This window comes from Akebia trifoliata, unplaced genomic scaffold (assembly GCF_017979445.1).
Source record: "Akebia trifoliata isolate Shusen 1 unplaced genomic scaffold, ASM1797944v1 Contig01373, whole genome shotgun sequence".
In the NCBI taxonomy this organism is placed as follows: domain Eukaryota; kingdom Viridiplantae; phylum Streptophyta; class Magnoliopsida; order Ranunculales; family Lardizabalaceae; genus Akebia; species Akebia trifoliata.
Window position 1 is genome coordinate 68,977 of NW_028237684.1, and position 134,305 is coordinate 203,281.

A 134,305-nucleotide genomic window follows, 5' to 3' on the forward strand; every position below is an offset into this window, starting at 1 on the left:
CGAGTCTTCCAACGACTAATAAGACTTGAGGACCAGATCAAGTTACCAGATCATTGGTCCTGCCACCGTCATTATGATGTCTCAGAACATTCCCTGATCCGAAAGGACTTTTGATAGGACGAAGGATTGGCTAAGGCTGTGTGTAGTGGAAAGATACAAAAAAGGTTAAGGTCTAAGTTTATCTGAAGTGGGCTAGACATGGGGTTCGTCTATTTTTGTTTCGAAAAGCTGATCTATGTCTCCTCCCAACGTCTCTCGAACTTGTTTAGGCTGGAGATTTGGGTCGAGCTTAGATCAAGTGTCCAAGTTTTTGAATTTTTGATTTTTTTTTTGGTTTTTTAGCCATTCACAGTTTATCCTCATGTGGGCCAGGAGTATTTTGATGTTTTGACTTTTTGATTTTCTTTTTTTTTTTGTTTCTTTTTTTTTTATTTTTTTGTTTTTTGTTTTTTTTTTGTAACGTTGACTTGCCCCAATCTTGGGTTAAGAAATGAATGTGATGGCTCAAAGGGGTTGACTAGGGTTAGATAGTTGTTTTTAGGCTAACAAAGATGACCTTTCGTCATCTCAGGGTCAGATCTCAAGTGTAGTACTTCTTAACGGTGTCAGCATTGATCGGCTGGGGGAAGACTTGTCCGTCCATTTCTGTAAGGATCAAGGCTCCTCCCGTCATCACCTTCTGCACAATGAATGGTCCCTCGTAGTTTGGTCTGAATTTTCCCCTAGCATCTTCTTGTATCGGTAAAATCTTTTTCAAGACAAGGTCTCCTGGTGAAAATTTCGAGGTTTGACTTTCTTGTTGTAGGCCGTGCAATTCGTCTCTGATAGATTTTGCTATAACAAATAGCTGCGAGACGTTTTTCCTCTATCAGATTTAGTTGATCAAATCGAGCTTGAACCCATTCTGTTTCATCCAACTCTGCTTTTTTTAAGATTCGGAGGGAGGGAATCTCAACCTCGACGAGTAAGATTGCTTCCATTCCATACACCAATGAGTACGGAGTTGCCCCAGTTGAGGTTCGAAATGAAGTCTGATAAGCGTGAAGGGCGAAAGGCAACATGTCGTGCCAATCCTTGTAAGTGACTGTCATTTTCTCGATGATTCTTTTGATATTTTTGTTGGCAGCCTCAACTGCTCCGTTCATTTTGGGTCTATACGGTACAGAGTTGTGATGAGTGATTTGAAAGTCCTCGTACATCTTGATCATATCCTTGTTCTTGAAGTTCTTGGCGTTGTCAGTCACTAACCCGCTGGGAATCCCATATCTGCAGATAATATTGTTCTTGACAAACTTCAGAACACTGCTCTTTGTGACATTAGCATAAGAAGCTGCTTTTACCCATTTCGTAAAGTAATCGATAGCGAGTAGGATGAAGTGGTGCCCATTTGAAGCTTTTGGCGAAATCTGTCCAATAACGTCCATGCCCCAGAGTGAGAAGGGCCAAGGAGTAGTCATATTCTACAATTCCAAAGGTGGCGCATTGATCTTATTGGCATAGATCTGGCAGAGGTGGCATTTACGGACGTGTTGATAAAAATCACTTTCCATGGTAGTCCAGTAATATCCCATTCTCATGATATTCTTAGCAAGCATGTGACCATTCATGTGAGGTCCGCAGACTCCACTATGTACGATTTCGATAAGTCGTTTTGCTTCTAGTTCTACCACACATCGGAGTAAGACTTCATGATGTGATTTCTTGTACAGAATGCCATTGCTCAGGAAGAATTGGCCTGCTAGCTTCTGGATAGTCCTTCGATCATTAGATGTTGCGTCTGATGGGAGAGTCAATCTTCGAGATAGGCTTTGATGTCTGAATACCAAGGCTTTTCTTCAGATTCTTCAACTTCGACGGGTAGGCAGTAAGCTGGCTCGTCTTAAAGTCCAATCTCAATAGGGTCAATAACTAAGTCCTCCGAAATACTAATCATAGAAGCAAGTATAGCTAGTGCATCAGCAAATTGATTCTTAGCTCTCGGGATATATGTGAATGAAATCCTGTTGAAGCTTGAGCTTAACTCTTCGAGGTACTCGTGGTAAGGAATCAATCTCTGCTCTCAGGTCTTCCATTCTCCAGTTGTCTGATAGACTATTAGGCTCGAGTCTCCGAAAACATCGATCTCATCTACCTCGAGATCCAATGCCGCTTTCAACCCTGCTATCCTCGCTTCGTATTCAGCCTCGTTGTTAGAACATTGGAACTTCAATCTGATTGTAATTGGCACGTGGGATCCATCTGGTTTGATCAAGACTGCCCTTATTCCGTTTCCTTTTTGATTTGCTACTCCGTCGAAATACATTTTCCAACCTGGTTCTTCGTCGTCGTCTTCAATCTCTATGAGTAATATTGCTTCGTCGGGAAAGTTTGTCTTCAATGGCTCATAATCAGGCAGTGGATGCTCGGCTAAATGGTCGGCAATGGCTTGCCCTTTGATGGCCTTTTGAGTGACATAGGTGATGTCAAACTCAGATAGTAGCAATTGTCATTTTGCAGTACGACCTGTCAGTGCTGATTTTTCGAAGAGATACTTGAGCGGGTCCATTCGAGTAATGAGAATGGTCGAGTAACTGAGGAGGTAATGGAATAGTCGTTGAGATGCCCAGACCAATGCGCAGTAAGTCTTCTCGAGTGCCGAATACTTTGCCTCATAATTAGTAAATTTCTTGCTGAGGTAGTAAATGGCTTGCTCTTTTCTGCCTGACTCATCGTGTTGCCCCAGTACACAGCCCATTGACGTCTCTTGCACCGAGATATACATCAGTAAGGGTCGTCCTGGCGCTGGAGGAACCAAAACTGGTGGATTGAGCAAATATTTCTTTATCTTGTCGAAGGCTTCTTAACATTCCTCGTTCCATGTTTTTGGCATATCTTTCCTGAGTAGTTTAAATACTGGTTCGCAAATAGGCGTAAGTTGTCCGATGAATCTGCTGATATACTGTATTCTACCCAGAAATGCTCGGACATCCTTTTCTGATACCGGTGCTTTCAGAGAATGTACTTGGTCTTTGTTGGATCTATCTCAATGCCTCTTCTACTGATAATAAAGCTTAATAACTTGCCTGATGTTGCCCCGAATACACACTTTGCTGGGTTAAGCCTTAAGCTGTATTTCCTTAGTCTGTCGAACAGTTTCTTGAGATTTACCAGATGATCTTCTTCTATGCCCGATTTAGCGATCATATCATCTACGTAGACTTCCATTTCTTTATGGATCATGTCGTGGAATAAAGCTGTCATTGCGCGTTGATAGGTTGTCCCTACGTTTTTAAGCCCAAACGGCATGACTTTGTAATGAAAAGTACCCTAGGGTGTAATGAATGCTGTCTTCTCTTGGTCTTCTTCTTCCATTTTTATCTGATTGTATCCAGAGAAACCATCCATAAATGAGAACATACCATGCCCTGCTGTGCTATCGACTAGAGTGTCAATGTGAGGTAATGGAAAATCATCCTTAGGACTGGCTTTGTTCAAATCCCGATAGTCGACACACATTCTTACTTTCCCGTCCTTCTTTGGTACCGGAACGACATTGGCTAGCCATTCAGGGTACGTGGAGACTGTAAGAAATCCTGCTTGAAACTATTTCATCACTTCATCTTTGACTTTGAGTATCCATTCTGGCTTGAGTCCTCTCAACTTTTGTTTGATCGGTTTGCTCCCAGGAGCGATCGGTAGCTTATGAACAACAAGATCCGTATCTAACCCAGGCATATCTCGGTAGGATCAGGCGAAGATGTCTTGATAGTTACGCAGTAGTTCAATCATTTCTTCTTTCTGCTGAGGGGTTAACAAGGCTCCAATTTTTACAACAAGTGGGTCATCTTCAGTGCCGAGGTTAACTGAGTCTGTATCCTCAATGTTTGGCTAAATACCTTTTTCATGTCGTTCTAACAAGTCTTTGATTTCTTTAGGGGGTATTCCACTTCGTCCTCAGACTCTTCTTCAATTCCCATGAGACCGAAGTCGAGTTCTACTCATCTTTTTCATATTCCGTTATGTCCAAAGGTCCATTTGATTGAGACAAATCCCTTAAAATTTGAGCAAACTCTTTTTTGGGTTTTTGAAATATATCTATTTTTTTGAGATTTTGACAGCTTTTTGATTTTTTTACTTTTTGAAGGTTTTCTAATTTTTTTGATTTTTGAAGAATTTTTTATTTTTTTTATTTTTGAGTGCTTTCTTCCAGACATCTGAAATAAAAAGAATAGTCATGCATTAGTAAAGATAAGGAGCCCTCAAAACAGTCTTTACCTGAGGACGAGGGCTCGTTATGATCATCGGGCAAACTGATGTTGCCTAACGGTGTTTTTTTTTTTTAGGCTATGGTAGCCTCAAGGGTTAGAGGGAATTCTTCCCAGTTGTGCAGTGTCTCCCCTTCTCTGAGGGGGCGGATGAGATGTGAAAGTGATGTATTGGGTGATTTAGTTGGTGGTTCGGAGATAACCATGATCTCCGAATGATTGTAGTTGTTGTCAGGTTGGGGCATAGTCCCTCCCAAGCTTGGTGGGATGATGACTGATGCCCAGTCGATACCCTTTGGGAAGGGTGATTTGTTCCCATGGCCAGTAGTGATTTCCACTTTGGTGGATTCTAAAGCAGTCTCTGATAGACTTTAATTGGAATCCCCATTGAATAAAACATCAATGCCTTCTACGAAGGATGACTGGGACTCAACAACTGAGTCTTCATGAATGTGCAGGGGTTTGAAGTTTACCCTTTTTGACCTTTTAGCCGTTGGTGGCTCTGATAAGCTGTCGGGTCTAGTATGAGATTTCGGGAAGTTAACACTGATGTGAGGGACTCGACCCAAATTCCAGATATTCGGCTCACGATTTTGCTTTCTTACTAGTCGAAGCTCTTTTTTCTTATCATTCATTTCTGCGATATCCCTTTTCGTGGGCCTGAACATAAGATCAAAATAAGGAATGTGTTTTTTGGCTTCGACTGACTTAGTTCTCCCTCTTCCTCCTGGTCCCAACCCTCGCTTGGGTCGGTAGGCTCCTCTTTTCATAATTCAACCAATCATAAGGTTTGCTCTCGATAGCTTTGCCCTTACCTTCTCCTTCCCCTTCTCGATGTGATTAATAGCTGACGTGCCCCGTCCCTTTAGGTGTAAACTTATTTTCTATGAAAATAATAGGATTGGGGGCCATGATTTGGCCAATTGTTTGCTCTAACTACGCTGGTGTCGTGGTCGAAGGTACATGTGATCCCCCTAGGACTTTTAACAATGCCTTTTGGTACTCTTCCGATTTTTGCATTAGTCCTAGGATGCTGACTTGGTCTGGCTGCTTGTTCAATCTGTCTATTATGTTATGCTCTCTCTTGAGGATGAGCTTAATAAAGTCTATGGCTTCTTTGTCTGTCACTTTTACCTTTTCTTCCATCTTCTCATCCTTATACAGCTTGCCTTTTCTCTTTGCTTTTCTTTTTTCTTCGTCGGTCACCTTTTCTGCAGTCTCTTTGCTTTCTTCCCTGATTTCCACCCCATTTTCTGATAATTTCTGACACTTTTCCGCCCTGGTTATACGGCTGATATCAGCCACCATTGCTTTCTTCATTGTTTCGACCCCGGCGGTTGTGGTGATGGTAGTCTCATAGCTCCAGGGAATTGCCTGATCGGAGCTATAGAGGAATGGTTTAGGTGAGTGTATGGTTAGGGGGGCGGATCGGGTTTCATATTGAGAATGAGAGGAGGTGGTGGTGATTTGGATGGAGTGTATGGGATGACGAGTGGTGGATGTGGAGATGAAGTGTATGGTATATAGAGGGGGGTCGAGTTGATCCTTGCGGACATGGTGGTGTGTAGGGTATAACAAGGGGAGGCCGGGTCATATTTTGATGATGGGGTGATCTGTAAGGTATGACTAAAGGTGGTCGAGTGGTAGTATCTTGATGAGGAGGATGGATGGTGAGGTTGGCCATTCCGAGAGGCAGCTGTGAATTTTGTGATGGATTTGTTGCATAGTGGTTGACTGTGTTAATCGTTGACATCTTTGATTTTTGGGTTAAGTGGACCCTGATTTTTGTTCCGACGGGTGCTATTAGATCTGAAGGATTGAAGTCAAATTCTTCGCAGATAACATTTACCTTGTGCCCACTCTCCTTCCCATTATGAGTAGGTAGGGGGTTTTGATTGATGTTCTGTTGTTGGGGCGGGTTGGCAGGCCCATCTAGGATGAGAGCCTTTTTATCGATTAGATTCTGCACCTGATGTTTGAGCTGCCAGCATTGGTCTGTGGAGTGTCTAGGTGCACCCATATGAAATTCTCAAAACAAATTGGGGTTGTACCCTGACCCTTTAGCAGCTTCAGGATTTGCTGATGTTTTGCGAGATACTCACCCTTGAGCAACATTGGTAGTAACTCAGATAATGTCATGGGTATCCTGGTAAACACTTTATTAACCCTGTTCGGTCTTGCTTGTTGATTCTGCCCATACTGTTGTGTTGGTTGTGCTGGCATGGCTTGTGGAGGAACCATCCGGAAGGGATTCTGCGGTGCTAGAGCCCAAACAGCTCGAAGTACTGGCGCCCAAGGGGCTTGAGGTGCCTGTGGCCGCTGAGCTGGTGCTTGAATGATGAGAGGTTGGCTGGGTTGTACATTATTGACTTGGGTGTCCTCTTTCTTTTTGACAAAAGGCACTGATTTCTTTTGTGCCGAGGTCCCCACTGTTGCACTCAAGGCTGTAAAGTCAAATATTAGACCGATTCGGATCCCGTCCTCGACCCGGTCTGCTATTTGAACTAAATTTGAGAATGTGCCTGTAGTGTGTCCAACCAAATGAGTGTAAAAGGCATGTTCCAGTGTTGAGATAAACGTAGTGTTCATCTCCTGCTCAGTCATCGCAGGCCGTACTTGTGAAGCGGACTCCCGCCATCTCTGGGCATACTCTTTCACTGTCTCCTTGTGTTTTCTTCTCATATTAGCCATATCGTTTCGATCCAGACCCACATCTGTATTGAACCGATAATTGTGCCAGAACATTTCAGCCAAGTCCTGCCAACTCTTGATGAGTGTATGGTCCAATCTTGAGAACCACTTGAGAGCCGGTCCTGTTAAGCTTCTTTGGAAAAGTTGTACCAGCAGTCTATCATCCTCGCCATATTGGCACATTGACCCATAATACAATTTGAGGTGTGACAGAGGACACCCAACACCATTATATTTCTCAAATTTCGGGCATTTAAACTTAGCTGGCAGCTGTGCGTTGGGATAGAAGCATAGGTCCCTGAATCTTGTTCCTTCCAGAGTATTTGTGCCTTTCATCGTCGCATTTCTTCCTAGAGAGATTCAATCTGTCGGGCCATTTTGTCGTCGGTAGCACTCTTAGCTTCAGGAGCCCTAAAGTCACACTTGTCATCTGGGATCATCACCGGAGGTGGTTGGTTCTGTGATATATAGAGCGGAGGACCCTGATATATTGGCACAGTAGGAGGTGGGGTGGTTTGTTGGTCTGGTCGTATTTGCTCAGGGGGTTCGGGGTTTGACCTGGATGCTTGATGCTGAGTTGCTTGTGCTTGCAGAAAATTAGTGCTACTCAAGACAGCCGCCAAGATTTGTTCCTGCCTTTTCGTTGTTTCTAACAGCTTTGCTATAATTGCATTAGCTTCGGCCAGTTCATTTGTAGCAGGTTGTGGTTCATCTGAGTTACTCATAGTTGATGAAGATGATCGAAGAAAGTATGGAGGCTTCTCAGGATGTTTGTACTTTTTTCGTTTGGCCACCTGTGGGTACAGAAGACCAAGTGTTACTATCTTACTTTAAAAAAAGGAAAATGCATGATGTTTTATTAGATCCGGTAATTATTATGTGATGGTACTCAAAAAGGGGAATTTAGTTAGGTGAGCTTGAAAACATAGTTCGTCAGCGCGGAGCTGGATTGTTTTTGAGAGAAAATAATTACATCAGCACGAAGCTGACATCGACACGGGGTCGGTAAAACGGTTTGAAAAGAAATTATATCAGCACGGAGCTGGCATCGACACGGAGTCGGTAAAACGGTTTGAAAAGAAATTACATCAGCACGGAGCTGGCACCTACACGGAGTCGGTAAGGAAATTACATCAGCACGGAGCTGGCATCGACACGGAGTCGATAAAACATTTTGAAAGGAGATTACATCAGCATGGAGCTGGCATCGACACGGAGTCGGGAAAACATTTTAAAAAGAAATTACATCGGCATGGAGCCGGCATCGACGCGGAGTCGGTAGAACATTTTGAAAAGAAGTTACATCAGCACGGAGCTGGCATCGACGCGGAGTCGATAAAATATTTTGAAAAGAAATTACATCAGTACGGAGCTGGCATCGACGCGGAGTCGATAAAACATTTTGAAAAGAAATTGCATCAGCACGGAGCCGGCATCGACGCAAAGTCAGTAGAATATTTTGAAAAGAAATTACATCAGCACGGAGCTGGCATCGACATGGAGTCGGTAAAACATTTTGAAAAAGGTAATTTCATCAGCACGGAGCTGTCATCGACACGAAGTCGGGAAAGTATTTTGAAAAAAGGTAATTTCCGAGATAAATTGAGTTAGAATAACCCATGTTTTTGGCAGCCCCCAATTCAGTTCTCTGAAATCATCGTCGGTCAGGCAAATCTCCAAGGAAGAGGCAGCGCACAATGGCACTCTTAAATCACCTTATTCCCTGAATAGACGTAGTTTATCCCCCTCGTATCAACGGGGTAAGATCTTTTTAGACACCGACTTTGATCAAAGACTGCAATTGGTGCTTTTTTGACATCTTTCTTTTTTTTTATTTTTTTTTATTTTACTTATTTATTTTTTGTTGAGAAAGTTGCATGCATTTGAATTGATTGACCAATTGTTATCTTTGTTAGATCATGAGCTTGGTTCAAAATTGGATATAGATCTGGTTTATAGTGGATCTGGGTCTTAGACACAAATGAAACGGATCTGGGTCGTGAACCCAGTTAAAACGGATTTGGGTCGTAGACCCAGTTGGAATGGATCTGGGTCGTTGACCCCACCGAAATAGATCTGGGTCGTGGACCCAGTTGAAGTGGATCTGGGTCATGCCCAGTTGGAAATGGATTTGGGTCGTGGACCCAGTTGAAGTGAATCTGGGTCGTGGACCCAGTTGGAAATGGATCTGGGTCAGAGACCCAATTTAAAATGGATCTGGGTCGTGGACCTAGTTTGACATGGATGTGGGTCATGGACCCAGTTGAAATGGATATGGGCCTGACCCAATTGAAATGGACCTGGGTCGAAGACCCAGTTTAAAAGGGATTTGGGTCGTAGACCCAGTTGGAATGGATCTGGTTTTGGGTCGTGGACCCAAATTGAATGGATCTGGGTCGTTGACCCATTTTGGTTGGATCTGGGTCGTGGACCCAGTTTGACATGGATCTAGGTCGTGGACCCAGTTGATTGGATCTGGGTCGTGAACCCAGTTTGATTGGATCTGGGTCGTGGACCCAGTTTGACATGGATCTGGGTCGTGGACCTAGTTGGAAACGGATCTGGGCTGTGGACCCAGTTTGAAGGGATCTGGGTCGTGGACTTAGTTGGAAATGGATCTGGGTAGTGGACCCAGTTTGATATGGATCTGGGTCGTTGACCCACTTTGAAGTGAATACTCAATGAAGGATGGGTTTGATTATGATGAAGATCGATGGTGAGCTGCGTCAGGCAAAATCCGTTTTGAACGGGATCGATTATGAGTAGTAGGCCCTGAGTTTTATAGTAAGGTGATTTATTTAATCATTTTCAGACTTTAAAACTCAAAATAAAAAAAACTTCAAGAAGGAAAGTTGTTAGGACTGACATAAGGAAGAAAATGAGCAAAAAAAAAAAAAATTTTTTTTTTTTTTTTAGGGTCCGTTTTTCAAGTACGAACCTACCATTTTTTGGCTGGTCCGTGCTTCAAAAACGGACCAGAACACCAAATTTTTATTTTTTTTTTGGGTCCGTTTTTCAAGTACGGACCTAGCATTTTTTGGCTGGTCCGTGCTTCAAATACGGACCAGAACCTTAAATTTTTTTTTTTTTTTTTTTTTTACACTGGTCCGTGCTTCATGCACGGACCTAAGAAAATTTTCCCAGTCCGTTTTCTAAGCACGGACTTAACAATATTTCTTGAGTCCGTGCTTCAAGCACGGACCAGAACCTTTTCTGGCCTTCCAACCTTGCTCTATTTTTGATCCTCATCCCATTTTGACCCAGAATTTTTGAATTTTGAGGCACATAGCCTCTGTTTTTTGGCTTGGGCCACAAAAATGTCACTTCTTTTTTTGATGATGCAATCATAAATAAAAAATGACTTCCCCCTTTACCTAGGGGGACATAAAACAACACGTAAAACGGGAAACTTCCTAATATCTATACAACTTGCCATCGTGGGCTACAAGAAAAGAAATAAAATAAAATTACAACACACACACGTGGGATGGATACGGAATTAAATTTTGGAAACCTTAGTGTCCTTTGTCTATTAGTTACGCTTCGATGCATGCGGTTTGTAGGTAGTTTTCCGGCTACCCATTCTTCAAACCTTGATGGACACCGAAGTGCACACATCTTAAGTTGGTGAATGGGCTGGATGTTCTCCTCCCAGCCACCCAAAATAGCGATCTCGGGGGCTTGAGAGTACCGGCATCCAGGGTTAGAAATTTAAAGAGGAGGGGGGTGGCTTATACATAGGGGTATGAATCGCATGTGCATGTGCGTGCATTTTTGTTTTGCAAATCGTATCCATCCTTACATCCCTTGTCCAACAAAATAAAACACATATATAAAGCATGAAATAAGTAAATATTACAAGCATTCTCCAATGAAAATAAAAATAGAAAAAAGAGACATGAAAAATGTTAGAAGGTAAGCACAAATACGGAAATGAAAACACATTTTTTTTTGTTTTAGAAATAATGACCGAATTGAAAGAGGGTCGAACCCACTAGTCTTGAGTCCCCAGTGGAGTCGTCAAGCTATGGACACGGGATTTTCAATATTTTTAAAACATCCTTCCACTTTGGGGTGTTTTGGAGTCGCCACCATTCAAATTGGTAAAGGGTGTGAATGGTCACCCGATGTCACATTTTTTGAAAAATCATATGTTTTGCATGTTTGATGACTCTCGTTGGATAATGCACGTGGCCCAACCTTTGATTGAAGGTAAGGGGATCCATTTATGGAGTAGGGAAGGTGTTAAGCACCCTACTCCATCCACGTAATGTGGTAATCTCGGATTCGATCATTTTTTAAAATAAAGGAAAATAAAATCGAAATGATTTGATGTGTGCCCTCAAGTGTGAGGGACTTTCAATATTGGTTCAAATCATTGAGGCACCCTTATGAAGAAGGGGCCCTTTGGTGATTTAAACCATGGTGGTGTGTGCAAATGTGTAGAGAAAGGGAGAGTAGAAGAGGGGGTTAGAGGGGATGGTCCTTTTTCAAACCCACCTTGCCCCAATTTTGATCTTCAAGGCTTTTCTTGATGTTCTTCTTTTCTCTTCTTCCTTAATTTACTTGAGAGAAGGTTGAGATTTGAGAGTGGTAAGATGAGTTGAGAATTGATGGTGGTTATGAGGTAGAGTAAGAGTAGAAAGTTGAGTTGAGGTGAATTGTGATTTTTTTTTTAGGTATTTTGCTCAATTTTTCATTAGTTGTTGTGAGGGGAGAATGAAGGGGTTTTTATAGAGGTTGTGGGGTATTTTAAGGGTATAATGGGGTAAGAAATTAGAATAAGGGATAATGGCATGGGTTTGAGAGTATAGGGGTATGAAATTTGAGATGAAAATAAGGGTAATTTTGTAATGGGGGAAATGGGTTATGTTTTAACCCAAATGGTTTGGATCTTACCCAAATCCATTTGGGTAGAGTGTTTGGTAGGATGAGATGAGTGATGGTTTGATGGGAGGAATGGGGGGTGTAAGGGAGTTGTTTGGAAATGAGTGTTGAGATGGTTGAAGAGGTAAGGTGTTGGATTTGGGGGATGGGTAGTGTAAGAGGTTGATTGGTTAGATTTTGGGAGAATTGAAGGGATGGTGACATGTGGCCAATGGAGAGATGAAGAGATTGGTTGATTAGTGATGTTGGTTGGTTGATTAGAGAGAAGAGTATGGGGGTTATGGTGGAGGTATGGTTTGAGGTGATTTTGTGGGAGTGTTTTAAGGAAAAGTGATGATTTGATGTGTGGGAGATATGGGTTATGATGTGGGTGGTTGATAGTGTTAAAGGATGGGGAATAGGTTAGAGTGTGTAGGGTATGGGTTGTGATGTTGGTTGTTGATGATGAGAGGATGGGGAATAGGTATGGGTTGTGATGTTGGTGGTTGATGATGAGAGGATGGGGAATAGGTTAGGTTAGGGTAGGGTTATGGGTTGAGTTGATTTTTGGAGGGAAGTGATGGAATTGGTTGATTAGATGAGGGAGGTGGAATGAGATGATGACATGTGTCATCTCTTGGTGATTGGTTTGATGTGATGATGATGGGTTGGATTGGATTTGGGTAGTGGATTGGGCTTTGGGCTTTAGTAATGGATTGGGTAGGGTTGTGGACTTAGATAGGGAATTGAATAGTAATGAGGATGGACTTTGGTTTAAGGAGAGTGATTGGGCTTGGGTAGAATAGTATTGGGTTGAATTTAAGGATGTAGGAGGGTGGTGAGGTGTGCGGGTCCATGGGCCACGTGAGTGGCCTCGGACATTTATTAATTGAAATGTATTGGATTTTTTGTAGGTTTGGGCTTCGGGGCCCATTTCAATTTTTTCAATTTTTGGAGGTATTTTACGTCGAGGGCCCGCTCAAATTCGGGTGTCTACACAGAGGACATTATTGTTCCAGCGTTCTCTATCAGGATCAGCGCTACGATGGTTAATGTCCCAAGATTAAGCTACAATAGGAACATGGGAAAATATGTCAAGGATGTTCTGGCACCAGTACAAGTACATCACTAAAATCGAAACTTCTCGAAGAGATTTGGAATCCACTAAGTAGAAGAATAGGGAAACATTTACTGATTTCATTAGCCGTTGGAGGGCTAAGGCTGCACAAATGTGGAATAGATCATCAGAAAAGGAACAAGTGGTAATCATCTTGAAAAATCTCTCGTAGGGGTATGCTCAGCATTTAGTTGCCTAGTATCCCCCCACATTTGTATCCCTGTTACAAGTTGGAAGCCAACTTGAGGATGCTTTTGCCTCTAGGATCCTTTCCAACTCTTTTGACAACAAAGCTGAAAAATCCTTCACTAATTCCAAACCCAACATCAACCATGCCTATATAGCCAATACTTCCACTACCCTAGTTTAACCCCCAGCTCGAACCAATAATCAGGCAAATTCGGGTAGAGTCCTCCCCTCGACAGTTCACAAATCTAGGGATGGCCCTCACTGTGGCCTTCCAGAAACTATTGAAAAAATGGCTCCTCACCCTTCTCCAACCTCGACCTCTGCCAAATCCCTTACCAACTTCACATAACCCTAACGTCTTTTGCGAATTCCATCAAAGACATGGTCATCATACTGACCGTTGCATCTTTCTTTGCCATGTCATCCAAAATCTCATCGATGATAAAAAATCATAATTCCTACCCCAACACCGTCAAATGTCACTACCAATCCACTATCTGCATATCAACCTCTGCCAACATTGAATATGGTCTCAAACACCCAACTATCATTCGACCCAGTCTCTCTCATCTACCCAATCTACGCCAAACCACCCACTTATCCCCTTATTGGAATAACTTTCATTGATGAGGTCTATGCCACAAGCCATGAGCCATTTGATCTAACTGAAAATGAATCATACTGTTTATCCCCACCTCGCTATGATAGCCCAATATATACCAGTTACTTCTTGGCACAAATGATTTCAAAAAATCCATTCTCTGCAACAGATAAAGATCCTTACCTATTGGCTGAAGAAGAAGAGTCACTTCCACTCTCTTGTGATGAAGTCAAGCACATGACATGGGGTGGGAGAGTCTTTAAGCCATTGGAACTCAGCGCAAACAATCTAGCAACTTTGACAAGAAAGGAAAAAAATGGACCCCATTCAAGAGACCATTGAAGAGGATGATGTTGTGATCAAACAACTAAAAAAGACAGGCACCAACATTTCAGTTTGGGGTTTGCTCATGGCCTCCACAGCTCATAGGGAAGCTGTTCTCAAAGCACTAAACGCAGCCCAAGTTTCCCTCGACGCATCTTCAGATCAACTAGCCAGTATAGTAGAGGCAACCCATGCTGAAAATAGTCTGTCTCAGATTCAGATCTTCCTAAAGAAGGGTCGAGCCATAGAAAACCGCTGCATATCACCATTGATTGCAACGGAATGAGAGTTCATCTAGTCTTGGTAGATAATCGAAACTAACTGTCTGTTATTTGAAAACCGCAAGTTGCCTCGGGTTCAAGACAAAAGACTTCAAACCAATTAGCCAAGGCATCAGAGCTTACGATAATACAAAAATGGATGTACTAGGGACTTTGCAGCTACGAATATCCATGAGTATATTAGACTTTCCTGTGGAATTCCAAGTCTTGGATATTCAGTCATCATTCAACCTATTACTAGGGTGACCATGGCTGCATCAGATCAAGGCTATACCTTCTACTTTGCATCAGAAGATTAAATTCATCAAGGACGGTTTAGTGATCACATTTCATGGGGATGCCAAAATTATGGGAATTGTGAACAAAATAGAAACCAATGATAAGTCGTTGCCTGAAATTCAACCTGCTCAAAAAGAAATACAACTCAATGGATTTAAATTTGAAAATATTCATACTGTTCAGTGGGACGATTCTGCGAAAGAGCTGGTACCTATCGATAATACTTTCAGTTGTTGCATGACCAGCATGTTCAACAGCATGAGATTTTTCCCAGGCATAGGCTTGGGTCATAGACAACAAGGGATCAAAGCTGCACCAGCCATTTAAGAAGTAGTTGGGACATTCGGATTGGAGTATGAACTTACCAAAGAAGATTGGACTCGATATTGGAAGACAAGAAAAGATAAGGCAAACGCGAGGAGACAAGGGCATGTCACCGATCTGATCAATATGAAGTCTTATCGAAAAATCCTTAATGGGCACTTTGTGAAAGCAGGGGAAGATTTTCCTTATTGTGATTTTTCAGAATCCTTTATCGACCACGTCACGGGTATTCACCAACCAGGATTTGAGATTTTCTTTGGGATGGGTTGGCCTGACAAGGAAGAAGATAGAGCATCTGAAGAATTCGAAGGAGCAAGTGATTAGCAGACAACCGTGGATTCACTCAATATCGCTCAGATGTTTATCGAAGAAGGAAACGTGTCAGTCTTGTCAGTCAAGAGTGGTGCTCAAAACCCACAATCTATAATCAAATCCGCAGTCGGGTCTCTTTCCAATTACCATGTAATGAGTCATTTGTTGTATGTTGGGTCTAGTCATGTTGAGTCTATCAAGTCCGCAATACGTCCTATCACCCCATCTATCTTTAATGAAATAGAAGAAGTTTCTGATTACCCCGAGTGCAATAATGATTTAACTGATAATTTGACTTCGAATGATGAATCTTTTGATGAAGAAACTCCTATCGAATTAATTGAACTACTTGAACAAGAAGATAAACATCAGGCTCAACCTGTAATGGAAGAAACAGAACTAGTCAATCTCAGGACTAAAGAGAATCCTCAAGAGATTCAAATTGAAGTCATCTTATCTTTCGAGGAATGCGAAGGGATAGTAGATCTGCTCAAAAAGTTCAAAGATGTATTCACGTGATCTTATGAACATATGCCAAGAGTAAGTACAGATATCGTTCAACATCGGATTCCATTGCATCCTGATGCTCAGCTGATTAAGCAGAAACTCCGACGTATGAAGCCAGAATAGACTTTGAAGATTAAGAAAGAGGTCACTAAGTAGATCAATGCCGGATTCTTGGAAGTGGTAGAGTACCCAGAATGGATCGCTAACATAGTTCCAGTTCCTAAAAAAGACGGGAAAGTGAGAATGTGCATGGACTTTAGAAATCTAAATAAGGCCAATCCAAAGGATAGCTTTCCGTTGCCTCACATAGATGTATTGGTTGATAATATAGCAGGGCACTCCATGCTTTCGTTTATGAATGGATTTTTGGGGTACAACCAAATAAAGATGGACTCTCGCGACATGCAAAAGACTTTGTTCATCACACAATGAGGAACATTTTACTACAAAATCATGCCTTTTGATTTGAAGAACGCTGTGGCTACCTATCAGAGAGCAGCTACAACCTTATTGCACGACATGATATACAAGGAGGTAGAGGTCTATGTGAATGACATGATAGTAAAATCCAAAGAACGATCGGGACACGTCGCTGTACTAGAGAAGTTTCTTATAAGGATCCAAAAATACTAATTACGCCTTAACCCTCAAAAATGAGTATTTTGAGTGACTTCTGAAAAATTAGTTGGATTCGTAGTCAGTCAAAGGGGGATCGAAGTAGACCCTGGAAAAATCAAAGCTATACAAGAAATGGCACCTCCTAAGACTGAAAAGTAGATTCGGGGGTTCTTATGCAGAATTCAGTATGTCAGCAGATTCATCGCTCAGCTCACCAAGGTGTGTGAACCTATATTCAAGCTTCTCAAGAAGAACGAGCCGATAGTATGGAATGAGCAATGCCAAAAAGTTTTCGACCAAGTTAAGGAGTATCTCTCAAATCCGCCCATTTTGGATCACCTACCTCCTCTACTTGTCAGTCGCGGAAGTAGCTATAGGATGCATGCTGACACAGTACGACAAAGATAGTCACAAAGAGAGGGCCATCTACTACATTAGCAAAAAGATGTTAGAGTATGAATGAAAGTATTCAGCTCTCAAAAAGAGCTCTCTAGTACTAGTATGGGCTATTCAAAGACTTCGACACTACATGCTCTCTCATTCAATCATTCTGTTATCTCAAATGGATCCCTTAAAATATCTCTTCGAGAAGTCGGCATTGACAGGTAGAACTGCACGTTGGTTGTTGTTATTAGAATTCAACATTATACATGTTACACAAAAATTTGTCAAAGAAAGAGCAATAGTAGAATACTTTGCTGATCACCCAGTGGCAGAAGGAACAAGACATATCGATCAATTCCCAGATGAAAATATCTTGAACCTTGAAGAAGAATCGCGAGATAGAGTATGGCGGTTATACTTTGATGGAGCAGCGAATCGGAACGGGTATGGAATAAGGGCAGTCTTATTCTCTCCTAAAGGATACCACATCCCGATCGCTATTAAGCTAATTTTCTCCAATACTAATAATACAGCTGAATACGAAGCGTGCATCACTAGGCTCGAGGCTGTTTTGAATCTGGGTATCATAGAAATTGAAGTATTTGGAGATTCAGCCTTGGTTATACATCAGTCATTGGAAGAATGGAAAACTAAGGATGTGAAACCGAAACCCTACCATGAGTATCTGCTAAATTTAGTAAGGAAGTTCAAAGCCATCTTGTTCCAGCATCTGTCAAGGGAAGATAACAGATTCGCTGACACTATGACTACTCTTTCTTCGATGATCCATTTGCCTTCAGGCATGGAACTAAGGCCTATCATAGTCAAAATCAAAGATAAACCTGCATATTACCATCAGGTCGACATCGCTGCTCGACTCCCTAACTGAAATCCATGGTATACTGACATCCAAAAAGTATTGGAAAAATAAGAGTTCCCAGTTGAAGCATCAAGGAAAGAACGACAAACCCTAGAGAGATTCGCATCCCAGTTCATCCTGTGCGTAGGAAACTTATATAAGAGGTCTTATGATGGAATTCATTTGTCATGTGTTGACGAAAATCAAGCTGAACGGTTAATGGAAGAATTGCATTCCGGAGACTATGGACCGCATATGAGTGGGAAGATGTTAGCCAAATGAATTATGAGACAGGGATATTATTGGCCAAGAATGGAAACAGACTGTCATCACTTGGTCAAGATCTACCATAAATGCCAAGTACATGCTAACCTCATACATGTACCTCCATCTTAGTTAGTTGGTTTGACTTCACCGTGGCCATTTTCTGTTTGGGGTATCGACATAATTGGCAAAATCACACCTAAAATATCGAATGGACATAAATACATTCTCATGGCCATTGATTATTTTACAAAATGGATGGAGGCCACCTCATATGCTGTTCTCACTGCATACAAAGTTGCCAAGTTCGTCCAAACACATATTATCAGTCGATATGGGGTACCTTCCGAACTGATATCTGATAACGGGTCACATTTCAAAACTGGATTTATTTCCCTATGTTCAAAGTTCAAGATCCGACACCACAAATCATCGTCCTACCGTCCCCAGACTAACAGAGCAGTCGAAGCAGTCAATAAGAATCTTAAGACAATCATCAGGAAGATGTGTCAATCGCATAGGGATTGGTCTGAAAAATTACCATTTGCGCTCTAGGCATACCGTACCTCGATACGATTTTCCACTGGAGCCACCTGTTATTCACTAGTGTACGGAAGGGAAGCTGTCTTACTAGTTGAAATGAAAATCCCGTCCCTTAGGATTCTAATGGAAAGTCAGTTATCCAAAGCAAACTAGGTTCGTCACCGATACGAAAAGTTGAACTAAATCGATGAAAAACGACTTAGAGCTTTGTACCATGAGCAAGCTTATCATAGAAGAGTCGCTTGAGCATTTGATAAAAGGGTTAAAGTTCGCGACTTACAAGCTGGAGACCTAGTACTCAAAGAAAATCAAGTACCCATCTTTGACCCTAAAGGTAAATGCAAACCTAATTGGGGAGGTCCCTTCATTATCAAAGAAGTGCTACCTGGGAAAGCTGTCAAATTCCAAGATCACGATGGCATCAAATTACCAGAACCAACAAACCTTGACCAGATCAAGCGGTATTAAATTTGAGGAGGTCATCTTCGGTCGAACCAATTTTCCTGTGACCCAGTTAAATATCTCCTTTCTCAGCCCCTTGCAGCCATTTAAAAAAAAAAATAGAAAAACTATTTTTCTTTCTCAGCCCGATCACTTAACCCAGGGGAGGGAAATGTTCGAACTACGTTTTGGTCTGATCCCAAAATTTTGGGGTATGTAGGCAACTTGAGAAGTTACTTCAGACCCGACCAGTTCAAAAAATTAAAAAACTATGTTCCCCACAAAGAAAAAATTGTCAAAATGGGAAAGGAAAAGAAAATTATTTTAAAGGAATACCACATAAGAGGCATTCGAGTTCTTGAGCCTCAAGTCTCCTTTCTTTTTTAGCCTACTGCTAAGCCTACCTATGGAAGTCCTCCTAAGTATCGTACAGAAAAGTCGAGGAAAATAACAAGTGTAATCAGACAGTAACTCCAGAAGTACAAATAAAAAAATATATATATATAGCTGAAAGCGCCCTCAATCCGCGGGGTGCGCGGATCCGCTTTTGACCCTTGAGGATTGGGAGTCACCACCTAGTTATTACGGTCTAGGAACCGATCAATGACTCTAAACGGATAAAAACTAATCTAAAACCAAGAAAACTGAATTCGGGGATCATGTTACGGGATTGGAAGGTGTTAGGCACCAATCCCGCCCGGCCAAAGTCGGTCTCTACTAAATTCCCAAGTAAATTACATTGCTAAAACCTAGATAAAAATAAATAAAAAAAATACCTTTCCGATGCAAGGACTTTATTCCCTCAGATCTGACAAAAAGAGCTCCTTGTACCGTGCTCCCTTGCTTCGTTCTGTTTCCGGATTTGACTTCGGATCTCCGAGGCAAGGTATCTCCTTGTTTTTGAATCTAAACTCTTCAAGTTCGTTGAGGATTTGGGGGTGTTTTTAGAAGGCTTTTGGGTGTTTTCTAGACTAAAATTGAAGGAGGGATGTTAGCTAAGGAGTTGGGACTCCAAAACTAGGGTTTATGGGGGGCTAGGGGAGCTTCTAGACCTACTTCTCTTAGGGTTTATGATTTGATACGAAAATAGGGTGTGAGCACCTCTATTTATAGATGTTTTTAGGGGTTGATTTGGATAGAGTTAGTGTTTAATTAGAGATGTTTTAGGTAGAATTGTGTTTTAATTAGAATTGTTTTAGGTAGAATTGTGTTTTAATTCAAATTGTTTTAGGTAGAATTATTTTTAAGTTAGAACTCTATTAGATAGAGTTATTAATCAATTATAATTCTATTATGACTTTTGGTCTTATTTGATTGACTTTTAATGTTTTGGCTTTAGTCTTAATTGATTGACTTTTAATATCTTGACTTTAGTCTTGTTTAATTGACTTTAATTTTGACTTCAGTCTCACTTGATTGACTTTAATACCTTGACTTCAGTCTTGCTTGATTTACTTTTAATTTTTGGAGAAGGACCCTCCATTATTTCTTTAATTCTTTGGACCCCCAAATGGAGGGGTCCTTAAAGAAATATCCCACGAACCCTCAACGATTTTGCCTGAGAGCCCGATTAATCGATTTTTTAGGTTCAAATTTTTAAATTAATTTTATTAATGTTTAAATTTAATTATTTAATGTTTTATTTATTAATTTCAAATTTTTTAATTATGAAAATTGTGAAATTACCGTTTTGCCCCAGGAGAGGACTTTTCATGTTTTAAGTCAGTTTTTGATGTTCTAGGATGTTTTAGAATCAGTTTTTCATAAGGAATTCAATGAGAATGTTGGTTTGTGTCATTTATGAAATTTTTTGTGTGAAACGATCATGAACTTTATGAGGGGCATTTTCGTAATTTTGTCAAATTCTGTTAAAATTGGCGAAATGATTTATTTGGTTTCGATTTGTTATTTTATGTGTTCGAATGGGTTTTCCTAAGCGTAACGTAGGCTCTAAGGTTGTTTTGAGGTTAGGGGTATTTTGGTAATTTATTCAATTTTTATTGATTTTTATCGTGAAGCTTCTTTTTTATTTGCAAGATGATGATTTCTATGTTTCTGGGGTCGTATTTTCCTAGCATAGCGTGGTTTCTAAGGTTTTGTCAGTTCGAAATACCTCATCCGGATTTCTGAAACACATCTGGTAACAAAATAAAGCAATGGAATACACATCCATCATTGGGAATCATTGCGATCGGGTTGACGAGTTGATTAATCGGGCGGATGCAAAAATGGGGTGTCTACAGATGCCCCTCTTTGGCAGAGGGTTGAAGCAAACTAGATAGCAAATCTATTTTGGTAGATAGTGCGATATCCGAATGCCAAGGCTAGTGACAGTTCATTTTGCAGCCTGATTTAACAATTCGTCAGGGTGTTCGGATCCTTGAGCGTAAAACTCTTCCCGAACTAAAAGGTTGTCAGGTCCTCGAGCTTGAACTCTCACTGACGATGTCAGATCCTCGAATTTTAGAAAATTCTCCCTGACTGATGCAAAAGTGCACGTGTGTGCAATGGTGTGATGCTGTGTGAAACTAAGTAAAAATGTGCCAGGTCTTAGAGATCTTCTCTCACTGACAATAATGATTCAAAATTGAGATGCACTTATGCAACGAAAACAATCATATCAAGGTTTAACAAAGGTAATTGGAGTTATAACATTGTAGGAACTTCGTTAAATCCTATTTGAAATTCTTTTTAGAGTTTGAAAAAGTTTGAGTCTCATTTATCGGACTGGAGCCTATTGTAGCCAAGCTTCTCAGGCTAAGGAACTTAAACAATCCTATTAATTCAATATGATTTCAAACAAAGCTGGAGTCTCGTTTCTCAGACTCTGGCTAAGGTTTACAGGAATTTAAACAATCCTATTAAAATTGAAATCTCGTTTCTCGGACTCGAACTAAGGTTAATAGGCACTTCAAAAAGCCTATGATTCAAAACGTTGGAGTCTCATTTCTCGGACTCGAACTTAGGTTTATAGGCACTTCAAAAAGCCTATATATTATTCAAAAAGTTGGAGTCTCGTTTCTCGGACTCAAACTTAGGTTTGTAGGCACTTCAAAAAGCCTATTCATTCTATGATTCAAAAATTGGAGTCTCGTTTCTCGGACTCGAACTTAGGTTTGTAGGCACTTCAAAAAGCCTATTCATTCTACGATTCAAAAAGTTGGAGTCTCGTTTCTCGGACTCGAACTTAAGTTTGTAGGCACTTCAAAAAGCCTATTCATTCTATGATTCAAAAAGTTGGAGTCTCGTTTCTCGGACTCGAACTTAGGTTTGTAGGCACTTCAAAAAGCCTATTCATTCTATGATTCAAAAAGTTGGAGTCTCGTTTCTCGGACTCGAACTTAAGTTTGTAGGCACTTCAAAAAGCCTATTCATTCTATGATTCAAAAAGTTGGAGTCTCGTTTCTCGGACTCGAACTTAGGTTTGTAGGCACTTCAAAAAGCCTATTCATTCTATGATTCAACAAGTTGGAGTCTCGTTTCTCGGACTCGAACTTAGGTTTATAGGCACTTCAAAAAGCCTATTCATTCTATGATTCAACAAGTTGGAGTCTCGTTTCTCGGACTCGAACTTAGGTTTATAGGCACTTCAACAAGCCCATTCATTCTATGATTCAAAAAAGTTGGAGTCTCGTTTCTCGGACTCGAACTTACTAAGCCACGTTTCTCGGGCTTAGATTTATAGGAACTTAAACAATCCTATTAATTGATTATATGATTCAAAATCGAGCTCAAAGTTTGAAAGATCAGGCCTTTATTGGCTTATCATGCATCTGGATTCGTAATTATCATTGAGCTTCACCGGACTTTTAAGTTTTTGTAAGATTTTCTTTTTATCATGTGATTAAGAACAAAAACTTTGGAATTAAATGACCTTCAAAAATGCCCCTAGTTTCAAGATTGGCTTTAATTGGGACTTGACTACGAGACTGATGGAATGGATTACGCTTGAAAAATATGGACTCTGATGTATGATAGATAGAAGAACTGACATTCTCTTAAATTTAAGACTCTTAAGATTATCATATGTGCAATAAAGAATTGATCATTTTCTTTCGAATTTCTTTTGAAAAATGCTTGAGTTGGACTTAAAAAATCTTGATAAATATTAGAATAAAAGATCTTCCTCTTCAAAGTGGTTGATGATTCTACATCTTCCATTAGCGAACACTTGAACAAGTAAACATACTTTTGAAGATCCTACAATGTTCAAGATGACTTCTGATTTTTTTCGACTTCAATATTGTCTTTGTCGGATGTGAGTTCTTGGCTAAAAGACAAATATCGCGGCTTGAATGGTTCTGCAGTTTCTGCACAAGCTTCCTTCTGAATTTTTCTTCTTGACGGGACCTTTCCTCCCATTTGATGATGCCCTAATTTTTGCCTAGATCGCCTCTTTAGGTTTTCAATCTAGCGGGCTTTGCTCTTTCTTTTTCTGATGATACCTTGATTTTTTCCTAGGTCGGCTTTTCAGGTTTTCAACCTAGCAGGCTTTCTTTTTTATGGTTATGCCCTAAATTTTGCCTAAGTCGCCATTTCAGGTTTTCGACTTAGCGGACTTCTCTTTTTTTTTCTTAATGATCTTGTGTAACCAAATCGACAATTTCTCAGTTTCCTGCACCTTAATCGAGTCAATTAGCCTTCAGGAGGACTTAATAGGTGGGCTTAGGATATGGTTTAGAAAGAAAAGATATAAGGCTCAACTTCCCAAAATGCCCCTAGTTTGATATTCTCTCTTTTCTGTCAATTATTTTGATTTTTTTTCTAAATGCCCCTAGTTTGGCATTCTTTTCTTTTTATCAATTCTTTTGATTCTTTTTTCTAATGCCCCTAGTTTGACATTCTTTTTTTTTAAACCTTTCAATAGGGGATTTTCCTTTTGGATAATACTTTCCTTAAGAGAATATATTTTTTTCATGATCGGGCCTAAAGTAACTTCTCAGGTTGCCTACGTACCCCAAATATTTCTTTTCTCTTTTGGGATCAAGTCAAAACGTAGTTCATAATAAGATTCCCTCCCAAGGTTGGTCGGCATAGTTTAGAAAGAAGAGGCTATTGATTTTTTTTTTTTTAGGCTGCGAGGGGCTAAAGACGGTTATCTTTTTCTTGGTAAGACCGGAAAATGGTTCGACCAATGAAGGCCTCCTTTTGTGAAATACTACTTGATTTGGCCAAGGTTTTAGGAACTTGATGTCTTGATTGCTCTATCGAGTAAGGTCTTCTTTTGAGAATGAGTCTTCAATCTTCTTCTGAGAATGAATAATTTTCAGTCTTTTTTTTGATAAAGAGAAATCCTTAGTCTTCTTTTACAAAGTTGAGTGTGATTGACTTATTTGTATTTGACGTTGACTTGTTCAACCATTTCCAAACTTCGAAAGAAATCTTATATTCTTTTGTGGATGAGAACTCTCTTCACTCGAGTGAAAAACATGATGAATCCCTTATTATGGATCTTAACACCTTTGTTGATGGTTTCAACTACATCATTCTTGATAATCTTTGATTTTGAAGTTCACCCTTAACTTTATGTCTTGATCTGTATTTTTATACGATCCATCCATATATCCTTATGAGACCATGCAAGAATATTGTTGAATTTCTCAAGTAAGTTTACGATTCTCTCATATTCTCCTGAAGATAATGTATCACCAATTTGCACTTCTTGAGTGTACTCTTTAATTCAAATATTTATCGAGTTTGATTAGTGAGCTCTAAGTCAATCCTCATATTAGATATTATGCTCAAATCATTATTACACGCATGATAATCAGAAGCTTCTATATTTTATTGGAATTGAAAAACCTAGATTGACAAACTCGACTAAAATTTGAAAGTTGAAGAAAGGCTAACGTAACTGAGACAACTAACTGGATCTAAAGACTAACAAAAACTGGATTGAAACTCAAAGAAAACTCAGGGACAATTATCTACAAAGAGAGAAGGTCCTTCTGGGTGGATGGACTACTTAGACTTGACATTGGTACTTGGACTAGACGATTCTTTTGAATGACCCAAAATGACACAGATGAGGGTTTAGAACGTTTAGGGACACCTAAGATTAACCATCGATTCTGAAGGTTTGACTCTTATCCACATGATTAAAGTTTTGATATAGAATAGCCCAATTCCGGTGGAAAATATCGAATCCAAATGCACCATAAGTCTATAGTGACCAAGAAAGTGAGAAAGGTTAGATGCGGGTCTACCCCTGATTGGGATTGAACCTTTGATCAGATAAATTAATTTGATCTTAAGATCGAATCTTTCTAGATGAAGTGGTCTGGATCTTTAAAAGTGAAACCAATTAGTCCAACTGATTTGGTATTGATCAGTTTGATCCAATTGTCCATTGGGTCAACTGGTTTAAGTGGTTCAAATTAATCAGTACATTTCACCGATTGGGTAGGATCGATATTGCGGGTTTTGTTTGATTATTCTGGATCGGTCCGCCCACCTACCTGTTGGTTGGATTGAATAAAGCAACCCAGGAACACCCATAGTCAATTCGGGTCGTGACCTATAGGAAGGCTTCTAGACTCTAGGTTTACTACGTGCAATGCATTTTTATCTAGCCACCCTTGCCCAAGCACACCTATATACCTCTCGATACGTGGTGACTTGGTTTGATATACCGTATAGGTGATAATCTAAAACCTCAACTCACTTCTCTGAAGCCAAAAACAGCCAGTTTGATCTCCAGTTGAGAGGTAGCGCACAATGCTGAGCAAGGGCCCACTTAAATACCTCTCGTCTAGAATAGACGTAGTCTATCCCCCTCGTACAGTAGGGTACAGCGGGGCAAGATCTTACTTAGGCACCGGTTTTGACCAAGAAGTGCAATTGATATACTTAGATTACCTTTTATACCTACGGGTACGAGTCAAGAGTTGTAGCTTTCCTAAATGGTTTGGCATCCCACGAGGGGACCGACCACGTACTAGTACTACGTTGGCAATTGGGACATGTGACTGTGTGGCTTACAATAGGACAAAGGCTCAGGTCACCCCAGCATGGGTGCATCAATACGTCTCTCAGAATCACCTGATCAGACGGTATTGATGCCCCAGTTCGATATACCCTAAGGTACGTGACTGGAGTTGTGGGTTTCATGAATGACGTCGCATTTCCGAAGAGACCGGGCCACGCACTAGTGCCACGTTGGCTATAAGGGACATGCAACGTGCAATGCAATAATATAAGCATGCTAGTGGTGTGTGCAAAATAGGGTGGGGTGTGCCCGGGGCCTTTTTCAAATAAATGGGCCCATAGGCCAAATCAAACCATCAAAATATGGATTAAAATGTGTCCACAAACATAACAATATCCATAACATCAATCGAGATCCATTTATGCATATCAAAGATATATATATCAATTAAGATCATGACATATGAGATAGGCAATCAATCAAGATAACACAAAAGGGAGCCAAGATGATCGATCAACCAGGATAACACCAAATAATATCAACCACCAATCAAACAAGGGGACAAGAACAACCAACAACTTTTTTTTTCTTTTGGAATTTTTTAATTTTTTTGCATTTTTGAATTTATGACTCAATAAATTTCTCAAAGAGAACTTGGGTTATCTCGACTAACAGATTAAGATTTCAAAATTACTAAGGGTCATTAGGCCATGTGGTTCCCTCATTGATAATCTAATTTCATGACCTTTACAATTTTGATTGGAAAAGATTTGGATCCAAAAAATCAATTTTAAAAATGAGAAATTTAAGTCCAAGATTTTGAAAATTAGTGATTATGAAATTTCAAATCAAAATTTAAGATGAAATTTAATTTTTTAAAAAAATTGAAAATTTCCTTTAAAAGTTCATGGAATTTTGTTCGTCACCAACACGTGGCATTAGATCACCTTTTTGGATGCCACGTGGCGAGATTGATAACCCTTAGTAAGGAAGAAACCTTACTAAATTAGTAAGACTAGCCAACTTTTTTTTTTCAAATTATAGGCCACAAATTTTTATGTTGCTGTCAGGATACTCACAATTTAACTATCTTCGATTGTTGCCATCACACACACGTAGACCACCATCTTCTTGTTGCCAACACTTCATATTTTTGCATTTTAATATTGCTGGCAGCAACATCACTCATGCCTTCATTCAATTATTCTTCAAAAACACAAACCCAATCCACGTAGCACTAGTAAAAACGCTAGCAAACGTTGGTGTGTCAAAAAAAATCTGTTTTTTTTTTTTTTATAAAAAATGTTGCTGCCAGCAGCACACACTCATAGCACTTGAAGCTTGTTATATTCCTATGTTGCTGCAGCAACACTCACGACCTCTTTCAAAGACATATTCGCATTAAAAACCGACGAATCCCTCAACCAATTAGATGATAAGATGCAAACATAATAAAAAGAAAGCATCTATATTAACCACACAATCAAGGAGTCAAGAAAACAACGACTTCAAACATATGCTTATGGGTCAAAGAAACGTAACCTCAACCTCCAACCAGGTCCAATGGTGATGGAGGTGATCTGCTTTTTTCATTATTGGAGTAGAAATCACAGAGAGGTTCGTTTGTTACGGAGTTTAATCCAACCTCATCTATCTCACATGTCTTGTTGGCCAATCCATAGCCTCTACTGTAGAGAATGTGAATGTATGGCCTGGTGCAACGTCTATGCTCTCTCTTTTGCTGTCGATTTATATGTTGGACAATAATGGACTATCTTCTTCTTTTTTCTCTTTTATTGGCTGATTCGTATCTATCTCTCCCTCTCCCTCTCTGTTTTTTTTTTGCTCCGAAATTAATCAGATTGATCGAAGGAAACATACTCGTCTCAAAGATTCAAATCCATCGCATCTGTTAGCAGGCTTGTTCTCCATTTAATCAATTCCTTAATCGAGTCCATAAATCCGAATCCTTAGATTGGAGTTTGGCAGATATCAATCGATGAAGAAATCCCATAAAGAAGGAAAAGACGAAGAGATAAAGAAAGAGAGAGAGAGAGAGAGAGAGAGATGAAGGAGAAACGTCTTCTCCCCTTTGCTGTCTCTTCTTTCTCTTTTGAGAAGGAGATAGAAAAAGAAAAAAAAACTCTTCTGCTATCGGCACACCACTGATCAATATAAAAATTTTAAGGGTTTAACACGTAAAAGTGACTTTCTATTAGGGGCACACCAACGAGTTAAAATAGTAAGTTGCTGATTTTGTTAACAGCATAACAAAAACTTTATTTTTTATTTTTTATTTTTTTTTAATATAAGTAATGCCAAAGGGTAGATTGACACAAAACAAAAAAAAGCTAAAAAAAAATGTCAAAAGACAGATCGATTCCTAAAAGATAAATAAAACTAAAAAAAATCTATGTATGGTTTATAACTATCATTCCGTCCTTAATGAAATCACCCTTTTGAAATCCCAAATTATTTAGGGTTGTTCTGAATGTTCTTAGATCGAACCATAAAAAATGTGTCACTCAAAATATTCAACATAACGATCAATAATAGAGCCAAAAGAAGGATAAACCATACAAATAAATAAATAAACTAAAATAATAATAATAAAGGTTTCTACTGGCAATGCTTCCCATACTTGGGGCTTTTCAAGTCTGATCCTCAATGTCCCCAGTGGAGTCGCCACTGAAAGCGCCCTCGATCCGCGGGGTGCGCGGATCCGCTTTTAACCCTTGAGGATTGGGAGTCGCCACCTAGTTATTACGGTCTAGGAACAGATCAATGACTCTAAACGGATAAAAACTAATCTAAAACCAAGAAAACTGAATTCGGGGATCATGTTACGGGATTGGAAGGTGTTAGGCACCAATCCCGCCCGGCCAAAGCCGGTCTCTACTAAATTCCCAAGTAAATTACATTGCTAAAACCTAGATAAAAATAAATAAAAAAAATACCTTTCCGATGCAAGGACTTTATTCCCTCAGATCTGACAAAAAGAGCTCCTTGTACCGTGCTCCCTTGCTTCGTTCTGTTTCCGGATTTGACTTCGGATCTCCGAGGCAAGGTATCTCCTTGTTTTTGAATCTAAACTCTTCAAGTTCGTTGAGGATTTGGGGGTGTTTTTAGAAGGCTTTTGGGTGTTTTCTAGACTAAAATTGAAGGAGGGATGTTAGCTAAGGAGTTGGGACTCCAAAACTAGGGTTTATGGGGGGCTAGGGGAGCTTCTAGACCTACTTCTCTTAGGGTTTATGATTTGATACGAAAATAGGGTGTGAGCACCTCTATTTATAGATGTTTTTAGGGGTTGATTTGGATAGAGTTAGTGTTTAATTAGAGATGTTTTAGGTAGAATTGTGTTTTAATTAGAATTGTTTTAGGTAGAATTGTGTTTTAATTCAAATTGTTTTAGGTAGAATTATTTTTAAGTTAGAACTCTATTAGATAGAGTTATTAATCAATTATAATTCTATTATGACTTTTGGTCTTATTTGATTGACTTTTAATGTTTTGGCTTTAGTCTTAATTGATTGACTTTTAATATCTTGACTTTAGTCTTGTTTAATTGACTTTAATTTTGACTTCAGTCTCACTTGATTGACTTTAATACCTTGACTTCAGTCTTGCTTGATTTACTTTTAATTTTTGGAGAAGGACCCTCCATTATTTCTTTAATTCTTTGGACCCCCAAATGGAGGGGTCCTTAAAGAAATATCCCACGAACCCTCAACGATTTTGCCTGAGAGCCCGATTAATCGATTTTTTAGGTTCAAATTTTTAAATTAATTTTATTAATGTTTAAATTTAATTATTTAATGTTTTATTTATTAATTTCGAATTTTTTAATTATGAAAATTGTGAAATTACCGTTTTGCCCCAGGAGAGGACTTTTCATGTTTTAAGTCAGTTTTTGATGTTCTAGGATGTTTTAGAATCAGTTTTTCGTAAGGAATTCAATGAGAATGTTGGTTTGTGTCATTTATGAAATTTTTTGTGTGAAACGATCATGAACTTTATGAGGGGCATTTTCGTAATTTTGTCAAATTCTGTTAAAATTGGCGAAATGATTTATTTGGTTTCGATTTGTTATTTTATGTGTTCGAATGGGTTTTCCTAAGCGTAACGTAGGCTCTAAGGTTGTTTTGAGGTTAGGGGTATTTTGGTAATTTGTTCAATTTTTAGTGATTTTTATCGTGAAGCTTCTTTTTTATTTGCAAGATGATGATTTCTATGTTTCTGGGGTCGTATTTTCCTAGCGTAGCGTGGTTTCTAAGGTTTTGTCAGTTCGAAATACCTCATCCGGATTTCTGAAACACATTTGGTAACAAAATAAAGCAATGGAATACACATCCATCATTGGGAATCATTGCGATCGGGTTGACGAGTTGATTAATCAGGCGGATGCAAAAATGGGGTGTCTACAGTAGCCTGCTAGGTTGAAAATCCGAAGGGGCAGCTTAGGCAAAATTTAAGGCAAGTTCGCAAGGCTGAAAATCTGAAAGGACGGCCTTGGCAACAATTAGAGCAAAGAAAAAGAAAATTATAAGCTCACTAGATCAAAAACCTTAAAAAGCGGTCTAGGCAAAAATTAGAGTATGCTCGCTAGATAAAAACCTGAAAGGGCAATCTAGTCAAAAGGTAGAGCAATTGAAAGAAAATCTCCAAAGATGAGTCGAGTCAGAGCATCAGAAGTTTGAATGTCTAAGCTTCAATATCCAGTTTAAGTCAAGCAAAAACTTAGACTACGATTAATCTGGAAAAGTTTACTTTCCTAAGCAAGCCAAAGGGGAAGAACGTGATCTCCAAAATGAATCTCAAAATTGAATATTTGTTCCAACAGATAAGCCTGACTCATGATCTTCAATAAAGTCGAAATTAAAAATGAATCCTTATTGCACTTGTGGTAATCTAAGACTTCTAATTTTCATATTGAGGGGCACTTCTTCTTTTGTTCGGAAGCATATTTATTTTCCCCCTACATTAGGGGCATGTCATTTCAAAATATGTTCAATTATCCCTAGTGTAATGTCCTATCAAACTAAGGGCATTTTTTGTTCTTAAGCCTGATCAATTCCAGCCCCAAAGGATAAGAAAAATCTGAAATTAAAGGTTATCCTTTCGATAGCATTTTTTGAAAACCCCTGAGGTTCAAATGTTGACTTGACCATTTAAAAAAAAATGATTCTTGTGGAGTGAGTTTTTTACTCCAATATTTTACTCAGACCTACTCAAATTTTGTTCAGACCTACCGAGATTCTTTCTTAGATTTTTCTCAGACACCGTCGAGGGTTTTATCCGATTTTACTCAGACCTATTGAGATTTTACTCAGACCTGCCGAGATTCTTTCTCGGATTTTGCTCAAACACCGCCAAGGGTTTTCTCGGATTTTGCTCAAACATACTCAGATTTCGCTCAGACCCACTAAGATTCGTCTCAAACTTTACTCAGACATCCTCAGATTTTACTTAAACTGACTCAGATTTTGCTCAGTCCTGCCGAGATTCTTTCTCGGATTTTACTCAGACCTATCGAGATTCTTTCTCGGATTTTGCTCAGATAACATCGAGATTCGTCTTGAATTTTACTCAAACCTATTCAGATTTTATTCAGACCTACTAAGTTTATGCTCAGATTTTACTTAGTTTTATCTGATTTTCTGAAAAAACATGTTGCATAAATTTTTATGTTCATCACCGTACAATGTCACACTCGTGCACTCGCATTGCATTTGCATTTGTCAAGGAGAATTTTTCAAAATTCAAGGATCTGACATTTTTTCCAAGGAGAGGTTACCCTCAATGGTCTAGACGTTTTAACAAATTGTCGAATCAGACTGCAAAATGAGTTGTCACTAGCTTTGGCATTCGAATCTCACATTATCTACCACAATAGATTGGGCATCTAGTTTGCTTCCACCCTATGTTAAATAGGGGCATCTGTAGACACCTCATTTTGGCATCTGCCTAATTCGACAATTCGTCACCCGATTTTGGTGGATTCCTAATGATGAATACAAAAGAACTCGAAGGCTTGTAAGTACTGCTTGATTTTTTCCGTTTCTAGTCTTTTTATCCCCCTTACTCGTCACTACTCGACCTAGAAATTTATGCATGCTTAGGATCGCTACACCTTACACTCGATTTAGCAATCACATACGTTTAAGTTCGCTACACAATTCAATAACTTAGAGACTTCGCTACACTAGAAAAATATAACTTTGGAACTTAGAAATAATCACACAGGGACTGAAAGAAACCTCACATTGAAATTGTAAAAATTTGTAAAAAAACCATCAAAATGACAAAAATACCCCTCATAAATTTTGGACTTCTGAAAAATCTCGGAAGTGCCTCCATTGCACTCAGAATGTGATTTCGAGTCTAACGGGACCCAAATCGATGAAAATAGAGAAAATTGTAAAAATCTATAAAAAAAATCATCAAAATGATGAAAATGCCCCTCATAAATTTTGGACTCCCGAAAAATCTCGAAAGTACCTCTATTGTACTCAATATGTGATTTCGAGTCTAACGGGACCCAAATCAATTAAAACAGAGATATTTGAGGAAAATCTATAAAAATCGTAAAAATGACCAAAACACCCCTTAACATCCAACTCCAACATAGAGACCTTGATCCCTAGGAAAAAAAATTAAACCAAAATAAAATTCAAATAGCAAATTTAACTAAAATTTAACAAAAAAAAAAAAAAAAACCAATTTAAATTCCAAATCAAATTCAAATTAAAAATCTAATTGAAAATCTAATCCAAATTAACAAATCAACAAGTTAAAAATCAAAATCCAATGAAAATTAAAAAAATAATAATAATAAAAATGACTCGACCGATTAAAATTTCATCAAAATCAAAATAAAAAATAATTGAACAATTAAAACTCAAATTAAAATCAAATTGAAATCACTCAACCAATTAAAATGTAAAAATAAAATTAAATCGAATCGATTAACCAATCAAAATTAAATCGAACCGATCAACCCATCAAAACAAGATAAAATCGACCAATAAATAATCAAAATTCAAATTAAATTTTAATGTAATAATTAAAATTCAAAATTTAAAATCAAATACAAATTCAAATGTAATTTAAAACATCAAATTAAAATTCAAATCAAAATGTCAATTCAAATATAAAAAAAAAAATTAATCAACCAATCAAAAGTAAAATCAAATCATCGACCAATGGCAATTCAATGACAATAGACTACCATTAAGGCGAGTAGCACCGGATCACACATCAGTCTCTAAAAAAAATGTGTTTTAAAATAAAATAAAAAAATTAAAACGTGGCCATCCCCCCCACGTTTCTTGTGGTTGTCTTCTTCTCCAACTCTTTCCATCACTCTCCTCTCCAACGCACCCCCTCTCCTATTACCCCACATTGCTCTCTCTCTCTCTCTCTCTCTCTCTCTCTCTCTCTCTCTCTCTCTCTCTATCTATCTCTCTCCCATGTTCACGTTGGATAGCAACTACCCCCACGTTGGATAGCAACCAGGCTGCATCTCTTTCCCTCCAAATCTATCCATAAATAGCTTGCTGTCCCAAGCTATTAGGGAAGAAAAAAACCAGTAGCCATTAAAAAAAAAAATAGTAGTCATTAAAGGAGAGAACTAGCAGCCATTTAAGAAGAGAGCAACAGCCATTAAACGGAAAAAAAAATAGCCAACCCTCTTCACGTTTCTCTCTACCAGCCCTCTCTTTGTCTTCTTCACCCACACTCCATAGCAGCCCTTACTGCAATGTCATTTGTCACGACTCCTTTCTCCAACAGTCCCTGCTATACTCCCTCTTCTTCTCCATTAAAAAAATCTGCAACCCCACCTCCATCTCCAACAGCCCAAACCTCTAGTAAACACCTACATTCTCATCTCCCTCATCTCTCCATATCTCCCACGTTCTCTCTTGGACAGATTCCCTACACTCTCGGACATCTCTCTTCTATGTTCCTTCTTTCTTAGACTTTCTCTTTTCTCTGGTTTCGTCAGCAAAAATAAAATAACAAAAGTAAAAAAAAAAAGGAGAAAAAACTTCGACTCACAGACCTCTCTCTAGACGCCTTCCTCTCTCTAACAATCGACTCTCTCATCTTCTTCTTTTTTTTTTTCATGCCAAGGCCCCAACTCCTTAGCTGCCTACATCTCCTTCACAACACAGCCCCCCTCTCTGCTTCTCATTTTCCTAACTCCCTACAACATAGCTCCTTAGCTGCCGCATACATCTTCGTCCACATCTCTCAGCCTTCATCTTTCCCACATGCTTGTTATGCTCGTCTCCAATGCCCCTCTCCCTGTCTTCCTCTCTTTATTTTTACACAGCAGCCACGTCTTAAAGGCTTCTTCTCTCCCGTCTCTTCCTCCCCTTGGAAACGTCCCGAACAGTAGTCCATTTTTTTCTATTTTTTAAATCCGCCCATAACACATTCTGGTGTCATTATTTTCGCTTTATTTGATCAACCTACAGCATAGCTGTCTTGCTCATCTCTCGTATATGCCCTACACTCCATCGCAGATCTTTTACCTCTGACATTATTCGGACTTCTTTCAACCTCATGTTGATTCAAAACTAGTCTCACACACCCTCTCAAACTTTGAAGAAAACCCGACAACCATTATCATCTAAAGAGCTCGGAGGATTACAACAACTACTCACACATTATTTCGAGTTCTTTTTTAAGGAATCCACGCATCTAAAATTATTCAGTAGAGGTATTTTTTTATTTTATTTATTTATTTATTTTTTATTTTATTTTTCTTTTTTTTTTATTGTTTCTTGATTTCGCATGCATTAGACTTGATTCATGGATTTTTGAGGTATATGTGGCATTAATGGATTTTTGGTGGATCGGCTTATTGGGTGTTTATATTATCAAGTAGATTCATCGATTTTTTTTTAGCCAATTCGCAAATATCGGAATTGATCAACTCATCAATTTTTTAATACATGAAAAATCAAAAAAATCGATTTTTTCAATTCGCTAATATTAAATTGGGTTAACTCATTAATATCGGAATTGATCAACTCATAAATTTTTGAATACATGACAAAAAATTAAACAACGAGTTGGCCCACTGATTTTAGGATACATGGCAACTCAAAATTTGTGAGTTAACCCATTGATTTTAGGACACGTGGCAACTCAAAAATTGTGAGTTAACCCACTAATTTTAGGACACATGGCAACTCAAAAATCGTATTCCTTTGATCAATAAATGTGTGAGTTAACTCATTAATTTCGATGCACATGATAATTAAAAAAAATTTCTTCAATCAAAATTATCGAGTTGAATCACTGAGTTTGTGTACATTGAAAATCTAAAGCTGAATTTTCCCACGAAATGGACGCATGAATTAATTCATTGATTTTTTGTATGCATTAGATATTTCAAATTGAGATTTCCTATAAAATCAGGCATGTGAGTTAACTCACTGATTTTAATGCACGTAACGGTTCAAAAATCGAATCTCTTTGATAAAATATCGTCAATGAGCCAATTCACTAATCTTATATACGTTGTATTGAAAATCGATTTCATATTGTTCAAAATATTACCGAATTGATCCATTAATTTTTGGTGTCATGCATACCTCATTAAATCATGGAATTTCTTAATGCGAAATTTGAGAAATCATATAATTTTTGTAGTTATAAGATTTATTTTGTAAAACCCCAAATTTTTAATTCGTATCTCGAGAAAAAATAAATAGTGGAATTTTAAGAAAATCTTGAAAGTGGGACTTAGGGGTAAAATTTTATGATATTTCTGATCATTGTTAATGAAATCTGACCTCACCATTAGATTCAAAATGTTCGAAAAACATAGTTTAGCCTGTAAGCACGCTCAAATGCGAGTCAGAATGTAAAAGTTGCAAAATCCTCGATTACCGAGTCGGACCAGGCTAAAATAGTAAATTTCTTCTAGAGTAAGAATTATTAAGATTCGATTACACCATTGGATTCATAACGAAAAATTATTGAACATGAACTATTTATTTATCATTTTTGGAGATCAGGAAGTCGAATTATCGTCAAAAATGAAAACGACATCAAGTTTAGGGGTCACCTCAGGCCAAAAATATAAATTTTTGATGGAGACATAATTTGTAGAAATTGACTGTACCATTAGATTTGAAATAAAAATTAGACGAAATAGAATATTCATTTGTCAGTTTTGGAGTCCAGATGGCCAAATTATCGTCGATCAAAACAATAGGTAAAATACCGAATTCGTCCCAAATTTTACATAAATAATATTTTTAATTTTTTTTTCTCTCATCTTCCCCAACTCGTCCAAATAGCCGCGACATAATAAATGAAAAAATTCATTTTTTCTTCCGATCTTCCACCTCAGATCCCTCGTAAACGGTCCACTTTTGACGATCGCCACAGAAGAGAAAAAGATCCGCAGCTGCGTTCTCTACAAAGCCCATCCAACCTCTTTCCATTTCACTTTCTTTTCATCCAATATCGTCAAAAATCAGTCGTATTTGGATACGGCAATTTCGAAATTTTGACCTCGAATTTCGTCCGTTTTTGGGTTAAATCGTCTTCCGATGCAGAAGGGAGAAACGTTCACAGCCTTATTCTCTACATAACCCACCCAAATTCCTTCCGTTTTCTCATCTTTTTCACCTCGTATAGTCAAAAATCAACCGTATTTTTATACGGAGATTTCGTAACTTCGACCTCGATTTTCATCCGTTTCTGGGTCAAACCGTCTTCCGCCGTAGAAGGGAGAAGAGACGAGCACATCGAGATCTTGGAAACCACTAGGTCAGATTCAAAAATCAGCCACTTCGAAGTTTGATCCATCTCGATTTCTGTGCCGATCGCCTCGATTTCTGCGCCCGTGCTTCGATCCTTTTGCCTGAAGATTGTAAGGAACTCTCAATTTCTATTAGTAATCGTAGATTGTGAAAATTACATTTAGGATTTTATCGAAAAAATTTGGTTGTATTTCTAAAATATAGAATTCTTTTGTTATTTCAAAAAATTCACGCTAGAAATTGCATGTTTGATATGTTTAATTGTATTTTTAATAAATTATACGTGGGTAGGGTATTTTAACGGGTTATTTCTATAAATTGGGTATTGTGCACTGCTTGGACCCCGTTTTGATATGAAATTTATATTTTTTCAATATTATTGATAAAAATAAATTCTATAGTTGAAAAATATGATTTAATATTCAATGAACTCATATTGAGTTGATGAATATCAGAAAATGGATATTTTAGGAAGAGATTGAAAACTGTAACAATCGAAAAAAGGGAAAAAACGTATGAAACGGTAAAATGTCAGAGTCACACCCGAGGGGTGATGTCTGCATTTTACGTTGTTGTGTTGTGTGCAGATTGATAAATAGATATCCAGGGATAATATTATTGGTTACATATTTATTTAAATTTCTGTTAGGGCAAGGCATTGTTTACGTTTCCGTTTTCGTTATTTATTTTAGGCCGGGTGGCCACACTTGCATGGTATGAAACTGAATATCTGTTCTCAACCTTGTATTGTTAATTTCTCTTTTATTTTCAAATGAAAATAATATATATATGTAACTATTTTGTAAGCTGTTAAAGAGTTTGTGAATGCCTGAAGGGATAGTGTATCATATCATCCGGAGTAGTGTACTATCCTAGGATGTACGGTAGGGACCACCAAGCTCATACGTGATATGGGACGCGTATGAGAGTGGAATCACAACTGGAATCCAGGATATTCCTCTCTATCTTTACCAGTAAACTTGTAATGTAAAGGTGGTCATATACGAATGGTTTGTATATTTGGGAATCACATGCACGCCTGATAGGTATAGACGAAGATGATTAGTCAGTGATCACTAACAATTTATAGTAGTCGAACGTTCTGACACATCGAAAAGAGACCCATTGCTTACGGTCACGTCAAATGGCCAGCCTGAGCCGGATAAATGGTCAACCAAACGTGGTAAGTGCAGCGACCGGCCACAAAATCAGGAACTAAAAGCCAGAGAAGAATTGTAACATTATGTACCGACTGGGAGCGATCCAGTCGTGAATCCCAACTCTCTAATTCCAATACTCCACCATTGTGTATTACATATATGTTGTCTTATTTTGATATATAAACTGAAATGCATGTTTAATATTTTCATTTGATCAATTAAATTTATACATAAAGAAAATGCTATAGTAAGTACTGTTGATTGATGTAATGTCAGTTTTAAAATGTTTAGTTTCTCATCCTTGGCTATATGTACCAGTTAATCGTAGTTTATTCTGTAAAATTTTATATTGTTAAAATGATTTAGTATGTTTATTCATTCATGTTAGGATGGGTTATTGGCAGAAATTATTTGTTTCCTTACTGGGTAATCATTGTTACTCACCCTTTCCTTTTCTATTTTTTTAGTTTCAGATTCAGAACTTGGCGAGGCAGGTATAGAGCACGAATGATGATCATCTGGTTAGTCAAATAGACAACCAGAGTCCGTCACCTAGTAAGTACTAGGGCTATACCCCCTAGTGGTGTCAGTTCCTCCAGGTAGTCTTATGGATTCTGTCTTGAGTGTTAAGAATTCTGTTAGAGTGAGAAAATTAGTATAATCCTATATTCTGATTATTTTTCCGTACTCTGATATTTCGTATGTTATTAGACGTATATAGGCTTTCGCTAGTATTATATTTTGTATATATATGTAGGATTATATGTCGTTTATTAGGTGCAGGTTGAACGCCTTGGAATGCTAACATAAATAGAGGAGACCATGACAAAATTTCGAGGTGCCACCTAGTACTTCGAGATCTAACATGGGGATTTGTATTAGCGTTCGGCGGGGCGCCATATATTTAATAAATTCGATGCGATTTGATGATGATTAGACCCTAGATTGACTTTTAGTCTTTGAGTGTTGACCGTAGGATATTTTTGGATCACAATAGAGACTGATCATCTTGATCAGGCAGGTTCAATGCCTAACACCTTTCAAAACCTGTAATCTGACCCCTTACCCATCTCTCTGATTCGTGGACTGACCCATATCCATTTGGAGTTAATTTTGGTTCCTAGACCTAAACTAGGTGGCGACTCCCTATTTTTTTTCAAAATCCCCGAGATAAAGAAATCGGACCCCTAATCCGCTATTTAGCGGAGGGCCGCGGGGTAGAGGTGATTGCATCGACTAATAAAAAATCAATTTCAACATTCATTGCAAATGATCCACAAGTATTTCCATAAGGTTCTTGTAACTATGTTGTACTTTTTCAAAGAAATGATCATATCACCATCTTTCGATCAACTAATAGAAGAAATTCAAGCTCATCAACATCTTAGACAAATATTTAAGGTACCTAACTTTCTACCCATGATAATTTATATTTAGGTTTATATTTTTTACTAGTAGTAATGTTTTTTATAATTAATTAACAAGGTGCTCTTGATGAAACTCTCATCCATGCTTGCATTCCATCGGATAGAAAAATTCCTTACAGGGAAAGAGGATGGTCTGAATGCATCAAAATGTAATGGCTATTTGTAACTTTGATATAATATTTATCTACGTGCAAGCTGGATGGGAAGGAGTGGCACATGAGTCAAGGGTCTTAATGGAGACTATTCGTGATCCTACAAACATATTTCCAATATCTCCATCTGATATTATTAGTATTTCATATAGTTTTATTAGTAACAAATATAGTATCTAAATATTTTTCTAATTTAACGATGTATTTATTTTAATGTAGATAAATATTATTTGGTTGATGTTGTTTACACGCACACACGAGATTTTATGGCACTATATTGCAATATGCATTATTGGTTATCTGATTTTCATTGTAGACATCCTAGATGTAAGGAGGAAGTATTCAACAATGCACATGTCAAACTGAAAAATGTAATTGAGAAGGCTTTATAAGTTTTTAAGGCGCGGTTCCCAATTTTAAAAAGGATGGCACCAAACTCTTTTCCTACTCAGAGAAATATAGTGATTGCATGCATGACAATTATCAATTTTCTTTGTAAAATTTCGATAACTGTATGCTTTTTCATCAATACGTTGATGAAGATATTCTTCTCGAAGTAATTAATGGTGGAAATACTCATCTCGACATGGAAAAGTTATTTAGACAATTTGAACAAACATTTATGATTACCTTACGAGATTAGATTGCAAATCATCTTAATAGTGCAAATATATGAAATGATGTTATTTTGTTGAATATGATAATATTTTATTTCAATTTTAATAGATTATATGGCAATGTTGATCTCAAAATTTTAATGGATGTGTTGATTTTAAATTTTGGTGACTTGTATGACATTCTTATTTTTAATTTGAAATTTTTGAGGTTTTAAAAATACAAATTATTTAGAAATTTAAATTTTTAGTATTATTTTTTTATTTAAAAATGAATTGCATTTTAATTTTATAAGAGATAATATATTTATTGTGTTTGATAAGAAATAGGTATTTGAAACAAGCAAACAATGTATACTATGATTGTAAGGGTAAAATAGAAAATTTATCAATTTTCAACAATATGTTAAAAACATGATTCTACAAATTCAGCGCTTAATTTTAATAAATTCAGCACTATTTTGACATCTAAACAAACAACTTTTTCAATACTTAAATTCAGCGCTTATAAGTTTCAATACTTATTTTTTCCAATTTAACAAACAACACCTTAGCCAAATTTTCATAATTTTCTCAGTTTTTACATCTTATGACTTTATCATGATTTTTCGAATCTTTCTACTCAACCAAAACTATCAAATGGAATTGGTTGATGCTTTATGAATCTCGAATGCCTTTAAAATCGAAAGTACTTTGATAGATACTTAAGACGATAAAGTTTGATTGATGATTGATGGATTGATAAAGAGAGCGTATGTTCTCGATTGATTGATGAGACAATGCCTCTAGTTTTATGCAATTGCCATGTCACGTAAGACGTGATAAATAGATATATGGATGTATATCTTACATTTTCTCGATCTCGCGATATATGATAGATAGATGGATGGAGTGACAAATAGATGTCATTAGAGAGCACTACCTATAGACACCCCATTTTTGCATTCGCCTGATTAATCAACTCGTCAACCCGATCGCAACGGTTCCCAATGATGGATGTTTATCCCAATGCTTTATTTTGTTACCAGATATGTTTCAGAAATCTGAATGAGGTATCTCAAACTGCCAAAATTGTAGAAATCACGCTACGCTAGGAAAATATAACCCCAAAAGTTTAGAAATCATTATTTTTCAGACAAAAGAAACTTCACAATAAAAATCACTAAAAAATGACCAAATTACCAAAATACCCCTAACCTTAAAATATCCCTAGAGCCTACGTTACGCTTAGGAAAATCCATTCAAACACATAAAATAATAAATTGAAACCAAATAAATCATTTCGTCAATTTTCAAAGAATTAGACAAAATTACAAAAATGCCCCTCATAAAGTTCACGATCATTTCTCACAAAAAAACTTCATAAATGACACAAAAAAATATTTCCATTGAATTTCTTATGAAAAATCGATTCTAAAACATCTTGGAACATCAAAAATCGACTTGAAACACAAAAAATCCTCTCCGTGGGCAAAACGGTTATTTTATAATTTTTATAATTAAAAATTTTAAAATTAATAAATAAAATATTAAATAATTAATGCGAAACATTAATAAAATTAATTTAAAATTTTGAACCAAAAAAATTGATCAATCAGGCTCTTAGGCAAAATTGTTGATGGTTGCCAAGATATTTATTCAAGGACCCCTTTATTTGGGGGTCCAAAGAATTAAAGATATAATAGAGGGGGGTTCTCCAAAAAATTAAAATCAATCAAGTAAGACTAAAGTCAAGATATTAAATTCAATGAAGTAAGACTAAAGTCAAAATTAAAGTCAATCAAGTAAGATCAAAGTCAAGATATTAAAGTCAATCAAATAAGACTAAAGTCTAAATCTTAAAGTCAATCAAATAAGACCAAAAGTCAAAACCCTAATAGAGTTCTAATTAAATAATAATTCTATTTAATATAATTCTAATTAAAATATAACTCTACCTAAGACAATTCTAGTTAAAATATAACTCTACCCAAAACAATTCTAATTAAGATACAATTCTACGTAAAACAATTCTATTTAAAATATAACTCTAACTAAAAGAATTATAATTAAATACTAATTCTATCTAAACAAACCCTTAAAAAAATCTATAAGTAGGGGTCCTTACACCCTATATTTGTATCAAAGAATAAATCCTAAGAGAAGTAGGTCAAAAAGTTTCCCTAGCCTCCCATAAATCCTAATTTTGAAGTCATAACTCCTTACCTAACACCCATACCTCAATTTTAACTCGAAAAACACCTAGAAGCATTTCAAAAACATCTAGAAATCCATAAACAAATCTGAAGAATCCAGATCTAAGAAAGAGATACCTTATCTCGGAGATCAAAAATCAGATCCGGAGACAAAATGAAGCGAGGAGTACTGTACAAAGAGTTACTCTATCAAATATGAGGGAACAAGACCATTGTCTTAAGAAAGGTATACAAATTTTTTATTTTTTTATTATTACTTATGTCTTTTAGCAATGTAGTTTATTTGAAAATTAATAGAGACTGGCGTTTGCCGGGCGGGATTGGTGCCTAACACCTTCCAACCCCGTAATTTGATTCCCGAACTCAGTTATTTTTTATAGTAGATTAGTTGATTTATCCGTTTAGAGTCCAAGTTCAGTTCCTAGACCGTAATAACTAGGTGGCGACTCCCAAACCTCAAAGGTTAAAAGGGGATCCATGCACCCTATGGATCGAGGGCGCTTTCAGTGGCGATTCCACTGGAGACTATTGAGGATTGGACTTGGAAAACCCTAAGTATGGGAGCATTGCTAAGATGACCTAGTTTTTTTTTATTTAGTTCGATTTATTTATTTATTTATTTTTGTGATTTGATTGTGGATGATTTTGGGTATTGTATTTTTTTCCAATAAGGATCACTTTTTGATGACCCCTAAATAATGAAATATTCAAATTGACATATGAAAAAGATGGAATGATGAAGGTTGGGATAGTAATGTTAAACATTTTTATAGAATATTCTAGTGAGAATTAAGTTTAGGCACCTATTAATAAAATGTAGATCCCATCGAGTAGATTAATTTAGAATCTAAATTCACTTGATTTTATTATCGGGAGCCTTGGATAACATCGATGCAAGTTAAATATGTAAATCTGAAATTGTTGCTGAATGAAGGTTGGGACAGCAATGTTAAAACCTTTTTACATTCTACTTAGAATTAGGTTTGGGAATCTTTAATATAACGTAGATCTCATCGATTAGATTAATTTAGAACCTGAATTCACTCAATTTCGTTATCAGGAGCCTTAGATATCATCGATGCAAGTTCAATCTGTAAATCTGGAATTATTGCTGAATGAAGATTGAGACAGTAATGTTAAAACGTTTTTACAGAATATTTTAATAATAATTAAGTCTAAAAACTTCTTAATAAAACGTAGATCTCATCGAGTAGATTAATTTAGAACCTGAATTCACTCAATTTCGTTATCGGGAGCCTTGGATATCATCGATCCAAGTTCAATATGTAAATCTGGAATTGTTGCTGAATGAAGGTTGGAACAACAATGTTAAAATATTTTTACAGAACATTTAAGTCAGAATTAGTGATGAATGTTTCCAAACACTCAATAATATACACATTTTTCGGATATTTATCTTGATTTTTGTACCTATTTATCCATATTAAGATAATAATCATGATAAGCCTCAAATCACCACGTTGCATGTTAATTAGGCTTAATTATATATAAATAAATTCATTTACTAGATAAATCTAATTACGTGTGTTTCTTGTGCAGAAAACCAACAAATTGGAATCAAAATCTCAAGACAAAAGCATTTGAACCCACTTTGGAATGCCCTAATCCTTAACTCATATTCTCCTCTTTTGTCTTTTTGTGCAAAGAAAAGTAGAGGCTACTTTTAGACTCTTCTACACACATTTTCTCTATAAATAGAGCCTTCATTTCTAGAGAAAGGGTCTCATCTTGGTTCTCTTATCCAAGACTCCTTTAATCTAAAGCTCTTAGCCTATTCTATTATTTTTTGTATTTTCATCTTCTAGTTATTTTCTTTTGGTTAAATAGTCCTGTAAGAAGTAGAAGAAGAAGAAGTTGTAATTTTCTCCATGAAATGAAGAAAAGTTCTTTCATCTCTTATCTTCCCTCTCTTGCAATGACATTAGGCTAAGTTCTCCTCCATTGGAAAGTGGAAAAGTCTAGAGCAAGTTCTTGTGTTATTTCTAATTTTATGCCTTTCTTTTATTTAAAATGCTTATGAATTCTCTTTAAGTTTCTTGCACCTTTTATTCTTAATATAGATACTTTATGCATAGATTAGATCAAGATAAAATATGCTTAAATTAGATAATTTGTAGTAAGAAGTTTTCAAAGAATTCTACTTTGTTTTTGTTTCCTTATTTCATTTTATTTGCAAAACTTTTCGATCTAAGGAGCTAACACCAAGCCCTTATTATTGAGTTATAAAAAGGCTAGAGACTAGGAATTACTCATTAACATGGTTTAGGTAGATCCACCTCCAATGGTGTTTTAATTCATAAGTTTACTTGCTTTTAATTTCATTTACTTTAGTTTATTTTCTAGCAATTTTACATCTTCTTATAAGTTCAAAAATACAAAGAAAAATAGTTTTAATTCCTTTTAGTTAATTTTGATTTTATCTTCTTAGTTTAGCTCTATTCCTCCTTTCTCTTGGGTTCGATCCCCTACTTGCCCCACAAGTAAGGTAAAACTAAGATTATTATTAACTCCGGTGAGAAGAACAACGATAGTCTCATCAATTAGGTCTGGACACCTCTTAATAAAACGTAGATCCTATCGAGTAGATTAATTTGGAATCTGAATTCACTCGATTTCATTATCGAGAGCCTTAAATATCATCGATGCAAGTTCAAATTGTATTTTCCTAATTCATAGAAAATCCAAATTTATCTAGTGTTAATACAGTTAATGTTCCTAAGAACGAGTTCATTTGGCAGTAGGAACTTTCTCTTTGATTTTCTTTTGGGATGTGTTTCTAGTTTTTTTTTAATTAAAAAAAAAGAGGGTTCATCGCTCCTCATCTCAACAATTATCATTCTATCATCAATGTAACATCTATTTGAATCTCGATTTATTTTGGATCACCCAAATGTGATCATCGATTGGACCTTAAAAATTATAAAAATTATGCCTATTGCAATGTTTGGGTTTGATCAATTATTCTATGCCATGCTCATTAATTGATTTGCCATTGATCTTGATCAGATATATAGTTGATGTGCTTAATGGTGATCTTAATGATGTTATTGGATTGGTATTTATTTTAGCTAATATTCATATGGTATCAATGTGTGATGGTATGATCAGGCCCATGGGCCCATTTGTTTGAAAAGACCCCGGGCACACCCCACCCTACTTTGCACACACCACATGCACGTTTACTGTTTTGCATGCTTGCACGTCCCATATAGCCAACTTGGCGCTAGTGCGTGGCCCGGTCTCTTCGGAGATGCGACGTCATTCATGAAAACCACAACTCCAGTCACGTACCTTAGGGTATATCAAACTAGGATATTAGCACCGTCTGATCAGGTGACTCTGAAAAGTATATTGATGCACTCAGGCTAGAGCGACCTGAGCCTTTAACCTATTGTGAGCCACACAGTCACATGTCCCGATTGCCAACGTAATACTAGTACGTGGTCGGTCCCCTCGTGGGATGCCAAACCATTTATGAAAATTACAACTCTTGACTCGTACCCGTAGGTATGTAAAAGATAATCCAAGTACATCAATTGCACTTCTTAGTCAAAACCGGTGCCTAAGCGAGATCCTGTCCCGCTGTACCCTACTGTACGAGGGGGATAGACTAAATCTATTCTAAATGAGGGGTATTTAAGTGGGCCCTTGCTCAACATCGTGCGCCACTTCTCAACTGGGGATCAAATTGACTATTTTTTATTTCAGAGAAGTTAGTTGAAGTTTTAGATTATCACCTATACGGTATATCAAACCAAGTCACCACGTACCGTCTGGTATATAGGTGTACTTGGACAAGGGTGGCTAGATAAAAATGCATTGCATATAGTAAGCTTAGAGTCTAGAAACCTCCCCTGTAGGTCATGACTCGAACTTATCATGGGTGTTCCCGGGTTATTTATTGAATGGGACCTTGTGATTGATGAATGTATGTGATGATGTGAATGATGAGATCAAAATGTACGTATGAGATCAAAATATTTTGTTGTCCTTAATGATTAAGGTTTTGTTTTACCTGATTAAAATAGGTGCACCGACTCAATAAAGAATCCATTTTTTGCAATAATTCATAATGACCCAATCCATCTCGATCCAACAATCATGATGGGTCGGACCATTCAAATCAAAATGGTATTCAAACTTTTTGTTGAATTCGTGCTTCCATCCATTTTTAAAAAATATGTTCTCCAAAAAGAAAAATGTTTTCCAAATGAAAAATATTTTCTAGAGAAAAAATGATTTTTCAGGAGAGAATATTTTCCAAAAGAAAAGAAAATGAAGGAAAAATGACTCACAAAAGATCTATTTTTTTTTCAAAGAAAAATAACTTACAAAAGATCTATTTTTTTAAGGAAAAATGATTTATAAAAAAATCTATTTTTTTGCATGGACCTTAAAAAATTACTAAAATATGTTTTCCTAAAAAATGATTACAATAAAATTATTTTCCTTCTTAATATTCATTACATGAATGAATTGTTTAATGGATTGGTGCACAGAATTCGATAAAAGCTTAGGGTTCATTTAAAATGTTATCAAGGGGGTAACACTGAAATTGATCAAATTCACATTTGATGGGGTCTCAAGGTTATCATTGCACCTAAGATCAATCATTCATCGTTTTGTTAGGGTTACTAGTCCGGTCAGTTGAAACGAACGTCAACGCCAAATAAATCCTTTAGCATATCTCAACATTTCCCAGTTGTTCTTTGAAGGTCACAATGTTTCATTATTGCCAGTTATAGGCAATGTCTCGAATCCTTAGTCTATAATTAAGTCCGTTGTGGTTACTTGTCTTGAGTTTTCATGAGTCATTTGAGTTAGCTCAAGTCCATTTTTTTTAATCAATCCATCAAAGTTATGTCTTCTTTAGATTGAGTCTACTCTTTTCTATGAGTCAAGTTCGTTTGCCAAGTCTAGAACGACGTCTGTCGCCCCATTTGAATAAAGGAAATTTTTGAATACCTCGAGCACAGTAACGAATTAACTACTAATTTGACTTCAAGGATAGATTTCATTCTTGAGCAAGAAGATAAGAGTCGAGCTTAACTTTTAATCGAGAAAGCACAAGTCATTGACCTCGGAACGAAAAATAATTCCTAAAGAGATTCAAATATAAATCATCCTATCCCTAAAGGAACACAAGGGGATAATGAATTTACTCAGAAACTTCAAAAGACTTGTTCGCGTAGCCTGCCGAGGATATGTTAGGTGCAAGCTTGGGTGTTGTTCAACATGGAATAGATACTCGCCCGATGAGATGAAAATATCGATAGAGATGTTACAAATTGTATCAGTGTTATCCTTACTACAACTTGAGTTGCAATCATATATTATCAGCCGATATAGGGGTACCTTTTGAACTGATCTCTGATAATGGGTCGTACTTCAAAGTTAAGTCATTACTCTATGTTCAAAGTTCAAGATTTGGCATAACAAATCATCCCCTTACCGTCCTCAGATTAATGGAACGGCTAAAAAAGCTAGTAAGAATCTTAAGATAATCATCGTGAAAATATGTCAATCGCATCAAGATTGGTCAGAAAAGCTACCATTCACACTATGGAGGTGTCGAACTTCAAATACAGTCTTCCACTGAAACTATCCCCTACTCTCTAGTATATGATATGGAAGTAATCTTACTAGTTGGAATGAAAATCCTGTATCTCAAGGTTTTGATGGAAATCATTTGTTAGAAACAGATTGGGTTCGTCAGTAGTATGAAGAATTAAACTTGATCGACGAAAAACGAGTTAAAGCCCTGTATCACTTGCAAGTTTATCTAAGAAGAGTCACCCGTGCATTTGACAAGAAGGTCAAAGCTCATCATTTACAAGTCAATGATTTAACTATCAGACTTCAAAGAAAAGTGAACACTCCTCCTCGATTATAGGAGAAAATCTGAACCCAATTGGAGAGATTCATTCATTAAGAAAATACTGTCTGAAAAAGCAGTCAGACTTCAAAATCATGATGGAAGTGAACTACCAGAACCAACCAACCTTGACCAGATCAAGCGGTACTACACATTTAAGGAGGCCATCTTTGGTCGAATCAATTATTCTATTACCTAGTTCAATATATCCTTTCTCAACCCCTTTACAGCCTTTTCAAAAAGAAAAAAAAATTATGCCTTTTTCTTTCTCAATCAGATCACCTAACCTACGGGAGGGAAAAATTTGAACTATATCTTGGTCTGATCTCAAAATTCGGGGGTACGTAGGCAACCTAAGAAGTTACTTAAGGCCCGATCACATCAAAATAAAAAAATAGATTCCCCAGCAAAGAAAAAAATCTAAAAAGAAATTTTTTTAAAATAATAATAATAATAATAATAATAAATAAAAAATATCATTCAAAATGGGAAAGAAAATTCAAGGAAAAAGAAATAATTTAAAAAGAAATGTCACACAAGGGGCATTTGGGTTTTTGAGCCTCAAAATTCCTTTCTTTTTATGTCTAGTCCTAAGTATACCTATAAAAGTCCTCCTAAGTACCGTGTGAAAATGTCAAGGAAAGTAGGAAAGCATGATCAAACAGTAACTCTGGAAGTTCAAAAGGGAATAAAGAAAAAAAAATGAAGCTTGCTAAGTTGAAAACCTGAAAAGGGCGACTTAAGCAAAAATTAAGGCAAGCTCACAAAGTTGAAAATCCAAAAGGACGACTTTGGCAACAATCAAAGCAAAGAAAAAACTCGCGAGATCGAAAACCTGAAAAGGAGATTTAGGCAAAAGTTAGAGCATGCTCGCTAGTTTGAAAACCTGAAAGGGCAATCTAGGCAAAAGTTAGAGCAATAAAGAAAAAAATAGAAAAAAATTTCTGGAGAATTAAAATTTAAGAGCGGTCTGAGCTGAAGCATCAGAAGTCCGAGTAATCAAGTTCAATACTTAGCTTAAACCAGGCATGGACTCAGAAGTCACAAGTATCTTATCTACGATCGATCTAAAATTTTTACTTCCCCAAGTGAACCAATGGAAAGAAGGGTGAATTCTATGATGAGTCTCGAAAGAAAATATTTTGTTCTCTTGAACCTGACTCAAAATCTTTAATAAAATTAGTCAAAATTAAAAGTTGGATCTTTATTGTGCTTGTGGTAATCAAATATTTCAAACCTTCATACAAATGGCATTTTCTTTTTCCTCTAAATATGTAGTTTCCCCCCTTATACTAGGGGCATTTTTTTTTAATTTTTGCACGATGTGTTCAATTATCTTCAATGCCATATTTATTGTCAAATTAGGGGCATTTTATTTTTGACCAATGTTAATCCCAAAAGATAATGGGAACCCCAAACTTAAGGTTACCCTCTTGATAACAGTTTTTCAAAAAATCTTTGAGGATCAAAAGAAATAAAAACTCAGATTTTAAATTCATAAAAAATTTTGATAAAATCCTTGAGGGTCAAACAAAAGCGTTCTGGATCTCATATTTTGGTTTTTGCCCAAAGAATAACTTATTTACCCAGAGTAGGAGATAGGGCATTCTTTCATTCTTAGATTCATTAATCTTTTTTTAGATCTATTAATTCTTGGATTCGATTATTCTCTTCCAAATTCATTATCTTCCAGATTTATTCATTCCATTAGTCTTCTCCAAATTCATTCATACTTTCCCAAAATTCATTCATTTCTCTGCCAGTTTTGCTCAGTTGCTGCCAAGGATTATCTTGGATTTTGCTCAATTTCCGCCAAGGGTTATCTTGGATTTTGCTCAGATGCCGCCAAGGGTTATCTTGGAATTTGCTCAGTTGCTACCAAGGGTTCGCCAAGGGTTATCTTGGATTTTGCTCAATTGTCGCCAAAGGTTAACTTGGATTTTGCTCAGTTACCACCAAGGATTATCTTGGATTTTGCTCAGATGTCGCTAAGGGTTATCTTGGATTTTGCTCAGTTGCAGCCAAGGGTTATCTTGGATTTTGCTCATTTTGCTCAGATGCCGCCAAGGGTTATCTTGGATTTTGCTCAGATGCCGCCAAAGGTTATTTTGGATTTTGCTCAGTTACCGCCAAGGGTTATCTTGGATTTTGCTCAGTTGTTGCCAATGGTTAACTTGGATTTTGCTCAGTTGCCGCCAAGGGTTAACTTGGATTTTGCTCATTTATGCTCAGTTTATGCTTAGATTTTACTCAAATTATACTCAGTTTATACTCAATTTATATTCATTTTATGCTCAGATTTTACTTAGTTCCAACTTGAACTCTTTGAAATTTATCTTAGATTTTTTAAGTCACACACTTGCACGGTTGTTACATCAGTCAAGGAGAATTTTCTAAAATTCAAGGATCTGACATTGGCAGTGAGAGCTCACGTTCAAGGACCTGATATTTTTTTTAGTTCGGGGAGAGTTTTACCCACAAGGATCCGAACACACCGACGAATTGCTAAATCAGGCTGCAAAATGAACTGTCACTAGCTTTGGCATTCGGATATCGCACTATCTACCAAAATAGATTTGCTATCTAGTTTGCTTCAACCCTCTGTCAAAGAGGGGCATCTATAGACACCCCATTTTTGCATTCGCCTGATTAATGAACTCGTCATCCCGATCGCAATGGTTCCCAATGATTGATGTTTATCCCAATGCTTTATTTTGTTACCAGATATATTTCAGAAATTTGAATGAGGTATCTCAAACTGGCAAAACTGTAGAAACCACACTATGCTAGGAAAATATAACCCCAAAAGCTTAGAAATCATCATTTTCCAAACAACAAGAAGCTTCACGATAAAAATCACTAAAAAATGACCAAATTATCAAAATGCCCCTAACCTTAAAATATCCCTAGAGTCAACGTTATACTTAGGAAAACCCATTCAAATACATAAAACAACAAATCGAAACCAAATAAATCATTTTGCCAATTTTCCCAGAATTAGACAAAATTATGGAAATGCCCCTCATAAAGTTCACGATCATTTTACACAAAAAACTTCATAAATGACACAAACCAATATTTCCATTGAATTCCTTACGAAAAATCGATTCTAAAACATCTTGGACCATCAAAAACCGACTTGAAACACAAAAAAATTCTCTCCAAGGGCAAAATGATAATTTTACAATTTTATAATTAAAAATTTTGAAATTAATAAATAAAATATTAAATAATTAATGTGAAATATTAATAAAATTAATTTAAAATTTTGAACCAAAAAATTCAATCAATTAGGCTCTCAGGCAAAATTGTTGATCGTTGCCAAGATATTTATTCAAGGACTCCTCAGTTTAGGGGTCCAAAGAATTAAAGATATAATAGAGGGGGGTTCTTCAAAAAATTAAAGTCAATTAAGTAAGACTAAAGTTAAGATATTAAATTCAATCAAGTAATACTAAAGTCAAAATTAAAGTCAATCAAGTAAGACCAAAGTCAATATATTAAAGTCAATCAAGTAAGATTAACGTCAAAATCTTAAAGTCAATCAAATAAGACCAAAAGTCAAAATCCTAATAGAGTTCTACTTAAATAATAACTCTATTTAATAGAATTCTAACTAAAATATAACTCTACCTAAAACAATTCTAATTAAAATATAACTCTACCCAAAACAATTCTACCTAAAGCAATTCTACTTAAAATATAACTCTAACTCAAATAATTATAATTAAACATTAATTCTATCTATACAAACCCTTAAAAAAATCTATAAATAGGGGTCCTCACACTCTATTTTCGTATCAAAGAATAAATCCTAAGAGAAGTAGGTTAAAAAGCTTCCCTAGCCTCCCATAAACCCTAATTTTGAAGTCATAACTCCTTACCTAACACCCATACCTCAATTTTAGCTCGAAAAATACCTAGAAGCCCTTTAAAAACACCTAGAAATTCATAAAAAAATCTGAAGAATCTAGATCTAAGAAAGAGATACCTTGCCTCAGAGATCAAAAATCAAATCTAGAGACAGAAAAAGGAGGAGTACTGTATAAAGAGTTACTCTATCAGATCTGAGGGAACAAGACCGTTGTATTCAGAAAGGTATGCAAATTTCTTATTTTTTTATTATTATTACTTAAGTCTTTTAGCAATGTAATTTATTTGGAAATTAGTAGAAACCGACGTTTGCCGGGTGGGATTAGTACCTAACACCTTCCAATCTCGTAATTTGATCCCCGAACTCAGTTATTTTTTTTAGTTGATTAGTTGATTTATCCGTTTAGAGTCCAAGTTCGGTTCCTAGACCGTAATAACTAGGTGACGACTCCCAAACCTCAAAGGTTAAAAGCGCATCTGCACACCCCGTGGATTGAGGGCGCTTTCACTACCGAACCTTGCTTGTATTTTCAATAGAAATAATAATATACTGTGTAAAAGGATATAATCGCTCAATTATCTTAGACCATACACTTGTCCAGACTGATTAATTAGTACCACGCACAGATCAACATACAGGCGTTACCCGACAGTAGGGCATGCCAAAGCAAAGAGTGCCTGGTCTGCCTAGAAGGGCAGTGCAACACTGAATAAGACTTGGCCTATTAAGCAGGGCACACCTGGTCAAAAATTACCCATAATCCAGATATGTGCATGTCAAGCCTATAGATCTCAGAGGATATCTTCCTGAAAGTGCCCTCGATCAACGGGGTGTATGGATCAACTTTTAATTTTTGAGGTTTAGGAGTCGCTACCTACTTATTATGGACTAAGAACTTAATATTGACTCGAACAAATAAAAATAACTAATCTACGAATAAAAAGAAACTAAGTTCGGGGATTATGTTACGGGGTTGGAAGGTGTTAGGCACCAACCCCACCTAGTAAACGTCGGTCTCTATTATTTCTCAAAAAATGATTACATTGCTAAAAGACCTAAAATGAATAAATCAAATAAATAGAATAAAATATACCTATACGATGATCATAGCGATTTGTTCCCTCAGAATTGGTAGAATGACTCTTCGTAAAATACTGCTAGTTTTATTTCTGTCACTCGATCTTCTTCGAATCTCCAAGATGAAGTACCTCTTTCTTAGATCTAAATATTTTCTAAATTTTTTGATGGATTTCTGAAAACTTTTTGGAGAGATTTTAGAAGTTTTTCTACAAAACCTAGGGTTTGGATGATAAATAGGGAGTTAAGACTTCAAAACTAGGGTTTGGATAAGGTTAGGAAAACTTTTTGACCTACTTTTTCTAAGATTTATTTTGACCTGCGAAATTAGGTTGTGGAGGCTCTATATTTATAGAGTTTTTTGAATAGAATTAGAGTTTGACTGGATCTCCTTTTAAATAAGGTGAATTCAGGTTTTGACTTAAGTCTTATTTGATTGACTAGGTTTCTTTAGATTAGGATTTTAATTAGGGTTTTGACTTAAGTCTTATGAGATTGACTTGGTCTTTTAAATTAGGTTTTTTAAATCTTGCGTATAATGAAAGAATATATTTTTAAGTTTTGTGGAGAACCCCCTAATTTATCTTTAATTATTTGGACCCCCAGATGGAAGGGTATTTTAATAAATATCAAGGGGGCTCCACTTAAATAAGTGAACCATCAACAATTTTGCCTCAGAACTTGATTGATTAATTTTCTTATTTCAAAATTTTAAATTAATTTTATTAAGATTTTATTTTATATTAATTAATATTTTATTTATTAATTTTGAAATTTAAAATTATTAAAATTGGAAAATTATCGTTTCACCCTCAAAGAGGACTTTTGCATTTCAAGTTGGTTTTCGATGTTCTGGGATGTTTTGAAATCGATTTTTCAGAAGGAATTCAATGAGATTATTGGTTTGTGTTATTTACTAATTTTTTGGCATGAAATGATCGCGAATCCTATAAGGGGCATTTTCGTAATTTTATCAAATTTAGTGAAAGTTGGCGAAATAGTTTATTTGATTTCAATCTGTTGTTTTATGTGTTCAAAAGGACTTACCTAAGCGTAATGTGAGCTATAAAGATGTTTTGATGTTAGGGGTATTTTGATTATTTGATTATTTTTTAGTGATTTTTATCGTAAAGCTTCTTTTTCTCTGAAAGTGATGATTTTTACGTTTGTGGGTCATATTTTCCTAGCATAGCGTGATTTCTAGAGTTTTGTTTGTTTTAGATACCTCATCTGAATTTCTGAAACATATCTAGTAAAAAAATAAAGTATTAGAATAATCATCCATCATTAGGAACCGTCATAATCTGGTCGACGAGTTGATTAATCAAGCGAATGCAAAAATAAGGTGTTTATAGATGCCCCTCTTTGGTAGAGGGTTGAAGCAAACTAATAACAAATCTATTTTAGTAGATAGTACGATATCTGAATGCCAAAGCTAGTGACAGTTCATTTTACAGCGTAATTTAGCAATTCGTCGGGGTGTTCAGATCCTTGAGGGTAAAACTCTCCTCGAACTAAAAGTTGTCAGGCCCTGGAACACGAGCTCTCACTGACGATGTCAGGTCCTTGAATTTTAGAAAATTCTCCTTGACATAATGAAACAAATGTGTAAGTGTGTGCACTTGAAATTTGAGATAAATCTCAGATGGTCTGAACAAAATCTGAGCATAAACTAAGCATAATCTAAGTATAATCTAAGCATAAACTGAGCATAACTGAGCAAAATCTAAGCATAAACTGAGCATAATTTGAGTAAAAGTTGAATGTCTTACTCTACATACTCTAAGTGAAAGAGTATTTTTTTTTGGAAGTCCTACTCTACCTACTTGGGGTGAAAGAGTAATGTACTATTTTTTTGTAGTCCTACTCTACCTACTCGGCGTAAAAGAGTAATGAACTATTTTTCTAGAAGTCTTACTCTACCTATTCGGAGTGAAAGAGTAATGAACTATTTTTCTGAGAGTCCTACTCTACCTATTCAAAGTGAAAAAGTAATGAACTATTTTTTTGTAGTCCTACTCTACCTAATCGAGGTGAAAGAGTAATGAACTATTTTTCTGGAAGTCTTACTCTACCTATTCGGGGTGAAAGAGTAATGAACTATTTTTCTGGGAGTCCTACTCTACCTATTCAGGGTAAAAGAGTAATGAACTATTTTTCTAGGAGTTCTACTCTACCTACTCGGGGTGAAAGAATAATGAACCATCTAAGTAAAATTTGTGCAAATCCGAGAAAACCCTCGGCGGTAACTAGCTTAGCATAATCTGATAAAGCCCTCGATAGCAACTGGCTGAGCATAATCGAAGAAAACCCTCGGTGGCAACTAGCTAAGCAAAATTTGAGAAAATCCTCGTTTGTAACTAGCTGAGCATAATCTGAGAAAACCCTCGATGGCAACTGGTTGAGCATAATCCGAGAAAGCCCTTGGTGGCAACTAGCTGAGCATAATCCGAGAAAACCCTCGATGGCAACTAGTTGAGTAAAATTCGAGAAAACCGTAGACGATAACTGACTAAGCATAATCCGAGAAAACCCTCTGTGGAAACTGGCTGAACATAATCCGAGAAAGCCCTCGGCGGCATCTGAGTAAAATTGAGCAAAATCCGAGAAAACCCTCGGCGGCATCTGAGCAAAACTGAGCAAATTTTGAGAAAACCCTCGACGACATCTGAGCAAAATCAGAGATAACTCTCGACGGCAACTAACCAAAATCAGAGATAACCCTCTATGGCATCTGAGAAAAATCTGAGATAACCCTCGACGGCAACTGAGCAAAATTCGAGATAACCCTCGACGACATCTGAGCAAAATCTGAGATAACCCTCGGTGGCATCCGAAGAAAATCTGAGATAACCCTCGGCGACAACTGAGTAAAATTCGAGATAACCCTCGACGGTATCTGAGCAAAATCCGAGATAACTATTGAGGGCAACTGAGCAAAATCTGAGATAACCCTTGGTGGCATCTGAGCAAAATCCGAGAAACCCTCGGCGGTATCTGAAAAAAAATAAATCTAGGAAAGAATAGATGAATTTGAGAAAGAATGAACAAATCTAGGAAGAAATTAATAAATTTGAGAAAGAAAGAATGAATCTGGGAAGAAATTAATGAATCTAAAGAAGGAATTAATGAATCTGGAAAAGAAAAAATGCCCTATCTCCTACTCTATGTGAAAGGGTAATGAGTTAATCTTTGGACAAAGTCAAATATGAGATCAGAAATACTTTTATTTGAACCTCAAGGTTTTTCAAAAAATTTATGAATTTTTTAACTTTTTTATACCTCAGGCGATTTCAAAAAAATTACTATCAAGAGGATAACCTTAAATCCGGGGTTCCCATTATCCTTTAGGATTAACATTGATTGGGCTTGAGAACAAAAATGCCCCTAGTTTGACAAAACACATTGCACTGGAGATAATTGAACACAGTTTTTTTTTTAAATACTCCTAGTGTAAGGGAAAAAAAATACACACTATAAAAAAAAAATACCCCTTGTTATGAAGGTTTGAAATATTTGATTACCACAAGCGCAATAAAGATTCAACTTTTAATTTTGACTATTTATATTGAAGATTTTGAGTCAGGCTCTAGAGAACAAAATATTTCCTTTTGAAATTCATTGTAGAATCCACCATTTTCCTTCTTGATTCATTTAGGGAAGTAGAAAATTTTTAGATCAATCATAGACGATGCTCGTGACTTCTGAGTCTTTGTTTGGTTTAAGTTGGGTACTAAAACTTGGTGGTCCAGACCGTCCTTTTAGCTTTTCAACTTCATAGAGGTTTTCTTCTGTTTTTCTTTGTTACTCTAACGTTTGTCTAGATTGCCCTTTCAGGTTTTCAAACTAGCGAACATGCTCTAGCTTTTGCCTAGATCTCCTCTTCAAGTTTTCTATCTAGCGAGTTTTTTTTTTGTCAAAGTCATCTTTTCGAATTTTCAACCTTGTTTACTCACCTTAAATTTTGCCTAAGTCGCACTTTATGATTTTCAACCTAGCAGTCTTTTTTATATTTGCTCTAATTGTTTTCAAGGCCGTCCTTTAGGATTTTCAACCTTGCAAGCTTCCCTTAATTTTTGTCGAAGTCACCATTTCAGATTTTTAACCTAGTAGGCTTTTTTATTTTTCTTCCCCTTTTGAACTTCTAGAGTTACTGTCTGATCATGCTTTGCTACCTTTTTTGACTTTCTTGCACGGTACTTAGGAGGACTTTTATGGGTAAACTTAAGATTGAGTATAGAAATAAAGGAATTTTGAGGTTCAAAAACCCGAATGCCCCTTGTGTGGTATTTTCTCTTAAATTTTATATTTTTTCTTGAATTTTCTTTCTCATTTTGACAATATATTTTTTTGACTTTTTTATTTAGTAGGAATATCTATTTTGTTTTTTGTTTTTTTATTTTGATGTAGTCGAGCCTGAAGCAACTTCTCAGGTTGCCTACGTATCCCAGAATTTTGGGATCAGACCAAAACGTAGTTCGAATTTTTCCCTCCCCTAGGTTAGGTGATCAAGCTGAAAAATAAAAATATTTTTTTTTTAAAGGTTGCAAAGGACTGAGAAAGGAGATATTGAACTGGGTAACAGGAAAATTGATTCGGCCAAAGATGACCTCCTTAAATCTAGTACCGTTTGATCTAGTCAAGGTTGGTTGGTTCTGGTAGTTCAATTCTATCATGATCTTGAAGTCTGACGGCTTTTCCATGAATATTTCTTAATGAGTGGATCCCTCCAATTGGGTTCAGACTTCCTCCTATAGTCAAGAAGGGGTACTCAATTTTTTTTGAAGTCTGATGGTTAAATCCTTGACTTATAAATGGTGAACTTTGACTTTCTTTTCAAACGTACGAACGATTCTTCTTTGATAAGTTTGCACGTGGTACAAAACTTCTAAGTTATTTTTCTTTAATCAAGATTAGCTCTTCGTACCCAATAATGAGCCTAGTCTATTTCTATCAATTGACTTTCCATTAAGACCTTGAGATATGAAATTTCGCTTTCAATTGGTAAGACTGTTTCTGTACCCCTGTAGTGTGAATGGTAACTTTTCTAACTAATCCCGGTGTGATTGACACATTTTCTTGATGATTGTTTTGAGATTTTTTATTGGCTGCTTCAACATTTCCATTAGTCTGAGAACGTAGGGGGATGATTTGTAATGCCGGATCCTGAACTTTGAACATAGAGTAATGACCTAAGCTTTGATGTACGACCCATTATCAGATATCAATACCACTTCAACTTTTTCATTAGTCTGAGAATGGTAATCTATTTTAGGAGCTCTACCATTTTGAAAAGTGTAACATTAATACATTTTGTAACATCTTCCTTGATTTCATTTTATTAAGCCAGTATCTATTTTGTATCAAACAACACCCAAGCTTGCACCTAACATATCCTCATCCGACCACATGAACAAGTCTTTTGAAATTTTTGAGTAAATTCATTATCCCCTTGTGTTCCTCTAGGGATAGGATGGTTTCTATTTGAATTTCTTGAAAAAATTTTGTTCCGAGGTTAATGACCTTTGCTTTCTCGATTAAAGATTGAGCCCGACCATTATCTATCCTTGAAGTTAAATTATTAGTTAATCCGTTAATGCGCTCGAGGTATTCAAAAATTTCCTTTATCCGATCAATTTCAGATGGGACGACAGACACCTCTATAGACTTGATAAACTAACCGACTCAACAGGAAAATAGTAGACTCAATTTAAAGTAAACATGACATTGATGGATTGGTAAAAAAAATTGGACTCAAGATAAGTACCTACAACGGGCTTGATTACTGACTGAGGACTTAGGACATTGCTTACAACCGGCAGGACTGAGGTACGATGAACTTCAGAGAATAATTATGTAATTTTGAGAAATTTTTGGGTTATTTCTGACAATTCACTTGGTACTGACATTTGTTCTAACTGACCGGACTTACAACCCTAGCTAGATGATTGAACTTATGTGCAAGGATAACCTTGTAACCCTAGTCGAAGGTGAATTTAATCAATTTCAGTGTCACCCCCTTGATTACATTTTAAATGAACCCTGAGATTTTATTGAATTTTGTGCACCAATCCATTAAACAATTCATTGTAATGATTATTTTAAAAAGAAAAATTATTTTATTGAATTATTGAAAATCATTGACAAATAATATTTTCATTGAATAACAACTTTCAACAAATTTGATTTAAACTATTTTTTTTTTTTGCAAATCATTTTTTCCTTTTTCTAGAAAAATACATTTTAGTAATTTTCCAAGGTCCATGCAAAAAATAGATTTTTTGTAAAAATTATTTTTTCTTTAGAAAAACATATTTCAGAAAATTTTCAAGGTCTATTAAAAATAGATATTTTATAAATCATTTTTCCTTCATTTTCTTTTCTTTTGAAAAATATTTTTTCTGAAAAATATTCTTCTTCCAGAAAACATTCTTCTTTTAAAGTGGGTTGAAACCTGAATTAGCAAAGAGTTTGAATTCCATTTTAATTTAAATGGTCCGGCCCATCATGATCATTGGATCGAGATGGATTGGGTCATTATGGACCATTGCCAAGTTTTTAAAATGGATTCTTTATTGGGTTGATGCACATAATAATACAGTAATTTCGAATCAGGTTAAACAAAAAAAAATTGATCCTTGAGGACAAAACCATACACTCCTGATCTCATCATTTGTAAGATCCAATTTCAATAAGCAACCCGGGAACACCCACGATAAGTTCGAGTCGTGACCTATAGGGAGGTTTTTAGACTCTAAGTTTACTACGTGTAATGCAATTTATCTGGTCACCCTTACCCAAATGCACCTATATACCTCTTGAGCGTACTCAATCAAACGGTATGTGGTAACTTGGTTTGATATACCATATAGGTGATAATTTAAGACTTCAACTCAAATCTCTGAAGTCAAAAGCAACCAGTTTAATCCCCAGTTGAGAGGTGGTGCACAATACTGACAATGGCCCACTTAAATACTTCTCCTCTAGAATAGACGTTATCTATCCCTCTCGTATAGTAGGGTATAGTGAGGTAGGATCTTACTTAGGCACTGATTTTGACCAAGAAGTGCAATTGGTGAACTTTGATATACCGTATGGGTACGAGTCTAGGGTTGGCGATCGGGAAATGTGACTTTGCGGCTTACAATAGGACAAAGGCTAAGGTCACTCTAGCCTGGGTGCATCGATATACCTTTCAGTATCACCTGATCGAACGGTACTAATGCCCCAATTTTATATATTATAAAGGTATGTAACTGGAGTTGTGGTTTTCATGTATAACGTCGCATCTCACGAGGAGATCGGGCCATACACTAGTATCACATTGGCTAAAAGGGACATACAAGTGTGCAAAGCAATAAACGTACTAGTAGTGTATGCAAAATAGGATGGGTGTGCCCGGGACATTTTGTAGATAAATGGGCCCATGGGCTAAACCACATCACAAGAGTATGAATTCCAATTATTATCAAAAAATACACACAATATTTATAACATCAAGATCGAATCAAAGAATGTACATCAAGGATATGTATATTAAGATCATAGCATGTTAAATGGGTATAACACAAGAATAATCAATATGATCCAATATTGAAATAAGCAAGGAGGTAAATTTTATTTTTAATCCAAACAAAAGAAATTTTTTTTATTATGGTCCAATCAAGGGTCCTTTTTGGGCGATCCAAAATAAATTGAGATTTTAATGAATATTGAATCGAGGACAGGATGATATTTGTAGGGATAGAGATTTATGAATTTTTTTTATTTTTAAACAAATTGATATATTTTTTATTTATTTATTTATTTTTAAGAAAGGGAAATTTTCATTTTTTTTCAAGAACTCAAATTTCTTGATATTTTCTTGGTTTTGATCATTGTTGATAAGAGTAAGATTGAAAATTAAAATCCAAATCGGAATTCTTGAAATCATTATTGACGAGAATCAATAAAAAGATAGAGAGAGAGAGAGAGAGAGAGAGAGATGTTTCTATCTTTTTGTTGTTTTTCGTCATCTTCTTTTCATTAGAGAAGAAAATAGAAATAAAAAAATAAAAAAAAACGTTATCACTATTGGCACCCCACGCAAAAAAAAAATATTTTTTTATTTTTTTTTCTTGAATCCTCTCCTCATCATAAACAAAAATAAAAAAGATAATTTTTTGATTTTTTAGCTCATCACTCACAAATAATTTATTTGAGAAGAAGATGAAAAATAAAAAAAATATTTTCTACTAACGGCACACCACGCATAAAATTTTAATTTTTAATTTTTTGAGATTTTTTTCTTGGAATTCTATCCTCATCCCAAACAATATTAAAAAAGGAAACTTTTTTATTTCTTAGCACATCACTCACAAATAATTATTTTCTACTAACGGCACACCACACATAAAAATATTTTTTTTTCTTAGAATTCTATCCTCATCCCAAACAACATTAAAGAAAAGTAATTTTTTATTTCTTAGCACATCACTCACAAATAATTTATTTTTACAACTTATCACCCATGCATATTAACGTGCTAAAAAAATTCATCCAAGAATTAAAAAAAAAATCTATAACTATCATCCCAACCACTATCATTCCATCCTCAATTCATATGTCACTTTGAATCTTTCATTATTTAGAATTAGCCTACAATGACTCTAGATTGAATCATAGAAAGTGATACTCCAAAATAACATACCCAGAATTAATCCAAATAATGCCAAGAGAAGATAATACAACCAAAAAATATAAAATAAACTATATAAAAAAATGGGTTAAGAATCATTATTTCATATCATTACCCTCTTGAAATCCTGCATTATTTAGGGTCATCCTGAGTTACCCTAGATTGAACCATAAAAAATGTTCTAAAATAAAATATTCACCATTCAAACAAGTAATCAATAATCGAACTAAAAAAATGATAAAAAATAAAAATAAACAAAGAAACAAACAACTAAAAATAAAATAAAAAACTAGGTCGTTCTAGCAATGCTTTCCATATTTGGGGCTTTTCAAGTCTAACCCTCAATAATCCCTTGTAGAGTCATCACTGAAAACATCCTAGATCCGAGGGGTGTGCGGATCTACTTTTGATTTTCGAGGTTTGGGAGTTGTCACTTAGTTATTACTGTCTAGAAATCGAGTATTGACACTAACAGATAAAAATAAATAATCTACGAATAAAAAGAAACTAAGTGTGGGGATCATGTTACGGGGTTGGAAGGTGTTAAGCACCAACCCCGCTAGGTAAACATCTGTCTCTACTATTTTTCAAAAAAGGATTATATTGCTAAAATACCTAAAATAAATAAATAAAATAAAAATATACCTATACGATGATCACAATGATTTGTTCCCTCGAAATTGGTAAAATGACTCCTCGTAAATACTCTTCGCTTAGTTTCCATCACTCGATCTACTTTGAATCTCTAAGATGAAGTACCTCCTTCTTAGGTCTGAGTATTTCTTAAATTTTTTGATGGATTTCTAGGTATTTTTTGGAGAGTTTTTGAAAGTTTTTCTATAAAACCTAGGGTTTGGATGATAAGTAGGGAGTTAAGGCTTCAAAACCAAGGTTTGAAGAAGTTTAGGGAGACTTTTTGACCTACTTTTTCTAAAGTTTATTTTAAACTGTGAAATTAGGTTGTGAAGACCTTATATTTATAGAGTTTTTTGGGTAGAATTAGGGTTTGACAGGGTCTCCTTTTAGATAAGGTGAACTAGGGTTTTGACTTAAGTCTTATTTGATAGACTAGGTTTCTTTAGATTAAGGTTTTGACTTAAGTCTTATGAGATTGACTTGGTCTTTTAAATTAGATTTTTTAAATCTTGCGTATAATAAAAGAATATATTTTTAAGTTTTGTGGAGAACCCTTTAATTATATCTTTAATTATTTGGACCCCCAATGGAAAGCTATTTTAATAAATATCAAGGGGTTTCCACTTAAATAAATGGCCAACCATCAACAATTTTGCTCAAGACTTGATTGATTAATTTTCTTAGTTCAAAATTTTAAATTAATTTTATTAAGGTTTTACATTACTTTAATTAATTTTTTATTTATTAATTTTGAAATTTAAAATTATTAAAATTAAAAAATTACCGTTTTGCCCCCGAAGAGGACTTTTGCGTTTCAAGTTGGTTTTCGATGTTCTGGGGTGTTTTGGAATCGATTTTTCATAAGGAATTCAATGGGATTTTTGGTTTGTGTCATTTACAAATTTTTTAGTATGAAATGATCGCAAACCCTTTGAGGGGCATTTTCGTAATTTTATCAAATTTGGTGAAAGTTGGTGAAATGGTTTATTTGGTTTTAATCTGTTGTTTTATGTGTTCGAAAGGGTTTACCTAAGCGTAATATGGGCTCTAAGGATGTTTTGATGTTAGAGGTATTTTGATAATTTAGTTATTTTTTAGTGATTTTTATTATAAAGTTTCTTTTTGTTTGAAAATGATGATTTCTATGTTTCTGGATTACATTTTCCTAGTATAGTGTGATTTCTAGAGTTTTGTTTGCTTGAGATACCTCATCTGAATTTTTAAAACATATCTAACAACAAAATAAAGCATTGGAATAATCATCCATCATTGAGAACCGTCACAATCGGGTTGACAAGTTGATTAATCAGGCGAATGTAAAAAAAGGGCGTCTACACTTCTTAGTGTAGTATATCCAATCCAGAAGATTTCCATTTCGTTTATGGGTCCAAGGAATCAAGGGATTCCCCAGGATCACCCATGTAAGAAGGGGAAACCCTGATTCACAAGAAGGATCTATAAATAACACTATTTTCACTAATAAGAGGATTTTTTGACGGATTGGAGGTCTAACCAGTTGACTAGATTTTTCTTCTACTTTTCAAACTTGAGCGTTGGAGTGATTTTGGCAGGTACCACACCGACACGAGGAAGGCGGTGATATGACTAACTTCGAACTCATGAAGCAAAGTCCATCAGCACCGTTTACTGGATTCTGGCTATACAAAATTGACGACGTATGTGGGAAACCAATAACTCATTCATTTCAGTTAAAACAATTGTGAGATCTACAAGAACCACTAAAGTCAATGCATCCTCACCTATGGCACCAACTGCTGATACTCAACTCTTTACAATGCTAGAAACCATGAGAAAGCAGCAAGAAGATATGTAGAAGAAGAAGATGGATGACTTAGCCGAATAGAATCAGAACCTGAGTCAGCTTCTTGAGAACCAGCAACCAGCAAGACAAAATCTCCCATCAAGGGATCCTCAGCCTCATACTAGGGATGAACGCGCTTCCAATGTTGAAGGAATTTCTCAATCGTTGATCCCAATAGGAGAGGGAGAGACATAAGTTGCTATTTCAACTATTTAGGCAGAGCTTGCAATGGGTTTAACTTGAGAGGAGATAAAAAAGATGATCCAAAAAGAAAAAGAAATGATGAAGAGTACAGATATTGGCATAGTGGCAGCGAAAGCTGTCAAGAAAATTCAGAGGTCTCCCTTTACAATGGAAATTTTGACAGAAGAGATTTCGAAGAAGTTTATGCCGTCACATTTCACCCCTTACTCAGGAACAAAAGATCCGGTAGAGCATCTATTCCACTTCCTACAGATGCTTGCTTTGAAGGAAGGAAAGTGCAGGCTATTCCCTTATAATATGTAAGGGAACGTATAAACTTGGTTTCACAAGTTGCCATATTGGTCAGTATCTTCTTTCGAGGAGCTTTATACTACCTATGTAATGCAATACATTAGCAACAAAAAGAGTGGAGGAGACGTAGACGCTCTGCTAAGCATAAGGATGCAGTCTGAGGAAAGACTCAAAGAGTGTACAAGAAGATTCAGGGAAGAAACGATGTCCCTGGAGAATTGCGATGAGAGAACGACGACAGTGGCATTCAGAAAGTCTTTGCCATCTGGCTCAGGGTTATATAGGTCTCTTGTGAAGAAGAGACCAGAGACATTGAGTGAGCTATTCGAAAGAGAAAAAAATTATATTAGGCTAGAAGATAATCCCCAAAATTCGATCAAGAAGAGCAAAATAATACATGTTGTGGTGAAACCTAACAAACAACATCAACCAGATCAACAGAGCAAGAAGAGACCGCTAGAGTAGGACAGGGAATGGAGGAGAGAGGGGACATAATTCTATACGCTCCTTAGTGAGATTTTACTGTTCATCGCCTATGAGCCTTACTTTGAGTGGCCAACGCAACTTCTTCGAGATCAGATAAGTTGAGATAAGCAATACTATGAGTATCATAAGGTATGGGCACACACACTACTAATAAGTCCCAGGCCTTGAGAAGGTTTTTACATAGGTTGGCAGAATAGGGTAGACTAAGAGACCTACCCAGAAGATAGAGGGAGAATCATCCCTGATACAAGAATCAGAGGCTTGATCAGCCACATGTTGAAGGGCAGGATGGAGGGGCAGCAATTATACATGTTATCCTTAAGTAGGAGAGTAGAAAGTCAAGCCTGAGCAGGACTAACGAAAGAAACAAAAGGAGGCGAGTAGAACACCTTGCTTACATTTACACAACAAGAAACAGGCCTACTGAGCAGACAGAACCCTACGAAGAGTAGACCGTGACTTTCATGGACAAGGATCTGAAAGGGGTTGTCAGACCCCATTATGATGCATTAGTGGTAATCCTTTAGGTGGGCACCTTCACTCTCAAGAAGGTGTTGATTGACAACGGCAATTTTGTCGACATTTTGTACGCTTTAACCTTTTTAAATATGGGTCTTAGCAGAAATGTGCTTGCCCCAGTGGGAGCCCTTTTGATTGGGTTTGATGGGAAAATAAACCAACCATGGGGAGAGATAGTCTTGCCCGTACAAGCCGGGCCAATGACCTTGATGACCAGGTTCATGATCGTTTAAGCAAGTTCCCCATATAATGCCATCCTGGGCAGGTGGTGAACACATGAGATGAGAGTCGTCCCCTCAACATACTACCAGGTCCTGAGGTTCCCAACGACGCAAAGGATGTGGGATATACAAGGGAATCAGTGCTAGTAAACACCTCAGTGACCCTGGTGAAAGATGAAGCTTGCTGCTAAGGACCCTGGTCATTTTACTCGGTAGTGCCGGGTAAATTACCAAAATGCCCTTTTAGGTCATTTTGAGTTCCCGGGAGGTCTAATGATTAAACGGTTCAAGGATTTTCAAGATATTGCCAATATAAGATTTTCAAACCTCATCAAGGGAAGGGACATGTCCCAAGGGTGGTAGAATTACCAAAATACCCTTTTGGCCATTTTGACTTCCGACAAGCCATTTTCAATTCCCGAAAGTTCTGATGAAAAAACAGATTGAGCAAATAGATTTCTTTACCAATATGAGTCGACCTAACAATTATCTAGGTGTTGTGGAATGGTATAAGTGGTTTCATTACCTTTTGGGTTTTTATATACATACATTATGAGTGTTTTATCGATGTGCTTGAGGTTGAGTAACTTTATTGGAGTCTTCAATTGTAAAGGTCTGACACACAACTTAAGTCTCGGGATTGAAAAAAATGTTGAACTAACAGTCAATTGATGTTGACCTAAATTGGTCAAGTATATCAAGCTTGTTAAAACCACAAAAAAAAAAAAGATTTTTGATGCTACATAACTAATAATCTAAAAAACCAATTCTGAATGCATGGACAAGCCAAACATAAGTCAAAACATATTGTTAGATAATTGATTCCTCGGCTGAATTGAAATTTAAACTTCATCAGATAAATTGAAAATGCCAAACAAAACTTAAACAACAAATCCATTTTTTTAAACTCACTTTCTAGAAAAAGTGATCATCTAAGATATTCCCAAACTAAACTCAATACATAGTTTGGTAAACAAATCAAAAAGATTGGTCAAACCTAGTAAACGACTAAGTTCGTGGTCGACTAAGCTAGGCAGCTATCAAATGGGTTGGATCAATCGGGTCAAAATTGGGGTCAAATTGAACAAGTAAAAAAACAATTACCTCTTATGTTAAGGTTCAAAAACCCTAATAAAAACAAAGTTTATTGGGGAGACGAATTGGCAATGCCATCGATTGGGCCTTCTGGCCAATACAACTGACAATGATCCGGTGAGTTCGACTTGTCAGTCTGTTAGTGTTAAGGTGGACGACCGATGAAGAATTGGACTGATTTCTCTGATGCTCCATAAAATCGTTTGAAAAACACTTGAAACCTTACTGCTTTTTTTGTTTGATCTGGAGGTGTAATACCAATTATTGGACTTTTCATCCAAATACATATGTTGATAAAATGATCTAGATGCTACATGGACAATTGCATTATGCTTTGGTGGTTTCTTTTAATCTAGATACATTTCTTTTCCATCCAGTGTTTTGTCTTTAGGTTTGAATTGTCTTCAACAAAATTTTCCATGCAATTGGGATTCTCCATGTTGTAAGTAATAATTTTTTTTCTTTTACTTTGATTTTTAAATGGAACAATTTAATTAGAAACTATGATGCCTAACAAGAAGATTGTTGTATGTCTAACAAGAAAAAAAAGATCTTCAAAATATCCTTGAGAGAAATACTAATACTTTTAATTTTTCTTGTACACATATTCTTTTTTTAGCTATACTCCTCAGAAAGTCCAACCTAGATGCCAATATTGATGTAGTTGTGAACATCTACTGGGGCAATTTTAGTTTTAATGGTTTAAGAATTTGTATTTTATTTATTTTCTCAAATCTTGAGAGTTAATTTAGTGAGTCATAGATGCTTTTATTTCTTAGGAAGTTACTTTCGTAAAATGCCCTAACTCGAAAAGAATGAGGAGTTATTAAGGTAGGTGAGAAGGTGAAGGCTAGGTGATATGGTGAAGAGTTTACATTGATAGAGGGTGGTTGGTAGGTGTGAAACAAAGTCTATAAAGGCTCGAAGGAGTGGGGGTGTCGAGCATGGAAAGATATTGAATTGAGTTTTTGAGTGGACTTTGAGTCCTTGTAAGCATCATTTTAGGTATAGTTTTACATTCTAGTAAAATTTGTCTTTTGTTTTAATTATCCGATCTCCAATTAGATCATTTGGGATCAAATCTTGCTCTCACACTCCTTGAGGATTTAATATTTTCTTTCTTCTCGCAATGGCGGTAATACAAGGCAATCAGATACATGCCAATTGTGATGTTAGATACAATGAAATCTGTGAACTACATAGACAAATTGAAGAGCTTATTGTACATTTGGAACGATAAGAAGCTCCTGGAGATCATGTGAGTGAATTGGTATCTTTGGATGAAGGAATCGATGTTAATCCCTTTGCTAATCACAATGTGCAAGGTGATCAAATCATTGATTCTTTAAGTGTTGAAGTGCTAGAGTTCCATGGGCAATTGAACCTTGAGTAATTTCTTGATTGCTTATTTCCGTGACAAGTTTTTTTTTATTTAAAAGTGATTTCGGCCGATCACCATGTCAAGATACTGACTACTTGACTTCACAGTTATGCATTGACATGGTTGGATAAGGTTCAAGAACTCCGCATTTGAAAAGGTAATCCTAAAATTTCACCTTGGGAAAAATGAAATCATGACTTAAAGAAAAGTTCCTTCCCATTAATTATGCTCAAATTGTATTTTTTCAATCCAACAATCTTAATCAAGATTCAAGGAGTGCAACTAAGTGTACAAAAGAATTTGATCGACTCACATTTCGAAATGACATTCGAGAAACTGAAGAACAATTGTTGGCTTGGTATGTCAATGATTTGTGATTATCGATTGGTGATGAAATTGAGATACAATGCATGGAAACTCAATGATGCATACCAATTGGGCTTAAAAATTGAAGCTCGAATTGTTTGAAGAAGTCATCAAAAAATAAATGATGGATATTAATAGTGTATATCAACATTGTGAATCTTCTAGAGGTAGGCGCATTGTTTTTAGGGGTGGTGGTTATATCAATACCACTAGGTACCTACCAAAACGCCTACACCCACAAGTGATTCTATACATGCTTCTAATATAAGTGGTCCAAGGAAGCCTTTTACTTGTTTCTCATGTGGGTAAGTAGGGCATAGTGCAAGTCCTAAGTGTCAAGTAGGTGTTTGCGTCAATTATGTGGAGGATGAAGAAAAGGATGATGTGATAAATGAATCCTTAAAACCTGTCTTTTAGGCTGACCTCATGGAAAAATAAGAAATTGAGCATGAAGTGGTGAAAGTTTGGTAGTTTACGTGACTACTTCAAAATTTCAGTATGACTTAAGTTAGCTTTGCTCAAGTATCTGCAAAACTCAAAGAAAAGTGCAACATAATTTATGTACTATTGTGATTGACAGTGGAAGCTATGAGAACATCCCTTCAGAAGCAATGGTGGAGAAACTCAAATTGAAGACCTAACCACATTCAAAACCTTCTTGCATTTCTTGGCTCAGAAAAGGTATTGATGTGAAGGTAAGTCAAGAATGATTAATTTTCTATTTCCATGGGAAAAAAACTACGAAGCTAATGTGTGGTGTAATGTGGTTCCTATGGATGTATGCCATTTACTTCCAAGGAGACCATGGCAATTTGACAAAATTGTCACTCATGATGGTAGGAAAAATAGGTACGCCTTTCAATTTAACAACTTCAAAATTGTGTTATTGCTTAGTAAAGAAGAGAATTCTCCTAAATCTATCAATGATGAGGGGAATAATTTTCTGACAATAACACAAGTTGTTGAAAAAAGTAAGGAAAATGAAGCTATGTTTGTGCTATTAGCTAAAGTTGATGTAACGCCTATGGGGTATCTAACATATTGAAACCTCCTAGGAGGAATTGAAGGAAATCATGCCAAAAGAATTACCTGATGGTTTTCCCCTTTTAAGGGAGATGTAACACCAAATTGACTTGATTCCAAGTTTTAGTCTTCCAAACAAGGTGCACTGGCGCACAAATCCAAAAGAACGTGAACAACTTCTTCTCCAAGTCAATGATTTATTAAAGAAGGGACACATCAGAGAAATAAGCATCATTGCGCCGATCTAACATTGTTGACTCCCATAAAGGATTGACCATGACATATGTATCATTCTATCATCGGATTACCATTTTCCCTTCCCAAGACTTGATGAAATTATTGTTATATTATCTGGAGCTTGTGTGTCATCCATGATTGATCTTAGAAGTGAATACCATCATATTCCGAATCAAATTAGCTGAGGAGTGGGAGAAAGCTTTTGAGAGTCGTGAAGGTTTGTCTAAATTACTTGTCATGCCTTTTGGGTTTCAAGTTCTATTTCTATTCATTGAAAATTCATAGTAGTCTATTTTTGGTGATATCCTCACTTATAGTCATACTCTTGGGGAGCATGAAAAACATCCTAGGGAGTCTTGGAAGGCGTGTTTTTGATATTTATGTCCAGGTCAGTTCTTTTTTTTTATTGTTGACATATGTACCTGATGGACCTGGTCTGCATCAAATTGGTGTCAATTTAGTTCCAATCCAATAAGGATCCGATCAATCTGGGACTGATCTGATAAGTATTGGACTGGACCCGGACCCTTATCGGATCTCAATATTAAAATCCAGATCCAGATCTGGTCAAACCTGCTTTAATATACAAAGGGAATTCAAGGTTCAAGTATCTGAGAACTTCCTTGAAATTCATCTATTTTGGGCTGGAAAAGGGACTTGTTGTATACCTGGTCAAGGTGTATATGGACCTTCAATTTCAGCCATTAGTGCTACTCCAGTAATAATATGTTAGAAAAATGTGAAGAAATTCAAATTTTTTAACTTCTATATTTCCGCATCATTCAATGTTATTAACCATTAAGTTCTTCAGAATTTCTACCCACTGTTAGTATTACTCCACCAAATACTATGAAAAAGAAGAAAAAGACAAGGTCTGATAGTGGGGATTGTTGTTGTTGTTGGAGTCGTAAGCTTTATTTCTTTGTTTGTGGTCTTTTCTTTAATTCGAAAAAGAAAACGTCGAGGCACTGATGAAGATGAAGGTAACACAATTGTTGCTAAATAATGGTCAAAATAGATATCGAAATCAAAATTCAATACCTTGCTTATGAGTGTGTTTTCATGTCAGCTTTATCATTTCTACAGTTACAATGAAAAACTTTTTAATATTTTCATCACTTTTAAAAATTTCCATGAAAATTGAATTTATTTCTACACTAGTCAAAATATTTCCATTTCCAGGGACTGTTGAAATATTTGGACATATAATACTTTGATCCCACCCATTTGAACACAAAATCCAACAATCGAGATTTGTCCTCGTTATAAGTATCTCCGAGTGTGTAATCGAAATACGTACAAATCCTAAGCATTGGAGTTTTTGTTTATACAGTAAGGTATCATGTATTTTTAAACAAGTCATTCTTCATGACTCACTGATATAAGAGAGAGGCATATTTATACCCTACCTTTATTGTTGAATTTGCAGAGCTTCTTGGAATAGCTTTTAGACCAAACACTTAGACTAATGATGAGTTGAGGTCTGCCAGAGAAGACTTCATCCCTGCAAATAAGCTAGGATAGGGAGGATTTGGGCCCGTTTATAAGGTAAGTTACTTTTATTCAATCAAGGACTACTAAATAAGAAGCATTAAAGCACATATTACAGTTTTTTTTATACAATAATACCCCGACATGAGTCAGTTATGCTTGGGTTGATACACTTTTTGAGCTTTTCCTTTGTCTAGACACTCAACAACAAATAGATGGGGGGAAATGAGTAAAAACCATAAAAGGCATTAAAAAGTTTTTAATAGAGACTATTCATTTATTTTTCCATGCAACTGTGAAACTCTCTATAGGGAAAACTTCCTGATGGGAGAATTGTAGTTGTGAAGCAACTCTCAGCATCATCCTACCAGGGAAAGCATCAGTTTGTAGCAGAAATTGCTACCATATCAGCTGTGCAACACCGCAATCTTATGAAATTGTATGGACGTTGTATCGAGGGAGATAAGTGACTCCTGGCTTATGAGTACTTGGAAAATAATAGTCTCGATCAAGCACTCTTTGGTAAGATTCTATAATGGAACTATATACTTTCCTAATATTCAGAGTTAGCTCTTTTCACTTAAATGTGTTTCTTAATGGACACTTTATGACATTTGGTATGCATGAACTGGAAAGAGTGGTTTGCATCTTGATTGGGCAACCCACTATGACATATGCTTGGGAACAACGATGGGTCTAGCTTATCTTCACGAGGAATCAAGGCTCCGAATCGTACATAAAGATGTCAAGGCCAGTAATATTCTTCTTGATGCCGGTCTCAACCCCAAAATTTTAGATTTTGGTTTGGCCAAACTATACGATGACAAGATGACCCACATAAGCAATCGAGTTGTTGGGACAATGTAAACTTCTCCCTCACTTCACTTGTTCTTTACTTAATTTTTTTTTCTTGTATATTTCAAGTTAACGACCAACTTCTGGTTATTATTGAAGTGGCTATCTAGCACCAGAGTATGCTATGTGTGCGCACCTAACAAAAAAGGCGATGTGTTTGGATTTTGGGTCATTGATTTGAGGTTCTCTGTGGGAGACCAAATTTTGACTTTAACATGGACAAAGAGAGGATTTATCTTCTTGAATGGGTATAGAAAATATTGCTAAGGGTCTATATGATTTGTTGGAAAATGATTTTCCCAAAAAATGTGATTTGGGTTGACAAAATCATATTGCTAGATCCTATTAATAGTATTTTTTTATGTTTTATTTTGAAATGCCGTCCATGAAAAATTGATCACCTCACTATTGTCACATTTTGTTAAATTTTCTAGGCAGTTTAATGATTTAAGTAGCTCTACAAGTCAATATACTCACGAAAACTTAGGAGAAAGAACTAGTAGTCAGCATGGCTCATCATTGACACCAAACCCGACGGTTGGAGACTATTCACCAAACCTGGTTGTTGAAGATTATTCATCAATGCAGACTCAACCACTACTCCATGAGATTATTGGGGATGGACGATGAGTATCAATGTCTTTTTATCTATCAAATCATGTTATACTGAAATTTTCATAAATTCTTGCATTTGTTCACGTTATACATGTTGTATACGCACAAAGAAAAGAATTGTAGAAGGTAATTCTCAAGTCTCACTAATGAAAGTTTCATAAATATATATAAAACCTAAAAAGTAAATAGACATAAATGCGATTACATAGTGTGAATAGACATAAATGCCCTTACATAGAATTAAAATAAGTTCTAAAGAAACTACATTATTTTCAATACTCTCCCTCAAGTTGGAGTAAATATATCTACTAAACCCAGCTTGACAAGATGAGAGTTAGTTACAGAAGGACCAACAGACTTTGTAGACATCTTAACAAGTTGTTTTGAAGAAGATACAAAAACTGTCTGTAAAACACCAAAGCAAACTTTCTCCCTAAGAAAGTGAACATCAGCCTCTATATACTTGTTCTCTCATGAAGGATTGAATCAGAAGCAAGTATGATGGCAAACTTGTTATCACAAAACAAAGTAGAAGGACCAAGGATCAAAAAACCTAGCTCCAACAGCAAAAATCTAATATAAATAAGCTCGCAAGTGCCAATGGCCATAACACGATACTTTGCTTCAACAGAAGAGTGAAAAATCACACCTTGTTTCTTACTTTTCCATGAGGTCAGGTTATCACCATAAAAGGTATAAAACCCAGAGGTAGATATCTTATCTATAAGAGAACCAGTATAATCTGCATCAGTGAAGCATGAAAAATGTGGTTGGGCAGTGGAGGAGTAGAAAAATCTAAGACCATGACAACACTTCAAGTATCGAAGAGTACGATAAACTGCATCAAGATGAAAAGTGCATGGGACATGCATGAACTGACTAATCACACTAACCACAAATGTGAAATTTGGTCTTGTGTTAGTCAAATAAATCAGGTGGTCTACAAGTCTCTGATAAGAAGGATTAGGTAATAAATTACCAGTTTTGGCATGAAGACGATGATTCTGATCCATAGGGAAAACGGCTGGACGACAACCAAGCATATCAGTGTCCTAAAGGAGATCCATGTGTGTATTTGCGCTGCTCCATGGAATTGAAAGGCCATCCAAGAATTGTGTAGTTATCGATCTCCCATTGTTCAATTTTGGGATCAGTGAGTGGTGGCTTAGTGATGGTGCCCAAAAGCCATCCAATTTCCTTCTACCCAAAGAAAGCTTAACAGATCAAGACTAGGATTGAAAATTTTGACCATCTAATAGGGCATTAGTTATACGTTGGGCAGAGGAGTTTGCCCTAAGACTAGAGTTGATGTCATTGGTTTCTTGGTGTGATGTCATGCTTACGAGAACAAACAAGAAAGGAGTAAATTTTGCTTGAAGGGAGATCTATACCAGAAGGCCAAAAACAAACAAACTCGTTATAGTCAAGAGAATGAGAGGGCTGCACACTATAGTAAAACTAATGGAATCTCAAAAAATTCACTATGTGGTGGCTATCACAGGGTTGAACACAACTCATAATCCCACTGTAATTGTTGCCGCAGGGTGCAACACATGTGGTTGTTGTCGTAGGATTGAACACCACTCATAGAGCTTTATTGTAGACTCTACCACAGGGTTTGCATAGCCCAAAAACAACATAGTTGCTGTCGCAAGGTTGAACACCACTCAAAGAGGTTTCCTATAGTCTCTGTCGTAGGGTTTACGCAACTTAAAAACAACACAGCTGTTGTCGTTGGTCCTCCACTCAACCCTAGTTGTTGTCGCATGGCCTAAAAATGTAATCATAGTTGCTATTGAACACCAAATAACAGTTTATATCGCAAATAGAAGAAAAGAGAAGAGAGGAGAAGAAAAAAAAATGAAAGGGGGGCCCAAAGGGAGAGGACGATAGAGCCTCTAGAGGCTCTGATAACAAAAAAAATTGTAGAAGGTAATTCTCAAGTCTCATTATTGAAAGCTTGATAGATATATATAAAACCTAAAAAGTAAATAGAAATAAATGCTCTTACATAGAATTAAAATAAGTACTAAAGAAACTACATTATTTCCAATACATAGGACAAGTCTAGGTATGTGTATTTTACATATATTATTCATAGATGTAAATAAATAATGTAAACTGGTTTACATATTTTTATTTATGAATAGTTATTGATGTAGAAGCACTATGGTTGTGTTATTTGGGATGGTAAATTTGTTTGATCTTTGTACTTTGGCAGTCCAACAGATTGCTTCTCAGATTGGTAGATCTTGTTCACCTCCATGGTTTGTTATTTGTTTCTTTTCTTCTTCTATTTTTTTTTTTCTTAATGAAATCTCTCACCTAATTAAAACAAAACAAAATATGATTGTCATCATTTTCTAATTGTCTATTATTAGCACAATGCTGGTGGTTGCAAGGATAGTAGATGTTAAAGATTTTGTTTTAATATAATTTATTTTCAATATGAACAATAACAAAACTTGGTCTCTAAGTTCCATTACACTATCCAAATGATCAGAAGGAATACACAACCCTTATATGAAGAGTATTCAAATGGACTAAAGTTGCGATTCTGGATCCAATCAAAATGAGATCTATTATCCTGGCTCCTCTTCATCCTCAAGTTATTCTTCCTCGATTTTCTGGAGTTGAGGCCTTCTAGCTTTTACACTTGCAACAAGTTTCCCATGGCCCTGACTTCTAAGGACATCCTCTAATTTGATTTAGGATAATACTGAAGTAACATTAAAATGTACATCGACTGTACATTTTGATGTGGTGGTGCAAACATAACCATAGAGGCTTTTACCATAGATACGAGTGAAAAGAATCTATGGTTATGTGTGCACCACCACATCAGAATGTCAAAATCAATGTACATTTCAATGTTATTCCTACACAACTCTTTCATTTACTTTTCCACCTTCAAGTTTGTCTTCAAATGTCTTTGGTCTTGATTTTACTAGGGACTCGTATAACTTAATTCCCTAGATAACAATATTCATGAACGTCAAAGTGATGGGCTTTATATATTCGCTCTTGATCTTAAAGGCCTCACTTTGAATTGAGTCATGAAGTGATGAATTGTTTCTCCCTTCATCTTGCCACTTAGTTTAGGTCTAAGAGCCATGATGATATTAGATAAGGATTTGGGTTTATCTACAATAGAGATTGTGGGGGATTTCTCCACTATCACCACCACCTCAAGATTCACAACACCACTAGTTTAGATCTGCAAGAAGAAGCTTCGTGGGCACCGATGTGCTACCTGCCAAGATTCTTGGATGTTTAAGCCAAAAAAAAAAATGTCCTCAATCAATTGAAATTCCATTCATTCTTTATGAGCAATTTTACCTTATGTTTCTACCTTTAGGGTTTCCTTTTCTTTTTTTTACCTTGGACTTCTTCCCTCTTTGGTCTTTGTTTCTAATCCAACATCTTTCCATTCTAATAATATCGTACCCAATCCATGGTTCTTTTATGAGATTCTAGGGATTTTAGCTTTGTTGGAAAGCTTTCCACCCACAGACCTGTCACAAGCAATCCACAGCAATTCTACTACTGTCGCAAATCAACAAGTTTGTCGCAAACCCTCACAAGTTTGTTGCAAAGTTTTACAAGCCCTCACAAGTCTGTCGCAAAGTGTCGCAAGCCCTCACAAGCAGTCCTACTACTGTCACAACCTTTCACAAGGTCTCACAGACTTGTCACAAGTAGTCCACATCAGTTCTACTGTTGTCGTAGATCTTCACAAGGTCCAATAAAACTGTTGCAAGCAATCCATAGCAGTTCTTCAAAAGCAATCCACAACATTTCTATTGTAGTCGTAGATCTTCACAAGATCCAATAGACCTGTCACAAGACTTCACAAGGTCTAATAACTAGAGGTAAAATAACTAGATTATTTCCAATAGGTATTGTACTAAAGTTGATGGCAACTTGTTAACTTGGCGTAGTAAGAAATAGGATGTGGTTTTTTAGTTCAGTGCTGAGTTAGAATACAGAGGTATGGCACTTGGAGTATGAGTTATTGTGACTCAAGACCTTACTAGCTGATTTGTGTCTTCTCGTGACAACCCGCTTTTCACTATATTGTGATAATAAATTAACTATTAACATAATAGCAAATCCGGTTCAGCATGACAAAACGAAGCATATCGAGGTAGATCAACATTTCATTAGAGAAAATATTGTTTCTAGGCAGATTTGTACTTCTTTTATTTGTACATCTCAACAACTCGCTAATATACTTAGTAAAGGTGTTAGCAAAACTGCCTTTGAAGGTGTCTTGTCCAAGTTAAGTGTTGTTGATATCTACGCACCAACTTGAGGGTAAGTGTTGAATAAATTTGTTTTTATTAGTTTTTTTTGTCCTGTTTAGTCTTTTCCACTTATTAGACTATGTAATCCCTTTAAAACCTAATTAAGACTAATTAATTAATCATCAATTTAAAATCCTCTCAATTCAACTATTTTTTTATCATTTTTTTCTTTAAAGCTGTATTTTATTTCCTATTCTTTTTTATTTTTCTTGATTTTATTTTACTTTTTTTATTCTTGATTCTTGAAATTTCTTTTTTGATTCTTCAGTCTTGAAACCTACAAACCTCGACCCTTAATCATTCCCCACTTTCTTTGACCCTTATTTCATTAATATTTTTCATATTTCTGTAACATATAAACCTTTACCTTTAACCTTTTTCATGTATCCCATCGTAATTGCGAGAAAAATAATATATTTTACTTTTGGGTTTACCCTATCCTAGCCCAAATCCCCAACCAGAATTCTCTAAATCTTACATTTTATTATCTCCTCCATCATCCCGCATCAACCTCTCAGTGATAAAATTATCAAGAGGATAGAAGGTTGGAAAGATCATCTATTATCGTATGCGGGTCGTGTGGAATTAATCAAATCTTTCTTATCTAGCTTCCAAATTTTCTAGACACCCCATTTTGCAATTCCAAAGGATGTTATGGCAAACATTGAACCCCTTCCATTTCTTTGGAGTGGTCCTTCTTTAATTGGATCAAGTATCCTACTAGTTGGAAATCTTGTAAACCTTATAAAGAAGGGGGACTTAATACTCATAACATATGAGACTGGAATTTGATTGGTCTAATGAAACTCTACTAGAAAGTTGTAAAAAATGACTCCATTTGGAGTAGAGGGATAAGGGCAAGGTATGTAGGGAACAATGATATCTGGTCTTGCATTTGTCCAAACGATGCATCCTAGTCTTGAAGAGGGATTTTAAATGTTAGAAACCTTGATGCTCCTTATATCAGATACATTGTTGGCGATGGTTCTACTATTGGGTTTTGATAGGACCCTTGGCTAGAGAATAGGTTTATTATCATGCAATATGGGAGGAGTATCTATAAGTTGAATAGTCACTCGAACACTGTTGTATGAGATTTTGCATATGCTAATGGGTGAAATATTCGAGGAGACGATGATGATAGAAGTCAGGAAATTTGTAACAAAGAAAGGAAATAACCTAGTTCTATGGCAAAACGAAGAAGATAGTGGTTTGGACTCTAGTGTCGATAAGAAAATTCTCTTTTAATAGTGTTTGAGAGTCTATACGATGAGGGATATTTTGATGCCTTGGAAAAAATTGATATGGAATAAATTTTGTATTCCAAGACATTCTTTCATTGTTTTGACGGCCATAAATAGAAACTTTAAGAAAGAGACAACTGGTTATTATTTCAAGTTGTTATCTTAGCTGTCAAGATGTAGAAATGTCCTCAAGTGCACATTCAATCATGGCATTTGGTTGAAGGTGTTATGGCACTGTGGAATTATAAAGAATGTGGTTGACTCACTGTCTTCGGAAGCAACTTATGCCTTTTCAACAAATTAGCAAATGACCTTTTGTCCTATAGTGTACTACACATGGAAGGACAGAAATAAGAGAATGCATGAAGGGAGAAGGTTATTACATTCCCAAATTAAAGTGGAAATCCAAGGGGTGTTTGACAGTATTGAGAGTCCCGATCTCTCTAGCAAATGATACATGTTCCACTTTCAAGACTTGGATAAGCTGTAGAGGTGGAAGGAAGCTGAGGCTGATTCAAGTTTGCTATTGGCTTCCCCCAGGAAAATATTACATAAATATAAATTCTGATGGATCGTTGTCGGCAAATGGGAAAGTTTTTGGATTCATTGCAAGAGATTCAAAAGGAATATTCCTTTTTACAGGCACGGGAGTGTCTTTGCAAAATGACATTATAGTAATTGAATTCGAGGCCATCCTTGAAGGGTTGAGCTGTGCTAATCAGAGAGGTTTCCATAATGTGATTGTCTCCTCTGATTCTCAATATGCTACCAATTGTTTTAAAAATGAAATGGAGGCACCTAAATTTGGTCAGAAGTATTGTTGAGATGAGGAAGAAGTTTCTCAGTTCAAGATTTGAAATTGTGTGACGAGAAACAAATCAAGTGGCAGATTTCTTGGCGAAATATGCTTTGGGTTTGAATGGGGTGGCGATTTTAGATGGTTATCATACTCTTCCTCATGAGCTTAAAGTTATCATTGACAAAGATGTAATTAATGAATTCCATTGTTTGTAGTTCCCTAATTTTATTAGTATAATGGTGGGGAACTTTATAGCCCAAGCTTATCGATTAAAAAAAAAAGACTCAAAAACATTGCTTTTAAGATTTCAAGGGCAGAGTCTAAAATGTCGGATGAGGATGACTCTATTGATGATGAGGAATAGAAGGGACGGTTGTGACCAAGGACACACTTTCTAAGGAACCTATTGCATGGTGCAAGTGTGGGGTCAAAGGCAATGTTAGATTATCATTTGATGCATAAGTGGATTTCAGGTCATACTACACTTTCTAAGGAACTTATTGCGTGGTGCAAGTGTGGGGTCAAAGGCAATGTTAGATTGTCATTTGATGCATAAGTGGATTTCAGGTCATACTACATGTTTCGTCCAATGTGAAGCAATTGGTCACTTTTACCAGGAAGTAGGCTGAGGGCTAAGTTTGAAGGAGCGCAACAACGTCAGGATGGGTGTGCCTGTGTTCTTAGTTGGGTGGCTGTGGAGGAGTTTTGTATTATTGATTGACTTGTGTACTTCAACCAGGGCTACAGTGTTTGTCGTAGTGCAGTTCACAGTTGTTGCTACGTTCATCCCTCTCGCCTAAGCATTTTAGTAAAAAATGCTCTACGACGCAGGCACTACTATATGTTCTGCTATGTCCATGCCTTAAGGAAAAACAGGACGACTTGGAAAACTATATGTGATTGAAGAAGATGCCCCATGCAATGAAGGCATCTTAGAGGACTAAACAGGCAGGTTAACAATTGGAGATAAGAGAGTGTATCCACACATCTACACTAAGGAAAGCTAGGAAGATGAGGAAGACGGTGTTGAGACGAAGAATTTTATTCAAGGACACACCAACCCTTACAGATGTCTTCTAGGAACAACTTAAACATTACTATATAGATGTCGTACAACATTGCCTTAATAGGTTAGCACCACTTAACTCAGGCCCCTCTAACAGTATCAAAAGTGCAAGCAAAACATACTGTTGAATGGTATGGTACACGATTCACAGAAAGTAAATAAACAAAGAACCGCTTGGGCAAATGAAATAGAGTGATGATGGCATCTGGACGAAGAGCCACAATTGAAGGAGAAACATCTTTTACTTGTGCATAATATTCCGTTAGTTTGCTTTGTAGTCTTATTTAAGGAGAAGATCTCCATGCCTCAAGGTCTGGATTATGACATGGTTACAAAGATCACAAATTGAGTAGTAAGATTGAATATCTGCCATTGTCAAAGATCTTCAAGCTATATAAAGAGTAGAAGCCTAGCACCATCAAAGTATTGTACACTCTAACCACTAATATAACATGACCATCCATCCATGATAAGGGAAGCAGTGAGCTAGACAGCTTTGAATTTGAATTGTTTGACCATGCTGGGCTAGGTTGGGCAACTCCATCCTTTGGGACCTAACAGATCAATTCAATAGGGTTGCTTCCATTCGCTCAATTTCTAGAATGAGTCTCCTTGGTAGAGTATTTCCATTCTCAATTTCAGCTATTATGAAAGTTCTTAATGCCCAGTAATAATTTTGATTTCCATTCATACTTCCATTGGATAGGTTGAGAAAAATCCCCATGAAAAGTTCAATCTCATTCTAGAATTTCCCTCGGAGATCCTTCTATTTGAATTCTTGAGAGTAGCGGGTCGAGCTATAAGAGTGAGTCATCCATAATCAATGTAAGGCCTCTGTTCCACACTGACACATTCGTCTCGTCAAATACACAAGACAAAAAGACATGTGCCTTTCAGAGTGAAGTAGTCATAATAATAACAATAATAAAACAGTTAGAAGATCATCATAACATTCATTTCTACCACGATCTGTTGGACCATCTTTTATTTTTTTTCTTTTTTTGATAGATATAAGAGATTTTGTCAACAAAAACAGAAACAAAGAAAAAACAAAGGAGATCAAGAAGACCTGCCAAACCAAGAAGCAAGCTGTTGCAATGCCAACATCGAAGATCAAACAAAATTACAATCTCAAATAACTACCACCATGGCTCTTATGCATCCATATACACATTCATAAAAAAAATAAAATCATTCTATACACGCTTATTCACATCTACACGTTATATATGAAAATAGGTACCTAGTCTTATCCTTTGCGTGTATAAAACATATATAATGGGGGGCATGTATGTAAAAAAAATGGGAATTCATGAAGGTCTTACATATTGGCAGATCAAAAGACAATCATCCTCATCTTCCATCCCCGATAATCTCATTGAGCATTGGTTGAGTAGAGTCATTCACTGGTGAATAGTCACCAACAGGGTTCAGAGTTGACGATGAGCCATGCTGGCTACTAGTTCTTTCAATTGAGGCTTTGGAAGTATCTTCACTCATAAAGCTACTTAAATCATTAAACTGCCAATCTGTCAAGTATCCAGGCTTCGATGTGACGGTGCTTACTTCGATATCTCCTGATAGCATGGCCACCACACGTGACATTGATGGGCGGAGCATTGGTGATGCTTGCGTGCACAAAAGTGATACTCCTAGCATTTTCTTTGCTTCTTCTTCATTGAATTCAGATAATGTTGGATCCACCAATTCTATTGCACGATTATTTTCATGTAGATACCAAGCCTGGGAAATTTAGCAAAATGACAATACTGGTTAGGGGACCATTTTTTCATGGATGAAATTTCAAAAGAAAGGACTGATTGCATAGATTTTGCTTTTTTCAGAAAAATCAATTTCCAGGAAAATAGTCAGAAGAAAATGGATTTCCTCTTCATATTTTTGCTGCTGTTTGATTGCACTTGGGAACATGTAGAAAAGGGAGTAAGTTTTAGTTTTGAAGGTCAGGGTAATCGAGAAAGAATACGAAAAGGATTTTCCCTTGCTGAATAGAACATCATTTTCTCAGGGAAAACGATATATGCAAATCATATTCATGCACCTCCAAAATCACATTTTCCTGGGAAAATCATTTCTTCGCCAATTTATGCTCGCAATCATACAGAGACTTTTAGTATTATTTTTCATACCCATTCAAGAAGATACATCTTCTCTTTGTCCAAGCTCATGTCAGAATTTGGCCTCCCACTGAGAACCTCAAGAGCAACCACCCCAAATCCAAATACATCAGCCTTTTCTGTTAGGTGCCCGCGCATAGCATACTCCGGTGCTAAATAGCCACTTCAATGATAAAAAGAAGACGGTCATTAATTTGAAATATAAAACAAACAATTTAAGTAAGCAACGGAAAAAAGTTACATTGTCCCAGCAACCCGAGTGCTAATGTGGGTATTCTTGTCATTGTATAGCTTGGCCAAACCAAAATCTGAAATTTTGGGGTTGAGATGGGCGTCGATAAGAATATTACTGGCCTTGACATCTCTATGCACAATTCGGAGCCTCAATTCCTCGTGAAGATAAGCTAGACCCCTTGCTGTTCCCAAGCATATATTATAGCGAGTTGCCCAATTAAGATGCAAACCACTCTTTCCTGTTCATGCATACAAAATGTAGTAAAGTGTCCATTAAGAATTACATTGATGTGAAAATAGGTTACTATGAATCTTAGAAAAGTTTATAGTTCCAACAAAGGATCTTACCAAAGAGTGCTTGATCAAGGCTCTTGTTCTCCAAGTACTCATAAACCAGGAGTCGCTTATCTCCCTCGATACAACATCCATACAATTTCACAAGATTACAGTGTTGCACAGCTGATATGGTAGCAATTTCTGTTACAAACTGACTTTTTCCTTGCTGGGATGATACCGAGAGTTGCTTCACAGCCACAATTCTCCCGTCAGGAAGTTTTCCCTAAAAGAGTTTCACAATTCAACCAAAAAATTAAATGAATAATATTGTAATGTGTCTAGTACAATATAAAAGTTCAAAAAAATGTATCAACCCATGCATTACTGACTCATGCTGTGTAGTGTACGACTGCATCAAATAATTAATATTGTTCTTGGGTTTACGATATGTGCTTTTATGCTTCTTATATAGTATTCCTTGATTGAAAAGTAAACTTACCTTATAAACAGGTCCAAATCCTCCCTCTCCAAGCTTATTTGCAGGGATGAAGTCTTCTGTAGCAGACCTCAACTCTTCATAAGTAAAAGTATTTGGTCTAGAAGCTATACCAAGTAATTCTGTAAATTCAATATGAATAGTATGTTACGACTATGCATCTTTATCCAAAAAATCACTTGAAATCCCTTTCTTATTTTCTTTTAGTGAAAAAACGGAAGGGTGTTTTTGTCATTGTATAATGAAAATTTTGTAAATATCAAAAATCTCAATAACATTAAAAAAGAAAAAAAAAAGGTATTTATTACATAGATTTCACAAGCACCCATAGACTTTATCAACTAATTATTTAGGAATATTAGAGTTACCTTCATCTTCATCATTGCTTTGGCGCTTTCTTCTTCGAATTAAAGAAAATACCACAAAGATAGAAACAAAGCTTACAACTCCAACAGCAACAACAATCCCCACAATCAGACCTGTTCTATTCTTCTTATTCGTAGTATTTGGTAAGCTATTCCTAACGGTGGGTGTGAAATCTGAAGAATTTAGTGGTTAATATCATCAAAGAATCATCAACTCTACAGCTTAAAATTTGTAATTTTTCGTATCTTTTCTAACATATTACCTGGAGTAGCACTGATGGCTGAAATGGTAGGTCCATATGTACCTGTAGCAGGTATACAACAAGTCCCTTTTCCAGCCCAAAATAGATGGATTTCAAGGAAGTTCTCAGATACATGAGCCGTGAATTGTTTTCGAACAACTGTAAAAGAGGTCCCGCCTGCTTCCTTACGTATGTCAAAGTCTTTTTGCTCCAAGTTTCCCTTAAGCATTAACAAGTAGAAAACTTCAAAATCAATTGTGATCCGTGGGACCATGGTTTTAAATGTTGTCTGGGACTGAGATGACTTGGAGCCATCTTTAGTATCATCCATGAGCGAGACGGATGGACAGACATGGCGTCTCACGTTTGAAGAATCTTGCGAGACAAACAAGATGACTCGGACGATATTATGAAAATCTCGTCCAACTCAACTGAGATTGTATACTGTAACAATTTTTTTTTTTAAATTTAAATAATTATTATCTAAATAAACAGCTTCTAATCTACCTTATTATATAAAAAATTTATAATAATTTTCATATATATATAAGGGTAAGGTTTGGCAGCCAGCATTAGGAAGCCAACGATTTATCCTATATGGCTTAAAAGTTTCGGATTGAGCTGATTTTTTTGTAAGGATGATTTCTATGACGAGGAGATCATCCTCACCAAAGATCAACCCAATCTGAACCTTATAGCCCCATCAAAAGTGATTAGAATTGTGAACCATCAATTTTTTACTGATAATTTGTAAACCACTTTTGATGGATTTAGAAGGTTCAGATTGGGCGGATTTTTTGTGAGGATGATCTCCTCACCATAGAGATCAACCTCACAAAAACTCAGTTCAATCCAAAACTTTTAAGCCATATAGGACAAAATTGGCTCCCTAATGTTGGTTGCCGAATGCCACCATATATACATAATTGTAAACCGAGTTAAACGGTTTATCTTGACCGAGACGATTCGGTCTCATCCATGAATGAGACAAGACGTCAAACCGAGTTTCGACACCATGCTTGGGACACAAAATTTGGGTACAAATGTCAAAATCACAAACCTGAAGATAGATATCGAATACACGCCTTCCATTACTCTTCCAGCTATTAGAATCTGGGAAATCTGTCTCCACAAATTGTAGGACTACAGTGTAATTTCCATTCTCAAGTCCCAGGCCATAGTATCTTAGTGATCCCGGGGATATCCTTGCTGTTTGGAACAGCTCCGAGTCTGAAGTATTCAGGAATTGAGATTGATGCGATTGGGTATATGCTACATTGCGGCTACCAACAAACCTTCCAGTGTTGCTAACAGCCCACTGGTCTCCGTCATTCACAAAATACGAAGCTGGACCAAGTGGGGCATTGTCCCTCTGAAACACAATCCTATCTGAAGACGTAATCTGCGGCCCACCACACTTGACAGCAAAGGAAGAATCTGCAAATCAACAACATTCAAGATTTACTTGCTACATCTCTGAATATTGTTATGTTTATGACATCAAGGTGTGTATCTAGACCAACACTGATTGAGTATATAAAGCAATATTTTCAAAATCTCTGCAGAAGGAAAGAAGAAAAATATCACTTACAGCGTGGACTGCCCCGATTGCATGGAAAATTCCGTTGAAGACAATTCAATCCTGAAGACAAAACACTGGATGCAAAAGAATAATGTATCTTGATTAAAAGAAACCAGGGTGTAATGAAATTGTACATGCATCATCTATGAAGATTCAGTGCAAAATGGCTACATGTTTAAAGGAAAAAAGATTTCTTGCTTCTCTCTTTTTTTCCCTCCTAAATTGTCATGTCTTACATGTATTGGAAACGCATGGATCCACTTCTCCATATATATATAGTTTAGTTTGACATGGGCATGTGGGTTGCACTTGGAGATGAGCCAAGGACGATTTTTGTGTGACTGATCTCCATGATGAGGAGATCCACCTCCACCAAAAAAAATCAGCGATTGACTCATGTGGACCCTGGTCGTATCAGTAGCCTTTGGCAGCCAAAACTTAAGGAGCTCCTATATGGTTTAAAAGTCTTGGAATGGGCTGATTTTTTGTGATGATGATCTCTATGTGAGGAGATCATCACAAAAAATCAACCAAATCCTAAACTTCTAACCCTATTAAAAGTGGTTTACAAGTTGAAGAATTGTGGAGCCTCAACTTTTACCATTAATTTGTAAACCACTTTTGCTGGGGTAAAAAGTTTCAGATTGGGCTATATTTTGTGATGATGATCTCCTCACCTTAGAGATCATCCTCACAAAAAATCAGCCCTTTCCAAGACTTTTAACCAATATAGGACAAAACTTTGGCTTCATATATTATAAATGAAGAGCAAACAACAGGTTGATTTTCATATATTATATCATAAATGTGAACAAAGTATTAACTTTTGATTTCAACGTCATTTTTTATCAACTGGGAAATGGAAATATTTGTGGAGATCAATACAATTTTCTTAGGAACGGTGGGAATATTGTGGAAACAACATAAATTCTGAGGAAATTATTACTAAAATTATAGAAAATAATTAAACAGTTTAATATACTCGTAAGTTATCAAAATACCATAAACAACTATATGGAATGTGAAGATAAAGACCAACAATGTTCTACTACACTTTAAGGCAAGTATTTGAGAACATGGAAGGAACCAACTTAGTAAGTTGGTAAATCATAAGTGGTAATTTCAGAAACTTTGCTTCAAAACTTTACTTCGTGCGTTTATCTACCAAAAAAAAAAAAAAAGAATCACAAAATTCCTTTTGTCCTATAAATCATTTCAAAAATATTGCTTATTCACCATCCCAAGTTGAAGAAAGGTGTACATATCATTGTCTATGCTAATGCAATGCAACATCATAAAGGGGCATCTCATTAGCTAAGGAGCCACCATGACAACACCAACACATGGAGAGATGAGACGAGCGTTAATTTTGGAGTCTTCTCCTATTAAATCATGTGGCAACACCTCCTTTTGTCTAAGTGGTGACTCCTCAACTAGAGAGCCACCCATTGGGTATTGCATCGCAACAGCTAAAAGCAGGTGATATAGATAACATTTTAGAAGGCCAAAATATGTGTATTTTATGGCATCTAGATAATGTACCTGTTGTTTGAACTATCAATTGTGAAGTTATTCACCACCAAGTTCCTACATAAAAACCAAATATGAAACACAATTTCAGTGCTATGGTTATCCTAGAAGATATATATTACATAAGCAGATACTAAAAAGTGCAACTTTTGTATAATTATAGAGAAATGAAGCATTAGCTTTCTTTTATAAGTAGTTGACTAACAAAAAGAAAAGAGAAAAGCCAATCCTAAGAAGTTGAGAAGATCTAAAAAGGCTTCAAAGAAACAATAAATTGACACTCTAGAGCACAAAGATGTGAACAAAACTCTACCCACCTCCATAATAAAAAGAACTAATATAAACGTAAAATCCCCAAAGAAGGTCCCTTTATACTCTTTAGATGCCTTCAACCATTTGTACATAACATAAGGCATTTTTCATAAGAAAAATAGCTTGAATATCTTCCTCTTTTCCATCAAATACCCTTCTATTGTCATTTTTTTCCCCATGAACACCAACAAACAACAGACAATAAAAAATTCTAAAGCAACCGACCTTTAGACGAAAAAAAGCAAAAGCAGACAACATCTATAATACCCGATGTAGGCATCGCCAATGTTGAACTCATCCCAAATCGGCGATCAAGAATAAGTCATCAATCTCATTACAAATTATCAAACTCTACTTGGTTGGTGGATGATACATCATAAGTTGGGGACTTTTGAACTAAGTATGACAAACTTACTAGACCACCTAAATCTTATAAATCAAGGTACTAAATATCAATGTGGAATGTGAAAGTGAATGTCCATAACAATTGTTAGTTGCTACACAGAGAAGGAATTATGCACGAAGATGAGCATGATTATGTTACTTGAAAAACACATTATAATTGTTCATAAATCCTTGTTTCTCTAGAACACCTGCCTCATAAAATTCACTCTCTTTTCTAACCTTCTTTTATCATACCCTAATCTAACCTTTTAAAAGTCTTTGCATATGCAAATCAATTAATTCAGACACCTCCAGAACTATATAGGTTACTAACTATGATGTACATGCTTACCTATATATTTTCTTATTTTTAAAAATTTGTAATTAGTAAAATATTAATAATTTCACATAATTAAACAATTGACTAAATGCATGTGCTCACATATCAACTAAATGCATGTGCTAACATACTTATAATAGATTGAGTACATGTATTGTAGCATTTGCATAATTGTTTTCGAAAGTTTTAAAATAAATATAAATTTAGTTTTCTATTAAACAATCCATCAAAAAAAAAAGTTTTATATTAAACAAAGTTTATGTTAATTATTTTTTTTTTTTTTGTTCATTCTAGGTTATTTGGGTTTGTTGGGTTCATTTCTAGTGGCCCCAGGTTGGTTTAACAAAATAAGCGGGAGCAGGGGTAGTTTTCTTTGTTAGTAGGATCGGTCCTAGAGTCCCCTCGTTAAGCTTTTATGCCTCGCTAAGTAGGCAACAAAGGCTTTCTCCATTTGCACGATGAGGAGGCTAATAGGTGTTGGCCAGGTGGAAGGTTTGAGGTCGGAGGAGCAAAAGTAGTTGAAGGCCAGTCAATTGAAGAATTGTCTAAATGGCTTTTGGATAATATTTTGGATGTGGGACTATTGATCAGTATGTCTATTCCTAGGAAAGAGGATGATGTTAAGGTGAATCGCCCTGGGGAGGAACAAGGAGATTGGATTGTGCTTTGCTAAAATATTTGTGTAAAACTCATGTCATAAGAGAGGAGTGTCGATGCAGGAAGGATGGAAAAATGTTGACGTGTCGACAACATCAAATGTGGGGAACCCAATGCTTCAAAATGAGGCTCCGAGGTTAAGCATCATGAGACCTTTGTGGGCCATCGACGATAAGAGGATTTCAAGGTGAATGGAAATGTTGGTTAAAGGAGTTCAAAACTTGGAAAGAGACGTCAGTGATCTTTTTATGAGATCGGTTTGGGAAGGAGGTTGGGGCATTCTATCATGAATAACAATGACAATTAAGATCTTTTCCAGTAATGTTAGGGGCGATAGGTTTAAAAGGTTTATGATCAAGTCAATGATTCTTTACATGCGTCCACGTAAGGTGGTGCTTCAAAGACCAAGCTAGTTAGTTTTGATGAGCAATTAGTTACAGAGCTAGAAGAAAGCAAGGATAAAGGTTGGTAGCATTGTACTATAATTGCACAGTGAGGGAAATGATAATAAGTTCATTGCTGCGGAAGATGTGCTTGTTGGAGTGTTTTCAATGCTTGCTCTATGCAAGCTCATTGGGGAATATTTTTTGTGGGTGTTTCATTAGAAGGAGCTTGATGGTGGCTCTAGCCTTACCTCAAATATGGGAAGTTTGTTAATAGTTGTCTAATTGATTTACTTCCTTGTGGTAAGATTTTTACCGGGTCAAACAATCTAGAGAATCCATTGCTTAATAGGCTAGATTGATTTCTTGTTTCCTACCATTAGGAGAAGCATCTTTGTTCAATTTGTAAGGAATGTGTTCCTAATCCGGCATTGGATCATTGTTGCCTTATGCTTGTAACCGATATTGTAAGAAGTTGTCACATTGCTTTGTTTTGAGAATATGTTTCAATATTTTAGAAATGTTACCCAAAACAATCTTGAATGTGCAAAACAATCTTGAATGTGCACTCAAATCTGATAAAACTACATAACAGATTCATATATCTAATGCTTTTACGCCCCCCCCCCCCCCCCCCCCCCCCAACCCACCCACAAACAAATTCATCGATATCTTGAAAATAGTAGAATATCCCATGTACAACTTTGATCTGCTCTACCATTCGAAAGAAGAAAAAAATGTTTGCAGGCTTTAGTTCAAATAGTCTATTTGTTTTCACATACATGTAGGAATCAACTTCTAGATATATGATGGAGTTTAAAATTTTTTTTAAGGACTGGAAAGTCCAATTTCTCTAAATTCCGAAAAGGAATGGAATGCAATTTCAAAGCTTCAGTGAAAATAATGTCAAAACAAAATTTTGTAAGTTAATGTAATATCACCACAATGACAACCTATGGCCATGGAAATCATGGCCATTATAAAAGATAAAAGTCATAATTCCAATATCCAACCAATGACTTTTGCACTCAATTTCTTCAAACTTACAGTTGTAAATTTGGTTCAGTAACCCAAGAAGGAAGGCTTCCCAAAAATCCATTGTATGACATATCTCTGTAGTCACAACATATAAGCCATCATCAATGTCACTCCACCAAACTAACAAAACAATTTGAGTTAAATCAAATACTAGAAAAAAGTGTGATGTGACATCCATTGTCATTCTTCTAATTTTTCACAATTTATTGTCAACTTTATAATCTAATTTTCCATGTATCATCGAGTGTGATTATTCGTATCGATATAAGATGAAAAAAGAAAAGCATATATTGAATCTATTTTAGGATATTAATCAAATATAAGGATGACATAAGACTGAAATAGACCCATCACCATCATCTAATGCCTTTTTCAAATTATTGGGTAGACAGAATGAAAAAGGATTTACTGCGTCTCAGATTTCACATCATCTCGCAAGATAAACAAGATGACTCAGACAATATTTTGTAAATGTCAGCCGAGTCAGTAAAACTTGATCAAGTCAACTAAGATTGTGTATTACGACCCATATCCAATTCAAATCGGGTCCACGACCCACATGTATTTCAAACTAGGCCCACGACCTACATTCAACTTCGACCCGAACTATGGTCCATCAAGATCAACAATCAGCCTATCAATCCAAATGAATCCAATTGTTTTTCAAAATATTAGATTTGAAAAAAATAATAATTTTTTTTTAAATTAAAAAAAATTTAATTTACTTTTTTAGAATTTAAATATTTTTTTATATACATAAGACATGATTTTAGGACTAAAAATCTTCTGATCTACTTTATTTTATTAAAAAAATTATAATTAATTTCCTTTAAATATATATGAATAAATCGTTATAAACCAAGTTAAAGGGTCCATCTCGTCTGGGATGAGTTGTGTCGTACGATACAACTCGGACTCGTCCATGGATGAGGCGAGATGTCAAACCAAGTTTCTAAACCATGATCTTATTTTGTCGTACATTTTCATGATCCAAATCTACTCAAAAAAACATAGAATAAGAAAAAAAAATGATAATAGAAAGATATGCTAAATTTACAAAGACAAAAAGCACTAATGAATAGATTTAACAAAAGTAGATCGAACATAAGTCAGATGAACATACATATTGCTAAGTGACAAAATTTTCCAGGGAGGCAAATTGCCAGATAATCGATTATTTCCAAGAAACCTGTACATGGGGGAAGTATACAGCACAAATTAATTAAGAAGAAAATGCATGAACTTAGGAAATATATGAAAGAGTTCGGCAAAATAGGTTTTCCTTACAAATAAGACAGTGAGCTCAAATTGAAGAGAGACGCAGGAAGTTCTCCAGTTAGATCATTGAAGCTCAAATCCCTATAAAAGTAGAACAATCATGCGAGTAAGCAAAAAAATAGAAGTAAGAAATAATCGATGACCAAGAAAAATATCTTACAGATGCGCCAAACGTTGGTACTCTCCAATATTGGATGGAATAGTACCAGATATATTGTTATTCCTCAAGATCCTACAAAACAGGCACATCTTATCATTAGAAAATTTTGAGATGCAAAGGCAAATCAAAGAAAAAATAAACATATAAATTAGTAAATACTATATGGAAAAATACCATATTCACTTACAAGGTTACGAGTACCTTCATATCCCTAATAAATGCTAGCGAGGAGCTCCCATTGGATAAGTCGCTTATTCGCCTATAAGATTGTATATAGTCAGTGAAATAAATTTTACACCAAAGTTCTGTACTTCACAATGACCATGAAGAGCCTCAACCGAGGTCCTCATTTGGGCCACGTTGACTACCTTATTCGCCCAGATGATACCTCATCCCTCTAGAGTTGATGGTCTAGATTAGGATTATTTTTTTTTAAATCTTTTTGCCCGATCATCGACTTAGAAAAATGGATGGCTACTAAACCCCAAAATTTAAATCAAAATCAACAGTCAAAATATATCTTTTTTTTTGGACTTCTTAAAAGTTTGCGCTTCAAATCCATGTGGCACCAAATCATGTTTTTGGGTGCCACAATATTTCTGCATTACAAGTCTAGATATGTTGACACGCCATTTTTGGCATACAAAACACATGCTCAGGAGGGGAGGGGATGGGGGGCATAGAGATGAGTTAAGGTTTGGTTTCCGTTGAAGATGGTTTTCTCACCATGGAGATCTCCATCACAAATGATCAGTTTTTTTTTAAACTTCTAACCATACCAAATGTCGAGTTCAAGTTAATGGTAAACAGACAGTCATTATTTTTAGAATTTGGATTCTATTTTATATGGCTACAAATGCTTGAAGGAGCTAATTTTTAGTAAGGATGATCTCCATGGTGAAGAGATCATCTTTGTGTGTGTGTGTGTGTGTGTGTATAAAGTGAAAATAAGTAAAAGACGATAACACTTACAAATCAGTCATCAAGGTTAAATTAGAGAATGTAGAAGGTATTGAGCCATTGAAAGAGTTCCCTTGAAACCTCCTACAAAAACAATTGCAAGTTTGATGATTATTAAGTGAGTGGAAATCGATAACTGATGTATACTAAAAATACCTAAAGGTATAGAATGCCATAAGATGTATATGGTGAGGGAAACATGCTTATTATCCTTAATGTTCTTCAATTATGCAGAAAATGGGAAAGAAATATAGAGTTACACTAGTAATGCATCATAGGATATTATCTTACAGAGAATTAAGTTGCGTCCAATTTCCTATGAAGTTAGGTATCGTTCCTGTGAGTTGGTTGTCTGATGCCCACCTGGGAATTCAAACATATTTTACTCCATAACACTTAGCACAACACATATTTATTCACTAAAACGTTTCAATATGGAGATGCTATTTAAAAAAATATTCTTCAATTGATTAAATAATACCAAATGCCTAAATATTTTAGAAACCCAAAAAAAAGAGGGAGAGAGAGCAAGCACTTACATAGTCTTCAATTTTTGTAGGTTAGAAAATGAGGATGGAATATCACCACTCACTCCAGCACTATCGAAGTACCTGTCAAAGTAAATATTGTCAAGGAAATTAATTTTCGATTTTCCAAATATTATCATTAACAATTAATAGAACTAACAAAAATTAAATTATCTTAAAATGAATAATAAAGAATTAACTCATAACATGGGTGACAATGCATCACTATACAGCACAAAATAATGATGCATAAAACAAAACCTCAGATTCAAATGTATTTGACTATCTGTCATTTATTATTAAATGCATGGTGAATTAATGGTATAATTGTTTGGAACCACACATTGAATTGCAAAACTTCTTGTTCTAAATAAATTGTTATGCCAATACAAGTTTTAACAAAAGAACTTGTATTCAGTGTAAGAACACACCCAAAAAGTTTACATTCACCAATTTAGTTTGGTCCTTCTCCATGGAGACCATTTGTAAATTTTTCATATTTTTTTGGGTTGCAACACACTTACAAGGCATTCCCTTTATATCTAAGCCTACATGAGCCTTTCATCTCCCCCTTTCGATTGTATGTAGGCATTATATAGCCATTAATATAGCTCACTGCCTAGACCCAATAAATTACCAAATTGCTTGCTAAACCATAATTTGATCCATTATAACCCAATGTTTATAATCAACGTGACATGAACAATGGCATCCACCATAGTATCGTAAACTCCATTATATCATTATATTGTTACAACATATACTTTTGAACCGTGGTCTTCACCTCCCTATTCTTCTACAAAAACTATGGTCCTTCAACTGATTTTTTTGTGTAGGTCTACCACGGGCTCACACAAAAGCTCCTAAAATGAACATTATTAGCACTAGTTAAGATTTTCTACCATTTACAAAAAGGTCCTCTTAGATAAATTCTGCTTCTTTATGTAATTAATTGAGGTAAAGAGTTTATTCGAATTTTGTTTCCTAGTAAAAATCATTGGCAAAATTCAAAACTTCAACAAAATTTACAACATTTTTTAAGAAGAAATCATAAAAAGGTAAGTAATTCAATTCAAACTTACAATTGTTCCAAATTTCTCAAATTCCCCAGCTCAGAAGGAAGTGGTCCTGAGAAGTTGTTTGAACCAAAAGCCCTGGTAAAAAAAATTTAAACCATCCAAATGAATATGATGGATTGACTATTAGCTACAACTTTGACATTCCAGAAAATAATGATTGATCATTACGGTAATGCATCTTAAGGTCCTCATACTATGCAAGAGGCAATTCATTAATCAAAAGGTCTAGAATACAAACTGTTGAGTGTATATTTTCCTCCACTCTCAGGTGCGTCATACCCCAATTAAGCCCTGTCACCCTCTTATATTCCCATTCTCTCACAGATTGGTCTTTTGGAGTAGTTGGTTGGTTAACATGGTATCTGAGCGCTAGGTTCCTATAGGTCACGGGTTCAAATCTTTCCACCCTTATGGGTGAGGGGGAGTGTTGAGTGTATATTTTCCTCCACTCTTGGGTGTGTCATACCCCAATTAAGCCCAGTGACCCTCTTACATTCATAGTTCTCCCTTCTTCAAAAGATCAGTATTTTGGAGTAGTTGATTGGTTAACACAAGTATTGGTGATCACTGACAGATATGATTCCAAGCAAACTTGTAGCTAATATAGGACTTACACTAGAGTGGTTCAAATTTGTACCAAAAAAAAAAAAACCAGCAACAAAGAGAGAACCAAAAGTCAGAATTAGGAATAGCTTACAATGAGATTAGATTTGTAAGGTTTCCGAGTTCCTTGGGAAGGTTTCCTGACAATGCATTAATGCCAACGGTTCTAATGACAAACGGTTTGACAAACAAACCTTGGTCGTTGGATATAAAGTAGACGGGCGGACGAGATTAAAAATAAAAGCGTCTGCAATTGAGTTATGAATTATGCGCTTATTTACAGCGCCATTACTCAAATGTTTATTAATTAGTGCCACCTCCCTGGGGCAATTAAAACCAGAGAAAAGAGTGCTCTATCGATAGAACTGAAACCCTCTCTCTCACTCTCATTCTCCCTATTGCTGCAACATCTCACGAACACGACCCTCTCTCTCACTCTTGCTTTTCCCATGATTTATACGTGCCTAGAGTGCTCCATGTCCTAATCGCTTGAGCTTTCTCTATTATTTGCAACTGCAGCACCTCCTAAAAAACAAAGTCCACTCATTCTTACTGTGCCATGCTCTTTGAGAAAGTTGTCACATTTCCGCCTTTGCATTCTAGATTCAAGTTAGAGGCCTTGAATTCTGATTCTTTAAGCACAAAATGCAAGTTTTAGTAGAGAGAGCAAGAGATCTTACAATGTCAAAGAACTCAAATGACTACTATGACCAGTACTTAATCACCCCAAGTTGTTTAGTAGAACTTCAAATATGCATTATAAGGCCTAGAAACAGTTGCAGCCCCCATGAATGTGAAATAGAACATTCTTATTGGAAAAAAAGAACTGCATTTTGTTTAAACTCAGTAAAAATAAATAAAAATGCAGGTGTTATTCTCTCTCAATCAATGGTTGACACACAGGTGCCACAGCCAACACCGTTGTCTCAGTGAAATGTCTCCATTTTTTTTTTCTTTTTTTTCAATTTTGGACTAAAAAAAAAAAATCTCCTTTCAATCCTTTGAGCTTCATCTCTTTTGCAAGCTGTTGGAATTTTGGCTGGAAAGTAACACTCTATGCTTGAATGTAAGAAACTTGGGACAAATGAAGTTATTTCAACATCTTGAGATCGGAAAATCAATCGTGAGAGAAATGGTCGCGTTCGTGAGATGTCGTTGCAGCAATAGGGAGAATGAGAGTGAGAGAGAGGGTTTCAGTTCTGTCGATAGAGATCTCTATTCTTTGGTTTTAATTGCTCCAAGGAGGTAGAAATAATTAATAAACATTTGAGGGATGGCACTGTAAATAATTACATAATTCATAATTTAATCGCAGACTCTATTATTTTTAATCTCGTCCGCCCGTCTACTTTATATCCAACGACCGAGGTTTGTTTGTCAAACCGTTTGTTATATAGTAAAGCGCCGAACGGGACCATATATATATATATGGGAGGCGTTCGGCGCAAAACATTTTGACAAACATTTTGGCAAACATTTTTAAACCATCAGATTTAACGCAGATGAACGGATCAGATTCAATTTGATTGTTTTATAAAATGTTTAAATTAATTACAGCGCCGTCCCTCATTTTTAACGTAATTAGTGGGACGTCCCTCTCCTCTTTCAAAATGTTTAAGCTAGTTAGCTGCTGCTCCAAAACCTTCGACATTAGCCACTGCTCCAAAACCTTCGATGTTAGCCATTGCTCCAAAACCTTCGACAGTGGCTAATGGGTCAGCTTCCTCTTAATTTCCTTTCTCCTGTCCTTACGAAGGGTGCAAGAAAGCCTACATTCATGTATAAAAGCTGAACATCCATTTGAAATGAAAGCATCTCGGTCATAATCCAGAAGAGAATGGCAAACATGTTCTTGAAATTGATAACGACATTGACGAAGGCAGTGATCAAGATGCTTATGCCAGAAAAAGTGGCCATATTAAGAATCCTAAACGAAGCAGACCCAAGATGGCTTTGAAGACGCCCCTAATATGGATATAATGAAAAAGTATTGGTCAAGTAAAGCTGTGTCTGGAAAAGAAGATAGTGAGGAAACTGAAGAGGATCGTGAAAATGTTGGAGATGATCAATGAAGGTATATGGAAAATGAGAGAGGGTTCGACAGAGGAGAAAGGGTTCAGTTCTGTCTAACAGAACCTTATTTCGTTCGATCCGTTCATCTGAGAGAGTGAGGTACTGTCGAGACTTAAGAGTGAGAATGAGAGAGTGAGGTACTGTCGAGACTCGAGAGTGAGAATGAGAGGGTTCGACAGAGGAGAAAGGGTTCGACAGAGTGAGATCGGATTGAGAATGAGAGAATGAGAGAGAGAGTTCTATCGTTGGTGAGAACGAGAGTGAGATCAAACCGAGAGAGTTCGCGAGAGAGAGGTCGAGCGAGGATTTGCGAGAATGAGAGAGGTCGAGCGAGGGTGAGCGAGAGAGAGAGAGAGAGGGTTTGAGAGAGAGTCCATTCGAGAGAGAGAGAATGGAGAGTCTCACTCTTTGTTTTTTTTAGTTTAATGAGAGAGGGAGGTAACATTAAATAATGGAAAGTATAAGGATGGCGCTGTAATTAATTGAAAACGGATAAGTTATACGTTAAAACAGTGAAATAGAATCTGATCCGTTCATTTGCGTTAAATCGGACGGCGCCAAAATGTTTGCCAAAATGTTTGTCAAAATGTTTTGCGCTGAACATTTCCCTCTCTATATATATATATAGAGTAGCGTTCAATGGCCAACAGTTTGGTAAACATTTTGGCAAACACATTTTTCAAAACATGGGTTAGAGGTCTTGGAATGGGCTGATTTTTGGTGATGATGATCTCTATGGTGAGGAGATCATCATCACCAAAAATCAGCCCATTCCAAAATTTCTAACCTCATCAAAAATGGTTTACAAAAAATGGACGGTTCACGATTTTTCAACTTGTAAAATGGGGCTAGAAGTTTTGGAATGAGCTGATTTTTGGTGAGGATGATCTCCTCACCGTAGAGATCATCCTCACCAAAAATCAGCCCATTCCAAGACCTCTAACCCATGTTTTGAAAAAGTGTTTGCCAAAATGTTTGCCAAACTGTTGGCCACGGATAGGGACCCATATATATATATTGTGGTGCATATTGATAATCAAAACAAGTCCTTAATAATGAGTTTTAGATCAAAATAGAAGCAAACATACATGTACTGCATGCCAGTTAAACTTCCAATGAAAGCAGGAAGGGACCCTGTTAAGTAATTTTGACCAAAATCCCTGTAAGAAATAAAGGAAAAAAATTTAATAAATAGTGGTATTTAAAATGTGAATGACACAATGGTGGTATTTTTTTTATTTTATTTTTGGCTAGGCAAGTGAGATTAGTGTTCAGTAATCAATAAGTGAAGGGTGGGTTTTGAACCTAGGCCGTGTTATCAAAACTCATAAACTTCAACCAACTTAGAACACTAGAACCTTCAAGTATTTGTACGTAAAAGGTAAGTAACACTGTGAATGGGGTAAAAGAGTATTCTTACAGATTGACGAGGGTTGTCAAATTCCTAAGCTCTTCTGGAAATGCTCCAACAATGTTCATGGCGAATACTTTCCTTTGAAAGAAAAAAGATGGAAATGCGGACAAATATATGATGAGTCATGGATTCGACTTAGTCGAACAATTCATACCACCTATGACCGCTAAAATCCTTTGAAATGAGTTTAACTAGATGTAAAAAATACAAATTTTTATTTAAATAATAATTTTTATTATAAACAAGATCAATAACTTTTCAATCACAAAACATCATTCTTTATAAAATAAAAACGTTGAAATTTTAGAAATTAATTTATTCATACTAGTGGGTGGGATGACATGTGCATTTGCACATGATTTACAAAATACAGTATTCATACGAGTAGAATTGTCTTTATAATTATTTATAATTTTTTTTATAGATATTCTAGCATATGTATCATTTTTTTAACATTAGAGGGGGTTGGTGTGGTAATAAAATCTCTCATAGAAAAAAAAAAAGAAGATATTGCCACACCAACTTTTGATAATGCCACTCCAAGATGTGAGCTAATCTTTAGTGATTTACATATGATGAATTGGGGTGGCATTAGCAACGTTGGTGTGGCAATAGAATCTCTCTAAAATAAATAAATTCCTTTTACCTAGGATAAAGAAGATGAAATCGATTCAAGTTAACGAGAGATTAAAACAACCGAAACAAACAAGTTATGAGAAAGATTAAGATTCCCAAACTCTGAAGAAATCAAAAAAGAAAATTTTCTAACCTCAAACAACAAATATTATATATCTATATATATAGGGTAGTGTTCTTTTGACAAAATCTTAGAAAACATTCTTGACAAAGCATTTTGTTATATATGGGCTAAAAGTTTTGGAATGGGGTGATTTTTTGTGATGATGATCTTTATGGTAAGAAAATCATGCTCATAAAAAATCAGCCCATTCCAAAACTTTTTAGCCATATAAGACAAAACTGTCTTAGAATGTTGTCTAGGATATATATATATATATATATATATATGAAATTGAAGGAAAGAAGAGTTATACTTACAAATGGGTAACTCGGCAAATGGATTGGTTATTGACATTGAAAGAACAATCACATTTAATGGCGGGATTATAGTCATCACTGTCGAAGTTTGTTGTGTCAGTGGCGCTACCAGTGCACAATTCTCCACTTATGTTCCACCGAGTCGACTCAGAAATCCTCCAACGTTGAAATATGGTATTTAAAGCCCTCGCTACATTTACATACATATTAAAAACCCCCAAAGATGTAAAAATAAAATGATATTTACTTCTTCCTCAATAATAATAATAATCTTTATTATCTTTTTTATTATAATGAAAGAAGGGGGAGTAGAAGTTGTTTGACACCAAAATTTGGATTCTAAAAATGCCATCATCTTAACATTTGAAGTTAATATAATCAGGGTTATTTTAGTCAAAAACCAATAACATCTTCTAGTTATTATAATAAGAGAAGGCGGAGTTCGACACCAAAAATTTGAATCTAACAAATGCCCTATTCTTTACATTTAAACTTAATATAATCAGGGTCATTTTGGTATTAAAAAAAAAAAAATTGCAAATGATGAGATGAATTTTCAAAATTTCAAAAATATCCCTTTTAGAGAGATTCTATTGCCACACCGACCTTAGCTAACGCCACCCTAATTCATATATAAATCAATAAAGAATTAGCACACATCTTGGGGTGGAGTTAGCTAAAGTTGGTGAAACAATAGAAGGTCTCTTTTTTAAATAGGGAAAATTACTTCAAGGACCCTCACGGGAGGGACTTCTGTTTAAATAATCCCTAGTTGAGTGAGGATCAACCCTACCTAACCCAAATCAGATTGGTTGAGTTAGTTAGGTTGGTCGGCTGAGTTGGTTCATTCCTCATTAATACTAGATAATTTAATAATGGTAAACATTTATATAAAGGTAAGTGGTATGTAAATGAACATAAGAAATTATAATCAAATGTAAAGAAGAGGATAATGATGATTAACTAATTAAGTTACATCCTCTATTTTCTATTAATTGTAATTTCTAATTTATCACAATTTTTAATAAGTAAATATTTAAGTTGCAACGTAATAATTGGATGGTAATATAGAATTGCATGAACAAAAGCATTAATAACTAAGTAATTGATTTTTTTATTTTAAATAATCACAAATCGGATAATCCGATCCTTATGACCAAAGTCAACTCAATTTGATTCAGTCAACACCTAGAGCTGAGACCGATCTAAATTAATTGTGTCCGGACCTGACCTAAGGTCAGCCCTACAATAATTAAGAAGACAACTACGAGACTGTGACATCTGGAAAGCTATACGATGGCTAACCTGACAAATTCTAATCCACAAGATCGTAGGACTAAGATGGGACGAAATTCTTAGAGATTCCGTAATAACGAATCCCTAAGAAAAACTATTCAAACGAAACTTGAATCTGCCCTCTGCCCTCGACCCTCCAAATTTTTTTATAAAATTTTATAATAAAAAGTATAAAAAAATTATTATATGTTCTGAGAGCTGCTATAGACACCCCACCTTTTACTTATTAAATCCCAATTTCTTAAATTATTTATCACCCCCTAATTAACGATTAAAACAGATCATTCAGAAATTACAAAAGTATAATTAAAGTAATTACTTCAACATTAAAAAGCATTATAACACGTTCAAACAACCTCAACGGTTATTTATAATTAAAATTAGACTCATATAAAATCTTAAATCTAATAAATAAATAAATAATTAAAAATAAAAATAAAAAATTTCTATTAGCACCCTAACTTTTTCTTATTATCAATCATTGACTCATTTTAATTAGGATGAGATAAGTCAAAATTGGCGTGCCATCGATAAGATGGTATCATTTTTGGATGAAGTCGTGCACTCATGCAACACTAGGAACAACACTGAGTTGACTTGATAGTACACTAATAACCATAAATTGATTTTCTCGAGATACAAATTAGAAAATCAACGGTTTTTTATACACTGCTAGGTCAAGTAATTATTGGATCCAGTGTCCAACGCAACGCAGGCAGTACAGCATACTCCTTCTTAGATCTTGAGGAGATGTATCTAAAATGATGTCGTCATCAAACATTCATCAACATGTTCTGTGAATCTGGAGGACCATTAGTGGTTTAATTAAAAGCCCCTAAATGATCCTCTGCTACGCATTCTTACAAAGATCAAACCCTTTCCAATGGGCCCACGCATCCCCCCCCCCCCCCCAGATCAAGATCATAATCAGACTTGAAAAACAAATGTATATAGAGAGAGAAAGAGGTGTACGGTACCGTGTGAAGGGTCTGTAGTAGGTTGAGCTTGTGATCTCTGAAGAAGGCATAATACAGAGCATAACAAGATCGCAAACACATAGTCTCTCGACATGAATCTAATCTCTCTAAATTAAACCAGAAACAAATAGAGATTTGCTTTTTTTGGGTGGGGATTTGGAGTTGCAGAGAAAAATTAATGGGCGAAGGTGAGAATGTTGGAAGAATATTTGAGATATTCATCTGTTATTATACACAGCCATAAATGTTGTCGTTTGGCATCTCCATGTCGCGTCGGTATCTTCCAGCAAAGAGTAAACGAGATGACTAAGACAAGATAGTAAAACTTGACCTTCGAATTTTGTATAATTCAATTAAAATAATTATTTCTTTTTAAAATTTAAATTCATATTATTTAAATAAAATATAATTTTATGACTAAACATCTTCAAATCTATCTAATTTTATAATAAACAAAATTCTATAATTATTTATATACATATATAAATAATAAATATAAACTGAGTTAAATGGTTTTTTTTTAATGTATAAATTCTATAATTACTAATGTTACATCAATTCTTAGGTAAATCACCAAAGAATTGCATATAGTGTGTGTGGCCTTAGTAAAAGCTGGTGAGACAATAGTAATTCTCTTTTTGAAGATTTGTACCAAAAAGTCCTCTTCTAGAAAAATATGGACTCTTGAATGTGCATCGAATTGGTTCAACAAAAAAATTAACAAGTCAAGTCAAATACGATTATATTGATTTTATGGATAACTTTTAATAAATAAATAAATAATTATTTTTATTTTTCACATAAATATTAATAATCAAATAAATTGATCAAGTTTTTTATTTAACTCGGTATATTTTTAGATGAAACCACTCTAAAATATTGTTAAAAGGGTATTTCAAGTATTTCCCTTGAAAAAATCTTCAAAAATCCTTAATAGATTAATATTTTATTAAGTAGAACTTAAATGGTCCGTATTATTTACTAGGGAACTATTTGGTACATATTCACAATAAAGAAATCCTTCATAGTCATTATCCCAAGAGTTTTCTCTTCATAGTGGAATTGATCTCAATCCATAGCCTAAATATTAAGGAAATCATGTAGAACTTTTTTTTTTTTTTTTTTTCATGTGCGTTTTTTTTTTTCTATATATTATTTTTTATCAATTTTCTTGCACAACTCTCCTAATCAACAAATAGGGAGTATTAGGGACCTTCTTTCTCGAATCATGATTTTGGGAGTCAATTCCCCTAAGAAGTTCATTCCCTGATGGCACAAAAAATCCAACAAAGCATTTTTTGCACAACCATCACTAATTATCCTCTGCCAACATAACGACACATTAATCTACAAATAATTCCCCTTTATGTTGAAAGAAGGAGAAACTTTTTTAGATTTTAAAACTTGCAATGCTTATTTATCAAGAGTTTTAAGGCATTTGAGGAGGTGTTTGTTGTGCCATCTATTCATAATCGAAACATAAGAGTTACAATTCATGAACTCTTTTATTTGTTGGATGAGCAAATGTAGACATCTCATTTTGCATTAACAAGATTTAACAACTCATTAAGACTAAGAGTTATTGAACTATTTTATTTGCGATGGGAACAAATGTATACAACCCCCCCCCCCCCCCATTTTGTATTTGTCAGATTTAGCAAGGGGTTTTTAGTGTTTTGAGCTTCTAACTTTCACAAGTTAGGAGTTCAAGCATTATCTCTCTTGAATTGGAATTTTACCCTCAAAAGTTGTCATGTGATGCCACCAAAATATTAATACAAAGCCCCATGTCAAATCTTGAGGTAGTAGGTGGCGCCTCGAAATTTCGGCATGATTTTTTCTGTTTATGTTAACATTCCAAGGTACTTAACCTGTTTCACCTGATAAACAATATACATAACATCCTGTATATATATACACAAAAATAGAATAATAACGGACTATATATATATATATATATATATCTAATAATGTATGATAGATCATAGTGTTGTAAAATAAACAATATACAAGATTCTACTAAAATGACTCACTCTAACAAGAGTCCTAACGCTCCATCAAAATTTATAATACAACTTGGACTAACTAACATCGCTAAGGGGTATAGCCCCAGTACTCACTAGGTAACGGACTTTGACCGTCTATTTGACCTACCAAATAATCCTTGCTAATATTGCTTTATACCAACCTCGTTAAGTGTAGAACTTAAACTAAAAAATGATAAGAAAGTGGTGAGTAACAATGGATACCCAGTAGAGAGGTAAACAATTCTTGTCAATAACCTCTTCTAACATAAATGAGTAGACATTCTGAATCATTTCAATACATACATAGTTTTACAAGATAAACGATAATTAACTAATACATATAACTAGGGATGAACAATTAAACATTTTAAAACTCTCATTACATCAATCAGTAGTACTCACCATAACATTTTCTTTTTATACAAATCTAATTGACCAAATGAAAATAATAAACATGCATTTCATTATATATATATTAAAATAAAGTCATAGATACATAATACACAATGGTAGAGTAGTGGAATTAGAGAGTTGGAATTCACGACTGGATTGCTCTTAGTAAGTACATTATGTTACAATAATTTACTGACTTTTAGTTCCTAATTTTATGGTTGGTCAATGCAATGTATCACACTTGATTAATTATTTATCAGTTCAGTTTGCCTATTTTGCATAATTATAAGCAATAGGTCTCTTTTCGATGTGTCAGAACGTTCAACTATTATTTATTGTTAGTAATTACTGACTATCACCTTCATTAATGCCTATCAAACGTGTATATGATTCCCAATATACAACCCCGTTCATGTACGACCACCTTTACATTACAAGTTCACTAGTAAAGATAGAGAAAAATAAACCTGGATTTCATTTGTGACTTCACTCTCATACGAGTTTCATATCACATATGAACTTGATTGTCCATATCGTACATCCTAGGATAGTATATCACTCCAAATGATATGATGGACTATCCCTTCAGGTATTCGCAAGCTCTTTAACAATTCACAAAATAGCTATATATATATATATATATCATTTCTTTTCTTTGAAAATAAATAAGAAATTAATATTACAAAATTGATAATGGATATTTAATTTCCTACCATGTAATTGTGGCCCCACTAGCTTAAAATAAATAATAATACAAAAAAGTAAGTCAATACCTCGTGCTAACAGAAAGTAAATAAACATGGGTGTCATCTCGTGACAATATAAAGTAAGTTAACCCTGGATATCCATTCATCAACACACACATAACATCACAATATAAAATGCAGACATCACTTCTCGGGTGTGATTATGACATTTTACCATTTCATCTATTTTTTTATTTTTTAGTATTTTTACTTTTCAAATTTTCAAATAGAATTTCATTTTTCGATATTTATTAACTCAATATGAGCTTATTGAATATTAAATTATTTTTAAACTTTAAAATTTATTTTTATCATTTAAATATAAAAATTTGATCAAAATAGGGTCCGAGAGCAATTACATGACCAAATTGACGGAAATAACCCGATGAAATGTCCTACCCACGTATAATTTGTTATTAAATACATCAAATATAAGAGTTTTGGTATGAATTTGAAATAATAAAAAGAATTATCTATTTTTAAAACACGTCACACATTTCATTAAAAACCCTAAATGCAATTTTTATAATTTACGGTTACCAGTACAAATCATAAGCCCTTACCAATTTTATGTAATAGAATTGAAGAACGTGGGTCAAAAACGAAATGATATGTGCGTAAATCGAAGTGGATCTGACATGGAGTCAATTGATTTTTGAATTGAGTGTGGTGGTTTTGAAAATTTCAATGACGTTGTCATTTTCTTCTTCTACGACGGAGAATAGGCTTGAAGTAAATGAAATCTGAGGTTGAAGGGTTGAAATCCCCATTATGTTTTTGACTATTTTTTGATTAAATATGGAGAAATAGAAGAAAAAAAGAAAAGAAAATAGTGAAGGTTTATAGAGTTCGACGCTGCGGACATTTTTTCCTTCTTCATCAAGTGTTGACAACGTCCCATTCTCGACGAAATCGCCATTCTAAGTTGGTTAAAAAACCAATATTTTTCAAAATCGTGGCTGCTAGTTTTTGGGTTGGTTTAAGAGACAATGAATAGTGATTTCATTTAAAAATACTTTATAATTAATTGGCGAGACAAAATCAATATTTTTGAAATTCTTTCATTTGACGATAACACGATTTTTTGGACTCCAAAATTGACGAGTGAATGCTCCATTTTATATATTTTTTGTTGTGAATCTAATGACGCAGTCGAAATCTAAAAATTCTTACTCTATCAAAAATTCACTTTTTCAGTCCAGTTCGACCCAAAAAATCAAAATTATTTTCGTTTTTGATGATAATTCAACTTTTCGGACTCTGAAAAAAATAAGTAAATACTCCATTTTCTATAACTTTTTGTTGTGGACTCAATGGTGTAATTGGATTTTAAAAATTATTACTTTAGCAAAAATTTATTTTTTTTAACTTGATCCAACCCGAAAATCAAAGATTTTGCAACTTTTCCTTTCGGACTCGCATTTGAGCGTGTTTATAGGCTAAAGTATGTTTTTTGACCATTTTAAATCCAATGGTGAAGTCAAATTTCATTAAAAATGATTAGAATTTTTTTGAAAGTTTTACTTTAAGTCCTACTTTCAAAATTTTCTCAAAATTTCACTATTTATTTTTTTCGTGATATGAATAAAAAACTCAAGATATTACATGCCACATAAGCAAAAAGTATATTTATATGCCCAAATGCCCTTTACCCTGATCTTACACTAAGCCTTTTACTATCGTCCTTTGTAGGTGTAATTATTACATTTTTTTTTATAATATAACATATTTCTGTTACCTCATTGCCATTTTCACTAAAACTTTCATCAAAATAGTTGAAGAAAACGAAGATGAATATAAAGAAGATTTCAAATGAAGAAAAGGTTTTAGAAAAATATTGAAAACACAAATACGGAGAAGAAGTTCAAATGAAAAAAAAAGATGTAATTAAAAATAGGTAAGCACTTTTGTAATGAAGTGTACTACTTTTATATCGTAGCGTAATTTATTTGTGTCGTAACGCATTATCTAATGATATCAGACTTTATAAAGGTGTTGTGTGTATATCGTCGTGCCATACTTAGTCATCACACATCTTTTTAGATGTGAAACGTGTCCTTGATACATCACATCAATTTGATATCAATGAAAAAATAATGGAGTTATTGTAATAAAAAAAATTAAAAAGATTTCAAATGGAGAAGAGGTTTCAAAAGAAAATTGAAAACACAGATATGAAGAAGAAAAATATTTCAAACGGAGAAGAAAATGTAATTGAGAAATGGGAAAACACTTTTGTAACAAAGTATATTACCTTTGTATTTTAGTATAATTTATTTGTATTGCAACACATTATCTAATGATATCGAACTTTATAAAGGAGTCATGTGTATATCGTCATACAATTTTGTAGAAGTTTTTGTCTTCATCCATAAGTTGTATCATATTTTGTCATTTATTTCCATATAATTCTTTCATTTTATATGTAATCAATCACTTCAAGATCATATTAGGCAGTCTTCAGCATGAAGAAGCATATCAAAGACAAACTTGTTGAAGATCAAGCTGAAAAAGGTTAGAAAGAATAACGAAGTAACAATTGAGATTGTCACATGCCAAAAAGGAGAATAAAAAAAGGTTAGCGTGTGTGTGTGTGTGTAAGTGTCCATAGTCGGTCAATTGACCCATGTACGGTTGATCGAACCCTAAACTCTTAGACCTCTCCATTCTTCTTATTTAGGAGTGTGGCGCCCTCAAAATACTAACACAAAGTCCCATGTCAAATCTCAAGGTACTAAGTGGCGCTTAGAAATTTTGACATGATTTCCTCTATTTATATTAGCATTTCAAGGCACTAAATACTTGATTTACCTAATAAACGATATACATTATATCCTGTATGTATACATACAAAATATAATAATAATGAAAGCCTATATACATCTAATAATGTACGATAAATCAGAGTGCGGAAGAATGAATAAAATATAGGATTATATAGAAACTCTCTACTCTAACAAAAGTCCTAACACTCAGTCAAAAATCTATAACACTACCTAGACAAACTGATGTCGCTAGGGTATAACCTAGTGCTTACCATGAAAAGGACTCTGGTCGTCTATCTGACCTACCAGATAATCTTCAATCGTGCTCTACACCTGTATCGCCAAGCTCCAAATCTGAAACTAAAAAAATGAAGAAAGAAAATGTAAGTAACAATGATTACCCAGTAGGGGAGCAAACAATTCCTGTTATTAACCTCTCCTAACATGAACGAATAAGCATACTGAATCATTTTAACATATGTAAAGTTTTACAAAATAAATAAACTGCGATTAACTTATACATATAGCTAGGGATAAACAAATAAATATTTTAAAACTCACATTACACCAATCAACAGTACTCACTATAACATTTTTTATATACAAATCTTATTGACTAAATGGAAACGTTAAACATACATTTCATTGCATATATCAAAATAAGGCAACAGATACATCATATACAATCGTGGAGTATTGAAATTAGAGAGTTGAGATTCACGACTGGATCGCTCCCAGTTGGGACATGATGTTTCATAATAAAGTATTAGTTCTTGATTTTGTACTTGATCGTTGTTTACAACACTTTTGGGACTATTTATCCAGTTTAGACTGACTGTTTGACGTGTCTGTAAGCAATGGGTCTCTTTTCGATGTGTTAAAACGTTCGACTACTATAGATTGTTAGTGATCATTAACTAATCATTTTCGTCTGTGTCTATTAGGCGTGCATGTGATTCCCAAATATACAATTTCATTCATATACGACCACCTTTACATTACAAGTTTACTAGTAAAGGTAGAGAGGAATAAGTTCGAATTTCAGTTGTGACTCCACTCTCATATATGTCCTGTATCACATATGAGTTTAGTTGTCCCTAAGATAGTATATCACTCCAGGTGATATGACAGGGTATCCCTTCAGGTATTCACAAACCTTTTAATAGTTCACAAAATAGTTACATATACATATCATTTCTTTTATTTGAAAACAAATTAAAAAAAATTATTTGAAAACAAGTAAGAAATTAACATTACAGAGTTGCGAATGGATATCCAGTTTCTTACCAAGTAACTGTGGCCTAAAATAAATAATAGTACATAAAAGTAAATCAACGCCTCGCGCTAACAAACAGTAAATAAACATACACGTCACCTCGTGACAACAGAAAGTAAATTAACACTGGATATCCATTTATCAACCCACACATAACATCACAATGTAAAATGTAGACATTACTTCTCAGGTGTGATTCTAACAATTTACCATTTCATACCATTTTTTTATCGATTTTTGTAATTTTTAATCTTTCGAACACAATATTCATTTTTCAATATTCATCAATTCAATATGAGTTCATTAAATATGAAAATATTTTTTAAATTTTCAAATTCATTTTTATGAATTAAATTGAAAAATTACAAAACTTAGATTAAAACAGGGTTCGAGCAGTGTACAAGACCTAACTAGTGGAACTAATTAGGTGAAATGTCCTACCCACGTATAATTTGTTATAAATACAATTAAACATATCAAATATCAAGGTTCGGGCGTGAATTTGAAATAATGAAAAGAATTTCACAATTTTTAAACATATTACAAATTTTTGTTAAAAACCTTAAATGCAATTTTCACAATCTACGATTACCAATAGAAATTGAGAGTCCCTACTAATATTTATGCCAGAAAATTGAAGCACGTGTGTAGAAACTAAGATAATCAACACGAAAATTGAGATAGATTGAGCATCGAAGTGGCTGATTTTTTAATAGAGGCCAGTGGTTTCGAAGATCTCAATGTGTCATCATTTCTCCCTTCTACAACGGAAAACAGTTTGGACTCGAAATAGATAAAATCTAAGGTTGAATGTTCGAAACCCTCGTGTATTCTACGATTATTTTTTTATAAAATAAGAAGAAAGAGAAGAAAAAAAAGAAAAGAAAATGGGTGGGTTTTATAGAGGTCGATGTTGCGGTCATTTTTCTTTCTTCATTAGAAGTCGATGACGACCTATTCGTGACGAATCTAAGGTTGAAAGTTGGAAAAAAAATTTTAAAACTCTTGGCTGATTTTTATGTGTTGAAAGAGAATATGAATAATGATTTTTATTTAAATATATTTATATATGCTGATGGGACGAAATTGGTATTTTGAATATTATTTCGTTTGACGATAATTTGACCTTCCGAACTCCAAAAATGACGAGTGAATATTCTAATTCATATAATTTTTTATTTTAAATCTAATGGTGTGATTAGATTCTACAAATTCTATTTTTAAGAAAAATTCACTTTTTTAGCTTGGTTGGACCCTAAAATTGATGTTGTTTCTATTTTTGATGATAATTCAACTTTTAGACAGAAAAAATGATGAGTAAATAGTCAATTTTCTATAATTTTTCATTACGAACCTAATGGTATGATCGAATTTTAAAAATTCTTGCTCTAACAAAAAATCATTATTTTCATTTGGTCTGACTCAAAAATCGAGGATTTTACAATTTTTCTATTCAAACTCGATTTTGGGCGTGCTTATACACTAGAGTACATTTTTCAACCATTTTAAGTCTAATGGCGATGTCAGAGTTCATTAAAAATAACTAGAACAAAATCCTAAATTTTTATCCTAAGTCCCACTTTCAAAATTCTCAAAATTTCACTGTTTATTTTTTCTTAAGATAGGAGTAAAAAAACTTGAGGTTTTACAAGGAGACTGACCTTAAAAGTTGGGTACCTTCATTTTTGCTCATTCGGATAATCGAATCCATTGAATCAATTGAACTTGAAATTAGTTGTAAAATCCTGAGTTTTTAATTCGTATCTCGAGGAAATAAATAATAGAATTTTGAGAAAATCTTAAAAGTGGGACTTAGGGATAAAACATTAGGAGGTTTCTGATCATTTTTAAGTAAATTTGACCTCACCATTGGATTCAAAATAATCAAAAAATATACTTTAACTTGTAAGCACGCTCAAGTGCGAGTCTGAACATAAAAGTTACAAAATCCTCGATTATCGAGTCGGACCAAGCTAAAATAATGACTTTTTACTAGAGAAAGAATTTTTAAGATTTGATTATACTATTGGATTTGTAACGAAAAATTATTGAATATGGACTATTTATTTGTCATTTTTTGAGCATAGAAAGTCGAATTATCGTCAAAAATGAAAATGACATCAATTTTAGGGGTCACCGCAGGCCAAAAATGTAAATTTTTGTTACAGATAGAATTTATATAAATTGACTATACCATTAGATCTGAAATAAAAAATTAGACGAAATAGAGTATTCATTCGTCACTTTTGGAGTCTGGACGGTCAAGTTATTATCGATCAAAACAATAACCAAAATATCGATTTCTTCCCAAGACTTTATATAAATAATTTTTAAAAAATTTTTTCACTATTCATCTTCCCCAACTCGTCCAAACCAGCTAACATTTTTTTTTAATTTTGGTTTTCCCACGATTTTTCAACTTCAGATTCACGACAAACGGCTCGTCGTCGACGACCGACACTTAAGGGAGAAACGTCCACAGCCTCGTTTTCTACAAAATCCACCCAAATTTCTTTTATTTTCTCATATTTTTCACCCCGTATTGTCAAAAAATAGTCATATATATATACGGGAGATTTGTAACTTCGACCTCGGATTTCATCTGTTTCGGGGTCAAACCATCCTCCGTCTCAAAAGGGAGAAAGGATGACGATATCAAGATCTTCGAAACCACTGGGTTGATTTTAAAAATTAGCCGTCTCGAAGTATGAGCCACCTCAATTTCCGTGTTATTCATCTCGATTTTCACATACGCACTTTGATCCTATCACCTAGAAATTGTAAGGAATTCTCAATTTCTATTAGTAATCGTAGATTGTGAAAATTTTATTTAGGATTTTAACGGAAAAATTTTGATGTATTTCCAAAATATAGAATTCTTTTGTTATTTCAAAATTCACGCCAGAAATTGTATGTTTGATATGTTTAATTGTATTTTTTTAACAAATTATACGTGGGTAGGGTATTTTAATAGGTTATTTCCATATGTTGGGTCTTGTGCACTGTTCGGACCCCGTTTTGATATAAAATTTGTATTATTTTTCAATAGCATTGATAAAAATAAATTCTATAGTTGAAAAATATGATTTAATATTCAATGAACTCATATTGAGTTGATGAATATCAGAAAATGGATATTTTATTGAAGAGATTGAAAACTGTAATAATCAGAAAAAAGGGAAAAAGGGTATGAAATAGTAAAATGTCAAAATCACACCTGAGAGGTGATATTTGCATTTTACATTGTTGTGTGGTGTGTAGGTTGGTGAACGGATATCCAAGGATAACGTTACTGGTTGCATGTTTATTTAAATTTATGTTAGCGCGAGACATTGTTTACTTTTTCGTTATGTTATTTATTTTAGGTCGGTGGCCACAATTGCATGGTAGAAAACTGAATATCCATTCTCAACCCTAAAATGTTAATTTCTTATTTATTTTCCAAATAAATTTCTTATTGATTTTCAAATAAAGAAATGATATGTATATGTAGCTATTTTGTGAACTGTTAAAGAGCTTGTGAATGCTTGAAGGGATAGTGCGTCATATCATACTGAGTGGTGTACTATCTTGAGATGTACGGTAGGGACCACCAAGCTCATACGTGGTATGGGACACGTATGAGAGTGGAGTCACAACTGAAATCCGAGTTATTCCTCTCTACCTTTACTAGTGAACTTGTAATGTAAAGGTGGTCGTATACGAATGGTTTGTATATTTGAGAATCACATGCACGCCTAATAGGCATAGACGAAGATGATTAGTCAGTGATCACTAATAATCTATAGTAGTCAAACGTTCTGACACATCGAAAAGAGACCCATTGCTTACGATCACGTCAAACGGTCAATCTAAGCCGGATAAATGGTCAATCAAGCGTGGTAAGTGCAGCGACCGACCACAAAATCAGGAACTAAAAGCCAGAGAAGAATTGTAATATAATGTCCCAATTGAGAGCGATCCAGTCGTGAATCCCAACTCTCTAATTCCAATACTCCATCATAATATATTATGTATATGTTGCCTTACTTTGATATATAAAATGAAATATATGTTTAATGTTTCTATTTGGTCAATTAGATTTGTATATAAAGATAATGGTATAGTAAGTACTGTTGGTTGATGTAATGTCAGTTTTAAAATGTTTAGTTGCTCATCCTTGGTTATATGTACCAGTTAATCATAGTTTCTTCTGTAAAATTTTGTATATTTTAAAATGATTCAGTATGTTTATTCATTAATGTTAGGAGGGATTATTAGTAGAAATTGTTTATTTTCTTACTGGGTAACCATTGTTACTCACCCATTTCTTCTCTATTTTTTAGTTTCAGAGCCTGCAGTTGGCGAGGCGGGCGTAGAACCAGCGAGTGGGGACCATCTGGTGGGTCAGATAGATGACCAGAGTCCATTACCTGGTGAGTATTGGGGTTATTACCCCTAGTGGTGTCGATTTGTCTAAGAGTAATATATATTTTGGTTTTGAGCGTTAGGAATTTGGTTAGAGTGAAAAATTTCTAAATATTCGTGTATATAAAGTTTTTCTTCCATACTCTGATTTTTATACGTTATTAGATGTATATAGGCTTCCGCTAGTATTATATTTTGAATGTATATATGCAAGAATGTATGTCGTTTATCAAGTGCAGGTTGAACGCCTTGGAATGCTAACATAAACAGAGGAGACCATGCTGAAATTTCAATGTGCCACCTAGTACCTCGAGTTTTGACATGGGGATTTGTGTTAGCATTTGGCGGGACGTCACACTAGTGAACTTCCTATTTTTGTTTACTTGGGCAACCAAGACTATTCGGTTAACCAAACCTAAAAGTCTTAGAATTCTTGAGTTTGGTCATTCGGTTGACCCAGACTTGTTTGGTCAACTGAGCACTTAAATCCCAGCTTGTGCAATTTTTTTCTTTTTTTTGTTTTTAAAAATCAATTTATCTTAGAAAGACTTGGTCTTCGGTTGTTTTTGAATTTTTTGTCTCTTTAGAGAGTCTATCCATAGTTATTAGGGTTTATCTTTAAACCTTATTCTCCTTTCTCTTTTATATATAAGAGAGATCTATGAAAGAAGTTAATCAAACAAACACAATTAGATATGAGTTAAGCTCTTGAGTTTTTCTCTCCTCATTTCCCTTTCTTTGATCCATTTTGTAGTAATACTAGTAGTTAGAGAGAGAGAGAGAGTTGTTCTTTATTTCTATTTTTACAGAGATTTCTCGTAGTGAAGTCTCAGAACGACTCAGGTGAAAATCCTATGCATAGTATTGTGGTAGTTTGCTTGTTTTTTTGTTTAAGAGATTGTAATATGAAAGCATTGAATAAAAAGACATAAGCTCAAGTAATTGAGCTTTCCAAAAGTGGAGTAGAGATCGAAGTCATCGAACCACTATAAATTTGTGCCTCTTGTTTGGTTTGATTTTATCTAAACTCTACCTTATTTATTATTTTGATTGCTTGTATGTTGTTATTGCTTAATTGGTTCTTTAAGTATTGTGAAAATTAAAAATTGTTAGAAGACCTATTCACCCCACCTCTAAGTGTTCTTTATAGTTATTTCACATTCTTTATGGGGAAATGTAATACTTAATTGTACATTTTTTATTACAACTGTAGTCAATACCAAACTTCGATGAAAATAAACAAAAGTGATAATGTAAAATAGCTTCTTTTTTTGTTTAAGTAATAAAAGGAGAAATTTTCTTTTCGAAGCATAATATCATTTCACGAAAACGCCGTGCATCTTTAAAATAGTTTTGTTTTAAATAATAAAATTGTTAACCGTATTTAATTTTTTTATTATATATTTTTACTATGGGAAAGATGACACAAATGGGTGTAAATTATAAAGGTTGGAGCTAATATCAGAAGTTTCTTTACGTAAAAATGGAGCTTCATTACATAAAATATAGAGCTTCGTTATTTAATAATGGAGCTTCATTAATGTTAATCGTGTAAAAATGGAGGGACGAAAAATATATTAATAGCTTAAAGGTGTAAAAATGGAGGGGAGAGCGAAATACCTACAATCGAAGTTTCATGGAGAAGGAAGATGCGTGTAAAAATGATGAAGTAGGCTTCATTGGGAAATTTAATGTAAAATTGATTGTACCATTTGCTATGTACTAGATTTTAGGTCTAGGTAATAGTTCCTAAGACAAACCTAACAAGGTTGAGGGTATTTCGATCTTTTGGTAAGATGTAAGGTTAAAATGCCAATTTAAAAGAGCTGGGGCTTGAAGTCCTAACTTATGAAAATTAGCAGCTCGAAGCACTAAAAAGCCCATTTAACAACTCATTTCTCAATTGTGATTGGTTCCCTGTGATGACGAAAGTTTCATAGCCTTTTTTCTTAACTTCTTTAGATCATTCCTAGGCTTTTAGATTGCTTTCCAATGTCCTACAACATTCATAGATATAAAAACAATGCATATAGGTTAAAATTAGACAAAATCTCGAAATTCGCCTAACTTTTCAAAAACTAACAAAATACCTTTGGCTCCAAAATAAACTAAGATAAAATAGGTCATTCTACAAAAAGAAAATGTATTTTTTTATAATAACCAAAATTTCCCTGGGGATCCACACCCACTATTCACATAAAAAACTCTAAGACACTTGAAGCCATCATTTTTAATAACTTCTTTGCAAAATATTACTTTTGAAATACTCCAAAATCTTGAGCAACTTATTTCAAAACAAAAAAATCTATTTAGTTTAGAGGGTAAAATAGTCAATTTTCTCAAATCGATAAATTTTTACCCAAACGCTTGAGTTATCCTCAACAAAAATCTCCAATCTAATCTATGCTTTGACATTCACAAACACATGAAAAATTTTCCAAATTTATATTTTATACCCTAAATTAAAAACTTTCTAAAATAAAATAGTTAAAGATCTTAACTTTGACCAAGTCAAGGCAAGCATCAATAATTGTTCGACTGACCAAACTCAAAAGCTTTTAAAGTTTCCTAAACAACCATTCCTTCTAGGATGTTCATATTACGATGGTAAGTTGGTTATTTCATAGAACTTTTAAAAATTAAGTCCAATCAAATAACACTAAATAAAAAAAATTAAATTTTAAGGCAACCCTCTACATGATGATGGGATCTGACAATTAAGAAAAAGATTACCTGATCTATGAGAAATACAAATCTAACATAACAAAAAAAAAAGTCAATAAGGAATAAAATCTTTCTAAATTAAAATATCAAAGAACTTTTTAAATCTACTAAAAAGAACCTTTCTAAAATCAAATAAAACCCTTTTAAACCTGAGTTAATTAACCTCCTAAATCTCAAATAAAACACTAATGAACAAAACTTAAAGGAATGTGAAGAATATGAGGAAATGATAGTCACCCTTCGAAACCCCATTGGAAATATCAACCACGTGAAAAATATGAGAAAATGATAGTTTGGGTATTTAAAAAATATTATAACGTGATATGAACCTCATAGGCTATTAAGAAAAGAAAAGTTTACTAAATGGAATATTAAGACACCGCCCAAAACTTAAGGATTATACAAAAAGAAATTGTTGTGGCTAGATCTCAATCCATACATGAAAATCGATTATGTGAAGCCCCACCAAATGCTAACACAAATCCCAAGGCCTCCTCGAGGAACTAGGTGACGCCTCGAAATTTTGGCATGGTCTCTTCTGTTTATGTTAGCGTTTCACGGAACTCAAACCTGATAAACCAACTCCAACAATCTTGTATAAAGTAACATATCCACAATGAATAGGAAACGGAGGACGGAAAGATTTATGAACGACATAAATCGAGGTTAAAGTTGCACAAAAAGGAATAAAAATATACAGGATTACAAAATTTTCCTCACGCTAACATAGACCTAGCACTCTGCCCCAAAAACTTAGACCTCTCCTAGGACCAACAAACTCCTAGTAGAAGTAGTCATGATGTTCACCGGGTAACAGACTCTGATCGTCTATCTGATCGACAAGATGTTCCTCGGCTAATGGCTCAATACCCGCTGTGCAAACTGTAGGCTCTACAACTAAAAAAGATGGAAGGAAAAGGTAAGTAGCAATGGTTACTCAGTAGGTCCACAACAATTCCTGCTAATAATCTCACCTAACGTGATCGAATAATCATACTGCATTATTTCAAAACATGCAAGTTTTACAATTGAAACTACGATTAACTAGTACATATAGCCAGGGATGAGCAACTAAACAGTTTAAAAGTTATACATAACATCAATCATTCATACTCATTATATATTTTCATTTTATACAAATATAGTTGACAACATTGAAATAATAAACATGCTTTTCAGTTTATAGTTTCAAAATATAATAACAGTACATAATACAAGTGGTGGAGTAATGGAATTCGTGCGTTGGGATTCATGACTGGATCGTTCCCAGTCAGGAAATGATGTTACAAACTAAATCTAACTTTTAGTTCCTGATTTTGTGGTCGGTCGTTGCGCTTACCACACTAGTGACCATTTATCTGGTTCAAGCGGGCCGTTTGACATACCGTAAGCAATGGGTCTCTTTTCGATGTGTCAGAATGTTCGACTACTGCTAGATTGTTAGTGATCACTGACCAATCATCTTCGTCTATGCCTATCAGGAGTGCATGTGATTTCTAAAATGACACTCCACTCGTATATGACCACCTTTACAATGCACGTTCACTGGTAAAGATAAGAAAGAAATGGACCCGGATTCTAGTTGTGACTCCACTCTCATACGCGTCCCATACCATGTATGAGCTTGATGATTCCTATCGTATATCTCAGGATAGTGCACCCCTTCGAATGATGTGACGCACTATCCCTTCAGGCATTTACAAACCCTTTAACAGCTCACAAAATAGCTACATATACATATCTTATTTTTCATTTAAAATAAAAGAGAAATTAATAGAACAGGGTTGAGAATGGATATCCAGTTCCTACCATGTAACTGTGGCCCCTCCGCCTAAAAATGAATAACACTACTCAGTGCACGCGCTAACATAATCGTAAATAAATATGCAATCTTTTCATTAATAACCTGGATATCCTTTTTCCAAACTACACACAATAATATAATGTAAAATGCAGACATCACCCATCTGGTGTGATTCTGATATTTTATCGATTCATCCATTTTCCATTCTCTCGACATTCTAGCTTTTCTTCTTATCAAGTCAAACCATTCATTTCCAATCTTTCAAAGTTATTTTTGGTCTTTTCATCGAAAATCGTCAAGGTTTATTCAAAATGAGGTCCCGATGATGCACGGGACCAAAGCTGTTAAAAATAAGGAAAGCTGATAAATATTTGGCTAAGTATCGGAAACTCAATTTTTCAAAGTTCTCAAAATTAAAAATGGGTTTTTAAAAATGAAAGCCTTGATTACAAGATTCGACACCATATAGTTTTTGTAATCTAATTTAAAGTAATGTGAAAGTTATTACATTTTGAAAATTTATTGAAAACGTCGAAATCTATGTTTTGTTCTTCAAACCAAAATTTGGATTTTGATCCTTTGAGATTCGGATATCGAAACCATTCACATTGTTCAAAAATGGGGGGTAAAACCTTAATTTCATTAAAAAACTTAAAGTAAATAGAAAGTAAAAATTAAATATTTTTAATGAAATGAAGGGTGGGAAATCAAGTATAGGCAATGGGGAAGGCAAGCTAAGAGTCAGAGTCTGTTTCTGATTCAAAAAAATGATGTTAGTGGCAGAAGCTTGTTCTGTCAGTGGAACCGACGGCTCCTGCCGACAGAAGGATTTTATCGATGGTAGAAGGTTCATTCTGTCAGTGGAACCGATATAATTCTCATCGGTGGGTGTCGATGGGATCGACGGTCCTGCCGACAGCACTAAACTTCATCGCGATTTTTGGATTTTTTGATCCCTTCTTTTGATCTTTGTTCCGTTCTTCAAACCCTTTAATCCACCCACAATTCAATACTTAAAACATAGATAAAACACATCAAATCTTTATTTCTAGCATGAGTTTCAATTCAAACAAAGATTTCTACGATTTAAAACAAACAATAAGTTTTGTTAAAAATAACCTAAATGCACATTTCAAAATCTAAAGTTACCAATAGGAATCAAAAGTCCCCTACTTAGTTTGTGGATGCCAAAGGTGATGAACTCGTACAAGGATCAAGGTTGGTGGTAGAAGAGTCGATATTGGGTTGAGTTTGGTGCAAAGTGAGTGAGGGTTTACAACACCTTTGACGACGGCATTCTCCTTTACTTCTACCCTAGAAGACGAGCCTCTACTAACAAAGTGAAGCTTCGAGTTTGATGATACCCTAACTTACTTGTTGATTTTTGGTGGAGGGTGAGGAAACGGACGTGAATGGGTTAACAAAGAGGGTGAGGTTGTAGCCATCGTTGTAGCCGACAACTTTGTCTTCTTTGTCGGGGTTCAACGGTCATTCTTTCTCAATGAATCTTGAGGTGAAGAGAGGAGAACCCTAGATTTGAGAAAAATCTGAGTTTGGATGCTTTGGAGAAGAAAGAAAATGAATTAAAAGAAAATCAATTTTCTTTTATAACAAGGGTGAGGACATACTTGTCATTTTCCCATCATTTCTAGTTTCGACCGAAACTTAACTATTCGAACTCGAAAAAAATGACAAACGATTATACCATTTTGAATAATTTTTCGTTGCGGTCCTAATGGTATGGTCGAATCTTCTGATTCTCCCTCTAACGAAAATTCTCTATTTTGGATTCCATTTAACACGAAATTCGAGGATTTGTTAATTTTTTCACCCGAACTTGAATTCAAACTTGCTTAGAGGCTCAAATATATATTTCATTCATTTTGAAACTAATTACGAAGTCGATTTTCAACAAAAATGAACATAGCATAATCCGAGCACTTTACTCTAAGTTTTCTTTTTAGAATATTCCTTGAACACATACTATCTGATCTCTTCGAGATACGAGTTAAAAACACGAGGTGTTATAGATTATCAAAATTGATCCCTTCTAACAAAAAGGAATCAATTCCAGTAACTAACTAGAAAAATGTATTTGAAAATAAATTAAAGTAATAATAAAGAAAATAGAGAAAGAACACACACCAACAACACAAGATTTGCGTGGTTCATGTTCGTTGATGTTATGTATAATGGTATAGCTGAAGAAGAACAAAAAAATTGTAAAACCCCGAATTTTTAATTCGTATCTCGAGGAAAATAAATAGTGAAATTTTAAGAAAATCCTAAAAGTGGGACTTAGGGGTAAAATTTTAGGATGTTTCTTATCATTTTTAATGGAATCTGACCTCACCATTGGACTCAAAATGATCAAAAAATATACTTTAGCCTGTAAGCACGCTTAAATGCGAGTCCAAATATAAAAGTTGCAAAATCCTCGATTATCGGGTCGGACCAGACTAAAATAGTGACTTATTGCTAGAGAAAGAATTATTAAGTTTTGATCATACCATTGGGTTCGTAATGAAAAATTATTGAATATAGACTATTTATTTGTCATTTTTGGAGATCAGGAAGTCGAATTATCATAAAAAATGAAAACGACATCAAATTTAGGGATCACCTCAGGCCAAAAATATAAATTTTTGTTAGAGACATAAGTTGTAGAAATTAACTATTCCATTAGATCCGGAACGAAAAATTATGCGAAATAGAGTATTCAATTGTCATTTTTGGAGTCTGCATGATCAAATTATTGTCGATCAAAATAATTGGCAAAATACCAAATTCGTCCCAAATTTATATAAATAAATTTTTTTTTAAATTTTTTCTCTCATCTTCCCCAACTTGTCCAAACAGCTGAGGGATATAAAAAAAAACGAAAAATTTGTTTTTTTTTTTTCTGATCTTCCACCACAGATCCCTCGCAAACAGTCTACTTTCGACGATCGCCGTAGAAGAGAAAAAGATCCGCAGTTTCAACATCTACAAAACCCACCCCAACCTCTTTTCATTTCACTTTCTTTTTCATCCAATATCGTCAAAAATTAGCCGTATTTATATACGAAAATTTTGAAACTTTGACCTCAGATTTCGTCCATTTCGGGGTCAAACCGTCGTCGACGCAGAAGGGAGAAACGTCCGCAGCCTCATTCTCTACATAATCCACCTAAATTCCTTTCGTTTTCTCATCTTTTTCACCCCGTATAATAAAAAATCAGTCATATTTTTATACGGAGATTTCGTAACTTCAACTTCGGTTTTCATCCGTTTCGAGGTCAAACAGTCCTCCGCCGTAGAAGGGAGAAAGGATGATCACATCGAGATCTTCAAAACCACTAGGCCAGATTCAAAAATCAGCCACTTCAAAGTTTGATCCGTCTCGATTTTTGTATCGATTGCATCGATTTTCGCACACACGCTTCGATCCTTTCCTCTAGAGATAGTAAGGAACTCTCAATTTCTATTAATAATCGTAGATTGTTAAAATTGCACTTAGGATTTTATCCAAAAAATTTGGATATATTTCTAAAATATAGAATTCTTTTGTTATTTTAAAAATTCACGTCAGAAATTGCATGTTTGATATGTTTAATTGTATTTTTAATAAATTATATGTGGGTAGGGTATTTTAACGGGTTATTTCCATAAATTTGGTCTTGTGCACTGCTTGGACCCCGTTTTGATATGAAATTTATATTTTTTTTAATATTATTGATAGAAATAAATTCTATAGTTGAAAAATGTGATTTAATATTCAATGAACTCATATTGAGTTGATGAATATCAGAAAATAGATATTTTATGAAGAGATTGAAAACTGTAAAAATCAAAAAAGGGAAAAAAGGGTATGAAACGGTAAAATGTCAGAGTCACACCCGAGGGGTGATGTCTGCATTTTACGTTGTTGTGTTGTGTGCAGGTTGGTGAACAGATATCCAGGGATAATATTGTTGGTTGCATGTTTATTTAAATTTCTATTAGCGCGAGGCGCTATTTACATTTCTGTTTTGTTATTTATTTTAGGCCGGGTGGCCACACTTGCATGGTAGGAAACTGGATATCCATTCTCAACCTTATATTGTTAATGGTAGGAAACTGGATATCCATTCTCAACCTTATATTGTTAATTTCTCTTTTGTTTTCAAATGAAAGTAATATATATATATATATATATGCTGCTATTTTGTGAGCTGTTAAAGAGTCTGTGAATGCCTGAGAGGATAGTGCATCATATCATCCGGAGTGGTGTACTATCCTGGGATGTACGGTAGGGACCACCAAGCTCATACGTGGTATGGGACGCGTATGAGAGTGGAGTCACAACTGGAATCCAGGATATTCCTCTCTATCTTTACCAGTGAACTTGTAATGTAAAGGTGGTCGTATACGAATGGTTTGTATATTTGAGAATCACTTGCACGCCTGATAGGTATAGACGAAGATGATTGGTCAGTGATCACTAACAATCTATAGTAGTCGAACGTTCTGACACATCGAAAAGAGACCCATTGCTTACGGTCAAGTCAAACGGCCAGCCTGAGCTGGATAAATGGTCAACCAAGCGTGGTAAGTGCAGCGACCAGTCACAAAATCAGGAACTAAAAGTCAGAGAAGAATTGTAACATCATGTCCCGACTGGGAGCGATCCAGTCGTGAATCCCAACTCTCTAATTCTAATACTCCACCATTGTGTATTATGTATCTGTTGCTTATTTTGATATATAAAATGAAATCCATGTTTATTGTTTCCATTTGATTAATTATATTTGTATAAAAAGATAATGTTATAGTGAGTACTACTGATCGATGTAATGTGAGTTTTAAAATGTTTAGTTGTTCATCCCTGGCTATATGTACTAGTTAATCGTAGTTTCTTCTGTAAAATTTTGTATATTTTAAAATGATTTAATATGCTTATTCGTTCATGTTAGAAAAGGTTATTGGCAGAAATTGTGTTATTCCTTACTGGGTAACCATTGTTACTCACCCTTTTCTTCTTTATTTTTTTTAGTTTCAGATCCCAAGTTTGGCGAGACAGGTATAGAGCACGAGTGAGAATCATCTGGTGGGTTAGATAGACAGCCAGAATTCATCACTTGGTGAGTATTGGGGTTATTACCCCTAGTGGTGTCGATTTGTCTAAAAAAATATTATAAATTTTGTTCTTAGCGATAGGACTTATGTTAGAGTGAGAAATTTTCGTATAATCCTGTATTATAATTTCTTCTTCTATGCTCTGATCTTTCATACGTTATTAGACGTATATAGGCTTCCACTAGTATTATATTTTGTTTGTTATATGCAAGATTGTATGTCGTTTATCAAGTGTAGTTTGAACGCCTTGGAATGCTAACATAAACAGAGGAGATCATGCCGAAATTTCGAGGTGCCACCTAGTACCTCGAGATCTGACATGAGGATTTGTGTTAGCATTTGGCGAGGCGCCACAAAAATAAATCTAAGTGCTTGGAAAGTAATGGCTGAATCAATAGAGACAGTGGGGAACACTGAAAACTTTGGAAAATAGCTAAGAACAAATTTCAAAAGAATTTAAAATTGATTGGGAGATTTATTTGATTATGAACTACTAAAAATAGAGAATTAAACTTTGAGAAAACTACAATTAAAAACAAGACATTAGAGAATGTGAATCCACCTAAAACAATAATGCTTAAGTCTAATTTCAAATCAATTCAAGTCATCTCTTATTTCAATTACTTGGCAACTTAATGCTCTTGGATCAGAAGATAATTCATTGAGGGTCTCTGTATAAGTATTTTTTGTGATTGCCACAAGATCTCCCCTACAGCAATCTAGATCTAATATGACTCATGAAAATAACTCTCACTCCTTGTTCCACAGAGCCTTCGATGCCTAAGTTGGACTCAAACAAAATCTTAACAAATATTAAGTACTAAGGAATAATATTTTTTGTGTACCATCGATGTCGGGATCTTTCCCTATTTATAGAACAAGAAATCTGGCTTTACATGTTTTTCCCAACATTATCTCCATTTATTTCAGGATAAAAATTATGTAAGATCTCTCCAAGAGTCCCATTTAGTTTTGTCGCTCAAATCTTGAAATCTCAAGGATTAGACCCTTTTTGCTCACAGAATTCCATTCTCCCGACCCATATAGCCTCGATAAATAATCGAGCGTCTGTTCAGTCACAGTCGAAATAATGGGAACAACGAATTCCTTTATTCCTAAATGACATGTGGCATTATTTCTTATGTTGGAGAATTTATTCCTCCCTAATGCCCCTTCTCGAAAGGTTAGGAATATCCTGACCTTCTGAGAACTCAATGTCTTACCACCGAGAGGTCAATTCTCAACTTTTTATTTATGAGATGACATGAGTTAAAATGTTCACGGTCACCAGTATGGTAAGCGCAGCGATCAACCACAAAATCAGGGACTACTATGTTGTAACATCATGTCTCGATTGGGAGCGATCCAGTCGTGAATCCCAACGCTCAAATTCCATTACTCCACCACTTATACTATGTATCTGTTGTTATATTTCGAATTATAAACTGAAAAACATGTCTATTATTTCAATTTTGTCAACTGTAATTGCATAAGATGAAAAATGTACAATAAGTATAGATGATTGATGCTGTGTGTAATTTTTAAACTGGTTAGTTGCTCATCCCTAGCTACATATACCAGTTAATCGTAGTTTCAATTGTAAAACTCGCATGTTTTGAAATGATGCAGTATGATTAGTCGATCACGTTAGGTGAGGTTATTAATAAAAATTATTTGTGGACCTATTGGGTAACTATTGTTACTCACCCTTTCCTTCCATTTTTTTTAGTTGCAGAGTCGGTGCTTGGGGAGGAAAGTGTTAAGCCATTCGTTGAGAAGCTTCTGGTTGGTCAGATCGACGACCAGTGTCCATTACCCAGTGAGTATTGGGATTATTTCTCCTAGGAGTTTGTTTCTCCTAGGAGGTGTACATAGTGTTTTGGGTCGAGTGATAGGGTTATATTAGAGTGAGTATAAATTTTTGTAATCCTGTATATCTTTATTCCTTTTTGCGCAACTCTGATGTCGCTTATGATATTCGTAAAATTTTCCATCTTCCTCTTCTTATCCATTATTGGTATATTACTTTATATAGGATTGTTTAGATTTGATTTATCAGGTTTTGAGTTCCGTGAAATGCTAACATAAACAAAGGAGATCATACCAAAATTTCAAGGTGCCACCTAGTGCCTTGAGGTGGCCTTGGGATTTGTGTTAGCGTTTAACGGGCGTCACAGGTGGTATCAGAGCTCATTAGTAGTTCCGTATTGGGATTACGAGCATTTCCGTATCTAAAGTCCATAGAGCTTAGTAAGATTAAGATAAGATCTTAGGTTCGTTCAGTTAGTAATAAAAATGGTGTTCATTACTAAATCCTTAATTAGGATATCGATAAATTCTTCCATAAGAACAACCTTAGCCTTATGATAATAGATGCCTTGTTGATGTTGAACAGAAACGAGATAAGCGGACGGGGCAGAGGTACAAGCTGAGGAAGAAGTCGAACTACAGTAGAAACAAGACAGGCATCGGATTAGATCCCCTATCCGATAGCGCAGCTAATGTCGTTTATGGGGCACATGGCTGAGTCCCATAACAAGTTTAGGGAAGAGATGCTCAAGTCACATGCTAGGCTAGCCGAGAAGGTAGTTGAGTTCAGGGAGCATCAGGCTTCTTCACAAGAGGTCGACCCCATTCCACCCCTAGAGCCACCACATGAGCCACGGCCACAAGTTGTTCCCTTGAGGACTGCGAGAACTCCTTTACCCCAAGCACCGTCAGACCCGGGGATGTGGCAACAGAACTTCCAGGGACTACGTCCACCCAGATTTGGAGTTCTTCGAACCCTACTAAGGTAGAGGAGTGGGTTTTGAGGACCTGAGAAATTCTGAGCACTATGCAGTGCCTGAGAGACCAATGGGTACTGGTGGCCACATTTCAGTTTGACGGGGATGCCAGCCATTGGTGGCGTTTAGAGATAAATGTTTTGGGGGATGGACCTTTCGAGTAGTCCGATTTCGAGAGGATGTTCCTAGACTGATTCATATCCGAGATGGCCCGAGAGATTAAGCATCAAGAATTTTCAAGTTTGGTGCAAAGCAACCTGTCCGTTACAGACTATGAGCTAAGATTTACTAGGTTGTCAAGATACGCACCCGAGCTCATTCCTACTGACCTACAAAAAGCGCGTAGATTTTTCAGGGGACTATGACCCTACCTAAGGGCTAGGATGTCAGTGATCGAGACCACCACCTACAGAGACACAGTGAGTCGAGCTCAGAGGGTTGAGCGAGAGGATATGGAGTTACAAACTTCGAGGGGACAGACTAGTCGACCCCAGAATTCATTTCCCCCTAGGGCTGATCTGGCCAAGAGGCCAATGTTTTCGAGACTGAGTACCTCTGGACCCACGTATTTGCAGTATCGAGCTCCTGCACTGTCGAGTTACGGACCGGTTGGGGCTTCAGTGAGGCCAACAGGGCCAAGGGGACCAATCAAACAGAGTGTGAGACCACCCATCCCATAGAGACCTATTCAGGCTGAACCGTTTGCATGTTTTGGTTGCGGACAGTCGGGACACATCAGGAGAAACTACCCTTCATCACAGTAACAGTCGGGGGTAACTCCTAGACCCCAAGGCAGAGTTTACCATCTGACTCAGAGATACCAGTGTCAGACGAGGTGTTAGAAGGTACAATATTGATTTCCAATATTAAGATTCGATTGTTTTGCGAGGTCAGTAGTCCTTAGACAACTGGGATATTCGAAAGTCAAAGTTAGAGGATCCAAGTATAGAAGGGACGATCCTTTATACAACCAGTTGGGAACTTTGAGTTTATCGGAACTAGAAACATCGATGGATATGGTAGAGGTAGTCAGGGAGTTTGGGGATGTTTTTCCAGAAGAGTTACCAGGTTTGCCTCCATGTCGTGAGATATAATTTTCTATCGATTTGATACCAAGCACAGGGCCTATCTCCATCACACCATACCGAATGGCCCCGATAGAAATCCGAGAGTTGAAAGCGTAGATTGATGAACTTACTAACTTGGGGTTTATTCTACCGAGTTATTCACCCTGGGGAGCACCGATTTCGTTTGTCAAGAAGAAGGATAGGACACTCCGCTTATGTATTGACTATCGAAGGTTAAATCAAGTGACCATCAAGAATAAGTACCCCCTTCCGTGCATCGACAATCTATTTGACCAACTACAGGGTGCCCAATACTTCTCTAAGATTGATTTACGATCTGGGTACCACCAGTTGAGGATCCGGGAGGTAGATATTCCGAAGACTGCATTTCGGACTAGGCTAGGGAACTTTAAGTATCTAGTGATGCCTTTTGGTCTGACGAATGCACCGACAACATTTATGCATCTAATGCACCGGGTGTTTTGGGAACACCTCGACAAGTTTGTCATTGTGTTCATAAATGACATCCTAATCTACTTTATGTCGAGGGAAGACCACGAGAGACACCTCAGGATTACACTTCAGATTCTAAGAGAGCATAAGTTACATGCCAAGTTTAGCAAGTGTGAATTCTGGCTCCAGAAGGAAAAGTTCCTAGGACACGTGGTGTCCAGTGAAGGGATAGCAGTAGACCCTTCTAAGGTTGAAACCGTGTTGATGTGAAAACAGCCGAAGACAGTGACCGATGTTAGAAGTTTTATTGGGATAGCCGACTACTATAGAAGGTTTATTAAGGGATTCTCCACTCTTGCAGCACCGTTGACAAGACTGACGTAAAAAGATGTCCGATTTGAATGGAATGGAAAATGCGAAACTGCATTCCAAGAATTAAAGGAAAGGTTGACGACTGTTCCAGTTTTAGTATCACCAACTCCGGGTGAAAGTCTGGTGATATTTGCAGATGCTTTTGAGATTGGTTTGGGAGCTGTATTGATGCAGTGCGGGAAGGTAGTAGCATACTGAAAGCGCCCTCGATCCGCGGGGTGCGCGGATCCGCTTTTGACCCTTGAGGTTTGGGAGTCGCCACCTAGTTATTGTGGTCTAGGAACCAAACTGACTCTAACATGGATAAAAAGAACTAATCTACCACAAAAAATCTGAATTCGGGGATCATGTTACGGGGTTGGAAGGTGTTAGGCACCAACCCCGCCCGGCCAATGCCGGTCTCTACTTATCCCAAATAGATCTACATCGCTAATGATAAACCTAGATTAAAAAAAAATAAAAAAAAACTGACCTTTGATCTGCAAAAGTGTTGTTCCCTCAGATCTGGTGAAAACGACTCCTTGTATCATGTTCTTTACTTCATTCTATCTCCGGATCTGATTTCTGATCTCCGAGGTAAGGTATCTCCTTATTGGATCTGGGTGCTTCGAATTTATTGTGGATTTTTGGGATGTTTTTGAGAGGTTTTTAGGTGTTTTTTGGGCTAAAATTGGAGTAGGGGTGTTAGGGAAGGAGTTGGGGCTCCAAAATTAGGGTTTTGGGGAGGTTATGGAGGCTTCTTCACCTACTTTTCCTAGGGTTTTTTCTTTGATACGAAAATAGGGTGTGGAGGCTCCTATTTATAAAGTTTTTAGAAGCATTTAGGGTTTGATTAGGGTTTCGTTTAGGGTTTCAATTAGGGTTTTGGCTTGGTCTTTAGGGTTTTAGGATTTTGACTTTAGTCTTATGAGATTGACTTGATTAGTTTTAGATTAGGGTTTGGATTTAGGGTTTTGACCTTAGTCTTATGAAATTGACTTGATTAGTTTAGATTAGGGTTTTGATTTAGGGTTTTGACCTTAGTCTTATGAGATTGACTCGATTAGTTTAGATTAGGGTTTTGACTTTAGTCTTAATTGATTGACTTTTAATATCTTGACTTTAGTCTTGCTTAATTGACTTTAATTTTGACTTCAGTCTCACTTGATTGACTTTAATACCTTGACTTCAGTCTTGCTTGATTTACTTTTAATTTTTGGAGAACCCCCCTCTAAAATATCTTTAATTCTTTGGACCCCCAAATGGAGGGGTCCTTAAAGAAATATCCCACGAACCCTCAACAATTTTGCCTGAGAGTCCAATTAATCGATTTTTGAGGTTCAAAATTTTGAATTAATTTCATTAATGTTTCACTTTACATATTAATGTTTTATTTATTAATTTCGAATTTTTTAATTATGAAATTGTGAAATTATCGTTTTACCCCCGGAGAGGACTTTTCACGTTTCAAGTCGGTTTTTAATGTTCTAGGATGTTTTAGAATCGGTTTTTCATAAGGAATTCAATGAGAATGAAAATTTTTATGTGAAATTATTGTGAACTTTATGAGGGGCATTTTCGTAATTTTGTCAAATTCTGTTAAAATTGGTGAAATGATTTATTTGGTTTCGATTTGTTATTTTATGTGTTCGAGAGAGTTTTCCTAAGCGTAACGTAGGCTCTACGGTTGTTTTGAGGTTAGGGGTATTTTGGTAATTTAATCATTTTTAGTGATTTTTATCGTGAAGCTTCTTTTTGGTTTGCAAGGTGATGATTTCTATGTTTCTGGGGTCGTATTTTCCTAGCGTAGCGTGGTTTCTAAGTTTTGTCAGTTCGAGATACCTCATCCGGATTTCTAAAACATATCTGGTAACAAAATAAAGTATTGGAATAGACATCCATCATTGGGAACCTTTGCGATCGGGTCGGCGACTTGATTAATCAGGCGGATGCAAAAATGGGGTGTCTACACATACGCATCGAGGAAGTTGAAAAATCATGAGAAGAATTACCCCGTTCATGACCTGGAGTTAGCCGCTATAGTGTTCGCACTACATATTTGGAGACATTACTTATACGGAGAGAAGTTTGAAGTATTCTCTGATCATAAGAGTCTCAAGTACATATTCTCATAACGAGAATTAAATATGAGACAATGACGTTGGATGGAGTACCTCAAGGACTACGATTTTACCCTTGAGTATCACCCAGGGAAAGCCAATGTGATTGCTGACGCGTTGAGTAGAAATACTGTAGCTCATATGTTGGTGAAAGAATAACAGTTGCTTGAGCAAGCCATAGAAATCATATTTGATACTCCAAGGAGAAGGTACAGACCGCACATATACCTGGGTACATTGAGAATTGAAAATGAGTCGATAGTACGAATTAAGGACGTCCAGGAAGTAGACGAGGACATGGGAGGATATGAGCTGAGAGCTAGGAACCCGAGCGACCTAGATTGGTCGAAAGGAGTAGATGAGATTTTCAGATTTTGAGGTAGGATGTGGATATCGCATGACTCGCAGTTGAGGTCCAACATACTAGGTGAGGCACATCATTCCCGATACTCGATTCACCTAGGAGGTACGAAGATGTATAGGGATCTGCGAAGAAACTTCTGGTTCCCAGGTATGAAGAAAGTAATTACAGAATATGTGGGTAAATGCCTAACCTGCCAGCAAGTCAAAGCAGAACACCGCCACCCGACAGGATTACTCTAACCATTACCCATAGCGGAATGAAAATGGGAGCATGTGACCATGGACTTCGTAGTCGAGTTACCGAGAGCCAGTGACGGGACAGATGTTATGTGGGTGATTGTGGATCGACTAACAAAATCGGCACATTTCATCCCAATCCGAGTTTCATTTGGCGTGATAGACTGAGTCAGATATACATAGCTGAGATAGTCCGACTACATGGGGTGCCGATTTCTATCATATCAGACAGGGATCTCAGATTTACTTCTCAATTCTAGGAGAGTCTGCACAAAGCCATGGGTACTCAATCGAACTTTAGTACAGCTTTTCACCTATAGTCTGATGGACAATCTGAGCGAGTCATTCAGATCTTAGAAGATATGCTATGGGCATGTGTGTTGGATTTTGGAAGAGGTTGGAAGTGCCATTTACTATTGATGGAATTCTCTTACAACAACAACTTTCAAGCTAGTATTGGCATGGCACCATTCGAGGCTTTATACGGTAGGCCGTGTCGATCACCGATATGTTGGGCAGAAATAGGAGATGCCACTGTGTTGGGACTCGACATTGTTGAGGAAACTACTGAGACAGTGCGCATTATATGGGATAGACTAAAAACTACTCAGAGTAGACAGAAAAGCTATGAAGACAGGCGACGCAGACCTTTGGAATTTCAAGTTGGGGATTGAGTATTCTTGAAAATATCATCCCGAAGAGGAATCTCCAGATTTGGCGTGAAGGGCAAGTTAAAGCCACAGTTTGTGAGACCATTTGAGATAGTTGAACGGATTGGCCCAGTGGCTTACAAACTGATCCTACCCCCGCAGCTCGAGCAGGTTCATAATGTATTCCACGTGTCCATGTTGAAGATATACTTGCCAGACTCTTCACTCGTGGTAGACTTACAGGAGTTAGAGGTAGACGATGATGTATCATACAAGGAAGGTGCAGTACAAATACTTGACAAGAGGGTAAAACAACTCAGATCCAAAGCCATTCCTTTAGTCAAAGTATTGTGGAGGCACCACAACATTGAGGAAGCCACTTGGGAAAAAGAGGTAGCGATGCAGGCTAAGTACCCATAACTATTCTGAGGACTAAGGTATGATCTTAATTTCGGGGACGAAAGTTTTATTAAGGGGGAAAAATGTAACATCCCATTTTTTAACTCGTATCTTGAAGAGATCAGATAGTATTAATTTGAGGAATATTCTAAAAAGAAAATTTAGAGTAACGTACCAGATTATGGTATGTTCATTTTTGTTAAAAATCGACTTCGCCATTAGTTTCAAAATGATTGAAATATATACTTTAGCTTATAAGCAAGTTTGAATTCAGGTTCGGGCGAAAGAATAACAAATCCTCGAATTTCATGTTGAGCGAGACCCAAAATAGAGAAATTTTGTTAGAGGGACAATTAGAAAGATTCGATCACACCCTTAGGATCGCAATGAAAAATTATTCGAAATAGTATAGTCATTTGCCATTTTTCAAGTCCGAACAGTTAAGTTACGATCGAAACTAGAAATGATGGGAAAATTACAAGTATGCCCTCACCTTTGATAAAAGAAAAGTAATTTTCTTTTAATTCATTCTCTTTCTTCTCCAAAGCACCCAAACTCAGCTTTACTCAAACCTAGGGTTCTCCTCTCTTCACCTCAAGATTCGTTGAGAAGGAAGGACCATTGAACCCCGACGAAGAAGACAAAGTTGTCGACTACGACGATAGCTACAACCTTACCCTCCTTGTTAACCCATTCACGTCCATTTTCCTCACCCTCCATCAAAAATCAGCGAGTAAATTAGGATATCATCAAACTTGGAGCTTTGCCTTGTTAGTAGAGACTCTTCTTCTAGTGTAGAAGTAAAAGAGAGTGCCATCGTTGAAAGAGTGCAAACCCTCGCTCACCTTGCACCAAACTCAACCTAACATCGACGCTTCTACCACCAACCTTGATTATTATGCGATTTTATCACCTTCGACGTCCACAAATCAAGTAGGGGACTTCCAATTCCTATTGGTAAGTTTAGATTTCAAAATGTGCATTGAGGTTTTACAAAAACTTGGACTGTTTTCAAACAGCTTCTGACTCTAACTCTTGGACTGTGGTCCTTATGACTTGCACATGATTTCCAACCCATCAGTTCCATCGACAGAACAACCTTCTACTGCCGACAGAACTGTTTTCAAACAGCTTCTGACTCTAACTCTTGGACTGTGGTCCTTATGACTTGTACATGATTTCCAACCTTTTATTCTATTTACTTTAATTTCTTTAATGAAATTAAAACTTTACCCTCCATTTCGAAATAATGGGAATGGTTTTGAGATCCGAATCTCAAAGGATTAAAATCCAAATTTTGGTTCCAAGAACAAAACGTAGATTTCGATGTTTTCGACAAATTTTTAAAATGTAATAACTTTTGCATTCCTTTGAATTAGGCTATAAAATTTATATGGTGTCAAATCTCGTGATTAAGGCTTTCTTTTTTAAAAATCCATTTTCAATTTTGAGAACTATGAAAATTTGAGTTTCCGACACTAAGCCAAATTTTCACCAACTTTTAACCTTTTGGTCAACTTAAGTACCCGGAACTAATGGGACCTCGTTTTGAATAAACCTTGATGATTTTCGATGGACAGACCAAAAATGACCTTGAAAGATTGAAAATGAATGGTTTGATTTGAAAATGGGAAAGGTAAGAATGTTGAGAGAATGAGAAAGGGATGAATAGGTAAGATGTCAGAGTCATACCCAAGGGGTGATGTCTGCATCTTACATTGTATGTTGTGTGTAGGATGATAAAAGGATATCTAGGTTATTAATGAAAGGGTTGCCTGTTTATTTACGATTATGTTAGCGCGTGCGCTGAGTACTGTTATTTATTTTAGGCCGAGGGGGCCACAGTTGCATGGTAGGAATTGGATATCCATTCTCAACCCTGTTCTGTTAATTTCTCTTTTATTTTAAATGAAAAAAAAACAAAATATATATGTACCTATTTTGTGAGCTGTTAAAAGATCTGTGAATGCCTGAAGGGATAGTTCGTCACATCATCTGGAGGGGTGCACTATCCTGGGATGTACGGTAGGGACCACCAAACTCATACGCGGTATAGGACGCGTATGAGAGTAGAATCACAACTAGAATCCGGGTCCATTCCTTTCTTATCTTTACTAGTGAACGTGTATTGTAAAGGTGGTCATATACGAGTAGAGTGTTATTTTGGGAAGCACATGCACACCTGATAGGCATAGATGAAGATGATTGGTCAGTGATCACTAACAATCTAGTAGTAGTCGAATGTTTTCACACATCGAAGAAAGACCCATTGCTTACGGTCACGTCAAACAGCCTGCCTGAGCTGGATAAAAGGTCACCAATGTGGTAAGCGCAACGACCGATAACAAAATCAGGAACTAAAAGCCAGATCTATGTCGTAACATCATGTCTCGACTCGGAGCGATCCAGTCGTGAATCCCAACGTTCAAATTCCATTACTCCACTACTTGTACTATGTATTTATTGTTATATTCCAAATTATAAACTGAAAAGTATGTCTATTATTTCAATGTTGTCAATTGTAATTGCATAAGATGAAAAATGTACAATAAGTATGGATGATTGATGTTGTATGTAACTTTTAAACTGTTTAGTTGAGCCATCCGTTGAGGAGGATCTGGTTGGTTAGATCGACAACCAATGTCCATTACTCGGTGAGCATTGGGATTATTTCCCCTAGGAGTTTGTTTGTCGTAGGAGGTGTACATAGTGTTTTGGGCCGAGTGATAGGATTATGTTAGAGTGAGGATAAATTTTTGTAATCCTGTATATCTTTATTCCTTTTTACGCAACTCTCATCTCGCTTATGATGTTCGTAAAATTTTTCATCTTCCGCTTCTTATCCATTATTGGTATATTACTTTATACAAGATTGTTTAGATTTGGTTTATCAGGTTTTGAGTTCTGTGAAACGCTAACATAAACAGAGGAGATTATGCCAAAATTTTGAGGCACCA

General features: G+C 35.7%; 1 protein-coding gene across 6 annotated transcripts; it reads right to left on the reverse strand.

Annotated features, from left to right (window-relative positions):
• Positions 1-81,392: 81,392 nt before the first annotated feature.
• On the reverse strand, positions 81,393-101,975 carry LOC147380498 (putative LRR receptor-like serine/threonine-protein kinase At1g56140). Of its 6 annotated transcripts, XM_086431634.1 has the most exons (24): positions 101,684-101,974; positions 99,411-99,600; positions 98,361-98,432; positions 98,029-98,100; positions 94,962-95,033; positions 94,268-94,339; positions 93,198-93,269; positions 92,950-93,021; positions 92,671-92,742; positions 91,886-91,957; positions 91,699-91,770; positions 91,548-91,619; positions 91,384-91,449; positions 90,270-90,335; positions 87,159-87,203; positions 85,626-85,690; positions 85,095-85,471; positions 84,056-84,254; positions 83,796-83,966; positions 83,431-83,549; positions 83,004-83,214; positions 82,663-82,894; positions 82,434-82,584; positions 81,393-82,029 (listed from the first exon to the last, which is right to left on the reverse strand). In XM_086431634.1, the coding sequence occupies exons 1-24, from the start codon at positions 101,775-101,777 to the stop codon at positions 81,640-81,642; spliced, it is 3,096 nt and encodes a 1,031-aa protein (XP_086287760.1). In that variant the 5' UTR covers positions 101,778-101,974; the 3' UTR covers positions 81,393-81,639. The 6 variants fall into 6 exon arrangements, with proteins under 6 accessions (XP_086287760.1, XP_086287762.1, XP_086287765.1 ...); XM_086431636.1 differs by lacking the exon at positions 94,962-95,033 and having other exon boundaries at positions 101,684-101,975; XM_086431639.1 differs by lacking the exon at positions 99,411-99,600.
• Positions 101,976-134,305: the final 32,330 nt, after the last annotated feature.

Excerpts from the sequence above, each read along its gene's own strand:
- LOC147380498 (XM_086431634.1), bottom strand. The coding sequence starts at position 101,777 with ATGTCGAGAGACTATGTGTTTGCGATCTTGTTATGCTCTGTATTATGC. Across the intron at positions 82,585-82,662 it reads ACTCGGGTTGCTGGGACAAT|TGGCTATTTAGCACCGGAGT; the intron begins GTAACTTTTTTC and ends TTATCATTGAAG. Across the intron at positions 82,030-82,433 it reads AGATGTATCTTCTTGAATGG|GCTTGGTATCTACATGAAAA; the intron begins GTATGAAAAATA and ends TAAATTTCCCAG.